This window comes from Schistocerca serialis, chromosome 6 (genome assembly GCF_023864345.2).
Source record: "Schistocerca serialis cubense isolate TAMUIC-IGC-003099 chromosome 6, iqSchSeri2.2, whole genome shotgun sequence".
Lineage (NCBI taxonomy): Eukaryota > Metazoa > Arthropoda > Insecta > Orthoptera > Acrididae > Schistocerca > Schistocerca serialis.
Window position 1 is genome coordinate 689,617,097 of NC_064643.1, and position 144,179 is coordinate 689,761,275.

At 40.6% G+C, this 144,179-nt stretch overlaps 2 protein-coding genes across 2 annotated transcripts; both read left to right on the forward strand.

Annotated features, from left to right (window-relative positions):
• The first annotated feature begins 37,000 nt into the window (after positions 1 to 37,000).
• LOC126483890 (nuclear receptor 2C2-associated protein) lies at positions 37,001 to 106,713 on the forward strand. Its single transcript, XM_050107150.1, has 3 exons — positions 37,001 to 37,145; positions 70,361 to 70,451; positions 105,242 to 106,713. Exons 1-3 carry the CDS (start codon positions 37,108 to 37,110, stop codon positions 105,530 to 105,532), a joined length of 420 nt encoding a protein of 139 aa, XP_049963107.1. The 5' UTR covers positions 37,001 to 37,107; the 3' UTR covers positions 105,533 to 106,713.
• Positions 106,714 to 140,142: 33,429 nt separating this feature from the next.
• LOC126483860 (pre-mRNA-splicing factor 38) lies at positions 140,143 to 141,350 on the forward strand. The gene has a single exon (XM_050107082.1). It carries the CDS (start codon positions 140,168 to 140,170, stop codon positions 141,131 to 141,133), a length of 966 nt encoding a protein of 321 aa, XP_049963039.1. The 5' UTR covers positions 140,143 to 140,167; the 3' UTR covers positions 141,134 to 141,350.
• The last annotated feature ends 2,829 nt before the right edge of the window (positions 141,351 to 144,179 follow it).

Below are 144,179 nucleotides of genomic sequence, written 5' to 3' on the forward strand. Positions count from 1 at the left end.
TCTTGAATCTTCCCATTGAAATTGAAAATGATAATATTAAGGAAGCTCTTTCAAACCACAGGGACTTTAAATTAATTGCAAATGAAGGATGGTAGTCTCATTTGAAACTGCAATGTTTCAATGGGGACCGCTTTGTAGAGACGGACGTTAAGACAAATATTCAGTCTCACATAACTGATTGTGGCTATAAGGCACAAATTGTTTGTACAGGCCAGGAAGCTACATGACATGTGTAACAAAACCGGCCACTTCAGACAGGGATGTCCGCAGCGAACTGTTGTTCTTAGAAGTAATTTGATACAGCATCAAAAACTTACCTGAAATGATCTGTTACCAAAGAATAGCTCAGATCAACTGGTGGAGGATGTTAAAGCGGCGGACCAAGCTGATGTTCACCATCACGATAACAGTCAATTTCCACTGTTAACAACAAAGGGAAACACTGTTACCACTTCTCATGAAACTCAAATGCGACCGAAAAACGACCTCTGGAGACAACTGATAGTTGTTCAGAGGACGATCTGTCTTGTACAACTCCCTCAGTTTGCAAGCTAAAATAGTACAACGAGGAGCAGAGAAACCGGAAGACAGAATGCGAGTGGAAACTGATGAACAGAAAGATAGTAAACATACTGTACCAGAAAATGAAGGTGGTGTAGTCAGCATCAACCTGAAAGAAACAACAGGTGAAGTAACTGATTGCAAAGATCAGCAGATATCTGTTAGTAAAAAAATTCAGGGAGAGGTTGCAAAACTGCAGTCTCTATTTATTTCCCTCAATCAGGAAGTTATTGATGTTAATAAAGAACATGGAAGTGGTGGCAAAAATGAAATCACGCTCGACGCCACAGGGCAGGCACCAGCAACAGAAATTGAAAAAGTGTCTGATGCTGCTCCAGATGAGCCATAAAGTAAAATTTTAAAAAATGTGAATGTAGCTCGTAACCAAGGGACGGGAAAATCCGGAAAGGGTGACCCAAGGCCAAAGAATGTTCGGTATGAAACGTTGCTACACGAATCACTAGAGGAAAAGTCAGAAAGTTTACAAGGAAATCAGTCTGCTAGCAATACAAGAGAAAAACTTCAGAAGTAGAAAAAGCCAGACAGTAACTAATCAACTGATTCAAGTGTTATTCCATGAACAGCCTTCTGAGAAAATTCTTAATAGTTCAACTGAAACCTGAAGCACAGGAAACTAAATTAGTTCATGAAAACAACCGCATAGTGCAATGAAGCACTCTTATTCTGTTACCACAATAAACATAAATAAAATTACGTCCAGTTTGAATTTATCGGCACTTAAGAAATTTTTGTACGAATACATGACTGCTGTTGCAAGAAGTTCTGATGTCGGATTTAGTAATTCCCAGTTACGTCAGTACTTAAATGTGTCAAACGAAACAAGGATTGGAATAGTTGCTTTGGTGAGGGAAGGGATACCAGTAAGTGAGGTGGAACGACTGGAATCCGGAAGAGGAATAGGACTAAATATCTATGATGTGACTATCATCAACTTGTATGCCTCTTCAGGAAGTTATCACCAAGCTGACAGGGCACATTTCTTCAAAGATGAACTGATATACTTGTTAAGGAAATATCCAAGACAGTTATTGCTTGGGGGTGACTTTAATTGTGTTTTAAATCAGAAAGATCAGTTACCTAATTTTAATTTCTCAAGTGAACTAAATCAACTAGTTACTGGTTCAGAATTAAAGGATGTATGGGAAATCAAATACCCCTCCATCGTTGAGTTCACTTATGTAACGGCAACATCTCGTAGCAGGATTGATAGATTATATATTTCTAAAAATCTTGAAACTTCCGTGACATTAGTGGAAACCATTCCTATGTATTTTTCAGACCATTCAAGTGTTTTAACTTGAACAAATCTAACAAGACAGCCAGTTCGCCTATACAAAAAAATAAAAAAAAATGTTATGTGACTAGGGCCTCCCATCGGGTAGACCATTCGCCGGCTGCAAATCTTTCGCTTTGACGCGACTTCGGCGACTTGCGCTTCGATAGGGATGAAATAATGATGATTAGGACAACACAACACCCAGTCCCTGAGCGGAGAAAATCTCCGGCCCACCTGGGAATCGAACCCGGGCCCTTACGATTAACATTCTGTCGCACTGACCATTCAGCTACTGGGGGCGGACAGCCTACACAACAATCAGTGGAATTTGAACATTTCCTTGTTGGTAAATTATGATTTAGAAGACCTGATTAAAGAAGCATGGGCAATATGTCTGTGTGCTTGTAGTATATATGCCACTACCATCGACTGGTGGGTTAAAATGGAGAAGCCAAAGTTGAGGAAGGTTGTTATTCAATACAGTGCCAAGTGCGTAGGAGAAATGAAATGCACTATAGAATATTACTATTCCTTTTTGAGAGTTCAATATGATCAAGTCTCAGCAGGTTCCTCACTTAGGATAGCAGATATCAAAAAAGTCAAAGCCAAGTTACTTAATATCAAGAGAAATCAAATGGAAGGGTTGAAAATAAAATCGAAGGCAAATTCGCTGTCAGAAGAAGTAACTCAAAAAAGGTACGAGTCTCAAAACCCAGCAGGATACCATGAACAAGTTTTATCGCTATTATTGCGAGCTAAATTCTGTAAATCAAAGTAGTGATGCATTCTTGGAAGAATTCCTTAACATCCTAGCTCCACAGCTGACAGAAAATGACAACGAAAATTTTCTAGAGGTAGTGAAGAGGATGTGTATGAGACTCTGTGTGCCTCACCACCAAAAAAATCCCCAGGACCAGATGGTCTGTCAGCAGAGTTTTACATCTGTTACTGGCCAATAGTGGGTGCGAAAATCACGGACATTCTAAATGAGGTTATCCAAGATACATTGTTTCCGGCTGGGTTTAAGGAGAGTAAAATTGTTCTTGTGCCAAAATATATTGGAAACAAATATTTAAATAATTTTGGTCCAATTTCACTGCTGAATTCCGATTCTAAATTAATAGCTAGAATAGTAAACAAGAGAATTTCGTGCCTTACAGATAAAATTATTAGTAAACATCAGAACTGCATGCAAGGCAGAACCATTTTTCGAAATCTAACAGAATTAAGGGGTATCATTGCAATAACTTTTGTAACAAACATAAAGTGTGCTTTATTTTCTTTAGATTTTTATAAAGTCTTCGATGTAGTAAATCACGAACATTTTCTACAGACGTTGAAGAAAATAGGTTTCAATGATAGGGTCATACAGTTGCTAAAGAACATAGCAAATGGAACAAATGCAAAAATAACTGTGAATTGTCAACAATTCAGGCTGATAGAAATAAAACGTGGTGCTCCTCAAGGAAGTCCTCTGTCCATGTCGCCATTTCACTGGAACCTTTCTTCTGACATGTCCATGCTAGATTAAATGGCTTGACATTATCAGGAAATAAAACAGTTGTCAGAGCCTATGCTTACGATATAGGTGTCATTATAAGGAATAATGAAGAGGTAGCCACACTAGCAACAGTGATTGATACATAGTGTAGAGCAGGGCTTAACAACTGGCCGGTTTTGAGCGCGAGTACTCGCGTCTGCTCAGACACGTGCTCGCCAGCAAGTGCAAGGTCGCGGAGTAGGGAGGGAGGGGAGGGAGGGGAAATGCGCGCGCACGTTTGAATAGGGCCGCAGCATGCCTATTGAATTCGCGCCGACTGTGTAACGTTTAAAGTGCAGCTCCGCTGGTTAAGAATCATGTCAAGTCGCCGTTGTTGTAACCCCAACCAAGCTTTCGCAGTTCACCCCCCATTGGGAGGAATTGTATCTGTTTACAGAAAAAGATGGTCTTGCAAAATGTTTAGTATGTCACAAAACGCTGAATTCTTTTAGGAAATTTAATTTGCAGCGACATTATATGTCGTACCACGCGAAAGACTACGGAAGTGGAAAATGTGGACCAGATCGTGCACAGGAAGTTATTAAACTTAAAAGGAAGCTATCCGAAGAAGATCTGGACGACGAAGAAAAATCAACTGAGGCAGCTCTCAGAGTGAGTTACAAAATTGCTTTGCTTTTAGCAAAATCCCTGCGTCCCTTCACTGATGGCGATTTAATAAAAGAATGTTTGGTGGTTGCAGCAGAACATTTATGTCCATCTCAAGTTGAGTAGTTTCGGATTGTGCCATTATCTAACATGACCATTATGCGTCGCATACAGGACATGGCAGACGACATGCAGAGGCAGCTTGCAAATATCTGTAAAGATTTTATGGCGTATTCTCTAGCTCTGGACGAAAATGTTGATATCACTGGAACTGCGCAACTTGCTATATTTATTAGAGGTGTTAAAAGAGATCTTCAGGTGAGGGAGGAGCTCCTCGATGTAGTAGCCATGAAGAACACTACAATCGGAGGTGATATTTTAAGTAGTGTTGAAGAAAGTGTTGAAAATATAGGATTGTCGTGGAATTCTTTAGTTTCAGCGTCTACAGACGGTGCACCAGCGATGACAGTGAAAAAATCAGGTTTCGTTGTGCTGTTGAAGGAGAAAATGCAAAAACTGACCATGCCGAATGAAATAAGGGACGTTCATGGTGTGATCCACCAGGAAAACTTATGTGCAAAGAGTATCACTCTAAAATATGTGATGAGTGTTGTTGTTCGTACAACCAATTATGTAAGGAAGCATGGGCTACAACACAGACAATTTAAAAGCTTTCTTGAGGATGTAGAATGCCAGTATGGTAGCCTGCCTTATTACAGCGAGGTCCGCTGGCTAAGTCGTGGCGAATTATTAAATCGATTTTTTTGCCTATTAGATGAGATAAATATGTTCATGGAAATAAATAACATGTGTGTTCCTGAATTGAAAGAGCATTCATGGAAATGTGATCTCGCGTCCTTAGCAGATTTAACTAGCCATCTGAATGCTTTGAACATTTCACTACAAGGTAAAGATCTGCTAATTACTCATTTCATAGATCAAATATGAGCTTTTAAAACGAAATTGAGTCAGCTGGAAACAGGAAATCTAGCTCATTTTCCTAAATTATCATCCATGCAAGATGTTCACAAAGACTGTGAACGTTATTCACATAATTTAGTTGCCCTTAAGGAAGAATTTGATCAATGCTTTCAAGATCTGACAGCACTAGACAGTGATTTTGATCTGTTCTCCTCTCCATATTCAGCGAATATTGAAGAGATTCGTCCTGAGCTGCAACTAGAAATTATTGACCTGCAGTGTGACAGAGAATACAGAGACAAATTTCAGAACAAGAAATCATTTTGGAATTCTACAGACACTTCCCTCCGGATAGATTTCCTCGTTTACACAAACTGGTGGCTACAATAACATCAATGTTCGGTTCCACGTATGTTTGTGAACAACTGTTCTCTGCAATGAAATGTAATAAGATGCGCCTGAGAAACGCATTGTCTGATCGAAATTTAAACTGCACGCTGGGCCTACAATGCACAAGAACAATTACTCCGAACATAAACGCAATTTTAAAGGGCAAAAAGTACAAGATAACCGAGACTCCCACACTTCAGTGACACCTTTTATTGTGTAACAGTTCACAAATTAATACAAATGTAGAGGCATACACTAAGCTAATAAAATTATGTGGCACGTGTACATTCTCCTTTATTTATTTCATTTGTCACAGTATTCATTCGTGAGTGATATCCCTGCAGGTGGCCGCGGATTTACATTGACTGGCGGCAGCTGTTGTGTGCCCCACATGACTCTCCCCACGCTCCACTCTGGTCCGGTAGTGGGGGTAGCGTGTTCGCACTGCTCCATGCTCACACCTTGCTGCTCACAGCTTGCTCTGCGAGCATGTATGTTGTGAAGCCCTGGTGTAGAGCATCACAGAGTTCAAGGTACACATGCTGTGTGAAAACCACAAAATTAGAAGGTAGGTATTCGAATCAAAAGAAAAAGTTCGGTAATAAGTTAAAAACTACATTTGAAAGAATGGTCATTGGTTAGTATAAAAAAAATAAGACTGTATTGACAGTGATGTACTGTAATTACCTTAAGGATACTAATTAAATTTTTACTGTAAATTTTTGGTGTGTGCTTTCTCTACTTCAGACAGTAGTTTTTGACATTTTATAAGCTAGTGTACAGAACTTATGTGACAGTTGGTTGTGTCTGATAGTGTCAAAACATAAAACATTAAAGCTGCATTATTGGTTTATAGTAAAATATGAAAATTGACAGTTTTTATGGAAATGTCTTTATGGATTTATTAAAACCATAATATTGTATCTGTTATAATGTAATATTCAATGGCTGGCAAATTTCCCTGTTAATTTTTGCACTGTGATGTGTAAGTCAGATTTCCAGTGAAAGATCTATTATATAGGTCTCATCACTTCAGATGATTAACATTCCATTAATGTCCAGACAGTGTAGTTGGAAGGCTAGTCAACTTTATAACATCTCTTTTCCGCCATTCTCAGGTATTTAAGAGATTGTCTACTATGGTTATTAAATTGTTTTTATGTACAATGGGCATAAATCTTCCATATTCTGTATAATTTTTGGTGACTTCCATACAATTGTGTGAAATGCTCATAGCTAGTCTGACTGAGCTGAGAAGGTTAAAGATCGGTTTCTTCCCTTAACCTGTCTCTCATGGAGACGATTTCCTTGTGTACATTAATATATTACAAATTATCTCAAAAATTTGCTGATATCCTTCATAAAGTGCTGTTTATACTTGTGTAAAGATTGGAACATGTGTTAATACAAATTGCAGTTATTTATTTATTCATGTTTGAAGAAGCTTTAATGTCTTTAAGAAACTTTTCTTGATGTTTAAATTAATTCTTTCTGGTAATTTATTCACTAACACAGTTATTCACTAATTGTAATGATCAAACTGTTTTTGTTTAAATCATTTCATGTACAACATGTGTGCATGGTTAATACATGTACTTGGTGTATATTTGGAATATGTAACATTGTTCCTTAAACAAATTTTTTTAATAAAAGATGGTGGTGCACTTGTCTACAAAAGGCTAAGATCCTGAGATCACATCTCGCTCCGGCACACAGTTTAAATCTACCAAGAAGTTTCATATCAGTGCACACTCCACTGCAGAGTGAAAATCTCATTCTTTATTAACATTGTCGGTTATAGATGATCACAGTGAGGGCCATTTGTATGTGAGTTTTTCCCCGATTAAAATATATCGGCATATCTGAATATCTCCCTTGGACTAAAACCTTTTCCACATAATTGTTTTCAGTTGCATGGTATATTTGGTAATTTATGTATGTCATGTGCCCTCTGTAAAAAAATGTACATTTGGGATATAGTGAAAGTCCACATGTTGTTCTGTAATCTTTATTTTTTTGATTTTAAATCTTTTTCTACGTGAAAACCTTCAAGATAACACAGTCACATCAGTTAACAGCACACCATGTGGTGAAACACTCACATTTGTATCTAACACTGTCACGTCTTCCAACAGTAAGAGTTCACTTATACAGGATGATTCTTTCCACTGTGCACAAACTCGAGGGATTTGTCAGTGATACGACATGGAACAAAAAAAGGCCTAATGAACTTATGTCCTAAATGCGTGGTTTCCATCTAATACGTGCAGTTCCACACGGCCACAGTCAGCATGTGTTGAAAATGGTATCCATGTGGCTCAGCACATGCATGTATGCACTGTAGCATGTTCTGTCTCTCATGTTCACAGCAGCCAGGCTGCATGGCAGCATGAATACACTGTTCCATTGTCTTCACATCTGGAACTGGTGCTGCATACATAATACTTTTGAGATGGCCCCATAATCAGAAATTGCATCGACAGACCCAGTGAACGAGCAGGCCATGCAACTGGACCTCCTTGTCTGATCCATCAACCAGGGAAGACTTGATCTAAAAGTGTCCGAACATTAACGACAAAGTGGGCTGGAGCACCATCATGTAGGAGCCACATAACCCTTCGTATCATCAGTGCCACTTCTTCCAGGCACTTCTTCCAGAAGGGGAGGCAAAATCACCTGCAAGAAACGCCGATAGTTTCGGCCTGTTAGGCGACCTGAAAGGAAGACTGGTCCCAAAATACAGTCGCCAATTATCCTGGCCCATACATCCTGACAGCACTGATGCTGATGGTTCACTGTCACCATACCATGGGGGCTATGCATACTATCCCACAGGTGACTGTTATGAAAGTTGAAGATACCACTCCACATAAAGGTAGTGTGGAGACACAAATCCTGGAATCATGGTTTCCTGGTGAAAAAACAAAGGACAAAACTGCTCCCGATGTGGAAACTCTGTCATTAGTAAGCCCTACACACGCTGTAAATGATAAGGGTTGTAACAATTGTCATGGAGAATGCTCCACACAGACGTCTGGCTTACCCTGTACTGATGGGCTAACTGCCTGATACTGACACGATGGTGGCTTTCTACAGTGTTAATCACTTTTTCCTCCAAGCCTGGTGTTTGAACTTTTTGGATACATCTTTTATTATTTCCTGCTTCGTGAAATGACCTTGTCTCAGACAAATGGCGAAACACTGTTGAAAATATTGAATGCTGTGGTTTTTGTCAGTGGGGATATGAATCCTGATACACCCTTGCCTTTCGATAAGTAAACATCACATTGGTAAGCTTTCCGTTCAAATATGGAACCACTGCGCACAATACTGTATCACAACCACTACAAGGTGAGTCAGCAAGAGAAGTAAATCGGACACGTCACAAATTACTATGCCAGGAGAGGACGCTAGGGCACGATGTATGAGGAACAGTACCACCTTCTAGGAGGAAACCACGCATGCTGTAACTGTAGCTGTATGGTATAGCGTGTATTACATCACAGTCTCCATAACATTGTATGATTAGATAAATGGCCTCTCGCATGGAAATCACGCACTTCCAGACGTACTTTCATTAGGCTTTTTATATTCCGTGTAGTCTCATCGATCAATCCCTAGAGTTTGTACATGATGGAAAAAATCACTCTGTATATTCAACTATAGTGGTACCAGCTACGTTTTGGATGATCTTACACAGTTTGTGTACCAGGACAAACTACACTACACAACAGGATGAAATCAACAGTTCTACGAAATGCTAGTTTCCATGGATACTAGAATAAACAACAGGGCTCACAACATGTAAGCGCATTAGCAAGCAGGGCCACTAACGTCACAGTGAATCCAACCAGCGGCCAGAAGACCACATTTGTCATAAAGTATTGTGTTTTAATTGCATTTTCGAGCGAAAACAGGGTGGTTAACGACAGTGTGAATTTTTATCAGTAATTAGCGATTGAGTACAGAGCTACGCCGTAATCATCAATGAATTGAGCGATTTTCAAAGAACGTTTTTAAGTGAAAAATAAGTTTGTTACGCGATCGCCAGTTTTACTGACCACAAAAGACAGGTACCGGTAACTATATTAGGGATTGCCTAAAAACAATTAGACTTAACGAAAATGATTCAATGCTTGTAAACGTGCAGATTCGTTTTCAGTTGAAAATGCTCTGTCTGCTCAATACGTTTTACTGATTCGAATTATGGAAGGGATTTGAAAACTGAACTGTTGATATTCCTTCGAAACACAAGTTGGAGACTAATGAAGAAATTGCTACTATACAAAATGGTAACCACAAAAAGAAACACTGCAGTGAATACAATATGTACTTACACCAACAGTTTAAATTAAACAGAAATAAAAGACATAAGGCAAAAGAATGCAGATTTACAGGATTGCTTCTCTTGATGTAGCGCTGAGCTACTAAAATTAAAATCTGTTCAAAACATGATTCAGGGCTCTTTCTGTAAACAATAAGTGGTTATGAAAGGACTGTGTGCTTAATGTTCCCTATCTCATAAAGCGTTATGTTTTGCTAGGAATTTGCTATAAAATATTTCATGAGGACGCTCACTTTCATCAGAATGAAAGTCAACAACAAGGCAAAAAAATGCAAAGGTAGTTAGCGAACTGAGAGTGACCAAAGACAAAACAGAAAAAAAGTTTGTAGCACAGCTTTCCAGAATACAAAAGGAAAACCAGTTAATACAGTTAAAGAGTTTAAAATAACATTATAAGGGATTTCTCGGTACTACAGGTCTATGTGGTCTAAGCCTGTGTGAGTTGTGAGTGTCTTCTCCTAATAAAAAAAGGCGGTGCCATCTTAGAAAGTGAAAGAGGCTGATGTCATCTGGAGGCTTTGCAGCAGCATTAACCTATTGTAGAAAAAGTAAAGCTTGATAATAATAACTGTATTTGCACTAATACATCGGAATCTCGATTACGTTCATACCCACATAAGAGTTAATTACATGTGCCAATAAGCTCCAATGCATTGCGGCGTGGCGAGAAGGTTCACTGTGACGTCACAGCTCACAGCAACACTGCGTGTGGCCCCTAACGCGTATTCTAGTATCCGTGATGGTTCCTGCAATTTATCAAGTAACGGGGCCGGATCGAGAACATTTTCCTGAACAAGCTACTTCCACATTGAACCCCTCTTCTCTCCCCCCCCCCCTCCCCACTTCCACCTCCCAACGCGTCTGACTCCCCCCTCCTCCCCCTTCTTGACCCTCGTACAGACTTTCCCGCTCCAGTTTTCGTTGCTTACTGAGGGCCGATAAACAAACGAAACGCTCTGGTGCCACGGTTCCCCTCCCAGTTTGGTGGCGCAGGCGGCGGCGCGTGTCGCTTGAGCATTTATTTAACCGGCCCTGCTTTTTAATCTCTGTCAGTACAGGTTTCAGTGCTTTAAAGCGTTAATAACTTGAAAAAAGGGGCACAATGTGGCGACGTACTTAACAAGTGTCACTGTGATACTAATTAACTTTGTGTATGGACAACGAGGCTGAGTGAAATTAAAGTCTACCTTTGTTGAGGACCAGCAAGTTCTGTGGCAATAGCGAGTATCATCTTGCATGTATTCCGAGTGCGGGGCATGCTGCACAGTGCTCACACGCCATTTACTGGTACACCAATTTTATTAGCAGCACGATTACACTGTTTTTACATCTGTACAACATGGAAGTCTGTGCACAATAAAACAAAGACAAAGAGAAAAACACTTCCTCAAAGAAAAAAGATGTTTTGATCTCAAGAAGTTAACAATGATAAAAAGTCAGTAGTCAACTGCACAAGAATAACCTTTAGTTGGTTTATATTAGCGGTTTCGACAGTTTAACCTGTCATCTACAGAACTGAAATAGACTCAAATTGTTGGTAAAGCAACGTCAAGGTTAGAATCGAACGGTAATGTCCTACAAAGGATTGGCAAAAAATACGTATGTAAATCAAGTATGTTAAAACAAACGTGCAAAGATCGAACAACAGAAATAAAATAGGTTTGTTAAAAGAAATGTAAAGTAGTTAAGCTTAAGATCCACAGCATGCCTTTGCTACAGAATCAGTTAAACAGAGTGACATCACTAAAAATACACTCCTGGAAATGGAAAAAAGAACACATTGACACCGGTGTGTCAGACCCACCATACTTGCTCCGGACACTGCGAGAGGGCTGTACAAGCAATGATCACACGCACGGCACAGCGGACACACCAGGAACCGCGGTGTTGGCCGTCGAATGGCGCTAGCTGCGCAGCATTTGTGCACCGCCGCCGTCAGTGTCAGCCAGTTTGCCGTGGCATACGGAGCTCCATCGCAGTCTTTAACACTGGTAGCATGCCGCGACAGCGTGGACGTGAACCGTATGTGCAGTTGACGGACTTTGAGCGAGGGCATATAGTGGGCATGCGGGAGGCCGGGTGGACGTACCGCCGAATTGCTCAACACGTGGGGCGTGAGGTCTCCACAGTACATCGATGTTGTCGCCAGTGGTCGGCGGAAGGTGCACGTGCCCGTCGACCTGGGACCGGACCGCAGCGACGCACGGATGCACACCAAGACCGTAGGATCCTACGCAGTGCCGTAGGGGACCGCACCGCCACTTCCCAGCAAATTAGGGACACTGTTGCTCCTGGGGTATCGGCGAGGACCATTCGCAACCGTCTCCATGAAGCTGGGCTACGGTCCCGCACACCGTTAGGCCGTCTTCCGCTCACGCCCCAACATCGTGCAGCCCACCTCCAGTGGTGTCGCGACAGGCGTGAATGGAGGGACGAATGGAGACGTGTCGTCTTCAGCGATGAGAGTCACTTCTGCCTTGGTGCCAATGATGGTCGTATGCGTGTTTAGCGTCGTGCAGGTGAGCGCCACAATCAGGACTGCATACGACTGAGGCACACAGGGCCAATACCCGGCATCATGGTGTGGGGAGCGATCTCCTACACTGGCCGTACACCACTGGTGATCGTCGAGGGGACACTGAATAGTACACGGTACATCCAAACCGTCATCGAACCCGTCGTTCTACCATTCCTAGACCGGCAAGGGAACTTGCTGTTCCAACAGGACAATGCACGTCCGCATGTATCCCGTGCCACCCAATGTGCTCTAGAAGGTGTAAGTCAACTACCCTGGCCAACAAGATCTCCGGATCTGTCCCCCATTGAGCATGTTTGGGACTGGATGAAGCGTCGTCTCACGCGGTCTGCACGTCCAGCACGAACGCTGGTCCAACTGAGGCGCCAGGTGGAAATGGCATGGCAAGCCGTTCCACAGGACTACATCCAGCATCTCTACGATCGTCTCCATGGGAGAATAGCAGCCTGCATTGCTGCGAAAGGTGGATATACACTGTACTAGTGCCGACATTGTGCATGCTCTGTTGCCTGTGTCTATGTGCCTGTGGTTCTGTCAGTGTGATCATGTGATGTATCTGACCCCAGGAATGTGTCAATAAAGTTTCTCTTTCCTGGGACAATGAATTCACGGTGTTCTTATTTCAATTTCCAGGAGTGTATATACGTGCAACGAGAAGCAAACAATTGAATATCAGATCTTACATCATACATAGTATGCGGGATGAAATTCAACCAACAAACTGATGACATGAGGAGCATTGAACAAGCTCGTATACAAAGTGCTAGTGTACAGATAAACTGTAGTAAATTCTGCAAAAGTTGAAGCACAAATATGTACTAAACCTTATAAAACCATGTGAAATAATTATCAAAAGAAAATGAACCAAGAGCCAAGAAAAAAAATAACATCATTCCTACACAAAGGAAGACAAAAATGTTCAGATTTAATCATCAGTTTATGGAGGCGCTGCGAGCTACTGGAACAGCGGCAATACGTGGACCTGTTCAGTATACTGGAGGTGAGACGGGCGTTAGCAGTAAACATGAGTTCTGTGAAGTGAGTTACAGTCGGACTTCGATAGCAGGCAGCGGGCGCCACCGAGTCGAAGATGCGCGGTGGTCACTAGCAAGTGTCCTGCGGGATGTGTCTTACAAAATGTTACGAAAATGTGACCTCAGTGTGGCGGTTTCCATCAATAATCCCTCACTAAGTTGCTTTTTATGCATAACGAAGGATCTACAACCAACAGATATCTGAGATCAGGAACACATAAAATTCAATCCAATGTGTGCCCGAGCTTTCATATAGGCAAACTGAGACGGCTTTAAGACTTGAACTTTTGCAGAACATCTTAATACTGAAACACACATTTCGCCCTTTGTTCTACTTTCTGACGATATCTTCTTGGTGTAAACACGAACTACTATTTATTTTTAATGTGTAACTGTCACGCGCTAACTTTTTTAAAATGCCTACCAAGGTTTATTAGTTTCCACATGCTAAGTAGCACTTGGCACGTGTCCACCCCCATGTGTCTAAGACCGACTGCGGCTCACTTCACAGAACTCGCGTGTCCTGCTGCTAACACGTGTCCAGCGGTCGGCCTTGTCTCCGGGATACTGAACAGGTCCACGTATCGCCGCTGTTCCAGTGGCCACCATAAACTGATGACAAAATCTTAAGAGTTTACCTTCCTTTTGCTCATCTCCCTTTACATAGCAATGGCGTTATTTTTGTATGTTTGTTTGTGTAACACTTGGTCCATGATTTATTGCCTTTTGCTAATCATTTTATCTGGTTTTATAAGTTTTAATGCATATTTGCCCTTCAACTGCTGCAGAATTTATTACAGTTTATCAGTACACTAGCACTTCCACTTTGTTCATAAGCGTGTTCAATGCACTTCATGTCATCAGTATGTTGGTGACTTCCGTTACACATACTGTGTAGGATGTGAGATTTGATAGTTAATTATTTGCTATATTTTTAGCGATGTACTCTGTTTTACTGATTGTGTAGCAAAGGTATATTGTGGCTCTTGAGCTTAGCTATTTTACATTTCATTTACGAAATCTGTTTTCCTTCTCATGTTCATTCTTTGTTCATTTGTTTTTAACGTAGTTGCTTTATACATGTATGTTTTGCCTATTCTTTGTAGGACACTACGGTACCATTCTTATTTTGACGTTGGCTTACCAACGATTTGAGCCTATTTCACTGCTGTAGATGTCAGGTTAAACTGACAGGACTGGTAAAGTGTACCAAATAAAGGTTCCTCTTGTGCAGTTTACGACTGACTTTTTATATTTAGTGAAACATGCTCCAGCTGCTGAACAACAGCTATGAACAAAATCTTAATCTCAAGAATTGAAGTGTCTGATACATTCTGCGTCTGCGATGGGAGACGTGCACCACACAGCCGCCCCACATAGTGCGGAACAGTGGCAGAGGAGGCGTCGCTGCTCCAACTGTACTCTGATTAAAATCACTTCTGATTGACAGACTGCAGTGGTGGAGGCCTCGTTTGTCAAGACGATGCACCTACCTACAAAACAGGCAACACAGCGAGCTCTTGGTGCTAGAGAAAGAGCTACGATTGTGTGGTGGCTGGTACCAAACGGCGCCCGTACCACAATTTGTAAGGGGGGCCAAATGGGAGTATTAACTATTTTTAATATTTTGGAAGACAAATGGCGACTTGTAAGTATGCATAACAAAGTTACATTTCCAATCTTGTTAAAAACCTGCATAACATCCACTTTTAAATTATTTTCTTGCTGACTACATTATATTTTTTCCTTACCCTGAGAGCTGGGAGAGGGTGTGGGAATGTGCGTCCTTTGTCCCTGGGTACAGGCACCCTTCCTCTAGCCCCTTCCACCCGACTTGCTGAAACGTCAGTCACAAAGCGATATTTTAATTGGAGTGTAGTCGGCAATAGTGGGACAGTGGGAGAGCTAGACAGGCCCAACGAGAGGGGGTAGGAGCAGGAGGGCGGGGGGCAAAATCCCCAGCGCCCAAGCCTCATTGGGGGCTCAAGTCTCTCGTGGGTTCAGATATCCTAGGGTGGTAAGTTAGCAAATATCAAACTGCTATTGTAAAATAAATTCTGCATCATACAAAAAATAAGAGAACAATGTTCCGCACCAGCATAACTATCTAGCTCTTCCTTTACACTTCAGTTCGTTCAGTTTTATGAGCCATACCGGCCACTTGCATTCACTTATACTTCATGTTTAATCCTGAATGCATAACATTTACTTTAGACATAGTGCACAAAAACCATTTCCTGGTGGAGTCAAGAATACGCTTTCTTTCATTGTTGTTGGAAATCCTACCAAAACATTTCTCTTCTAAATGTACGTGGTGATAGCTGTGAAACATCATTATACTTTGGTAGGTTTGCCATCAACAGTCAAAGATAAGGCACTTCTGGTTCCACCATAAGGTGGTTTTACAAGCAGAATGAGTATACAGAAAACATTTTGCATCCAACAGTAAACTCTATATAAAATATTGCCATTTCTATATAGCTGTCCTGGAAGAATGATAAAAGTGAAGAAATGAAATGATGTGAAGGAGGTGCATCAACCATGCTGATGCTCGGAAGTATAAAGAGGAAATATAGAGGTAATGTTCATCTTTTGTTCGGTTGTAGAATAGCCAACTTACATCCATATTGTTACATGCCTTGATGCTGACGTTATTTCTTGGCCAAACAGGCTTTGCCTTTAGGGGTTCAGCTCAGAAAACTGGAGATCTAAATAATCGAAATTTCCTTGGCATATTAGGACTCTTGACTCACTATATCCAGATTTTGCAAAATACATTAGCAAGTTCAGAATCCGACAAGGAGCTGCAATGTGTTTACAAGTGCATTATCGGTCAAGTGACATTCAATATGAATTTATTTCTAGTTGTGTCCATCGTGTCAAGGGTGATGTCTTGGGACTGAGAGAAAATCAGAAGCATTATTCAATTATTGTTGGTGCAACTTCTAATTTAAATCATATCAAACAAACAACATTCATCATCCATTTTATTTACTTCAAGAAGGAAGTTGATAAATATTAAATAAATGGATGTTTTTTGGAATTCGTAGATTTTAGTAAGAAAACAAAGAGTTGCTATCGCAAATTTCATTTGATCAACTCTTGTGAAACACTCCGTAAACGCCGTGAACAGGGTTATGGTAATGGAAGATATATTAGAGGATCTTATAAAGGAGCTCAGACACATTTTCTTCGGTGATGTGCTCTTGAACAATTTGTCTATGTGCTTTTCATAGCTTACTGTGGAGTACATGGAGATGAGATTTGTCATAAGTAGATACTTTTTTCGCAGTGATTCAGCTTCTCTACAACATGTTCAGTAGCAGTCCACAACGACGGGCAAGTCTGAAACATTGTGTTGGAAGTTCTTCATATTCTGTGTCTGACATCCTTTGGTGTGCTCAAGTTGATGCTGAAAAACCAATTGCAAGTCATCTGAATAAGATAACCATTGCTTTTTAAACTCTGTGAGTTAATTTTTTCAGCTGACATACTTTCCGTGGTATGGGGTGTTCTTGATTATCTGAGCTCATTCAAGTGTTCAATTATGGCATCAATTTGGCTAATGTTGTTGGTACTAATTAACAACAGAAATAAATTACTATAATCTCGAAATACTACCATTGATGTTGAGATGAGATACTTTGAGAACTTACTACATGTCTTAAAATATCTTCACGAAAATTGGGCGCCTTTCTCCCTAATCTAAAGTTGTTGCCACTGAAATTAATATTTACTGATTAGCCAAAACATTATAACCACGTGCTTAATAGCTTGTTTGTACGTCTTTGGAACGAAATACGAGGCTAAGTCAATCATTATCCTCAATTTAGTTATTTTTTTGTTTATTTTGGTAGCACTGTCGTTTTACATTGATGACACATGCTTTGTTTAATTGTTGTTATATCTTTGCAATTTTCAAGTTGCTAGGTTGGTAACGAAGGGGACAACTTCTTACAGAGGATCATTACTGGTGACGAAACATGGATCCATCTTTAAGACCCAGAGAGTAAACGGCAGAGTATAGAATGGAAACATCCTAATTCAGTGTGCAAGAAAAAGTTAAAGACCCAACCGTCCGCAGGAAAACAGATGCTTACGGTTTTTTGGGACGCACAAGGTCCAGTACTGGAGCATTATGGGGAAAAGGGCACAACAATAAAGGGTGTACGTTACAGTGAGATGCTTACTGTCAGTCTAAAGCTTGCAATTCGAAGCAAACGCTGAGGATTGCTGTCAAAATGTGTTGTGTTGTTGCACTACAATGCCCGTCCGCATACTGCTGCTCACACTGCTGAAACGCTTCAGAAACTCAAATTTGAAGTACTGGGTCATCCTCCACATAGTCCCGAACTTGCCCCTTCTGACTATCACTTGTTTGGTCCACTCAAACAGGCATTAAGGGGCCGTCGATTTGCCTCGGACGAAGCGGTGAAAGAAGCGGTGCATTCCTGGCTCGCAGCTCAACCGAGAACCTTCTTTTATGAGGGCATCAGGAAGCTTGTACAACGATGGACCAAGCGAGTTGAAATGCAAGGAGACTATGTCGAAAAATTATGTTCTTGTAAGTTTCTTATTTGATCGCAATAAAATTTTATAACTAGTTTGCGGATAATAATTGACTTATCCTCGTTCATCACTGTTTCTGCGTATCAGAGATCCGATAGCTTGTCGGTAGGTTTGTGGAGGTATGTGGCACTAGATGTCTACGTAGACGTCATGTGATTCGCGTAAATAATGTGCTGCTGATTTGCTTACACGATCATGGCGCCCCATAGCAACCCAGATGGGTTCCACAGGATTCACACCAGGCGACGAGACATCAACGTTGAGTTCACTACAACGATCCTCAAAACACTGTAACGCGGTTTTGGATCCAAGACACGGACAATTATATTGCTGAAAGATGACATCGCCGTTGGGGAACGCATCAGGCTTCAAGGGATGCAGCTGGCTCGAAGCCGTCAGCGTGTCTTCGATTACTACCACAGGTATCATGCAAGTGCAGGAAAACGTCTCCCATAGCATAATACTGCTCTCACCAGCGTCCGTGCGTGGCGCGCTGCACGTTTCGAGACGCTGTTCACCTCGATGACATTTGTAGAGAAGACCATCGATTTAGTGTACCAAAAATATGATTCTCCCGAAGAGCCGAAACGTATCCATTGATCGACTGTCAAATCCTGATGGTCCCGTGCACACAGCAATCGTAACTGACGGTGTCATTGGGTCAACATGTGAACACATAAACGTGGTCTGCTGCGGAGCTCTGTGTTCAACAATGTACGATTAACGGTGTATTCTGAAACACTTGTGCCTGCACCAGCACCGTGCACTTTCGACAGAGATGCCATAGGTCACCATCTGTCCTACTGTACAGGGCAGACAAGCCTCCGAAACCCGCGTTCTGTGAAGAGTCGTGTACGTCCAACCGTTTAGCGCCTAGTAGTAGTTTCACTGTCCTATCTCTATCCATAGATGCTCACGATGATAGCACGTGAACATTCGACCAGCTTCGCCGTTTTCGAGGTACTCGTTCACAGGCTCTGCGTAATAATTATCTGTCATTTGTCAGAGTCGTTTATCTCAATGGATTTCCCAATTTGCAGCCCATATCTTCGCTAGGGTGATCAACCGTCGGTGTCTGCTCCACTTACACACTTCTGTTAGCGCGCCACGTGTCCGCAACGCCACCAAGCGGCATGTAACGTCGCGGTGGGCAGTGGTGATAATGTTTTCACTGATCAGTGTAGAGCCTGAATTTCCGGAGGTGCGCACTGAGAAAAGGAAATCATTTCATGATGAAACCAAGAATGAAGTAAATGATTTGAACACAGAAGTTTTTTTGTCATCATTTTCAATTTAGTATCCAAGTGGAAAACCCAAAATGGAACAGTGAAGATTTTAGATGAAACATTTAGGTTTTATAGAAACACTGAAAGATCAGGTCGCTGAGGCGCATGCGCGTTATTTATCAATGAATACCATATGATGGCACAAGAGTTTAGAAGAAGAAATTAAATATTTGAAATCTATTCATACTGAGGCGCATGCGCGTTATTTATCAGTGAATACCATAATGATGGCACAAGAGTTTAGAAGAAGAAATTCAATATTTGAAATCTATTCATACTGAGGCGCATGCGCGTTATTTATCAGTGAATACCATAATGATGGCACAAGAGTTTAGAAGAAGAAATTAAATATTTGAAATCTATTCATACTTCAGAATTCGGATACAGTAATTCGGAACTATTGGACTATTGAATAAGAAACACGAGCTTAAAATTTTGAGTGTGTTTCTGAATGTGCATCTTTTAGACTGTTCCATCGACTGTAGCTGACACAAAAAGATTATTCAGCACTCTGACCCATGTTAAAAATTGTCTTACATTAGCTAAGCACCAACAATGTCTCACTGATTTGGGAACCTAGGCAACTAAATATAGTTTCGCAAGGTAACTAGAATTTGCTGCTGTAATCTAAACATTTCCTGAACAAAAGGCTCGCAAAGCGTCACTGACAGTTTCACATGCATGTAGGTTATAATACACTACCAGCTACATGACTCATGGCAGTTTACGTGCGAGGACGCTGATGTCTGCTCACCAGGGGTAGAGCGGGGCAGAACACTCCATAATGCAGCGTTACAAGCACCATACATTTCGTCAATGTACAAAGCAATAGAACACTTAGCCTTTTGTTTTAAAGTGAAGCAAAAGAAAATTAAACCAATTTAAATAAATAAAATTAAATGGAGCATAAATACATTTTACAGTAATTAATTATCGAGTAGCATCTGAAGCTGAACTTGTAAATTTGTCAGTTGTATCAGTTTTCTCCCTTGCCATGTAGGTCATGGCTGAGCTGTCATCCAGTTCCCTAGCTGTGGTGGCTCGGACTCCTGATCACTGTGTAATATCCACATCCACATTTTATTCAAAATAATATTCATGACAGCATTGTATGTTGAATGTGACTGGACTTTGATCCTATTTTGGTAATACTAATAAAAAGGACTTCATCATTAATAAAATAATAAATAATTATTGCCAATGACATAATTTAATATTTTGTGAAAAATTATATCTCAGACAATACCCATGTAAAAATATAATGAAACTCTCAGTCTTTTGTTATCTATGATTTTGTAGAAAAATGCTTCTTCTTGTTCAAACTGTAGTACTCACAGGATGTGATTGATGTCTCGTCATAACACAGAGGTCTGTAATAAGCTGTATTATGTTCCTAACCAATATTTGAAAACAGTGTTTATGTGTTACTGAGACGAATTCTCTTTGTTTGGAGTTTTATTTCATTATAATTCTCGTCCTGTATAAATGTTAAGTTTTCTGCTCAGCTACCAAAGAGCGGGGCAATTAGTGCTATTGATCTACAGCGCAGTTTATTGGTAAATGGTAAATATTAATGTGCCCTGTAACACTGAGAAATATTTTCAATGTTAATGCATATAGTGAAGGTGATAAAAGATTTAATATATATTATTTATCATAAGTAAAACACAGCCTAAAGAGGAATCGGTAAGTGATTGTCTTAATGTAGCAGCCATCTTAGTGAACTGTTGCAGTGGCACTTTCGAATTGATGTTCTGAACAGAAATAAATGTTGTTGGTTATTGTGTATTGGTGTTCGAGGATCCACTCTGAGGTAATAAATTCCAGTTAGACTGTGAATACACTGAACTTCTATGAATACAAACAGCATGTTATGTATAAATTCTTATCTGATGATGTATGATGCCCGGTAATTTCTTAACAACTTTTATGAAATATATTGAGAGCAAAATACATTAGTGTTGTGTATGTGTGGTATTGTGTGACAGAACTACTCATTTTGATTAAACAAAAGTGTTGCCACCTCGAATAACAGTACTGTTAAATCTGATAAATGATCTGCAACTAGCAAAGAGTCTTTTAAACAACACCATTGAAATTACTAAGAATCATTAATCTTGTTGGGTTCAGGTTACTTATCATACGTTTAACTTGTTTGGTGGTTATAAATGATTACTTTTCTGAATGAACTTAGTGACATTTACACTGCTTGACAGACATCATTGCTACACATTCCCAGGTGGATATTTCTTTTAAAATATTAAGTTCATTAGCTGGGCAAAGCAGTGATTAAATAAAACCTCATGTTACATTGATAATAAGTAACTAATTTTATTGTAATCTTGTTCAACTTGTACGACACAATGTACACACAATTGTACCCCATGTCACAAATGTCTTGATCACTACATTTCAAACCAATTTATTGTCATTCTTTCACTCTGCTACTCCATGAAAACATTATGGCGCTAGCATTCTTTCTCGATATAATGAACCTTTACACACTCCTTCATCTGATTCATGTCTTAGTTTGACAAAGTGGTAAACTAGAAAGAGGGTTTAGGTCTACTTTTGTTTTATTACATTCCAGATTTCATTGTAATACAAGGTGTATCGTAATAGTTTCCTGAAATAACAGAGGGCACGAAATTAAACATTTTTCTTAATAAAACAGTGTCCAGAAATGAGTCGTTTTGAACTTGGACTGTGATGAAGGAAACTATGTATTGTAATAAAAGTGCTGGTAGGTCTTCATTGGAAAACGAGTGTGGAATTTAGAACATGACATTAGCAAGGGCACATCACACAGTTGTGGTACTAATTGTTTTCTTTCTGTAGAGTTATTATAGTTAGATACAATGCAAACTGGAAATATATTTATAAATGTTATCTAAAATTGTAACTGCCGCAATGTACTCTAATCCTAATAGAAAATGTGTATGGAAATCAAAAATATGAAGTAGAAAACGTGATCGAAAAAAAATCACACACTGGCAGCAACAAATTTAACTGTCATTGTCAGTTCTGTAATTAGAAAGCCTGTCTATGTTTACTTCCATAGAAAAACAATATTATGAAAGTGTGTATGGAAATCATAAGTGTGAATGTAGAAAATGTAGTCGAAAAAAATCACATATTTGTGGCAACAAATTCAACTGTCAGTGTCAGTTCTGTAATTAGGAAGCCTGTCTTTGCTCACTTCCATAGAGAACCAATGTTATGTATTTTAATACCTGAAACTAAGTAAACAAATTATGCAGAAGATACCCTGTGACCAATAGTAACAAACTAACTTCAGTAGTTCATCGTTTCTATGGTAAGAATAACAACTGAAGCAAAAGCAAATAACTCTGATTTATGAGCGTTTGCATAGCGTTTGTAAACGCTGTATTATTGATAAGTAATGTTTACATTCTTGTTCTCCACATTATTAGAAAATTAAAAACAGTTAATCTTATGCATCTGTATAGAAACCGTCCTCTCTGCATCAGAACTGTTCATGCAATTTCTTCAGGGTCATCCCACGTTCTAAATACAATGCAATGAAGTGCCACAGTCCATATAATACTATGGAATGTTCACACGTTCTGTAATCAGGATGACCCTGCATCCGAAATGAAACCAAAGTTAGTACTGTTAATAGTGGCTCTATGATACTAGTATATATACTACTGTACACTCTAATTCAGCCTATTGAACCATGAACAACCGTTAAGGGTATCAAATTCTGCTGGCAATACCTTGTGCAATGTATAGTACCAAAGTATAATTTCAGCAGAAATTTGCTCCTGTCAGAGTGCAAAAAGGCGACTGTGTTCTTCAAAAGACTCTGACAGAAAAGTGGGGAACACCACCCCAAGTCTCATTCTGACTTCATCTCCAAAAATTTTGTTATGCAAACACACTTGCGCTCCTTTGACACAGAACGTTTTTAAATCCTCTTACTCAGTCTCCCATTGTAGTGAGGCCTTCAGACAACAGCATCTCCCTCTCACTGCCACTGTCTGAGTCTCTCACTTTCTCTTTTTTCTCCCACAGCTTTACAACATGTTCCAGAGCCACTGTCTCCTCTTCATTGTCTCCTTTTGTCTTTCTTTGACACTACTATTGTCTCCTCCATACTTCAGCATGACAAAATTTCAGAGAGGGGGGAATGGTCCAAACTACACCCTCCCCTATATCTATATGTTAAAGTTCGTCAAACTGGGAGTCTCCAAACCCTTCTCCATCCCAAACCTATATACAGTGTACACTCATCTCTTTTTCATTTCCGCTGTCTCCCCTCTCTTTTCCTCCACTGCTTCTACCTCCATGAACCTCTCTTTCACTTCTAGTGCCATAGTCTCTCAGTGACAATAAATATCTCCTCTGTCGTTGGCTGCCATTTGTATTATCTTCGTCTGTCTCTCATTCTCTTTCTCTGACACTTTCTCTCCCCCACAATCACTGCTTCCTCTCTCTTTCTCTCCCACTGGCTCTGTCTCTTCACTCTTCCGCCGCCGCTGTCCCTCTGCTATTCTCCCTCAGCCCAAAGAAGTGTGGGAATGTTCATATGCCAAAATTTTTGGTGAGGAAGGCGGAATGGTGATTGCGGCAGCTGGGTCCCCACTTTCCTGTCAAGAGTCTTTCCTAGAGCCACATATTCGCCTTTTTGCGCTCCGAGACGAGCTTTTTTCCTTCAGTTCCCTTCTTTTCCCTGCCACTGCAACATCTACAGCTTCTATAAAACAAGTTTTCAAAGTCTATTCATGTACTTCGACACATTTCTATACTTTGATGCGTATATAAAAAAATAAACATTATGATATAAGGTTAAAAAGGAATCGTTTGGTTTACATGTTTTTCTTGATTCATTGCTCATCGATAACTAGTGAGTTAACAGCTATGTATGTAATTTTACCTATAGGTTTCAGCGTGATTCAGTTTGGATTCAATGCATATAGAAAACAATAATTTGGACAATATTGTAAGAAAATGAATGATTATTTGGTGACATATATATATGGTGATATAGGGTATATGCCAAACAATCATTAATCTTCTTATAATATTGTCCAAATTATTGTTTTCTATATATATATATATATATATATATATATATATATATATATGCCACTTGTGAGAGCCTGTGAGGCTGCACAATGCACAAACTTAGTCCACCTTTGGGTGGTACCTGCATCAATAAGGTAAGCATACAGTAAGCATTAATTTTGGATCTGAGCTCCACAAACTCTGCACTCTGTGAACCTTTTGCCTCATATTTCATCAGCCCAATAACCTTCTTGTTCTGAGGTGCTATGCAGTAAGGAATATCAGCTGCATATCCAAACCTATCGAATTCCTTGGGACTGTACCTAATTACTTTATATATATTGCAGCCTTTCACCAAGTAGCTGAAATTGTCTGTATATTTATAAAAAACTTAGGCTTAGTGAAATTTCGCATGTGCAGTCTCAGAGTGTAATCACTGCATGTGCAGTTTGGAGAGATTCAGAACACATACCGATACAGACAAGCTTTGTGAACTCCACTGGAAACTTAGTCATCTCCACAGAGACTAATCTTTTATGGAAAATAGTAGCCCACATAAAATTTGGTTTTGCCAAAAACGGAATTATTTGTTTATTTAAAAATCTTTTTTTTTCAAAATCATACATCACGAGAGCCTTCTGCTAAGTATTAACATAAATGGACTCCTTCAAACAGGGATGCTGCTTGGAGGAGATGCTGCTCCTAATAAGTCTGATCCCCAACCTGAGACATTGCCTGAGGTTTCAATAGTGTGGAATGTATCTCTCCATCTTCCCCAGCATTGACATCAGCTTGGTGACAGAAACATTTGCGACGCTAGGCCCTCCAAATGTAGTGACATGTCACTGTCTACATCATACAAAGAGGCAGGGTACTCAAGGTCTTCCTGCAGTACATATCCCCTAACAGCATCAGCAGCTACATTTCGTATCTCATTCCTCCGTCTAATGAGTTCATCTTTGAGCAACCATCAGATCCCTCCAAATGGCAGAGACTGTTGCATGGCATGGCTGTAGAGACTCCTTACATCCATCTAAAGCTTGGAACCAAATCTCAGATGATCTGCACTCTTCCTCCCTCAAACGCAGGTTATTTCCTTGGCACAACTGTGTACACACTGCCGAAGCCCCCATGAATCCCAAGCTCGAAAAAAAGCAAGATAACAACAACAGTCAACAGTTTGAGGCTTATCTGTGTCTTTTTCAACATTCTGCCTCATGTGAACCCCTGGTTTGGTGTTATAAAATCCAGAGTATACGTGCATCCAGAGTATACTTGCTCAGGTATACACTCTAGAATTTCTGAAAAATGTCTGTGAGCATGTACAATTTAGTATATTCCTCTAAATTAGGGATGTTGAACTCGTCTGAAACATTCACTGCATGCCTCTACTCTTCATCCGTTATGATAGTGAGTGTGAGTTTTCTGATGAATGTAGTTGTAACTGGAAATGTGGTTTCAAGGAGTCACTCCATCAAATCCAGATATTCGCAAGGAAAGACATCTTCTTCTAACAAACAGGAACTTTACATCATCGGGATATGCAATTCTAGTGAGATGCATATCTTCCCAACTTGTTATCTCAGTGAATTCCTGAAGATATGCATGTATAAATCTTCATGAATCCACAAAGTGGAGCGATAACCTGGACGTAATTCATTTGGCGAATGAAATGTTGTTTTCTACATTGTCAGGTATGATTCTGACCTTATCATTCTCCAACCCAAATCATCCAAATGGTCAACAAGAAAGTAAGCGTCATACCTGTTCAAATTATGGAAGAAAACGGGTATATGTTATGGTAGTTTGTATTTCATCTTGCATGCTTTGTGATCTGCACCATGGAATATTCCCATAGGCAACAGTGGCCTCTACATCGAGTTAACATATGACTGTCAAATGGTAGTCCAAAAACATGACAGTCAACTGTGTGCTTGCATAAGGCATCATTCTCCTGTGCTCTGATCACTGGAATCTTGTTGCTAAACAGATCATCAATATCTTATACAAGCTGTTCGACCTCACTCATCTCACCAGATTATCCCCAATGTATTATTCAAATCTGTTGCAACTGGATCATACGAGCAAACACCTTAATAAATCACCATACACAGAAAGAGTTGCTCTGTGAAACTGATGTCTGAGGCTCTGGGATCACCTTCACAGCACGCCACAGGAACTAGTAAGCAGTGAAAGTCAGCGTATACAATGATGGGTCAGTGTTTGTGTTGGTGAACGTTTTAAGAATGTGGGCTTTCAAAGAATAATGAAATGTAAGATGTGGGTGGCCCCCAACTACGTAATCTCCGACTCAGAGTTGCAATACTAAAAGTTTTGGGTGGTTTCGTTGTCTAGGGGCTGGGATATGTAATTGCCGCATTACAGGTCAAATACTGCTGAGTCTACAGTATACAATAAGAATACATACATGAATTGAATGGTTGAAGGTTTCTATAACTCGGCAATTGCGAATTATGAATGTAACATATAAATTTATAAATGAAAGATTATAATTAAATAAAATCTGCAGGTACTATCTTAACGACTTTAAATGATGAGTACAATACTGGAAGTGCTTTTGAGATTCTTGTATATTTCTGCAAAACACTTATTGGTGTCGATGGTCCAGCAATTAAATAAAATATATAAGTTGAATAACAGGGAAACAATAGATCCCTACTTCACTCAATTAGTTATGAACATCAACATAGCTCACGAGATATTCACTTCCAAATGCATACTACGTCTACACTGCAGAAGCCACAGAAATCTCACAAGTACGCAAGTCGGCACTACGAAATGTTTCTATCTCCTGTGACCATGTGCAAACTGCTCCACTCCAAGTCTTTCCCGTGACTGTGCATCTGTCGCACTGTACTGTCCGCGTCCAACACTCACTCTCCGTGTCCTGTGCTGTACAGTCCCGCACTGCCGTACTGCCCCGAACTACCCCCGAGTCCTCTCTCGAAACGATCCTCCTCCCCTACTTTCATATAGTCTCATCATTAACGAGCGCTGTGATTGGCTAGAGCACTCCCGCCATGTCTCCAAGCCAATGTACACTCACAAACATATTTAAGCACATACGAATTACTGGATTTACATTTAAATACTAGAATTAAAAAAATATTCCTATGGCTGGACCATAAACATGCTCTAACACACATTATTAAATACATAAACAAATTAAATAAACATATATCAAAGGGATAGCAACAAAAGGTAGGCCAGTAGACTAATGTCTCTGTGCTTTCTAAAACACAGTAACTATTTAACCAATATCTTCATGAATAGTGTATATCGGATATAAACAAAGATATAGATAAATAAATATATTTATAAGCATGCAGCTACCGTTTTTTTGTGTAACTGTGGAGTACTTATGACCTGACGTGATCGATAGTAATCTGCCACTTTGACCTCCAATAACTCATGTACTATTTACGTTACATGCCTGTAATTCGTACCAATTTAGGTTTACACTAATAACTTTCTAAAGATACATAGATCGATGAAATCAGATGAACCATTCAGATTTTGGAAATTCGTTGCTGGGTGTTACTTGTATTATTTACTGTCAGATACTAAACTTTAAACTAATAAAGATATTGGAAGTCCGATAACACCATCAGAATCATCGTGCAAATAATAGTATTGTACATATTTCTTTTTGAGGTATCGTGATTCATCTGGCTACTATTAATTTCTATACAAACTGTGAAATCTCTGCCATGATGGTTTCACAAAGTCTGCCATCTTTGGCCCTCCTGGCACACAGTGTCACTATGAATTCCCAGCCATATACTCGATGGACCACATGGTCTGGCCGTTGTGCGGCATCACACGCTTGCTAACGAGCCTCACCCTGTCAAGCGGCCCGAGTGGTGCCTGCCAACTTTGAACTTAGGATATTTTCAGGGCGCCGCAACTTGCCCATTACCTCACAAGAACTTTTTGTGCTGGTTGGTATTTTCACATGTACCAGCTCCTGACTCAAGCAGTCAGTCTCTAAATACTCATGCATAGCGGAAGAGTGGGAGCATCTGAGGCAAAAATGCCTTTCCCCATGATTTTTCGACATGTAGATGGAAAGTAGATGGGACATGCATTTGATCCAGATGTAGTGATGCTCATCACCCTCGAAGAATAGCAATAAATCCATATGTTTGGGACACTGACCAGCTACTTTGGAAAGGTAGAGGAGTCAACTACTATGCACTTGGCATCTCCTGGCCTGTTTTTTTTTCTTATCTTCTTTCAAAACATAAATTTGAACTGAATACTTAGGGTTTGCGCCTCAAATTTTGGTAGGACAAGGTATGAGATGCCTTCGATCTTATTGTACCCATAGGTGTTAGCTGTTTTTTATGTATTCATAGCCATTGCATTTTTAGGTAATTTTGATCACAAGCTAAAAATGACATGCAATGCAATATTTATCATCTATTTTGAGAATCTGGACATTAATACACTCTTTTTAGTGGCAATATTTGGCGGAACATGAATGTATCTCGACTCCCTATTCATTGGGTCAACAGAATGGGAATACAAATAAAAGTGGATTACAGGGTTAAGTGCCTTACTAGACCCTCTTTCCAACATAGCAGAATCATTGTTCCACAAAATGCTCTTGGTAAAAGTTCCATATCACTTTGCAGTTGTCATGCCATATCATAATTCCATTCCCCTAATTTTAACAATGTTTCTCTTTTGACACTATCACCTTCTTATGGGGAAGAGAGAAAGGGGGTGTGTGCATGAGCTCACAGTACAGCTAGAAATGACATGCAATGCAATATTTATCATCTATTTTGAGAATCTGGACATAATACATTCTTTTCAGTGGCAATATTTGGCGGAACAGGAATGTATCTTGACTCCCTATTCATTGGATCAACAGAATGGGAATACAAATAAAAGTGGATTACAGGGTTAAGTGCCTTACTAGACCCTCTTTCCAACATAGCAGAATCATTGTTCCACAAAATGCTCTTGGTAAAAGTTCCATATCACTTTGCAGTTGTCATGCCATATCATAATTCCATTCCCCTAATTTTAACAATGTTTCTCTTTTGACACTATCACCTTCTTATGGGGAAGAGAGAAAGGGGGTGTGTGCATGAGCTCACAGTACAGCTAGAAATGACATGCAATGCAATATTTATCATCTATTTTGAGAATCTGGACATAATACATTCTTTTCAGTGGCAATATTTGGCGGAACAGGAATGTATCTTGACTCCCTATTCATTGGATCAACAGAATGGGAATACAAATAAAAGTGGATTACAGGGTTAAGTGCCTTACTAGACCCTCTTTCCAACATAGCAGAATCATTGTTCCACAAAATGCTCTTGGTAAAAGTTCCATATCACTTTGCAGTTGTCATGCCATATCATAATTCCCTTCCCCTAATTTTAACAATGTTTCTCTTTTGACACTATCACCTTCTTATGGGGAAGAGAGAAAGGGGGTGTGTGCATGAGCTCACAGTACAGCTAGAAATGACATGCAATGCAATATTTATCATCTATTTTGAGAATCTGGACATAATACATTCTTTTCAGTGGCAATATTTGGCGGAACAGGAATGTATCTTGACTCCCTATTCATTGGATCAACAGAATGCGTGTTGAGGCTGTCAGCATTCCATATGTCACTGGCAGCTATGAGTGTGGGCTCTGCTGAAGCACTACCCTGACCGATAGCAGAGAAAGCGTGTGCTCATGATCGCTACACTGTGTGTTTCAAGCACTTGAAGGCGAGATACCACTGCATGTTGATGATTTCAGGGAGGTCCCTTTCCAACACTGCTCAACAAGAATGAACGAAAGTAGGTGAAATTTGATGCCCCACATTATCAATGCAGGACAGCAGAACCCTATCCCAAAAACACCAGGACTAAGGTGTAGTTCAGTGCAGCTGTGCGATTTACCTGGTTTTCGCCAACATGGCAGTCTGTTGGACTGCTGCTGCTGAGTCAGGTTACGTTAGGCAAGATTAGGCTAGATTAGGCTGGACTAGGCTAGGCTAAGTTGGGTCATGTAGGGTCAGGTTGGGGTTAGGTTAGGCTAGGTTAGATTAGTGTTAGGTCTAGGTTTAGGTCTGAGTCCAGTTGGGTCAGGTCAGATTGGGTTGGGTCAGATCAGGCCAGTCTGGCCCAGGACAACAGGAGAGCAGTACATTGATGTCAGCACCAGCTCTGTGGTGGCTGGACTCGCTGGGTACTCAGTGAGTGTGTCCTTGAATAGCTGGCTAATGTTAGCTGTAAAAGGCAGTTTTATTCGCTAACTGTCTGTGTGGCATAAGCAAAAAGTCTGTGGGTCCCACGAAAATATGTCGCTTCAAAGAATACTAATAACCTGATAGTTAACACAACATAACAACAAAAAGCATTCACAGATCTCACTGTTCAGAGTTGACTGATGCACTCTCATGGAAGCACAGAATGGCACTTGATCTAGCTGTATTGCTCAATACAGTGAAGGCACAAAGACTGTGCACAAAATGTCTCTACTCTTGTGAATATGATGGCATTGTAACAAATGGATCCTGGATAAGTGATTAACAAATGACACAAAGTGTGATGTAGGGAGTTCGATGGGAAAGTGTGCAAGGAAACTAATGTGAAAGTCAATGTGTCCTCTTTGCCCAACATGGTAAAGGCAAATTTGTGTGGAGTGGGTCGAGGAGCTGCGATGGACACACAGTCAGTGATGTGGGAAGTACTGTCTGGGGCTCGACTGCAGATGATCAACTGATGATGCAGCCAGCAGGAGACGAAGTCTCTACAGCAGGCAGTGTCTGGGGCACCATATTCTAACTTTTTCTGGCAGCTGTAGTGCATGCGGGCTGCTTAGGACTGTGGGATGCGGTTATGACACACTGCATGTGTCTGAAGCAGATCCAGCAGTGGGCATATATGACGTAGTGCTCTGGCTGCTCTGATGGAGGTGATCTGACTGCCTGTGGTGGGCACAACCTGGGCACCTGTGTGATAAAGCTGAAGTGTGTGTAGCAGTGCAATGACAACTGGTAGCAGGCGTGTTGAGGCTGGCAGCATTCCATATGTCACTGGCAGCTATGAGTGTGGGCTCTGCTGAAGCACTACCCTGACCGATAGCGGAGAAAGCTTGTGCTCACGATCGCTACACTGTGTATTTCAAGCGAACTTGATTCCCATCCTCATAGTGGTGCTATTAGTGCCACTCTTATGTGAATGGCGCGAAATATGAATAGAAACCACCTTTCAGATGTAGGAACATGCCTACGAACTTTCGTTTATGTCACAATCTCCTTCTTGTTTGTGCTTTATTTATTTATTGCCGTCAGTGTATGAGGGCAGTATCAGTGGGGTGATGATTATGTCCCATATTTCAGCCATATAGTTTTTGTCTTGTTGACTCGCAACTTGGCCGAACTTGGTGAGCTTGCAGGTGGCACTGCCTCAACTTGCCTGGACCATATCAGTTAGTCCTGAGGAAAATAGAGGGCCAGCCTAACCGACACCTACCCTGTGCTTGTCACCACTCCAGTAACAGTAGATGGTGTCAGAGTGGTGGTGCATTGTCCACTGAAATTTTCTTCAGCAGGCTGCAGGTGGGGAGACTCCATGTGTTTGGGGCTTCTCTGTAGCTCTGTAGCTCACTCTCCAATCTCTGGTTGTGTGGCAGTAAATCATCTGTTGTCTTTTGCACTTCATCCATGGTTGCCATCTTGCTTTAAACTAAGTTCTCGCATCTGGACTGGAAGGTGGGAGAGGAAGCATACATAAAAAGTAACACAGAACACAAAAAAGTCCAAAGTTCCAAATAGTGTCCACATGCAACAATGGTCAACATATAGAATTGTTCGTTCGTAAGACATAGTTTGCCAGATCTGATGTCACTGGCTGTAGGGGACCCAAAAAAAGCAGGAAAGTTTAAAAGCGAATAATACAAGAGGAAAACTGTTCATACAGGAGACTTGATGATTTGTCCACTTATAAGGCATTGTTCATACACAAGGATGTAAGTGCTAGTCGACTCACAATACTGTATCACTTATATTGATGAAAGTTTGTTAAACCACATGTTTGATTAACATCACTTCAGGATTAGCAATGAAGGAGTAATAGAGCTTATATTAGATTAGATTCAGTTCTCGTTCCGTAGACCCAAAAATGAGATGATTCTCATTTGTATGGAAGAAGTAAGAACGTATGGCATAAATACATAAAACAATTTATCATAATACTCACTATCCTGATCATTTGTCAGGAGATTGTCAAACTATGTCAATACATTACAGTAAACTGGAATTGCTAATATTTACAGAATTAATACACTGTCAGAATGAAACATAGTTATGCACTTTTAAGAAATTTGTCACACACAAAATACCTAATCTTGACTATTGGGACCAATTGCTGTCAAAACTGAAATCCAACTGAAATTTTTACATAAGGTGGCCTGACATTCCCTGTTAAGATATTCATCCAGAGAGTAGAAGGAGCTGCCTATCAGAAAGTATTTCACACTATGTTTAAACCATGTTTATCTGAAACCAAGTTTTCAATGGTTGCTGGCAATTTATTGAAAATGTGCATTCTTGAAGAATGGGCCCCTTTTTGGGCCAATGTAGGTGATTTTAGGTCTTTGTGTAGATTGCTCTTATTCCTAGTATTAATAGTATCTATTGAGCTATTAGTTTGAAATACAGACATATTACTTGCAATACATTTCATTAACGAATAAATATACTGAGAATCAGTGGTTAGAATACCAAGTTCCTTGGAGAGGTTTCCATGTGATTTTCTTGAATTTAGACCGCAATTGAGTCTTATTACATGCTTATTCATACTAAAAACTTTTGCTCAGTTTGGTGAGTTACCCCAAAATATGATCCCATATGACATTATAGAATGAAAGTAAGCAAACTATGCAAGTTTTTTTATATCTATATCTCCTACATCACACATGATACTCACTGCACCTACTGACTTGTTTGGGCGCTTCAGCAGTTCTGTGGTATGCCCTTCTGACCAGAATTTACTGTGGAGTTGTAGTCCCAGAAATTTAACACTGTCAGCCTCTTTGATCTGCATAGCTTTGTATGTTATGCCCATGCTCGAAGGAAATCTCTTGCAGGTTCTGAACTATATATGGTGGGTCTTTTCAGAGTTTAATGATAGTGAATTAGCTTTAAATCATTTATTGATTTCAGTGAAAATTTCAGTAACAGCCTTTTCTAAATTAAATCTGTACCAGACTTGCTATTAATAGCAATGTTTGTATCATCTGCAAACAGAACAAATCTAGCATCTGGCAATGTAACAGACGAGAGACCATTAATGTCACAAGAAAAAGCAATGGGCCCAAAATAGAACCTTGAGGAACACCAAATGTGATTAATTCCTAATCAGATGACGACTGATTGCTTGCTCCACAGGTATTTCGCAGTGATATCCCTTGTTTCTGTTAGTTAGGCAAGACTCAAACCGTGACACCATCTAATTCTATTTGCAATATGTGGTGATCTCCACTTACAACTCATTTGTGCGATGAGCTGGATTTATTGGTGCACCCATGCATTATTTTCAGGGAGGAGACTATTGTGGCAGTATGCTGATGAGAACTGAAGAACTGAGAAGGTGCCTGATTACCAAATGTATGCTTATTCATTCAAATTAATACACAGGCAACTGACAACTAAGTATCATTTGTTAACGTCAGTACACTCGCGATTACATGACTGCTGAAAATGTTGTTATCACAAATAGTTCACTCTTGTCGCAGACCACAGGGCTCAAACCCTGATCCCAGAAGGTGCAAACTATCCACATTATGAGCACATTTCCTGATGTAATGACTGCACTAAAACGATAGACTCATGTCCAAAACTAGCGCCAAACCAACTTTCTGTGTGCATTGGTGGGGAGCTCGTCGTATGCTCGATCCACATGGCCTACAGTGGCTGAAACAAATTAAGCCTTTGCTCTTGTTGACCTGCAATGCACCCTGTCCTTTGTGGACACGGATCAAACGACACAAACAGTGTCAAATTAATGTATTGTGCATGTGGGTTGGGAGCTAGCAGTAAGCTCCAATCATGCATTCATGGCTTGATGAATACAAAACCAAGGAATCAACCATCTGCATGGGACAGTGGCTCAGTTCATGCTGCATTGACAATGTCGCACTTGGGCGCACCACACTGTTTCCAAGCCTTCATGTAATGATAAAGCTCATGTTGAGCTGTAAGTGAACTGTAGTCGTGCTGTTCACATATTTCTGCATTATGGTTGCCACAATAATAACAATGACAAAGTTCATTCATGGTGAAACCATAGAACTGATGTTCTTGATCAATTTCTGAGATGTGAAACAACATTTCAAAATATTGACATTCATGTACTAGCGAAGATATATACCTACAAGCATATCAAGCAGTATTTATAAGAGTTTGCATAAACTCTGTTTAACTTATCTATAGTGGTTTTTTTTCTTACATAGCAAATAATCCAGAATGAGATTTTCACTCTGCAGCGGAGTGTGCGCTGATATGAAACTTCCTGGCAGATTAAAACTGTATGCCTGACCGAGACTCGAACTCGGGACCTTTGTCTTTCGCGGGCAAGTGCTCTACCATATGAGCTACCGAAGCACGACTCACGCCCGGTCCCACAGCTTTACTTCTGCCAGTATCTCGTCTCCTACCTTCCAGACTTTACAGAAGCTCTCCTGCGAACCTTGCAGAACTAGCACTCCTGAAAGAAAGGATACTGCAGAGACATGGCTTAGCCACAGCCTGGGGGATGTTTCCAGAATGAGATTTTCACTCTGCAGCGGAGTGTGCGCTGATATGAAACTTCCTGGCAGATTAAAACTGTGTGCCCAACCGAGACTCGAACTCGGGACCTTTGCCTTTCGCCGGCAAGTGCTCTACCATCTGAGCCACCGGAGCACGACTCACGCCCGGTCCCACAGCTTTACTTCTATTGAGTCACTATAAAATGTAAATAATTTTTCGCTTCAGGTATTGAGCCGGTCTTGTGGAAGCAGTTCTTCATAGACAGTATTTCAGGGAAACGTTTAAAGTTAAATCTAAATATATTGTTCCAGAGACCTTTTTAAGTCTCAAACATCTATGATATGGACAGACTGGAGCAATGAATGAAAATTTGTACCATGGCCAGTATTCAAGCCCTGGCCTCCTGTGCACTAGTCAGATGTGCTATCCACTTTGCTGCCCTGGCACAATGGGAACACCAACTGGCTGAGATGTGAATGGGAATTCAGGCCCACAAAGCCATTGTGCCAGGGTGGAGTAGTAGTCAGCACATCTGTATAGTGAGCAGGAGATATAAGTTCGGATCCCGGTCTTGATACAAATTTTCATTCTTTATATCAGTCTGTCTATATATACAACACAGATGTCTGAGACTTGGAAATATCTCTGGAAGCATATAGTTCATTTGATTAAAGCACTTGTGCCTTTATTTCAGTCAGTAATCTCCATTTCGCTCGATGCTGAGATTCTATTCCAATAAACTTGGCGAGCCTCTGCAATACTGTTCGGGTTTGGGGGGAATACCAAGTGAGCTGGAGTGTGAATGATGATTTCGATTGAGAAGAGAGGTCCGCTAGGGTAGTCAGGGCAATTATGCAGAGCCAGTGTGCCACAGCGGTGAAGTGATTGGAACATCTGGCTAGTGAGTTGGACACCTGTGTTCGAATGCTAGCCTTGGTACAAATTTTCATTTATCACTTCAGTCTGCATATATACATCATAAATATTCAAAGAATTTAAAATAATGACGCTTTCTAGTCTATATGTTAATGAATTGTGTGCTTTCTGAAGACCCATCAGGAATTTTCGGCATTGGACAATCACGTTCATAGCTACAAAACAAGAAACAAAGATTTTTACACAGAGATACTCAAAAAACAGCCTTCACCAAAAAAGTGTACATTATCAACCTAAAATATGTTTTAGTGAATCGCCTGCTACAATAAAGAAAACAAAATAATTCCAGAAATTCAAAGTAGAGCTGAAGGAATTTTTAAAACATGTAGCTTTTATTTCGTTGAAAAATGTCAGAATATGAAAAAGTAAAATTATTGACATTTTCCGATGCAAGATGATTGTATTTATATGTAAGATTGTAAACAATCTATATGTAATAAGTCTAATGTATGCCTATGAATTCACTATATCACTAAGTTAAATATTTAACAATGTAAAAAGTTTACAAGATGTCATGGTAAATTTGAAATGAGTTCTGAAAACATAACAAAATAATAAAACAAAGACTAAGGAGATGAAAAAGCACAAAATCCTCTACTATAACTCGCGTGAATGCGACGAAATGAGGTCTTCTGGTGTTAGCAGTCGACTCCTTTCCCCATCAACTCAACGTTAAAACTTTCTTTTCGAAACATATAGCTCAGTCTAGTCATCCTGACGACTCGTTCCATACTGCCAGTTCCACTACGTTGACGACTTGTGTGAATGCCGCCATTTAAAATGCATAATAGACTGTTTTGACGTATCGTCATTCCGTCCCATTCTGTCAAATGTGGATCGACGTTAATACCGATTTTCATAGTACCAATACATTGCAAACTATATTTAATATATAGTACTTTGGACACTTATTAATGTGAAAAGAGTGCTGAATATGTGTTTAGATTTAAACTTAAGGAATAATAGTTGTTAGTTATTCGTATTCGTGTCAGATCCAAGTGCATGTGCCAGCTTTATTATACAAGAACATAAAGGTATAATACTTTTTTTCGTGAGTCTATGGTGTAGGCACAGTTTGTGGTGTAATAGAGTCTTCGTGACTGAAATGCCTTGCCTAGTCAAGGTGTACAATCTTTGATAATACCTAGTAAACACATGTGGTGGATGTAAACAATTGGTTATCACGTGGTTGTAAGGGTTGGCTTCATGATGTCAATTGTTTAAGATTTCGGTGAAACGAATAAAGACTAGACTGACATTAATTATGGCCATTTCACTGAGCCCATCTCAGTTACAGTGCAGGTTGGTTAAAGAAATTAAGTACACATTTGTCTTGTTAATGACGTATACACTCCAATGCAAACGGGTACAGGAAGAGCAATAGTATGCACGTTTTGATGGGGTTTCCAGTCGACTTCAAATGATTTTTTCCCGTGTAATAAGCCAGGTTGCATCCGAAATATGTAATGTTTCACCAATTGAAGAGGTTTTTCCAGAGAGACTGAAGTATGGTGTTGTTAAACCTCTCTTTTTGCATCTTCATCTATATTCTGCAACCACTGCGAAGTGCTTGGCAGAGGATAAGCTCTGTTCTACCAGTTGTTAGGATTTCCTCCCATTCCATTCAAGTATTGAGCGCAAGGAAGACTGAGTGTTTGAATGTCTCTGTGCGTGGGCGCTGATGACCACGCTGTTTAGCGCCCGTAAACCTCAAACACACCACCCTCTCTGTGCGCGTACTGTAATTATTATTATCTTATTCTGACGATCCTACATAAAATTGTTGGTAAGGCGGGTACCAGGTTGAGATTCATTGGGAGAGTCTTTGAAAATGTAGTCCATCAACAAAGGAGGTGGCTTGTAAAACACTCGTTCGACCTATACTTGAGTATTGCTCATCAGTGTGGGATCCGTACCAGGTCGGGTTGACGAAGGAGATGCAGAAGATCCAAAGAAGAGCGGCGCGTTTCGTCACAGTGTTATTTGGTAACCGTGATAGCGTTACGGAGATGTTTAGCAAACTCAAGTGGCAGACTCTGCAATAGAGGCCCACTGCATCGCGGTGTAGCTTGCTCGCCAGGTTTCGAGAGGGTACGTTTCTGGATGAGGTATCGAATATATTGCTTCCCCCTACTTATACCTCCCGAGGAGATCACGAATGTAAAATTAGAGAGATTAGAGCGCGCACGGAGGCTTTCAGACAGTCACTCTTCCCGCGAACCATACGCGACTGGAACAGAAAAGGGAGGTAATGACAGTGGCACGTAAAGTGCCCTCCGCCACACACCGTTGGGTGGCTTGCGGAGTATAAATGTAGTATGTAGAAAGTGATAAGGGAGATGTCAGTAACTACCGGCCTGTTTCGTTGTTAACATCGTTTTCCATAATTTTTTAGAGGGTGATGGATTCTGGACTAGTATTTCACCTTAGCAAAAATAATATCCACAGCAAATCTCCGTTGGGATTTGAGACGTATTGCTCTACTGAGAACACAATTTACATATTCACTAGCCAGGGTTTACAAACATTAAATGATGTAGCGCCTTTTATTATTATATTACGACCTGTCGAAGGCATTTGACCGTGTGAATCGCAGTAGTCTCCAAGATGAACTGAAGTTTTATGCTGTTCAGGGTACAGCCAACCAATGGCTGATGTCAGGTCGAACCAAGAGAGTGCACATAGTTGTACTTATTAATTCAGCCAATAAGGTTCAGAGACGTAATTCTAAATGGGGAGAAATCACATATGGGGTTCTTCAAGACTCAATCTTAGGTCTGTCATTGTACCTCATATATGTATACAATCTTCCATATTATATATAACAAGCAGAATGAGTCCTTTTTATAGATGATGACACTAGTCTTGCAATCAATTCAAGTATATGTACAGAAACAAAAGAAGTGGTAATCAATGTTGTTAAAAATATGATGACTGATTTTTATTGGTCTCGCCCTTAGTTTTAAAAAGGCGCAATGTATTAAGTCCTGCGCACCTAGGCCAATGATACATGTAACACATGGTGAAGAAATAGTAAATAGGGTGGAAATTTCAAAATTCTTAATGATGAGAATTTAAATTGGAGAAAACACTTTCGGCTCATCCCATCTCGTACCAACACAGAAAAAGAGAATTTTCTACTCATTGTCTCAGATTTTCTTGAAATTTGGTATAGGAATACTGTTGGTATAGACTTACAAAAATATGGAATTTTTCTGAGATATGTCACTCATCTCTGTATTACAGAGCTGAAAAGTTATAAAGTTACTATAGAAGCTTTCCAAATTGAGCTACAGACTTGGGATGAATACAGTCCTACAGCATTTTTGACACCCTTTCACATGGTGTGGAATAATATTCAAGTTAATATTAGGAAATTCCTTTCAAAACAAAATTTTAATTTATTTAGTAAGTAGGCCTATATATTTTAAAATTTCCTAATTTATTCCATGAACAGCTAGTATTGTTCTGAATCACAGGTGAAAATATAAATTTGGGATGATAATTTCTTCATTAGTAAAAAGATGAAGACTGAAGCTCTACCTCAAATAATTCGAGTGTGTCCAGGTGTTAATTACTACATCAATATGAATATTGACATTTTCATGAAAATAAACATGAATACTGTTGTTATAAAGATCGAAGTAAATAGACCACAGTAAAACAAACTGTTAAGTAACAGGATCTATTAATCATTTTAAATTTGAAAATGCTAAATTTGTTTGGCACACATCATTTTCAGGTAAAAAGTTCTTCCAGTAGGAGTCACAGGATTTACTTTCACCAGATCATCCATTACTGATACCCACAGAATATCAGCATTTCTTGGGTATGAGAAGAATATAGGTGGCCCAGTTGGATGAAGAAAAGTTTTTTCACATCATCAAGTTGTTCATTTTTCTGTACAACACACCTGTACCACCAGTTTGCTTGGTAGACAACAGTGACATAGCCTGATATGGGAAATATGGAAGCGTCCGATCCCGCCCTTCTGCTTTGACCCATGACATCACAAATATGGCGGAAACAACCATAAACGACAATTCCAATATGGCGCATATAAAGTCGTTACGTACACATTATAAAGACGAAAATACATCGAAAAACAAATACACACGTTCCATAAAAAGCCTAATGACTCTAACAGACAAGCGCAGGAAATTGGGGGTTTTTGGGTGGGAACAAACTAAATATATACAAATTTAGACACCCACCCCCATACAGAACCAAGCAAAACGACAAAAAAAAAAACGACATCACAAAACTCCCCAAATACCACTAAACACAATATCATCTGGAATCGGACACTTCCCTTGACCTACATAGATCTACAGCAGCTCCCGATCCCATAAATTGGGATCGAACGCTTCCCTTGACCTATATAGCTCAACAGCAGCTCCCGATTCCATCTCCCAATACAAATACCAACATACACCGCCAAACATTACGAACGGACACTTCCCTTGACCTACATAGATCTACAGCAGCTCACCCGATCCCATAAATTGGGATCGAACACTTCCCTTGACCTATATAGCTCAACAGCAACTCCCGATCCCATATGCCATTACAAAAACCAACATAGGCCTACTCCGCCTAACATTGGGATCGAACACTTCCCTCCAACTATATAGCTCAACAGCAGCTCCCAATCCCATAAGTTAGGAGTGACCACTTCCCTTTACCTATGTAACTCAAAAACATCTCCCAATACCAATATCAACCTTCACAGCCACAAATTTCAATGAAACACTTCCCTAGACCCCAACGCATACACAGAAAACAAAAAAATACAAACTTACCACAAAAAAGTTCCAACCCACCCACACCTCAACCCCCCCCCCCCCCCCCAACCAACCCAACCTCCCCCCTCACCCCAAAATAAAAGACCCACAAACAAAAACCAAATGCAACATAAAAAAATCTCAATCACACACTACAACTCAACAAAAACTTCAACAAAATAGATCCTCCACAACTAAAACACACCCCCCCCCTCCCCCCACCTTAACAAATACTCTTACACCAAATAAACCACCCACCCCACCCTGAGCCGCAGCCACCCACCCACCTACCCAGACCACCCTAACTAACCACTTTTGGCCTATACATTTTACCCACAGCTCTTAAGAAAACCCGAACAACACAATAGCCCTCTGGGACACTCTTCTGCCAACAATACTCATCTAAATGAGACTGAAGGTTGGAAGAGCACCTCTTTCCCCTCCCAAGAACTGACTTAACCGCCCCCCACATCCCCTCTATTGTATTGGTACAAGCCCCCGTCTCATAATTCTTAAACTCTTAAGCTATGATTCACTACTAAATGATGAAATCCCCCTCTCAACCAACCCCCTATACGAAGAAAAAGCATCAGAAACTATTGTGGACCCCGGTTCTATATATTCCTCAATTAGCCCCACTAATTCGGCCTTGGACCTCCCTTCCACAACCCTAAAAAACACATTCGGAATCCCCACCCCCTGGAACAACAGCCCCCCCCCCCCCCCCAGAGACCAGCCACAGACTTCCCCCTCCCATACTTCCTTTTCCCAAACTGTGACTCGTCCACCTCCACAACAACCCCATCCCCCTCCCCCCCAGCTTACCCCTGTACTTAATAAATTCTGAACACACTTCACAACAAAAAGAATACCAATCAAGCACGTAACAAGTACAATCTCGCGCATGCCCAACCTAGACTTCTCGAACCAGGTACCACGCCGTATGGAACACCATATGCCGTCTTTCCGACAGTGCCACATATAGTGGTTCGAGAGGCCGGGACTTTAGCCAACTTCATTTCTTCACGGCAAACACTGCACTTGACCACCTCGGCAATTAAGCCAAAAAGCTGCAGGAACTTAATCAGCTCTAAATGGGTGTCCCCCATCGTAGTCCTCAAACGGGAACTATTTATCTTATCTGTCATATCCATTCCTGAACAAAAAACAACAACCGATTAAATTTAATAACAATACCACACGACATACAGCGATCATCACTACATTAACCTTCACACAAAACCACAAAAACGTTAACTCACTGAAACGAATTCCACTTCAAAAACGCACAAACAATACTCGTCACTGAGCAACAGCAAACTGAGCCCAATACACCAAACAAACGAAAACCCTGAAGATACCACCAGAGGGCACAACAAACCACAACATGACGACATCTACAAACACGCCACACTCACAAACCAAACTCCGCGCCGTCATGATGCACACACCACAACACCCTTACGTCACGGGTCAAAGCCGACGCGTGAGATCGGATACTTCTGTCGACCCCTGATATGTCTGCTAATTTTAGTTTATCAGGAGATTCTGGTACTTCCTTTTTGCAAAGTTGAGAATCCAAATAGAAGTTTATCACCAATATTTTAATCTAGTTTTTGGAATGAATACTTGGTATTGATTTGTTCCTTTGATAGTCAATGTTGGCTCAAAATGATTTTTCAAGAAACATTCTGACTCAATATACTCTTCTTGAGCTTAATATGCAAAGTCTACATTGATAATGTTTTCTGCTGCCCATTCAAAAAGTTGCAGTGGGCTTTTCATTTGGTTTTCATCGTCTTTGGAAATTGGGTGTGCGAGCTGCCAGTCTCCTCTTTATAGATCCTCTAACACTGTCATAAGCCCCTGTGCCATGTACTGTGGCAAAAAAGTGCCACTCTACTTTCACTTTAAAATCTTTCTCATGGAAACAGAGGTTTAAGAAGTTCTTTTTGTTTCTGTATTGGGCAGCAGACACATCTGAAAAATAGAATAACTCTTTTGGAAGATTTTGAAATTTGGCTGTCAGAAAAGTTACAAGTTTTTTTTTACATATGTACAGCAACTGTGTTGTGCTCTCATGAATCAGAAACAGTTACCTAAGATGTTTAACTTTGTTTTCCTCTTTGAAATGTATAACAAAGGGAGGGATTCTGGCCTGTTGGTTTGTCCAGTGCTAACTCTGAGCTGCTTCTTGTGGATCTATGCTGTAATTTTTAGAAAAATTACACTTGACAATGAATTCTGATGCTTTATGATTTTCTGTTGTGATGTTAAGAAAATATCCCTACTGCTTGACTATGAAGTCGTGCTGAACTAAAACAGACAGCTTGCAGCAGAATATATCAATAAGCTCTTCTGAATCTTTCTCCAAAGCCTCTAGATTACAGTGGTCAACTGAAAACCACTGGTGAAATTGTACTGGCTCTGAGCACTGTGGGACTTAACATCTGAGGTCACCAGTCACCTAGAACTTAGAACTACGTAAACCTAACCAATGTAAGGACATCACACACATCCATGCCCGAGGCAGGATTCAAACCTGTGACCGTAGCGGCCGCGCGGTTCCAGACTGCAGCACCTAGAACCACTCGGCCACAACAGCTGGCTGAAATTGTACTTTTCCAGCTGAATTGTCAGCAAAGGATTCTTCCACAATTTTACGTGTCAGTTCCACATGGACAGCAATCACATTTCCCCATGTTGCAATCGATAGACAGTGGATTACAAAGTAGAGTGAGATTTTCACTCTGCAGCGGAGTGTGCGCTGATATGAAACTTCCTGGCGGATTAAAACTGTGTGCCCGACCGAGACTCGAAATCAGGACCTTTGCCTTTCGCGGGCAAGTGGTAGAGCACTTGCCCGCGAAAGGCAAAGGTCCCGAGTTCGAGTCTCGGTCGGGCACACAGTTTTAATCTGCCAGGAAGAATTACAAAGTACTTTGCAAGGCTTTGTGTGTAATTTTGATTTTTATCTTTTGTAACAGTTTTCAATTTAGTATTTTTTATCTTTGGTTTCACATTTTGGTGATTTGTACACACACAAACAGTGTGTGACCCTTTGACCAGCTAACATACATTGTTTAGGTCACAGTTCAGCAAATTTAGAGAAATCAGCATTAGGGAAGCATCTGATTCCACCCATCTGCTTTGACCCATGACATCATCAATATGGCAGAAATGCCTACTTCTAGCATTAACAAAATGGCGACGATAACATAACTACACCTATATGCCAACAAATGCAAACAAAAATAAAAATGACACAAGAACGTCTCACTCCAACACTAAAATGAAACTAGTAAGGTAACTGCAGGAAATAGGGAGTTTAGGGTGGGGACAAGCTAAACTCAACTTAGAACATAATGCTACAACTTCAAAACCACCCGGAATCGTATATTTCACTTGACCTGTATAGCTCAGACTAAGTATGTGATACAAAAAGACCAACATCAGCGATTCCGAAAAGCGGAATTGGAAATTTCCCTTGACCTATATAGATCAAATGAAGCCTCAGTACCATAAAACCAACATCTGCAACTTCGAAAAATGCAATCGGACATTTCCCTTGACTTGTACTACTCAAATTCACCTCTTTATATAGACCGGCAAACCACAAATATAAAATCCACAACCAAAAACTTCACAGTCCTACATAAGTCACAGAATGCCACTCAAACTGAAACCTCAACGACTTGAAAACCCAAAAAACGCCACATTGTCTAGATCTATTAAAACACGACTGAAATCCTATAAATATAAAACAGACAAAACATTAGAATCACTAAAGGATAAATCTAAAACAAAAATTACTTACCGACAAAAATCACCATGATTGCCCCCTGCCACCCATGCACAAGGGTGGCAGGGGGGTTGAGGGGAGAGAAAAAGAAAAAATGCAACAACAGACACCAAACTAACCACACCTAATGAAAACGCCACACACATAAACAAAGTGGAAAAAAATAATAACAACTGACTGAAAACACAGCAAACACTTCCAAATCCACATTACAGCATTGACTATCGAGACTCAAATAAACCCACATTTACCACAGTGATAACCAAGACTTAAATAAACCCAATACCACACAATGAACTCAACACGTCAACATCCAATACTAGAGGGTGCCATTAAATACAAGAAGACAACATCTACAAACACGAACAAACTCAAAAAAACTGTTTGATAGTGACATCAAACAAAATACCACCGTATGTCACGGGTCAAAGCTGACGGGTGGAATCAGACATTTTCAATGACACAACAAATCTGTTTTAATGATGTAAAACTTGTCTTTAAAATTTTTATATGCTACTTTAATGTTAAACAATATGAGCCTTTTCAAAATCTTTGATTCACTTCTGTCTAATTTAGTACCTGTTGCACAGTCTTTAAGACCTGGCATTTACCTACTAGCCACATCATCTTCATAAAATGACTGTACAATCCCCACTGTCTCTATTGACAAGCTTTTCACTTGTTTTAAATTTGGACCTTCCAAAAAGCCTTTTTCTTTAAGACTTCTGTATTAACTGCTTGGCCATGTAGTTTGATACACTATATTCATGCACTGTCTTTCTAAAGCTCCAGTTATCTGGTAAATGTGTTAGAAGCATTAGCCTTTTCATCCTATTTGTACAACTGGAAATCTTGTCTTTCAGATTTTTTACAACTTCACGTTTCTCATCATTGCTATCTTTTTCTGATGACAAACTGTCAGCAAAGCAGAAAATGTTTACATTTCATAGACAAAATTTTTCTTACTTTCAGTGTACAATACTTCTTGTATTTCATTTTTCTGTTAGCAACAGCTGACTCGACCAAGTGACTGAATAACCTCTGAAGTAGTTATAAATTCTGTATCACTGTGCAATAATGTTTCTGAGTGAGAATGATCAGTCAACATTTTTGTCACTTAAGGACTGTGCATTTTTTAACAAAGTAATTTTCTTCCTACATGTATCTCAGTTTTTTGAACCACTGACTGTTTGTAAATACAATACAGACATCCATGGTGTGACATTTCTGAGCTTTCTGCTTTCTCTAACAAAGTGATTTGTTTTCTGTAATGAATTGCAATACTGTATTCACATTAGATCTGCTTCCATCTTTAGGGACTGTGTGTCAGATTACGACTTGACGCGGGGGGGGGGGGGGGGGGGGGGGGAGGAGGACCGACCACACAAACACACTTGTTAAAGTAGAAAATCAATTGTTAAAAATCAGCCAGTAACTTTTACATTTTAATGATTGACTTTAAGTCACTTTATAGCTTCCAGTAACACCTTGTTTTACTGAAGCACTGTATATTTGACCTAAACAATAATGAAAGTGCTGGCAGGTCGACAGACACACAAACAAACACAAACATACACACAAAATTCAAGCTTTCCCAACAAACTGTTGCCTCATCAGGAAAGAGGGAAGGAGAGGGAAAGACAAAAGGATGTGGGTTTTAAGGTAAGTCTTTCCGCTCCCGGGATTGGAATGACTCCTTACCCTCTCCCTTAAAACCCACATCCTTTCGTCTTTCCCTCTCCTTCGCTCTTTCCTGATGAGGCAACAGTTTGTTGCGAAAGCTTGAATTTTGTGTGTATGTTTGTGTTTGTTTGTGTGTCTGTCGACCTGCCAGCACTTTCATTTGGTAAGTCACATCATCTTTGTTTTTAGATATATATTTCCTACGTGGAATGTTTCCCTCTATTATGACCTAAACAATAAGTAATCTTGATCTTCAATACAAGTTCACAAGCAACTAACTTATTAGACACAGACAACTTAGAATATATCCATTCTGGAAGGGCTGCTCTGACGTGAGAATGAGTATTTCAACATGAGTACACGGTCGAATTATACAAAATAGAGCTTTAGTCTTATTTTTTTTTATACTAATGGAGGAATTATCATCCCTAATTTATATTTTCACCCGTGGTTTACAACAATTTTAGCTCCTCAAGGAATACATTTGCACATTTTAAAATATGTACTTTATGAAAAAGGTTAAATTAAAATTTTGCTTTGGAAAGCATTTTCTTACATTAAATATTATTGTATGGCACACAAAATGGTGTGGAAAATGCTGTGAAATCGTATCTATCCCATGTCCGTAGTTCAATTAGGAAATCTTCTACAGCAATTCTAAAAACTGCCATTCCTTGTATTTGGTCCCATTTATGATAACTTTATAGCTCTAATTCAGGAACGAGTTGACATTTTTAAGAAAAATTTCATATTTTTCTAAGTGTATACCAACGGTACACCTGTGCCAAAGTTCAAGAAAGTCTGAGATAGTGAGGTTAGACCCTGTGTTGATTTGACATGGAAAAAAAAAAACATTATGGAACTTCCAAAACAACTTAGTTCAGCCACATTTGCACTTAGAATCGTTGCAGGACAGACAGTTCAGTAAATTGACATATTTTGCATATTTTCATTCAGTAATGCCGTAAGGAATAATGTTCTGGGGTAACTCACCTTTAAGAAAGAAAGTCTTTGTTGCACAAAAACATACTGTTAGAATAATATGTGGTGCTCACCCACAATTATGTTGTGGACATCTGTTTAAGGAGTTGGGTATTTTGACTGGCGCTTTGCAGTATATTTATTCGCTCATGAAGTTTGTTGTACATTATCCACTGCTGTTCAAAAAGGAACAGTTATATACATAATTATAATACCAGAAGCAAAAATGACGTTCATTACCCCACATTAAGGGTGCACAGTGCTGCAACAAAAATTTTTGATCAGTTACCCAGTGATATAAAATGTCTCGCTGACAGGAAAGTAAAATTTGAAAATAACCTGAGAAAGTTTTTCCTTGACAACTATTCCATAGAAGAATTTCTGTTACGGTTATGTGTAAAAGGTGGCAGGTAGGAATTACTAACTCACATCTGTATATCATTTTTTCTTTTTCTTTTTTTTTTTTTTCTAGTATTAAAAAAAAACTTTGAAATGTTCAAAATGTAACCATATGTACAGATTATTTTGCGATGTGATTGTAGAATGACTTGTTCCACATCATTATGATTGATCGTACAAAATGATCCATGGAACATGTAACCAACTAACTGACTGAATGTAACAATATTATGTAATGGATAGTTGCTGACCTCAGCAGCCAGAGACTGGCATTTGCTTGAGTTTGTGTGTGTATGTTCTATCTTCAACAAAGGCCTTGTTGGTCAAAAGTTACTTTTCTGACAGTCTTTTTGCTGCACCTATCTGCGACTCATCACTGCTGTATGGTGAGTAGCAACTGTCCTTTTCAGAACATTTCCACACTCCATTCTGGATTTTCCATTGTTGAATTTTAAGTAACTAAATGGCCACCAGTCATAACAGAAATGGTACAAGGCTTGGTTATATCTATGGTGACTAATAAAATTAGCAAGCTTATATTTATGCATGAGGTGGAAGGCTCCTGTCCTCACCTGAATATCTTAATGTAGGTTTACTTGGGTTTACTTAAATGACTTGAAGTTTGCATTTGTGTTTTTCCTAATACAGTTTGTTTCCTTCCACAAGTCTGCCCAAAAAAAGATTGTAGTTGTTGGGGGAAGTGGCCATGCACATAAAAAGCAGTATTAGATTTGCATCCATAGATGTGTCAAAGCACTGCACTGAACAGGCATTGGAATGTTGTGCAGGGGCACCTGAAGTTAGTGAAACTAAACTTGCAATTGTTGTTATTTATATGTCTCGTAGCTCGGACTTTCTGCTCAGGGTAGAGAGGGTTCTTGGTTCACTTTATAGAAAGTACCAAAATTTAATTGTATGTTATAACTTCAGTATTAATTTTGTATGTGATAATGCAAGAAAAAGGATGTTGGAAGATCTCGTAAATTCATGTGATCTGATGCAGACAGTATTTTTTTCCATCTGGGGTGCAGGGGGAACATTTGCACAATCATAGACCATATTTTAATTCATTCTTCATTACTAGACAAGCATTCTGTTACTGAAAGCCTGAATGGCATTTCAGACCCTTGTGCACAATTTTTAACATTAAAAGGTTTTTGTACTCAAACAAATGTTATCCATGATTACAAATTATGTAGAAAAGATAATCCAACAGCAGTAGAGTGTTTTTTAAACCCCATTAAGGAGCAAGAGTGGCAGGATATTTATAGTGCTGATTCAATAGATGACAAATGTAATGCTTCAAAACAATGGAAAATCCGTGATGGAATGTAACAATATTATGAGAAGGGAAGTTGCTACTCACCATATAGCAGAGATGCTGAGTCACAGATAGGCACAACAAAAAGACTCTCACAATTATAGCTTTTGGCTGTTAAGGCCTTTGTCAACAACAACACACACACACACACACACACACACACACACACACACACACAAACTCATACATCACACGACTGCAGTCTCAGGCAACTGAAACCAGTGCGAGCAGCAGAACCAGTGCATGACAGGAGTGGTGACTGGGTGGGGGTAAGGAGGAGGCTGGAGTGGGGAGGGGGGGGGGGATAGTGTGGTGGGGATGGCGGACAGTGAAGTGCTGCAGGTTACTCTGAGGGTAGGGGAGGGGGGGGGGGGGGGAGTAGTGGGGCACAGTTAAATGGTGGTGTGCCCCAGGGATCAGTGCTGGGGCACTCCTGTTCCTTACTTATATAAATGGTATGCCTTGTAGAATTACAGGTTTCTGTTTGCGGACAACACTAACTTGGTAGCAAAGGAGGATGTGTGCAACATTGGCACTGTTTCAAATAGTAAAGTTCAAGACATACGTTCATGGCTTGTAGAAGTTTCTAACACACAATTCAACAAAACCTGATGTTTTAATTCTACAGAATTGGCCTGTGGTTAGTGGGCGTTAACAGTTCAAATTTATAGATACTCAGACAGGTAGTAAACAGTCGTGGAAAGCCTACGTTCAGGATCTTGTTGAAAGACTTTATGCTGCCATTTTTACTATTAGAACAATGTCTAAAGTAAGTGAAACATTGTTTACTTATTTTCATTCCCTTATGATGTATGGGATTATATTTTTGGGTAACTCTTCTCACTTTCATAGTGTATTTCTGGCTCAGAAACGGCCAGTTTGGGTAATAAGTGGTGTATGTTTGTGAACCTCTTGTAGACCCCTGTTCATTAGTCCAGGTATTCGGAGATTGGCCTCTCAAAAAATATATATGCGAGGTAAAGTGACTTTATATTTTTATGAAAAAACATTTATTTCTTCATCAATATTCATGTTGTCCCCATCAAAGTAATCCCCCTCAGATACAGTACACTTGCGCCAACACTTCTTCCAATCCTCGAAGCACTTCTCATAAGCACTTTTTGGTACAGCATTGAAGTACTTCCAGCGATGCAGTTTTTATTTCTTCAATCATTGAAAATCTTTGTCCTTTCATACGTCTCATCAGTTTTGGGAGCAGGAAAAAGTCGCAGGGGGCCAAATCCAGTAAATATGGTGACTGAGGCATGATGGTCATGTTGTTTTTTGCCAAAATACCTCTCACAAGCAACGATGAATGAGCAGGTGCATTGTCATGATGCAAAAGTCATGAATTGTTTTTCCACAATTGCAGATGTTTTTTGCGCATTGCTTCTTGCAAACAGTGCATAACATCAACGTAATACTCCTTATTGACCATATGACCTTGAGGCAAAAATTCATAATGCACTATGCCATGGTAATTGAAAGAAACGGTGAGCAAAACTTTGACATTTGATCAGACTTGACGTGCTTTTTTTCGGTTTTGGCTATCTGGGATGCTCCCATTGGGATAATTGAGCTTTGGTTTCAAGATCATAACCCTAAAACGATGTTTCGTCACCAGTTATGACCCTGTTGAGCAAATCGGGATCATCATTGATGTCATTCAAGAGCTCCTGAGCAATGCTCATGGGGCTGTTCTTCTGATCAAAATTGAGAAGTTTTGGAACAAACTTTGCTGACACATGTCTCGTGCCCAGAACATCTGAAAAAAATGCATGACACTGGCATATCGATATGCCAACATCCTCATCAACTTCTCTTATGGTAATTCAACGATTTTCCAAAACAATTTTCTTCACAGTTTCGATGTTATCATCTGTTGTTGATGTGCTGGTGCGTCCAGAGTGAGGTTCATCATTGGCATCTTCTCTGCCATCTTCCAGCTTGTACCACTTGTAAACATTTTTTCTTTTCTCTCTTAGAGTAGACTCACTGTGTGCCACTGTCAACATTTCCGGTGTTCTAGAGCACTTGGTCCCATTTTTCACACAAAATTTGATGCAAATTCTTTGCTCCATTTTTTATAATAATCAAAAATCGCCGAGCACACTAAAACACGTCTAAACCTTTCTGTCTGTTGGGTGGGGGAAAAAATGCCTTTCACCGAATAATGCCTCTGAAATAGACCACAAGATTGGTATTTCTGTCTTTGATTAACTGATGTGGCTAAACTGAACCCACAAACAACATAACATTAATAAATGCAAAAAACCTGATTTCACTGTGAAATTGGGATCTTTTTCTTCATTTAATCTAATACTTAAATTGAACTCTGTGGATCCTACCAACCACAAAACAACAATATTCGCAATAAAACACAATAACAACCTTATTCTGCTCTAAAATTTGTATTACTGCCATCAACTAACATTTAAATTAAACTGAACTCTATGGTAGCCACCTATCATGAAAATGTAAAATTTGTGTTGATATTTTCACTTAATCTGTATGGTTCAACGAAAATCTACACCTACATCTTTATCCATTCTCTGCAAACCACCGTGAAGTGTATGGCAGATGGTATTTCACACTGTACCAGTTGTTAGGGCACCTATGCATTTCATTCATGTATGGAATGTGGGAGGATTGGCTGTTTAAATTACTGTGTGTGCACTATAATTAATCCAATCTTGTCCTCATGATTCTGTACCTTCATATCCCCTCCTCATCCTATCTGGTTGCAGTCCCACACACTCAAGCAATGTTCTAGGATGAGTTGCACAAGAGGTTTGTAATCAATCTCCTCTGTAGAATGATTCCATTTTCCTGGTGTTCTGTCAGTAAGCTGAAGTATGCCACTTGCTTTACCTATGATGGAGCCCATTTAATTATGCCATTTCATGTCTTTACAAATTGTTACAGCCAAGTATTTGTGCAAGTTAACTGATTCCAATTGTGACCCATTGATGCTGCAGCCATAGGATACCATATTTCTCCATTTTGTGAAGTGCACAACTTTATACCTCTGAACATTTAAAGTAAATTGCCAATCTTTACATTACTTAGAAATCTTATGAGGATCTGACTGAATATAAGTGCAGCTTTTCCAGATAACTGCATCATCTGCGAAAATTCTGAGGTTGCTATTAACATAGTCTGAAAGGTTGTTAATACACAATGTGGACAGCAAGCGTCCCAACACACTTCCAGTGCACACCCAAAGGTACTTCTACATGATTCTCCATCCAAGAAAATATTGTTATCAATATAATGGAAGGAAACATTCCACGTGGGAAAAAATAAAAATAAAAACAAAGATGAGGTGACTTACCGAACAAAAGCGCTGGCAGGTCGATAGACACACAAACAAACACAAACATACACACAAAATTCAAGCTTTCGCAACAAACTGTTGCTTCATCAGGAAAGAGGGAAGGAGAGGGGAAGACGAAAGGAAGTGGGTTTTAAGGGAGAGGGTAAGGAGTCATTCCAATCCCGGGAGCGGAAAGACTTACCTTAGGGGAAAAAAGGACAGGTATACACTCGCACACACGCACATATCCATCCACACATACAGACACAAGCAGACATATTTAAAGACAAAGAGTTTGGGCAGAGATGTCAGTCGAGGTAGAAGTGTAGAGGCAAAGAAGTTGTTGAAAGACAGGTGAGGTATGAGTGGCGGCAACTTGAAATTAGCGGAGATTGAGGCCTGGCGGATGACGAGAAGAGAGGATATACTGAAGGGCAAGTTCCCATCTCCGGAGTTCGGATAGGTTGGTGTTGGTGGGAAGTATCCAGATAACCCGGACGGTGTAACACTGTGCCAAGATGTGCTGGCTGTGCACCAAGGCATGTTTAGCCACAGGGTGATCCTCATAACCAACAAACACTGTCTGCCTGTGTCCATTCATGCGAATGGACAGTTTGTTGCTGGTCATTCCCACATAGAATGCATCACAGTGTAGGCAGGTCAGTTGGTAAATCACGTGGGTGCTTTCACACGTGGCTCTGCCTGTAACCCGGAAGGTGTACACGATCAGAGGCAGAGCCACGTGTGAAAGCACCCACGTGATTTACCAACTGACCTGCCTACACTATGATGCATTCTATGTGGGAATGACCAGCAACAAACTGTCCATTCGCATGAATGGACACAGGCAGACAGTGTTTGTTGGTTATGAGGATCACCCTGTGGCTAAACATGCCTTGGTGCACAGCCAGCACATCTTGGCACAGTGTTACACCGTCCGGGTTATCTGGATACTTCCCACAAACACCAACCTATCCGAACTCCGGAGATGGGAACTTGCCCTTCAGTATATCCTCTCTTCTCGTCATCCGCCAGGCCTCAATCTCCGCTAATTTCAAGTTGCCGCCACTCATACCTCACCTGTCTTTCAACAACTTCTTTGCCTCTACACTTCTACCTCGACTGACATCTCTGCCCAAACTCTTTGTCTTTAAATATGTCTGCTTGTGTCTGTATGTGTGGATGGATATGTGCGTGTGTGCGAGTGTATACCTGTCCTTTTTTCCCCCTAAGGTAAGTCTTTCCGCTCCCGGGATTGGAATGACTCCTTACCCTCTCCCTTAAAACCCACTTCCTTTCGTCTTCCCCTCTCCTTCCCTCTTTCCTGATGAAGCAACAGTTTGTTGCGAAAGCTTGAATTTTGTGTGTATGTTTGTGTTTGTTTGTGTGTCTATCACCTGCCAGCGCTTTTGTTCGGTAAGTCACCTCATCTTTGTTTTTATATATAATTTTTCCCAAGAAAATATTGTGTTTTTTCTACAAAAAGTATTCAGACCAATAACAAATTTATCTTGTTACCTCATACAACTATACTGATATCATACAACTATACTGATATCATACAACTATACTGATAAGAAGTGTAGTGTGGTACTGATGCAAGTGCTTTTCAGAAATTGAGAAATACTCCATCTACATGATTGCATTGATCTATAGCTTTCAGGATGTCATTTGAGAAAAGTGAGAGTTGCATTTCACATGGTCAATGTTTTCGGAATCCACAGTGATTGGCAGGGGAAGGTCATTCTGTTTGAGATGCCTCCTTATTTTTGAGTTTGGAATATGTTCTTAGATATAAAACAAATGGATGTCAAGGTTATTGGATGGTTGTTTTGTGGATCCTGTAATGGGTAATGGGTAATGGGGTTCTATTTAATGTTGTTGTGGTGGTGTGTACGTGTTATTGTAAAATGTATGAAAATGTAGCAGCAGGAATAACAGTATTGTTTGAAAGATGTAAATAAACTCTGTTATTTCTTATTTATGTGCTGCTGAGCCTGACTATAACGAGTTTCAGTAATTCTCTACTTGACATTAAAATGTATGCACCAATTAACTAATATATTGCACCACAACCTCTACCCATAACACTGGTGTTGTAAATATATTTATTTAAAGTCACTGATGAATAAGTTTGGAAAAAATTAATCTTACACACCAGTCATAAAATTATTTCATTTACGTAAAGTCTAAGATTGTTCTACTGAATGTTATTTTCACTTTTGCAATAGAAGAATAATAAATTCCTGCGGGTTCTTGTCCTCGGGGATCAAATATTGTAATAATGATCAAAAGAATTAGTGTCTGATTATTTCTGAAGTTTAAAATTGCCACTTCGTACATTCACATAATGGGGCAAACAAAGCATAGTCTGAACTGCTGCGGACACAAAACTTAAAACATTCATAATTGGTTATTTAGTTACAAATAAATGGCCGAACACTAGAATTCCATTCAGTAAATTTTACATTATATTTTCCTTTGTTAACTTATAACTACCTTTTACAATATTTAAAAGAACAGACCTCAGCTTATCTTTGATCTCATCCGCTTCATACATCATAGAGAAGAAGAACAGAAGAAGGAAAAATTCCACAGACAATACAATGCCAGTACACTCTTTTTGGTATTATCTTCTGTAATATGGTTATTCTTCACAGGAAAATGGTTACAAAATAGTAAAACATATTGTTGTTATTTCATAGTATAATAATAAGTATTTTCTCAGTTAAAAGTCATTTCTGGAAAAATATTCATTAATTCATAGTCTCGAGCACTGTCCCATACACTGGCAACACAAAGTATTGGCATCGACATTACAATCCTTGTGGCTACCCTTTTTGTAGACATAGGTGACCTGTGTTTTTTTTCCGATACGTACGGGTCATCGGGGTAGAAAGGCTCGCACACATCATATTAGGTTTAGATGCTTCGTGGTAGACAGAGAAACTGTGACAGTGTAAACAAATTAGTGACACACAAACATACACATAATTGTCCTGCAATATGGAACTTAAGTTGTACAGCACCTCATTGGATGTGGTTGCGGACAGATACAACTAATCAATGGCCTGTCAAGGTGTGCATTACCGAATACAGTGTCAACAACACTGTGTCCTTCCTGGGCACCACATTGTCAATCACTGTAGTCCCTATGTGAAGGCTATAGGTGACTCCAGTTGTAGACAGTCACACAGGCTGATCTCCACTAAGAACTGTAGCTACAGACTACAACCCTGGAACTCTGTACTAGAACTGTCATACACCAATGTTAAAAATGAACTGTCTGTTGCTGCCTATGGCCGCCACTTATCATAACATGGAAGTCCGTTTCATTGATGATGGCATGCAGCCAGATGTGTTCCATTCCATTCAGCATCTCCTTATCTCTAGTGATATTTTTTATTTTACACCTATTATGTAGTAGTCATTTCTCCTTAAGAGTGCTTGTATACCATACACGCTACCTCTCATCATTAACTTTTCTACTAGGTACATGATGCTGAGGGAATTAGATTAGGAAATGAGACACTTAAAGTAGTAAAGGAGTTTTGTTATTTAGGGAGTAAAATAACCGATGATGGTCGAAGCAGAGAGGATATAAAATGTAGACTGGCAATGGCAAGGAAAGCGTTTCTCAAGAAGAGAAACTTGTTAACATCGAGTATGGATTTAAGTGTCAGGAAGTCGTTTCTGAAAGTATTTGTATGGAGTGTAGCCGTGTATGGAAGTGAAACATGGATGATAACTAGTTTGGACAAGAAGAGAATAGAAGCTTTCGAAATGTGGTGCTACAGAAGAATGCTGAAGATAAGATGGGTAGATCACGTAACTAATGAGGAGGTATTGAATAGGATTGGGGAGAAGAGGAGTTTATGGCACAACTTGACTAGAAGAAGGGATCGGTTGGTAGGACATGTTTTGAGGCATCGAGGGATCACAAATTTAGCATTGGAGGGCACCGTGGAGGGTAAAAATTGTAGAGGGAGACCAAGAGATGAATACACTAAGCAGATTCAGAAGGATGTGGGTTGCAGTAGGTACTGGGAGATGAAGAAGCTTGCACAGGATAGAGTAGCATGGAGAGCTGCATCAAACCAGTCTTAGGACTGAAGACCACAACAACAACAACAACAACAACAACAACAACTAGGTACATATTTATCAATTGCATGTCCTACTATTATTCTAAACCTGAGTCATAATTCTTCTACTTTCTTCTCTCCAGAACTGTTTCTAATTCCGTATTGTGATATGACACTACTGCATCCTTATCTAGTTTGATGAAAATATATGTGGAATTTCCGTGAGGAAATACTTCTAGTGCAATGCAGAGAGCAGATTGATGCTGTTATAATACACTTTATTAACCACAGGGAGATTCAACTCAAATCTGTACACACTAGACAGTTGTTCGCAATGAACTAAAAATGTTAAAGATACTTGCGGTGCAGGAACCTTGTGTCCAAAAAGTCTTCTTCACTGGCATTTGCATTATCAATTGTGAGGTCACCATAGAAGCCGCTGCCCCCTCCCCCCCCCCACCCCTTTTCCAGGAGTGTGGGGCACTGTGGGGAGGCATCATCAGAGGGCACAGCTACCAACATTGTTTTTGCAAATGTGCACGTCAGCAACCATACCATGGCTGGCTACTTCGCAGGGCAAGGATGAGCCGTTTCTTGGTCAGAGGTAAGAGAAAGGACATGAAGTTGTGATCCTCGACCTATCTCAGTGCAGGTGATCTTGGCGGAGGTTGGGTGGAGATCAGATGGGGCAGCTATGCCGGGAATGTTGGTCTTCACAGACCTCAACGAGCTGTGGTGGGGTAGTGCTGGTCTGAGGTGTGATCAGGTAGTGGGTACAGTTACATCTGGCTCTGCATGAATTCTTGGAGACTAGTGTTGTTTCTTAGAAGCAGTGATAGTTAAGAGCCCATCCAGCCTATAATCTTGATGTAATCATGGCTGGCTTGACATCAGTGGTAAGTTTGTAGCTGTGATTGAACTGTCGGAAAATAAAACAGTTATCTACTTGGTGTTCCTTGGGTTGTCTGTAGACCACAGTGAAGTCATCCACCAGCTTTACTTTTATGTTGTCTGACTGGAATTGCCCCACATCAAGTGTCACTATGAATTTGTTGTCCATGTTCAAAATGTCTGATGTTTCGTTGTGCTTCAACATGACACAGGTAGTGGTGTCACTCCCCACATCCACTGTGCCAATTGTATCCTGGAAATTCATGCAAGTTTAAATCAGGTACCTGAAACAGTAGTGGACTTGCCATGTAGCAAAATATTGAAGGTATTGGTTCCTCATTTTAGCGTACTATGAGGACCCAGATATGGTGGCAGCAGCATAGGTCTGATAGTATCGTCTTACAACATGAAATATTCATAATCTGCTAAATTTTTGGTGAGTTGTGTGCCTGTGGTGGAGGTATTCTAAGCCGTGCTCTGCGCTGTTTTACACAGTTGACAAGAGCAGTTAGTTCTTTAGTAGCTGGTGCTTGCACTATTGTTGAGTAGTTGCAGATGGTTGTTGTGTGTGGAGCACAAGGAAGGTGCTTGTGGAGTTATGCTCTATGAAGCCAGCTGTGCGTATAAAGGTGAACTACCAGTGACACCTTTTATTGATTCTCTGCTGTTGGTTTGGTGAAGGGTACCTCATGCCAAACCTGAGGAGAGATCAGAGTGATGGAGGAAATCTGTGCCCAAGATTGGTTCGCAAACATCTGCACTCAAGAACTGGCATGAAAATTTTTCATGAGTCCAAGGCCTATGGTGTGTGTTACAGTTCCATAACATTTTATAGGCAAACTGTTTGTGGCTGTAGTTGGGTGGCCAGTGTAGGAATCTCTGTTGCTCGATTCTCCCTTGGAATGCTGCATACTTGCGAGCCGGTGTCGGCCAGAAAGTGTTGATTTGGGAAGCGATGTAGCATGTAGAGTTCACCACTATCACTTAGAACGTATTTAAACTGTAGGTGACAAGCAACTGCGGCAATCCGTTGCGCCTATTGCAGACTGTATTTAGCATTTGGGTGTTTGTGCAGTTGCACACTTTGCCAACACAGCTGAGGTTACGTTGACTCACCTGCCAGTGGAATGCTGTCACCAGCCCAGAGCATGTTTGTTATGGCTGGTCAGAGGTCACCACCCTCATGGTTGGGGCTAGTGATGGCACTCTTGTAAGTGCCTGGAAACATTTGGGTCATGTTTGCTGCCCATGGCTGCAGCCAGTGTTGTACTTTAGAAATGCACTGGTGATGACCATTTTGTCTGATATATTTGGGTGCTGTTTATGTTGACAAATAGCAAATACAAGTCTTTTTTTCCTCAGCCAAAAACAATGCTATGAATGTGAAACATTACGCATTTATTATTTGAAGTCTCCTGAGTGAGCATGCCAAGTTTCCGTCACTTATGTCAGATAGCGAGACAGTGTAGCTGCAGGGCAGTTTCAAAATATGGGACATGTAGGTGATGTATGTTACAAGCAATGTGCCATCATTGAATTTCTCACTGCAGAGAAAGATATTGTGGGCAATTTCTGCAATGTCTATGGAGCATCTGCTATTGACAGAAGTACAGTTAGTCACTGGGTATAGAGGGTGATCAGAAAGTGGTTCGGCGGAGCTCCACAATTTGCAGCAGTCGGGAAGACCATCCACGGCTGTCCCATCTGACAGTCCTGACCTTGCCCCCTCGAACTTCCACTTGTTTGGGCCATTAAATGCTGCCATTCATGGAAGACATTCTGAGGGCAATGAGAAGGTGATTTCACACAGTAAAGTACTGGCTCCACCACCAAGACAAGGACTGATACTGACAGTGCATACACCCCCTTGTTTCACGCTGGAGGATGGCCATGGAATGGGATGGAGATTATGTGGAAAAATAGGGCGTGTAGACAAAACACCATTCTTGTGTGTGTGTAATTCTAATTATGTTCAATAAAGAATTGCTGAAGAAAAAATGCGGTGCATTACTTTCTTGACAACCCTAGTTGTCATCCATAGTGCATTGAGTGGCATGTGATTTGAGTAGATTAATGTACAAAGGCATTGCCAGAGCTGAGATGGTGTCCTGTTGCCTAAACGGCAGCCAAACTTGCAGTTGGAACAGGCCTCAATGACGACATGAGCTGGGAGCAAGTGAAACACACACAAGTAGGTACAATGTGGACAGCCATGTAGCCACTCTGCCAAGCTGCAGCCTTCAATCAAGGTGGCCTTGTTTGTAACCCACGAAGGGCATTGAGGTCAAACAGCATTGAAATGGAAGGATGAATATTAACTTCTCAATTAACCATTTAAAAAGAAAAACAAATCAAGTAATTAAGGAGAATAATTACAATAACAAGATTTATTAGGAATGATTTTTTCCTTTGGCAGAAGTTCAGCTGTTTCCACTCAGAATAGATGTTGGTATGGTACCTCTGTCTACCAATAAATACACATACAAGGATAGGTCACAGGCTACACTGAAACAACTGACTGTTAATACATAACAAGAAACTAGAAATTCTTGGCATGGCCATACAGTATAGCACATTTTGTGTATGGTTAACAAGCAGACAACACATCAACCATGTGCTCTCCTACAAGGCTACAGTTACAAAATAACATCAAAATATGCATTAAATTCACAGATGATAAAGGTACTCATACAACTGCCCATCATGTGTAGTCTATAGCTGTACAAACCAGAGTAGAGAATGTATTGTCAGATCTGATAACACAGTTTAAATCACTATGTTGGCACACAATCTGTTAATATTAACTAGAAAATGGTTTATAACCACACCAGGACAGAGTACCTGTTTCAGTCAGAAGCATACATGCATTTATTTCATACTGCAAACTTGAGTAAACACGCTATAGTCACTGCCACAAGCTCAGGCTGCAGCACCTCCAGACACCACACTACTGCAGGCCCACAATTACTCAATGTGTATGACCAGCCCATAAACCTTGTTGACAGCTTGCAGAACAGCTCTTCCTGATTCAGCAAGTGACTGCCTTTCCTCTCATGGCTCCAACCAGTGAATTCCGCATGCTACCTGCTGCCTTATAAACACTTTCACCACCAGAGGGGAAGAGCACAAACCTGTAGGAAGTAGAGCCAACCTGTGTGTGCTAATACCAAACTGGGCAATAGCGACTCAAATGGCCCATCATTTAGAGTGGTAGAGACCATGTGCCTTGTTGAGGAGTGGGTATGTTCATGACGCTGCATTCAAGGGAATTTGGGCATATGTCTCTGTGAGGTCAGTTGTACTAAATAAATTGGCATGGCTTAGTTTTGCAAATAATTTATTTGAGATTGGCAAGGGGTAAGTTTCCACTTTAGTTTTCCTTAATGTTACTTTAAAATCCCCACAGAGTCTTAACGTGCTGTCGGCTTTGTGTACTGTTACCACTGGAGTGGCCCACTGACTAGGAGGAATTGATATTAACACTTCTTCATTAGTTAGTTGATCCATTTCTCCTTTAAGAGCCAGGGACACCAGATGAGCTCAGAAAAAGTACAGGATAGGTGTCACCTTAAGAGTGACATGAACCTTGAAATCAGCTGCCCTCCCTAATCCAGAAGAAAAAAGTGAATATATCTCTCACAGAAAGTCTTTAGAGCGGCGCAAGGCCATTTGGACTATGTGGCATGTACTGTTTCAAGAATCATGAATTCAAAAGCATGGAAAAGTATATTCCAAAAACATTATCCATTTTGGGATTAGCTACCACAAGAAAATTTACTGGATGGGTGACCAGGTTGTGAGTTAGTAAAACTAAAAACTTTCATAGCAAGGCACATGGTTATCTCCATAGTCCCAAAGAATTGACTTGGCTGTCTGCAGTGAAACAAGCTCAAGTATGCAGATTGGAAGGCAATGACATAGAAGCAAATGGTGTCCAGGAGTAACTTTACTGAGTGTTTGACTATAAATGCATGTAGGTACATTTGCTAGGCTGTGTGCTGAGAAGTCTGCACTTGTGTAATTTTATTACTCTATTGGTTCATGTTCATAGATTGAGGTGTGATTGTATTGTAATTGCTACAACATACCTCTAGCAGGAGCCCGTTTCTGCTGAATGTGTAGCGTATTGTTCGTTGATGGGGGAACATGCTGCATGTGTGATGAAGGACTGAATGTTTAAAGGCAAACAACCGTGCTGCTTGCTGACATTGCCCATCACTGCTGGTGTAGGTCACAGAGCAGGTGAGGACCCCATCAGAACTGGTTTGATGTCCTTACAACCACTCCTGTAGAGCTATCTGCCATGACATCTTTTTCCATCAAAAACTAGCTCTGGGCTGCATGGACAGTTAGTTTCACAAGCTTGAAATACTCACATTACTTCCTTCAGAGACAGATCCAATTTCCTCAGTGCATTGTTTCTCACTTCAGAGTGGAGGATAAGATGCACAATAACGTTCATGATTAAAGTTTCTGCATAGTTCTGCCTTCGCAGAAAATTAAAATTGCAATTTTTACTTAATCCCAGTAGGTCAATGACCTGGTCAGCACAAGATTTATTGGGACCCTTTTTGCACTGTCAGAATTCTAACTGGGCAGCAGTAATGTGTTTCTTCATCAAAAAATGTGCTTCCATAAAGAAAATATTCTAGACAACTCAAGTCCTGCTGGATTCATTAATGGCTCTAGCTTTTGTATTAGGTAAGCTCTAGTTTTTGGTTTAGGTGATACAGTTTGGGGTTTCCTGACAAGAACGTAGCCTTTTGTCTTTCCATGGCAGAAATTTGGCAAGCCATAAAATATAACTGCAGTCATTGGCAGTAAGTCTTGGTCTCTTCATTTTGTTCATTAAATACTGGATAACCATAAACTCACGTGTCACAAAAGATGTACTTGTTACACTCGCTACTGCTTGCACTGCCTTTAATTTTGCTGCTGTTAGTTCATGATAACTCTGTGCAGTTTGTGGTAGTAATTGTAGTTCCTCGACAGTTGAAGAAACAACACTCATGCCTAATTACAAAAGTTCAAAGTCTGACTTTTATGCATCGCAGGTCCCGAGCTGTCACACTTCCAAAGCATTGCAATCTATTTTAAGTAAGCATTTCAATTCAAATCCAGTTCACACAGTAATAATAACCAGAGGGCACAATGTAGACACCATAAACCAAACCAATGTGCCAACCGGCACACACTTTACTAATTGCATTACAGTTGACTCAGACTGGCCCTGGGCTGTCTTATATGCAGAAGTCTGGCGTGGTCTTGCCATATGTGCTCATGATGATAAGCACCATCTGTGTGGTGGTGTCAAAACACTTGGCAGTAATGTTGCACCAGGTAGTCAGTTTGCATGGTGATGTTGGTTAGTGTCACAATAGATTGAAGCAGAGAACTTGAAGCTTGCAATTGACACAAATTGTGAAATGAATCTTTAATGCTGAAACAACATTTTTTGCAGATGGTTCATTGAAAAGAGACAATATGTGAATCCAGACCACAAAATAACTCTCAAGCAGCATGTTAACTGCACACTAAAAGTTAATGAGATCTGTTAATCTCCTAGTTCAAAGTTTATGGTTCCTTTTTCATCACGAAAACACAGTGCTATAGGACACTTGTATAGGAAGAGACTGCCAATGTGGACTTGACCTACAATTAGGATGTACTCTGATCTTATTATATATATTATATATAATGGTAAGGCAGAGGTTTAGGAACCAGGTTTTAAATTGTAAGACATTTCCAGGGGCAGATTTGGACTCTGACCACAATCTATTGGTTATGAACTGTAGATTAAAACTGAAGAAACTGCAAAAAGGTGGGAATTTAAGGAGATGGGACCTGGATAAACTGACTAAACCAGAGGTTGTACAGAGTTTCAGGGAGAGCATAAGGGAACAGTTGTCACGAATGGGGGAAAGAAATACAGTAGAACAACAATGGGTAGCTCTGAGGGATGAAGTAGTGAAGGCAGCAGAGGATCAAGTAGGTAAAAAGACGAGGACTAGTAGAAATCCTTGGTAACAGAAAAAATATTGAATTTAATTGATGAAAGGAGAAAATATAAAAATGCAGTAAATGAAGCAGGCAAAAAGGAATACAAACGTCTCAAAAATGAGATCGATAGGAAGTGCAAACTGGCTAAGCACGGATGACTAGAGGACAAATGTAAGGTTGGAGAGGCTTTTCTCACTAGGGGTAAGATAGATACTGCTTACAGGAAAATTAAAGAGACCTTTGGAGAAAAGAGAACCACTTGTATGAATATCAAGAGCTCAGATGCAAAACCTAGTTCTAAGCAAATAAGGGAAAGCAGAAAGGTGGAAGGAGTATATAGAGGGTCTATACAAGGGCGATGTACTTGAGGACAATATTATGGAAATGGAAGAGGATGTAGATGAAGATGAAATGGGAGATATGATACCGAACTATCAGTTTAATAAGTCACAGCTGCAAAATACTAATGCAAATTCTTTACAGACAAATGGAAAAACTGGTAGAAGCCGACCTCGGGGAAGATCAGTTTGGATTCCATAGAAATATTGGAACACGTGAGGCAATACTGACTCTACGACTTATCTTAGAAGAAAGATTAAGGAAAGGCAAACCTACATTTCTAGCATTTGTGGACTTAGAGAAAGCTTTTGACAATGTTGACTGGAATACTCTCTTTGAAATTCTAAAGGTGGCATGGGTAAAATACAGGGAGCGAAAGGCTATTTACAATTTGTACAGAAACCAGATGGCAGTTATAAGAGTCGAGGGGCATGAAAGGGAAGCAGTGGTTGCGAAGGGAGTGAGACAGGGTTGTAGCCTCTCCCCAATGTTATTCAATCTATATATTGAGCAAACAGTAAAGGAAACAAAAGAAAAATTCGGAGTAGGTATTAAAATCCATGGAGAAGAAATAAAAACATTGAGGTTCGCCGATGACATTGTAATTCTGTCAGCAAAGAACTTGGAAGAGCAGTTGAATGGAATGGACAGTGTCCTGAAAGGAGGATATAAGATGAGCATCAACAAAAGCAAAATGAGGATAATGGAATGTAGTCGAATTAAGTCGGATGATGCTGAGGGAATTAGATTAGGAAATGAGACACTTAAAGTAGTAAAGGTGTTTTGTGTTATAACGTCAAGTTTAACACACATATTTCAGAACGACACAACACATATAAGTCATAGAGTAAGTTGACAAGCAAGATGTGTACACATTAGCATTCGAATGAACACCGAGTCCCAGTCTAGCGGCCGCTGCTCGGCTGACCGCTTAGGTGGCGCAGCTGCTGCATGGCTGGCAGACAGCACCGCACGTAGAGGACGCGCGTAATTGCACAGCGGTGCTTTGAATGATCAGCGAGTCACAACATTTTTCCCCCCTTTGAAATTGTTGCACTGGTCTTGATGGAGGTGTCTTGGAGATGGCTAACGTCCATAGGTGTTGTTTGACTCGCCGTAAAGTCTCGAGGAGGAGGCTTCCCGTACGGACTGAAGTGTCCCCGATGATAACGGGTCGAGATGACAGGAGACGTAGGGGTTGAATCTGCTGGGGCCCCATGCACCAATCTGCCCGTTGCGGCAAGTCCAGTTGATATGACAGGAGACATGGGCGATGTGTTGGCGTCCGTTGGAGGAGGAGGGGAGTAGATTTGCTCTGACAGAGGACGGTCATCCAGTTCCTGCATGGGCACGTCTCCTGGTGGCGTCCGTTCTTGTGCTGGCATCGCGATGACGGTGAGAGGGCTGCGTTGTGAGTATTGAGAGATGCCAAGGTCCCTAGCATCAGGTAGAGCCAAAGGTGGTGTAGCGGCATTCGGAACAGGCGTTGCTGGCACACGAGGCCAAAGCTGGTCTGAATGACACGCTGCAACACCCGTGTCTGTCTGGATTTCATACAGGCGTCTACCACGGTGTCTTAAGATGCGGCCCGGGCTCCATTTTGGCCGCCTGCCATATCCCCGTACCCAGACGAGGTCGGCGGCGGTGAACCGGCCAAGTGAAGGCACTTGTGGCCGTGAGGTGGAAGGCCACAGAAGATGAAGTAGCATGCGGGGCTGTCGGCCAGGTAAGAGCTCAGCCGGGCTGTGGTCGCCCATGGGGGTGAAACGGTAAGATGCCAGAAGCTGGATAAGTGCATCATCAGCAGCAGAAGAAGTGAGAAGTTTCCGCATCCGAGCCTTAAATGTGCGGACCAGTCGTTCAGCCTCACCGTTGGATTGTGGATGGAATGGCGGGGTCGTAACATGCATAACGCTGTGACGAGCACAAAAATCCGCAAATTCGGAAGAGGCAAATTGTGGACCATTATCAGTAACGAGAGTAGAGGGGAGGCCTTCCAAAGAAAATATGCGAGCGAGAGCACTGGTGGTTGCCACGGTGATAGGTGACGTGCAACGGATAATGATAGGAAAGTTAGAGTAGGCGTCAATTACGAGGAGCCAATTAGTACCTAAAAAGGGTCCCGCAAAGTCAGCATGAATGCGCTCCCAGGGCTTCTCAGGCGAAGGCCGCGGTGACAAACATGACTTCGGGGCAGCGGCCTGTGAGGCACAAGAGCCGCAGGCAGCGTCCATGTGTGCTATTTCAGAGTCGATGCCAGGCCAGTACACATGACGGCGCGCCAGAGTTTTTGTGCGAGACACACCCCAGTGCCCTTGGTGAAGGAGGCGCAAGACCGAAGCACGCAAAGACGCAGGTACCACAACAAGTGGCAAAGCATTGTCAGTGGAGAGGAGGATAACACCATCCCTAGCCGTGAGGCGGTAGCGCAAAGCGTAGTAGTTCCGCAACGGATCAGAAGTCTTAGCGGACGGGCGATCTGGCCAACCCTTCTGAATACAGCGTAAAACCCGGGAGAGGGTAGGGTCAGAACCCGTAGCAGCTGCCAGCCTGTCCCCAGTGATGGGGAACCCGTCCACAACCCGCTGCTCGGCAACATCCAGGTAGAAACACAAAAGTTCATCCCTATCGAATGCCTGATCAGGACCCATGGGAAGGCGAGCCAGAGCATCAGCATTTGCATGTTGAGCCGTTGGCCGGAAATGAATCTCATAATTGAAATGAGACAACAACGCTGGAGGCAGTGTGCAGCCTTATCGGGAAGTGACGTTGATGGATGAAACAAGGAAACAAGTGGTTTGTGATCCGTAACATGATGAAATTTTGAGCCATAGAGAAAAACACCAAACTTATGAAGAGCATAAATAATGGCCAAAGCTTCTTTCTCAATTTGAGAATACTTTTGTTGGGCATCCGTGAGCGTTTTGGAGGCATAAGCAATGGGTTGTTCCAAACCGTCAGAAAAACGGTGCGCAAGGACTGCACCGACCCCGTATTGAGAGGCGTCTGTGGCAAGAAAAAGATGTTGGCGAGGTCGATAAGTAGCTAGGCACGGGGCCTGTTTCAGCATAGTCTTCAATTTCTGGAAAGCCGCTTCACATGATGCGGACCAGTGAAAAGGCACGTTTTTATGCAACAGGCGATGCAACGGCTGAGCCACCGAAGCCGCAGACGGTAAAAACTTGTGATAGTATGCTATTTTTCCCAAGAAGGCCCGCAGTTCCTTATCAGATGTAGGGTGAGGAAGGGCATCGATCGCAGCAACAGTTTGCTGAAACGGACGAATACCATCCCGAGAGAGTTGAAACCCCAAGTACGTGATAGATGCCTGAAAAAATTGTGATTTCTGAAGATTACACTTGAGACCGGCAGTCTGTAAGACATGAAAAAGTGTGCAGAGATTTTGAAGATGTTCTTCAGTGGTGGAGCCAGTGACAACAATGTCGTCCATGTAATTGAGACACCCAGGGACAGGGAGAAATAATTGTTCCAAGAATTGCTGAAAGAGAGCAGGGGTGCTAGCAACCCCGAATGGCAAGCGTTGGTATTTATAGAGGCCGAAAGGTATGTTAAGGACCAGAAACTGCCGGGAAGCAGTGTCGAGAGCAAGTTGATGATAAGCTTCTGACAGGTCAATTTTAGAAAAATACTGGCCTCCAGCAAGTTTAGTGAACAGTTCTTCACGACGGGGCATAGGGTAAGTGTCGATGAGGCATTGAGCATTTACAGTGGCTTTGAAATCGCCACAGAGACGAATATCACCATTTGGCTTAGCAACGACAACGACAGGAGAGGACCACTCACTGGAAGTGACAGGAAGCAAGACCCCTGAAGTAGTGAGACGATCCAACTCCCGTTTTACCCGATCACAAAGGGCCACAGGAATGGGCCGAGCCCAAAAAAACTTAGGCTGAGCAGTGGGTTTGAGTGTGATATGAGCTTCAAAGTCGTTTGCAAGGCCTAACCTAGGAGAAAAAAGGGACGAAAATGTCGTTGACAAGGAATCCAGTTGAGCATAAGGAATAGCATCAGAGACAATATTGACAGAGTCATCTATGGAGAACCCAAAAACGCGAAAGGCATCGAAACCAAAAAGATTTTCTGCGTTGCTCTGGTCGACCACAAATATGGGAACAGTGCGAACGACGGATTTGTAGGATACCTCAGCATTAAACTGTCCCAAGAGAGAAATCTTCTGTTTATTGTACGTCCGTAATTGCCGAGTGACAGGTGACAGGAGTGGAGAACCCAACTGAAGATACGTCTGAGTATTAATTATAGTGGCAGCAGAACCGGTATCCACTTGCATCGAACATCTCGACCAAGGATTTGGACAGTGAGGAATAACTTCCCTGAAAGGGAAGAAGTGCAATTGACAGACAACACAGAATCAGAATCAGCGTCATGTTCATGAACATCATGTATGCGGTCGGATTTGCAAACGAAAGACACATGACCTTTCTTTTTGCAATTGTGACACACGGCCCAATGTTGGGGACAATCCTCACATGAATGTTTCATAAAACACCGTGGACATGAAGGACGTTGCCGGGGGTTTTGCTGCAGTTTCTTAGCGGGTTGTTGACGGCTAGGCTGAGGCTGCGCGTGGGAGCGCACTGCGGCCACGTCGGCCGGCGGGGACGCGCCACACGCGTCGTCAGCAGCGCGCAGAGGTTTTATTTCCTTGACATCAGCCCACGCCTCTATTTGCGCCTCAGCGGCACAAGAAATTTCAAAAGACTGCGTGAAGGAGAAAACTTCATCTAGAGTCGGATTCGCCAACCAAAGGGCACGTTGCTGAACTTCTTTGTCGGGCACCGACCGGATAATAGCATCCCGTACCATGGAATCGGCATAGGATTCTTTGTGAACAGCAGTAACAAATTGGCACTTTCGACTGAGGCCGTGAAGTTCAGCAGCCCAAGCGCGATAGGATTGATGTGGCTGTTTGTGACAACGATAAAAGGCAACACGAGAGGCTACCCCATGTGTTTGCTTTTGAAAATAGACAGACAGAAGTGAGCACATTTCAGCAAAGGACAAAGATGCAGGATCCTTCAAAGGAGTGAATTGCAACAACAACCGATACATTTGAGGTGAAATCCAGGAAAGGAACAGAGACTTACATGGTTGTTCGTCCGTGACATGAAATGCCAAGAAGTGCTGTCGAAGACGTTTTCCATAATCAGACCAGTCTTCCGCCGTCTCATCATTAGGAGGAAAAGGAGGTATAGCCAACGACGAGAAACGCCCCGCATTTGACGCTGCAATGAAATCGCGAATCGCCGCTGTTAGAAGCGTTTGCTGTTCAAGGAGATTTTGCAATAGTTGCTCCACAGTAGCCATGGAACCCTGTGGGTCAACGGTGAAAAGGAAAAATCCACTACCTCGTCGCCAATTGTTATAACGTCAAGTTTAACACATATATTTCAGAACGACGCAACACATATAAGTCACAGAGTAAGTTGACAAGCAAGACATGTGTACACATTAGCATTCGAATGAGCACTGAGTCCCAGTCTAGTGGCCGCTGCTCGGCTGGCCGCTTAGGTGGCGCAGCTGCTGCATGTCTGCCAGACAGTGCCGCACGTAGAGGACGCGCGTAATTGCGCGGCAGCGCTTTGAATGATCGGTGAGTCACAGCGTTTTGCTATTTGGGGAGCAAAATGACTGATGATGGTCAAAGTAGAGAGGATATAAAATGTAGACTGGCAATGGCAAGGAAAGTGTTTCTGAAGAAGAGAAATTTGTTAACATCGAGTATAGATTTAAGTGTCAGGAAGTCGTTTCTGGAAGTATTTGTATGGAGTGTAGCCATGTATGGAAGTGAAACAGGGACGATAAATAGTTTGGACAAAAAGAGAATAGAAGCTTTTGAAATGTGGTGCTACAGAAGAATGCTGAAGATTAGATGGGTAGATCACATAACTAATGAGGAGGTATTGAATAGAATTGGGGAGGAGAGGAGTTTGTGGCACAACTTGACAAGAAGAAGGGACCGGTTGGTAGGATTGGTAGGACATGTTCTGAGGCATCAAGGGATCACAAATTTAGCATTGGAGGGCAGTGTGGAGGGTAAAAATTGTAGAGGGAGACCAAGAGATGAACACACTAGGCAGATTCAGAAGGATGTAGGTTGCAGTAAGTACTGGGAGATGAAGAAGCTTGCACAGGATAGAGTAGCGTGGAGAGCTGCATCAAACCAGTCTCAGGACTGAAGACCACAGCAACAACCACTGATCTTAACATTTGTGATTTGTTAGACATGGGGCAGGGATACTGAGATATCAGTCATAGTGTAGTTGATGGTAAGAAATTTGTGGTCTTCACACGAACTAACTTCACCCAAGGGTTTTTTTTAAATAGACCTGTAGACCTACTACAAACAGCACTGACATTCTAATTTACCCTACTTCTAGACTGTTAATGTCAATAGGCATTGTTCCACTTTAATACGTATGTTTGTACGAAATTTCTAAATAATACCCCAAGCTAGTATGAATACACTATGCAGTCTGTTGAAAGAAACTTATTACGGACACTGAATCAGTAAAATTATTAAGAAGGAACACAATCAGCAATTGTAATCAGACATTGTTGTGTTTGTTTGTATGATATTAAAGCTCCACAAATTACATCAATATGCAGAGCTATAGTACATAAATAAAACTAGTTAAGTCATTTGTAACTAACCTGTATACTACCCACTCCTAATAACTTGTTAACACTGTCCAGATTGAGTTAAAAGTCAACTAATCTGTGAGTTTTAATGTTGTCCCCTCCACTGCATAATCATTATTTGCGTGTGTCTTCTGTTTGGAATTCATGATGTTTATCACTATTGTAAAGTTTCCTTGTTCTTTCTGTAGCTATTTATGAAGTACTAGGAATTACAATGCAAATATACTGATTTCAGGGTCAGCTCTGTGCTAAATCGAGATGTTAAACTGTATGGGAAGAAACACATTTTTGATGGTAATGATGAAACATGTTGGAACTCTGACCAGGTAATAAATTTCATTTTAATATTTGGTTAATTGTGACCACAAAGAAGTTCTTTAATACCAAGAGTAGTTTCCTTTAGATTAGCAAATATGACTGATTGATTGATAATACAAACAGATCTTAAGTGATGGAATCACTATTGGGGTTCCAGTATATCTAACCAGACAAAAGGTTAGTTTCCATTGTCTTAATAGGCTGTTGCCTTGACAGCAACTTTGGTATTACCTGTTGAATATTCTGGTTGTACCAGACATCAGTGTCCAAATATTCATTCCATTGCAGTTTGCATAGGTTGACAAGATATATGGGTACCATCTCATATTCTTTGCACTTTTTTGAGGTGATCTCCTAAAAGATTTGCTCTTAGTTTCAAGTCCAGAATCTTCTCCTCTTGGAAGCATATGCATCCCCCCACCCCCCACCCCACTCCCACCTTTCCTGGGAGGTCTGCATGTGGACATACCATGGCACATCATTCATATACATGCAGACACATTGTGTCCCTGAATAGATAATGCATAATAAACTCTTAAGTGGTCACTTTAGTTGGCAGGAGTGTATGTGATTATCTTGCATTCAACTCAGCTCCAAGTGTCGTAGTTTAATGTGTGTATGATAACCAACAGAGGGTTGCTCTTCTGTAGTCATTCTGTTAGGCCTGTCTTATGCAAAACTAATTAACAGCTGTTTAGTTTCTTAAGGGGACATGCTCCTGAAAATGACCAAAAATTTGAAAGAAGTTTTCTTGGTCTATAGAAAAGAGCATTTCATCAATTGCTTCAAAAGTTGCCTGCAGACACTGTGTCTACAGACAGTGCTTCTAGACGTAGACTTTATGGGCATTATCATTTTCTGTTCATTCTAAAATTGAGGTTGAATGTAATGTTGCACAGGAGCCACACCCATCTGTCAGTTTGAAGTGCATCCGAATATGTGATGTATTATTTTGTTCCTTCGTTTTTTTTCCATCGTTAGTTATGGATCATTAACACAGGTGTATTCTAGAAGGCACTGATTCCCAGAATCAAAGTACAGGCATGTCTAGAAGGCTATGGTTTGAATGTAAACAAAAATCTGATAATATGTGATTTCGGAATTTCATACGCGTGTGGTTTTGTTGTTGTTCTGTGTTGTTTTGTTTCTGTGTGTGTGTTTCCTGTGCTACAAATGCCAAGTAAAGAAATTTGTCCCCAAATGAAAGTTTCGTGGCAACCAGTTCCAAACACAACCAAATAATACACATCAATTGCTTCAAAAGTTGCCTGCAGACACTGTGTCTACAGACAGTGCTTCTAGACGTAGACTTTCACTTTCTGAATGTAGTAAGAACAAACCTAGTAGTATTGTGAGCAGCAGTAGTGACAGAAATGTTATTGTGAACCTAAATATGCTGTCAAGACTTTTGAAGAGTGCTGTTAAATGTGAGTACTGCAATTGTGAAGATAGTATTGACATTTCTGAGGACACTTCAGCAAGGAAGGGTCTTTCAAGTCGGTTAGTGATTGCTTGTAACTTGTGTAAGATGCTTAGTGATACTGTGACATCGCCAGTAACTGATAATCAACATTATAGTGTGAATATTCAGCTTACCTATACAGTGCAATGTATTGGAAGATGAAGGAGAGCCCTTTTTGTGCAGCGATGGATTTGCCTCCACCTCCACTGAGGTTTGACAAGTACAATAAATTAATACATAATGCTTTATGTGGTGCAAGTGAACATTCAATTAAAAGAGCAGCAGAAGAAGCAGTGGCCTTGTCTGAGAATAGACATTGTAGCAGCATTTGATTGACCTTGGCAGAAGAGAGGTCATACTTCTCGGAATGGGGTTGTAACTGCCACATTTATTGAAACTGGTAAGATACTAGATTATGAATGTCTAACAAAGAACTGCCAGAGTTGTTCAAGTAAATTTATTGGCATCCATGTTTGTGTAAAGAACTTTGATGGGCCAAGTGGAAACATGGAAACAAAAGGAGTTCTAAACATTTTTAGAAGCTCAGAGATCAGTCGTGGTGTGAGGCATGTAGGCTATGTTGGGGATGGAGACTGTAAAGGACACACTACTGTTGTTAATGACAGACCATATGGGGACAAACTGATAAAAAAGCTTGAATGTGGTGGGCATATACTAAAAAGAATGGGAGCTCAGCTGAGAAAATTATGTAAAGACTTCAGTGGAAAAAAAAACTGTCTGATGGAAAACACATAGGTGTTACAGGTCATCTTACAAAAAGTGAAATTGATTCTTTGATTAAATATTATGGACTAACAATAAGGAGAAATGTAGAAGATTTGGAGAACATGAGACGAGCTGTTTGGGCAACATGGTTCACACGGAGTGTCAACAGATGAACCCTTACAACATGTTTTGTGTCCAAAAGGGGAAGTTTCGTGGTGCAAGTACTGGTTGAGCAATGTTACAGGCATACAATATGCCCACAAACATTCCTTACCACTTGCTGTAATGGATGCAATTAGGCCTGTATATAGGGATCTGGCAAATAAAAATCTACTTAGGGAATGTATGCATGGTCTCTCTCAGAATGCAAATGAAAGCTTCAACAGCTTTATGTGGGAGAGAATACCCAGAACAGTATTTGTTGGGCTGACAGTGCTGAAGATTGTTGTAATGAATGCAGTAATAACATCCAGTGATGGTGCAATTTCAAGAATCAATGTTATGAGGAAATTGAACATCCAGACGGGGAGGAATATAGCTTAGAAAAGAATGAAGAGAAAAAGTATGGAGGATAAGGAAACAGGATGACAACTGAAGTTTGCAGCTGGAATGTTCTAAAGAGCATAGTGGTAAGTTAATAAATCTGTAAATCTCCTTTCACAATTTGCCGAAAACTTGAGTTTCCCTCACTCAGGTACACTTTCTCCTAAATGACTGAAGTTAAACTCACAAAAATTGGTTCAGATATTTAGAATGACCTCCTCTACCTCCCATTTCTACTGTTTCCTGAAAAATTTTTAACGTGATGATGATGTCACTGATACTTGAGCTACATTTTTTTATATATTTTTGTTGTAGTAAAATAAATTACTTGCCTTTTTCACAGATCAGCATCAGGGAAGGAAACTGGAGGCATAAAACACTTATGTGAATGTTGTTTGTACTCTGACTCTTTTTCCATGCTGTGCAGTCAGTGGTTCCAAAGAAAACGATACCACAGTGAAATAGTGTTCCATTTTTTATACTATTATAAATATTGTTGTCAGTGCCAAAATATAATAAATATCTTAATGATTTTTTGGGAAATTCTTTGAGTAATGACCCTGATTGTGTGTAAAAATTTTGAGCTACCATTCATTTATAGATCAGTTGCACTATGAGGGTGAAGATAATGTTAAAAATGCAGGCCATTCAGGGGTGTGTCCTCTTAATTTTTGGATGGTATATGTAGTGACTCAGTTGCTGATGGGTCTGTTTGTAAGAGCTAATAGATGTGTTAACAATTGTTATAAGGATTCTTCCCATTCCTGTTGACTGCAAGAGCAGTTGATCGATAAATACATGTCTTGAGGTCATAACTGTGTGGTGGGGTTTGCACATTAATTTCATCCTGATAAACTCTCAATAAAAATTTATGACATTGTTGGTCTCCTCAAAACTGTTAAGGCCAAAGAAGACTATAATTTTGGAGCAGGATACTTGAAATCAGATAAATATTTATTGCTCGTGCTCTCTTACAATTTTGTTCACACACACACACACACACACACACACACACACACACACACACGAGACTGCAGTCTCAGACAGCTGAAACTGCAGTGCAGAGAGAGAGAGAGAGAGAGAGAGAGAGAGAGAGAGAGAGAGAGTCTTTTCTATTTTTGTCAAATGGGCAAAAGCTTTATTTATTTCTGACAATCTTTTTGTTGTGCCTATCTGCAAGTCAGCATCTCCGCTATATGGTGAGTGGCAACTTTCCTTATCATAATGTTGTTACATTCCATCCTGGATTTTCCACTGTTTGAAATTAGATGAACAGTCACTTCTCATCATCATTCGAAGGAAGGAAGGAAAGGGTCATTAGAGTATAAGTACAAGCCCGTCTTGGATAAGCTGGGGAAGGAAATTGCCCTTATCCTTTTGAAGGGCACTGTCTGGCATTTGCTCTAATCAATTCAGGGAAACTACAAAAACCTAAATTTGATGGTTGTGTGTGGACTTTTTCTTTAAATGTAACAACTGCATTCTCCTTTAATAAAAAGTTTGGATACCCATAACATAAAACAGATACTCAAAAATTCAGCAGCAATGGGGTGTATGAAGAATCATGCCACAGTTGTCCTGAGTACTATGTAGCAAAAACAAGCAGAAATTTCAAAACTCACTTCTGGGAATACACAAGTGCTTTCAGTCTAAGCCACTTGGAAAAATCAACTATTGCTCAGCACATGCTGGAAACCAAACTCATTATTCACGAGATAGAAAGTAATTTAGTAATACTACACAGTGAAGCCAATTGTAAGACCCTAATCTGTTAGAACAACTGGAAATATAGGTCCATAAAATCAAAAAGCTTGAATCTGTGTTGAGTGAACAGACAGATTTTGCTAGCCATAGTTATTTTAGCAGTTGTTAAGTCTTGTTTTAAATTCATTCCACGCAAATGTCAATTTGCTAATACTCAGCTCTCTGACACTGCATGATAAACTTCATAGATTAGATTAGATTAGATTAGATTAATACTAGTTCCATGGATCATGAATACGATATTTCGTAATGATGTGGAACGAGTCAAATTTTCCAATACATGACATAATTAGGTTAATTTAACAACATACTTAAGTTAATATAACAACTTTATTTTTTTGTGTTTTTTTATTTTTATTTTTTTATTTTTTTTAATATTTTTTTTTCTTAATTTATATCTAAAAATTCCTCTATGGAGTAGAAGGAGTTGTCATTCAGAAATTCTTTTAATTTCTTCTTAAATACTTGTTGGTTATCTGTCAGACTTTTAATACTATTTGGTAAGTGACCAAAGACTTTAGTGCCAGTATAATTCACCCCTTTCTGTGCCAAAGTTAGATTTAATCTTGAATAGTGAAGATCGTCCTTTCTCCTAGTATTGTAGTTATGCACACTGCTATTACTTTTGAATTGGGTTTGGTTGTTAATAACAAATTTCATAAGAGAGTATATATACTGAGAAGCTACTGTGAATATCCCTAGATCCTTAAATAAATGTCTGCAGGATGATCTTGGGTGGACTCCAGCTATTATTCTGATTACACGCTTCTGTGCAATAAATACTTTATTCCTCAGTGATGAATTACCCCAAAATATGATGCCATATGAAAGCAATGAGTGAAAATAGGCGTAGTAAGCTAATTTACTAAGATGTTTATCACCAAAATTTGCAATGACCCTTATTGCATAAGTAGCTGAACTCAAACATTTCAGCAGATCATCAATGTGTTTCTTCCAATTTAATCTCTCATCAATGGACATACCTAAAAATTTGGAATATTCTACCTTAGCTATATGCTTCTGATTAAGGTCTATATTTATTAATGGCGTCATACCATTCACTGTACGGAACTGTATGTACTGTGTCTTATCAAAATTCAGTGAGAGTCCGTTTACAAGGAACCACTTAGTAATTTTCTGAAAGACAGTATTGACAATTTCATCAGTTAATTCTTGTTTCTCAGGTGTGATTACTATACTTGTATCATCAGCAAAGAGAACTAACTTTGCCTCTTCATGAATATAGAATGGCAAGTCATTAATATATAATAAGAACAACAAAGGACCCAAGACTGACCCTTGTGGAACCCCATTCTTGATAGTTCCCCAGTTTGAGGAATGTGCTGATCTTTGCATGTTACGAGAACTACTTATTTCAACTTTCTGCACTCTTCCAGTTAGGTATGTATTAAACCATTTGTGCACTGTCCCACTCATGCCACAATACTTGAGCTTGTCTAGCAGAATTTCATGATTTACACAATCAAAAGCCTTTGAGAGATCACAAAAAATCCCAATGGGAGGTGTTCGGTTATTCAGATCATTCAAAATTTGACTGGTGAAAGCATATATGGCATTTTCTGTTGAAAAACCTTTCTGGAAACCAAACTGACATTTTGTTAGTACTTCATTTTTACAGATATGTGAAGCTACTCTTGAATACATTACTTTCTCAAAAATTTTGGATAAAGCTGTTAGAAGGGAGATTGGACGGTAATTGTTGACATCAGATCTATCCCCCTTTTTATGCAAAGGTATAACAATAGCATATTTCAGTCTATCAGGGAAAATGCCCTGTTCCAGAGAGCTATTACACAGGTGGCTGAGAATCTTACTTATCTGTTGAGAACAAGCTTTTAGTATTTTGCTGGAAATGCCATCAATTCCATGTGAGTTTTTGCTTTTAAGCAAGTTTATTATTTTCCTAATTTCAGAGGGAGAAGTGGGTGAGATTTCAATTGTATCAAATTGCATAGGTATGGCCTCTTCCATTAACAGCCTAGCATCTTCTAATGAACACCTGGATCCTACTATATCCACAACATTTAGAAAATGATTATTAAAAATATTTTCAACTTCTGACTTTTTGTTTGTAAAGTTTTCATTCAATTTGATGGTAATACTGTCTTCCTCTGCTCTTGGTTGACCTGTTTCTCTTTTAATAATATTCCAAATTGTTTTAATTTTATTATCAGAGTTGCTGATTTCAGACATGATACACATACTCCTGGATTTTTTTAATAACTTTTCTTAATATAACACAGTAGTTTTTATAATTTTTGATAGTATCTGGGTCACTACTCTTTCTTGCTGTCAGATACATTTCCCTTTTCCGGTTACAAGATATTTTTATACCCTTAGTAAGCCATGGTTTGTTACAAGGTTTCTTACGAGTATATTTAACTATTTTCTTGGGGAAGCAGTTTTCAAATGCATTTACAAAGATGTCATGAAATAAATTATATTTTAAATTGGCATCAGGTTCACGGTACACCTCATCCCAGTCTAACTGCTGTAGGCTTTCCCTGAAATTTGCAATTGTTAAATCGTTGACTGAACGTACTACTTTGGAGGACTGTTTAGTATTGCTGAATGGAGCTATGTCATATATTGTAACTAGCTGTGCACCATGATCAGAAAGACCATTCTCAACAGGCTGAGCATTTATCTGGTTAAACTTATCTTGGTCTATAAAGAAGTTATCTATCAGTGAGCTGCTATCCTTTACCACCCGAGTAGGAAAATCAATAACGGGTGTCAAATTGAAAGAACCGAGTAATACTTCAAGGTCATTTTTCCTATTACCCTCTTTCAGAGAATCTACATTGAAGTCCCCACAAATAATAATTTGCTTCCCCCTGTCTGACAGATAGCACAACAAGGAGTCCAAATTTTTCAGAAATAGATGAAAATTTCCTGATGGGGACCTATATACAGTTACAATTATAAATGTGCCTTTATTTAATTTAAGCTCACAGGCACATGCTTCTATATGTTTCTCTACACAAAACTTTTTTTTTGTTTCTATACTTTTTGCACAATGATAACTTTTGACATATATGGCAACTCCTCCTTTCTCCCCCCCAGGGGATCCACAACTCTTTTGTGGATACGTGCGTAGCGAGCACGGGGCCCCGAGCTAATGTGGCCTTCCTTCCTTTCCGGGCTGCATACCTTCCCTTTCCGCATCCTTCCCCATCCCCTGTCTTCACCCCCCCCCCCTCACCTCTGGCTGATTCCTTCACTTTCTCCCCCTCTGGGAGTATGGTTTGCGCCTACGTCCGGAGACGGACGCTTGTAAATGTACCGCATTCTTCTTCTTCCTTGCTTGTATGTCTTCTTCCTTCCTTTGTCCATCTCCTTTCCTTACCTCTTCTCTTTACCCTTTTCTCCGCTGCGGCGTTTGAGACCCCCTCTTCTTTCCTTTCCCTTTCTCTTTCTTCCTCCCTGTGCGTGTCTGAAGGCCGACCCACGCACTTCCATGCGTAGCCGGTGACGGGGTAACGCGTAATTCCCCGCCCCGGGTAGACAGGTAGGACACGTACGTACCCCCTGGTAAAGGCCAGGCCCAGGGAGGGGTGATTACCCGAGCTGATACCTTCCGAAAGTGCCGATTGGTCCCTCCGTCCGTTTGTCGGGAGGTGTGACCTGAGGTGTGAACAATCACCTAAGGCGGGTGTGCCCTCGGTGAGGGCCCCCACAAGGGAGGAGCGCGCCATCGGAGACGCCGGTAATCATGGGGGATTCTTCCGCAATGGTTTCCTCACCTTCCACTATGTCTGCTCACAAACGTAAGTTCACTGAGTCTCAGCCACAGACGGTTCTTCCATCGTTGCCACAGTTCCTTGTTGTTTCTCGGTCTGACGAAGGTCACGACTTTTCCACGGTCAACCCTTTCATTATTCAGAAAGGTGTCGACGCAATTGCGGGTCCTGTAAAGTCTTGTTCCAGACTACGGAATGGCACCCTGTTGTTGGAAACACACAGTGCCCTCCAGGCTCAAAAATTGCTGCGTACTTCTCTGCTCCACACCTTCCCTGTCCGGGTGGAACCGCACCGTACCTTAAATTCCTCGCGTGGAGTCGTTTATACACGCTCCCTCGATGGATTGTCTGACGAAGAAATTCAGCACTACCTGTCTGACCAGGGCGTCACCGCTGTTCATCGGGTTATGAAAAGGGTTGACTCGAACATCATTCCAACCCGCACTGTCTTCTTGACATTTGACAAAGTTCAACTCCCATCAAAAATCAAAGCAGGCTATGAGATAATTTCCGTTCGCCCTTATGTCCCAAACCCTACGCGTTGCTATCGATGTCAGCGGTTCAATCACACCAGCCAGTCCTGTTCCAATCCGGCCAAATGTGTTACGTGTGGCAGGGATGCCCATGAGGGTGCTTGTCCACCTCCATCCCCTCGCTGCATCAACTGTATGGGTGACCACGCTGCTTCCTCTCGAGATTGCCCTGTTTTTAAGGACGAAAAGCTGATCCAGGAAATAAGAGTGAAGGAAAAGGTGTCGACCTTTGCTGCTCGAAAGTTACTCGCCAGTCGACAGCCCACCGTGCCTCAGAAAGGAAAATACAGCGCTGTCCTTGCTTCTCCTCGGCCAACAAAGGAGGCGGCCACGCAGACTTGCGATCTCACATTTAGTACCACGGTCGTCAGATCGGCCAGCGCAAAGATCGCCCGTTCAACCTCACCTCTTTCGCCTGCCCACTCTATGGCTCACCCTTCGTCGGGTTCTGCTAAATCTCGAGCCCAAAAGTCAGACGCCAAGTCTTCCAAAAAAGAGCATTCTCGTGAAGAGTTTTTACGTACTGCAACTTCACAACCATCGGTTCCTCCTTCATCTAAACATACCTCCAAGAAGGCTACGAAGAAACACAGTTCCTCTCCTTCTCCGCCAAGGTGTGTCCCATCTACAGCACCACCTGGCGGAAATCGCCCTCGGCCATCTTCTGTGTCGCCGAGGCGCACTGTTGGTGGCCGGTCAACTGGCCGATCGTTGGTGGCAGGAGCTGCTCCTGACCAACCTATGGATCAGGATCTTCTGCCTTCGACTGAATGCCATTCCATCCTGTCGGTCGCAAGCTCTGAGCAGTCGTTGAGTTGACAGCACCCTTGGTGACGTTCCTCCATTTCTGTTCACCCTATGTCCATTATCCACTGGAATATCCGCGGCATTCGCGCCAATCGGGAGGAATTGTCGATCCTCTTACGATCCTACTCGCCGGTCATCTTCTGTCTTCAGGAAACAAAGCTGCGTCCCCATGACCGCTTTGTTCTCCCTCATTTTCAGTCCGTCCGATATGACCTCCCCTCTGTTGAAGGCACTCCAGCCCATGGAGGACCCATGATTCTGCTCCATGATACTCTCCATTATCACCCAATCCCCTTAAACACTTCCTTCCAAGCTGTCGCCGTCCGTCTTTCCCTTTCTGGATACATGTTCTCTCTTTGTACGGTATACATTCCATCGTCTACACCAATGGCACGAGCTGATCTCCTTCATCTTCTTGATCAGCTTCCACCCCCCTATTTGCTGGTTGGGGACTTCAATGCCCACCACCCGCTTTGGGGATCTCCACATCCTTGTCCACGTGGCTCACTATTGCTAGACGTCTTCCACCAAGCGGATCTAGTCTGCCTCAACACTGGGGTCCCCACATTTTTGTCTGCCTCCACGGCAAATTTATCCCATTTGGACCTTGTGGTCGGTACTGTTCCGCTAGCTCGGCGCTTCGAATGGTTCGCCCTTGATGATACACACTCGAGTGACCACTTTCCATGTGTTCTTCGACTGCAGCCTCAACTGCCATATATGCGCTCGCGACGCTGGAAGTTTGCCCAAGCCGATTGGACACTTTTTTCGTCTCTAGCGACATTCGATGACCGTCGCTTTCCCAGCGTCGACGATGAGGTCACACATTTTACCGACGTTATTCTCACAGCTGCGGAACGTTCAATACCACGCACCTCCGAATTGCCCCGGCGCCCTCCAGTCCCTTGGTGGAACGAGGCATGCCGTGCCGCAATACGTGAGCGGCGACGTGCTCTTCGCATTTTCCGTCACCATCCAACTTTGTCCAACTGTATCCGATATAAGCAGCTCCGTGCGCGATGCCGTCGCGTCATCCGCGATAGCAAGAAGGCAAGCTGGAAATTCTTTACTAGCTCATTTAACAACTTCACTCCCTCCTCGGAAGTTTGGAGTCGGCTTCGACGGTTCTCAGGCGCGCCTAGTTTCTCCCCGGTCTCTGGGCTCACTGTCGCGCATGATACCTTAGTGGGCCCCGTCGCAATTTCTAACTCATTGGGTCAGCACTTTGCTGAGATTTCGAGCTCTTCAAATTACCCGCCGGCGTTTCTCCCGAAGAAACGTGCAGCGGAAGTGCGACATCTTGCTTTCTCCTCTCAAAATCGCGAAAGCTACAATACTGTTTTCTCCATGCGCGAACTCCAACATGCACTCTCTTCTTCTCGCTCCTCCGCCCCAGGACCGGATGGTATCCATGTCCAAATGTTGCTGCATTTATCAACCCATAGCCTGCGTTACCTCCTTCGCCTTTATAATCGAATTTGGACCGACAGTACCTTTCCCAGGCGATGGCGGGAAGCTATTGTCGTTCCCGTTCCGAAACCTGGAAAGGACAAACATCTCCCCTCTAGCTATCGCCCCATTTCTCTCACGAGTAGTGTCTGTAAGGTTTTGGAGCGTATGGTGAATTACCGTTTAGCTTGGTGGCTGGAGTCCCGCAGTCTTTTAACACCTGCCCAATGCGGATTCCGAAAGCATCGTTCTGCTGTTGACCATCTTGTTGCTCTCTCCACTTATATCATGAACAATTTTCTCCGGAAACGCCAAACGGTAGCAATATTTTTTGATCTGGAGAGAGCGTACGATACCTGTTGGAGGACAGGCATCCTCTGTACACTGTTCTCTTGGGGCTTTAGAGGCTGGCTGCCCCTTTTTCTTCGCGAATTTATGGCAGAGCGCACATTTAGGGTGCGGGTGAACACTACTCTCTCCCGTACTTTCTCCCAAGAAAACGGGGTACCCCAGGGCTCCGTGCTGAGTGTTGTACTGTTTGCCATCGCCATTAATCCAATTATGGATTGTCTCCTTCCTGATGTCTCGGGCTCCCTCTTTGTGGACGATTTTGCGATCTACTACAGCTCTCAACGGACCAGCCTTCTTGAAAGACGTCTTCAAGGATGTCTCGATCGCCTCCACTCGTGGGGCATCGAAACCGGCTTCCGTTTCTCACCCAGTAAGACCGTTTGTGTTAATTTTTGGCGACGTAAGGAGTTTCTTCCGCCCTCCTTACATCTAGGCCCTGTCAACCTTCCGTTTTCCGACGTCGCTAAATTCTTGGGTCTTATGTTTGACAGAAAACTGTGCTGGTCCTCCCACGTTTCCTATCTTTCGGCTCGCTGTCTGCGTTCCCTTAACACCCTCCGTGTCCTGAATGGTACCTCTTGGGGAGCGGACCGAGTGGTCCTTCTCCGCCTCTATCGCGCCTTAGTGCGCTCGAAATTGGATTATGGAAGCATAGTCTACTTCTCTGCTCGGCCGTCTATTCTTCGGCGACTCGACTCTATCCACCACCGTGGATTACGTTTAGTGTCTGGAGCTTTTTACACCAGCCCTGTGGAAAGCCTTTATGCTGAGACTGCTGAACCTCCGCTGTCCAATCGGCGGGCAATCCTTCTGAGTCGTTATGCTAGCCATCTGTCTTCCATGCCTGCTAATCCAGCCCATAACCTTTTTTTCGACGCCTCCTTTGATGTCTGGTATTCAGGCCGCTCCTCCTCCCTACTACCCCCGGGAGTCCGCTTCCGTCAACTGCTCCATTCTCTTTCCTTCCGCTTTCCTAAAACCTTCTTGACAACTTGGGGTACAGCACCGCCTTGGCACCGTCCCCGGATCGACTTGCTCAGAGACCTATGTCAATTTCCCAAGGATGGTACCCCTACACTTGTTTACCGTCGGGCATTTGCTGCTCTATGTGCACAAATGACGGAAGCCACATTTATTTACACCGATGGCTCGAAAACATCGTTAGGTGTAGGGAGTGCCTATATTGTTGGCGACACCCCAAATCACTTTCGGCTTCCCGACCAGTGTTCGGTCTATACTGCGGAGCTTTACGCTGTTCTCCAGGCTGTCCACTACATCCGCCGCCATCAGCGGATACAGTACGTAATCTGCTCCGATTCTCTCAGCTCTCTCCTAAGTCTCCAAGCTCTTTACCCTGTGCACCCTCTGGTCCACCGGATTCAGGACTGTCTGCGCTTGCTCCACCTGGGGGGCGTCTCAGTGGCGTTCCTCTGGCTCCCGGGACACGCTGGTATCTGTGGAAATGAGGCGGCCGATATAGCGGCCAAGGCTGCAGTCTCTCTTCCTCGGCCAGCTCTTCAGTCTCTTCCGTTTACCGATCTACGGAGCGGTTTATGTCGCCAAGTCACTCATTTATGGCATGCGCATTGGTCAACACTTCCCCACAATAAATTGCGGGAAGTGAAAGCCCTTCCTTGCGCTTGGACCTCTTCCTCCCGAACGCGTCGTCGGGAGGAGGTAATTTTAGCTCGACTCCGGATAGGGCACTGTCTTTTTAGTCATCGACATCTTTTAAGCGGTGATCCTCCCCCACTCTGTCCCCACTGCTCTCAGCTGTGGACGGTCAGACACCTTTTAATTGAATGCCCCTATTTTAATCCGTTACGCTCCCGTCTACAGCTATCGCCTGATCTATCGTCGATTTTAGCAGATGACACGCGCTCAGCTGACCGCGTTCTACAGTTTATTAGTGACAGTGAAATGACGTCAGTCATTTGAAGCTTTTTTTTGGGGGACAACCAACCCCTTTCTATAGTGGACTTTTAAGCATTCCTTCTGCCTTTAGTTTCTCAAATTTTCTGACTTTGTTTCCATTGCTGCTGATTTTAAATTTCGTTTTTTTCCTGTTTTCTACGTCACGGGCTGGGCGCTAATGACCATAGAAGTTTTGCGCCCTAAAACCACAAAAAAAAAAAAAAAAAAAAAAAAAAAAAAAAAAAAAAAAAAAAAAAAATCCTCCTTTCTCCATATTTTCTCTCATTACATGTGCAGAGAGCTTATAACCACTTACATTTACCTTATCCATATCAGTAACAATGTGATGCTCAGACAGGCATAGTATATCTATTTCATTCTCAGTTTCTAAATCTTCTAAACAAACCAGAAGCTCATCTACTTTATTCTTTAAACTCCCAATATTTTGATGAAATATACTTACATTATTTTTAATTATACTTTTATGAGAACCTTTCCTTATTCTAACATTTGCAGTACTCTCCTGTCTGAGTTTCTCATTGTGCTTAGGCCTAGTTCCTATACCAGTGGTCACATGGTGTTCAGAGAGGCAGATTATGTCAACTGGGTTGGGTGACTTTAATTCATCAATGGAATTACCTAGGACTGAGATACAACTTGGTGGAGATAAAATTTCTGGTGATTGGTGAAAATTTATAATTGATAGCTGTGATTGGTGATCCAATGTGCTAGAATTGTGCTGTTTAATTTCTTTCCTAACTGAAGATTTGTTTCAATCCTGACCTCTCGTAGAACTTGACATCTTTCTGTCTTACCTATCCTAAAAAAGGTGCTGCTCCAACACCTGTAACCACTGGTATTTTACCATTCATGGCAGTGCCTCCCCCCCTTAAATTTCCTGCTATTACCCCAGCCAGTTTCCCCTTCCCTATCCTGTTGAGATGTAGGCCGTGCCTGGTATAGTCCCACCTACTGAGATAATCAACAGGAACCACACCAATATGAGCCCCCGCACCCGATCCAAGCAGCCGTTCCAACTCCAAATTAACTCTCCCAACAGAAGAGTTCAAATGAGGCCGGTCATGGCGTCTCAGGACAGATACAAATTCAACATTGGTGTGTCTCGATGCTGACGCAATCTTTACCAGGTCACACTCTATACTGTACCCAGGATCTCTGTCGAGGCTGTTCCCTGGCCCTCCCACAATAACCACGGTGTCTTCCCTGGTAAATCCTTTACAGAGTGAACCTAAATCCTCTGTCACTTGATCCAGACTAGCACTTGGTTTGAAAAAATTTGTGACCTGTTATTCTGGTCCTAATTCCTCCTGCAGAAGTTGGCCTACACCTCTGGCATGAGAACTGCCTAACAACAAAACTTTCTTCCTTTTCGATGACTTTCCTACATTCTTTTTCAATTTCCTATTGAAGGTTTGTTGTGTCCTGTCTACACCTACCTCTGCTTGAGGCTCATCAGTTTCTAACTGAAGCAACAGGTCAAACTTATTTTTGACATTCACCACAAAACTGTCAGACTTAGTTCTAGGCCTACCTGTTGCCACTTCCCACCTCTCTTTGCCCTTCTCCCTCCTTAACCTGTCCAGATCTTCCCTAGCCATATTTGATCATATCATGTTAAACTATATCTGAGAAATGTTTCTACAGTGTACAAACAGATGTGCACCTTGAGTGACAAGATTTGTGATGATAGAAAGAATAAACCAGTATCTACTGGCGTTAAAAGGTCAAAAAAGTTTGGCAAGTTTTTCAGTTTTTTTTTTTTTTTTTTTTTTTTTTTTTTCCCTGCTGTTTCTCACCATATTTTCTGCAAGTTGATTCACAAAATACAGAACCAAACATTTAACCTTCTCTTAATAGGAACATACATTTCACATCACTTGAGCCGAATTAAATTATGTATCAAGGTGATTTGCACCTGACGAAGGACCCACAGGGTCGGAAATGCATTGTGTGATTCAATAAAACATGAAAAAATTGTGACTGAAGGCATTTTTATTAATACTTCCTTTATATTGAATACATCATATTCACAACTGGAAAGTACTGATAATATTAAAAACAGTTATTCACTGTGGTCTTCCCGTTGACCATCGCCTGACTGCCCACTGAATGCATAGGTACTTGCTGAAATGTAGCTGACGCTGCATGATAAACTTCATTTTTGATCATATCATGTTAAACTATATCTGAAAAATGTTTTTAAAATGTACAAACAAATGTGCAAGTGACTCTGCAACTGCAGCTGCTGACTTGGATCCGAGCAATCTCATAAGTGCAGGCTGAGTGGTAGGTTACGTCCCACTCTCTTTTTCGGACACGTGATCAGTGTAGGGAACCAGTCTGGGGACTTTGGTTCCACCTGTGGTGACTTTGGCACCACCTGTGGTGACTTTGGTGCCATCAGTCCGAGTGGAGCCTTCCGTAAGCCAGACTATAAATATGTTGTTATTTTGATGTTTTTGTCTACTGGGTAGGCAACGTGTCTGTATTATGGAAGAGCGTACACCTCAAGATACAGCACTTCTGTGCCCCCTCCTCTCCCCCCCCCCCCACCCCCCCCCACCCCCCCCCCACCCATCACCCGCCCACCCACCCTCCATAGACAAGAGGTGGTATAGCCAGCACAAATGTCATGAAGGACTGCAATGATGGGTGTATCAGTGGGGTGAGATGTCTCTCACAGTCAGAAATGTCAATGTCCATTGTAATGGAGGTGAAATGAATAGCCACTTTCTCATCCCTACAGAAGTTGTCATGACGTTGGGAAGAGAGTTCGGCTGTGGTCACTATGGCAGACCCAGATGCAGTGAATCTGAAAAAGAAAAAATTACATCATTTTCATCATACAAGACTGAGGTGCTTCCAGGCATGAATCTGAGTTTCCATGTGAACTTCAGACGTGAAGTGACCCAAGTGCTCGGTAATTTGTGCCTATGCCAATCATCGCATACCCCACTGAAAGATGAAGGCACAACACCTCATCCTTGAGCATAAATTTAAGCAGGCACACAACAGGCAATGGATGCCTATGGTCAACTGGCTTGACAAGCAACACTGGTGTCCTGTAGTGTCACTGTGCAGGCTTTTGTGCAGGACACTGACCATCCTTGTGGCATGTTGATACTTCTGCCTGGAAGCGTGGTAATTCAGACTGATGTCTATCCATCACAACTACTTAAGAAGGCTTCAATGTAATATGCTCTCAAAAGTCCATGATAAAACATATTATGCTACCAAAGATAGGTGCATATTCCCGTAATAGGTTCGTAAGGTGCGTGGGGTGTGGTGACCCCTGCAGCTGAGTGGTTTGGTTGTGCACTTCCAGGTGCAACTTGGAGAATAGGTTGAGACTCAGAATCTTACTAGCATCCTGGAATTTGACGACTAACAACTTTACTGTGACTGTGATATTATTATACCGTACAGTAATACGTAATTGGCTGCAGGCTACTATGCAGTCATTAATGTAGCTAATCAGTTTACTGAGGAACATTTGGAGCTGTGATGAGCCTAACTGTTGGCAAGTTTCCAAATTGAGAATTGTTGACAACAAACCTATCTCAATATGAAAAGTGCCTGGGTTTGCATTGATTGATACTTCTAAAATTAAAAGTTTACACGGATAATTTGCATCAGCCTGTAAGTCACATGAAATGAGCCTGACATTTCTTGTATGCTGCTAGTAAGACATGTAACATTAACTTTCATCTGATGGACAGAATTAGCACTTTGGCCTTGTGGCCTCTCTTGTGACAGGAACTACACTTGGTCTTTGGAAAATAACGATTGTCATGTTGTTGAGTTATAAAACACTTTAAGGATCGAGCGAGATGGCACAGCGGTTAGCATACTGGACTCGCATTCAGGAGGACGATAGTTCAGTCCTGCGTCTGGCCATCCTGGTTTAGATTTTCCGCGATTTCCCTAAATTGCTCCAGGCAAATGCCGGGATGGTTCCTTTGAAAGGGCATGGCCAACTTCCTTCCCTGCCCTTCCCTAATCCGATGAGACCGATGTCCTCGCTGTCTGGTCTCTTCCCCCAAACAACCCAACCCCAAAACACTTAAGGCACGAGTATGATGTATCAGGGAACCTGTTTTCCTGCTATTCTCCACGGGCAGACAGCAATGTTCAGCCTACCATGTGCACCAGGGCAGCGAGATCCCTCCGGGCTTCAGTGTTGTTTACTAGCCTGAAATTTGACGGGGGTAAGAGGTTTCTGTAATATTGCACACTGTGTCATTGTTTGTTCAAAAGCACAGATGAGTGATAAATAAATAGCTAATGAGTTTTTTCAACTTGAATGTGTCATTTTTCATACATTTGTGCAGTGAATGTTCTAAAATCATGTTGTGTACTGATGAATTTCCATATGATTGTTCACACTTTCATTGAAATACAGGAATTCACAGTCCTGTGTTAATCCCTGTAATGGGGCTGGATATACACACATGGTAACTTTGCCCACTTCTCTTACTACAGCCAAAAAAATCTATGTCTATCAGCTGCTACATGTATCTGCAAATCAAAGTAATAATCTTGCTTGTCTTTCAGCTGAATGTATGTTTGGTCACTAGCATCTATCTTTGTGTTAAGTTGTTTAAGAACTCCGCGTAAATCAACAGCAGAGAAAGCAAGTAGAAATGCTTTCTGTTGTGGCAACTAAATGTTGCTCCAACCTAGCAATGTAGCTCAGTCATGGCGCCATCTTCTTATCAGAACTTGGAAACAGCTGAGGTGGCTGTCTCCTGACTTGGGCTGGACTAACATCCAGGTGGGACTATGTTTTCAAAATAATCTCTTGTGTCATTTGCATGTTTTGCAACAAAAGCAGTAACTGTGCTGAGATATCCAGGTCCAGAGTTGCCACATTGAAACATATAAGTGCCCAGTTAGGGCAGAGGCAAAGAAGTGGCAGGAACACCCAAATTAATGGAGAATAGTTACGAAAGGTGCACTACATTAAGTATCCATCATTGGAAACAAAATTATCACACATATTCAGACACCCTTGTTGCCATTTTCTTGCGATGGTATTCATGGTCAAACATACTTGTTGCCATTTTGATGTGACATCAGTCACCATGTAAGTTTCTCAAAAGGTGGCCACATAACTACTGATGATGGTGTGAATAAAATCAGTACATTTATTCAAGTCACAGTGCTTTAACTCGAGTGAAGAGATGTGAATTACATAAGTCCATTAATTATCACATTGGTGCAAGGTACATACCATACATAGAATCAAATGATCATTCTTTACATAATGTAAGACCTATGAGAGTTAAATGATCACCTAATTTCGGTGTCCAAAACAAACACTCACTGATGGTGCGAATTGGATGGTCGGATGAAGGCTTCCTGATGACCACAACTTGGCTCCTCACTGAACTCAGGTGTGTAGTGCAGAGAGCACTCAACAGGGTGAATGTTGGAGTGATGGGCTGGTGGCCCCACTGACACATTGCTGGTCAAGCAAAATGCTTTATTCAATTCTAAATACACATCTTGTCACAAGTAATGTGGAGCAGACACACCTCACTTCAGTGACCCAGGCAGCAGGCTACTTCCACTCTGTCAAGAGATGCACACATAGGTGCCCTGTGATGCTGACGTTAGACTGAGCAATGGCCAGCAGCCTGTACAGCAATTCAGGCCCCACTTGCATCCACCGTGGAGGTGGGTGGAGAGTGCTGTATGCAGGACACGACCCGCTGTTTTGTGTTTTTTCCATTTAATTTTTGGTATCGGAAGGCACAGAAGTTGAACTTGCGTCAGAAGGTATGGACCTAGATACTCACTAGGGGTCTCCGTGCTCCAGCACGTGCCTGCGCCACAAGCCTTACCATGTGAGTGCGCCACTCTCTGTACCACATGAAGTCTGCGGCCAATCGCATTTCCCGCGATCGTGTATTTAAGCAGCCGGGTGGCACTACCCCGACAATCTGATACTCGCCAAAGTTTGCGTGTGCATCTCGGCTGTACTGCATTCCAGTTCTGTATGTTGAGATACATACTATTGTTGTTTGGAGTGCTCCTGCACTGTTGTTGTCTCGCTGTGTTTATCATCTCAGTTCTTGCTTGCTGGCCTCGTGTTGTGTCGTGGTCGGTCGTAGTGTCTACCATCCCCTACTTGTTCATCTGCCCTGTCTGTTTGTTGTTAGTGATATCTTCAGTGGCTTCCCTGCCTGGCGGCTTCACATCTCTATTCTCTACCATGCACCGCTCGCTGGTCGCTTGGGGCTATAACATAATTCTCATGCTTTCTCTTCTTATCCTATGTGAATTGAAACCCTCATCCTCTTTAAAAAAATATGCTGAAATTATAAAAGATAGGTCACACTTTGACAATAATGTGCCCCTTCTCCTTAATAGAGATGCTGTCATCATCTAGGGGTTCTTACCCTGGCTGTCCTTGAATAGTATTTCATGCCAGCAGGAAAATGGTCCTACTGAGCAAAAAAATGGGAATATGTTCCTGTTTATTTAAAAGACTCTGACTGAAAAGTGGATACCAGCTGCCTTATTCTACCCTTCTGTACAAAATATTTCCCAAAATCCATGCCGTGCAGACATATTTGCTTTTTTTTAACACGGAAATGGCTTCAAACTCTGTCAAGTTTCCATAACTGTAACTCACTCACACCCACTAGTCCATCACAGTAAGTCACTCATACCCATACACTCTTAGTTGTCCTATCTCACTCACTCATTCAGCCCAACTCATTGTCAGCATCACTTTGTGTGTATCTGTCATTGTCTCCTATGTAACGGTCACAATCACCTTACTTCTGTTGTACTGTTACTGTCTCCTTTCATTGTCACTCTCTCCCTCTTGCTCTCTCCTATTGCTAATATCTCATTCCTTCCTTCCTATTGCTGCTGTCTCTTCTCACTGTTGCTAACTCTTTCTTCCTCATTCTCATTGTCATACACTCTTTCTCTTGTTGTCACTGGCTCTCATCCACTTCCACTTTCTCTCCCTCCCCCCTCTCCCCAATCACTGTCTCCTTCATTTTTTTCCTAATACTGTTCTGTCACTATCAATTACGTCCCACTACCACTGTGTCCCTCTCTTTTTCTCATACTGTCATTGTCTCTTTCATTTTTTCTATAACAAACCACTGTCTATTATCTTCCGGTATTTATCCGTCTTTTTGCCACTGCCATTGTCTTCTTCTCTCACAGCATAAAAAAGTGCAAATATGTTCACATGCCAAAATTACTAGTAATTTTTTTGAAGGTGCTGAGGAAGGTAGAATGAGGCAGCTAATACCCCACTCTTCAATCAGTCTTTTAAATAAACAAGAACACTTTTTTATGCTCTTGATAGGAGCATTTTTCCACCGGTTCCGTTTTTATCTCCCTTGCATCAGGGCATGTAACTCATTGTTGTTATTGTTGTGGTCTTCAGTCCTGAGACTGGTTTGATGCAGCTCTCCATGCTACTCTATCCTGTGCAAGCTTCTTCATCTCCCAGTACCTACTGCAACCTATTTCCTTTTGTATCTGCTTAGTGTACTCATCTCTTGGTCTCCCTCTACGATTTTTACCCTCCACGCTGCCCTCCAATACTAAATTGGTGATCCCTTGATGCCTCAGAACATGTCCTACCAACCGATCCCTTCTTCTAGGCAAGTTGTGCCACAAACTCCTCTTCTCCCCAATCCTATTCAATACCTCCTCATTAGTTACATGATCTACCCATCTAATCTTCAGCATTCTTCTTTGGCATCACATCTCCAAAGCTTCTATTCTCTTCTTGTCCAAACTATTTATCGTCCATGTTTCACTTCCAGACATGGCCACACTCGATACAAATACTTTCAGAAATGGCTTCCTGACACTTAAATCTATATTCGATGTTAACAAATTTCTCTTCTTCAGAAACGCTTTGCTTGCCATTGCCAATCTACATTTTATATCCTCTCTACATCAACAATCATCAGTTATTTTGCTCCTCAAATAGAAAAACTCCTTTACTACTTTAAGTTCTCATTTCCTAATCTAATTCCCTCAGCATCACCCGACTTAATTTGACTACATTCCATTATCCTCGTTTTTGCTTCTGTTGATGTTCATCTTATATCCTCCTTTCAAGACACTATCCATTCCGTTCAACTGCTCTTCCAAGTCCTTTGCTGTCTCTGACAGAATTACAATGTCATCGGCAAACCTCAAAGTTTTTATTTCTTCTCCATGGATTTTAATACCTACTTCGAATTTTTCTTTTGTTTCCTTAACTGCTTGCTCAATATAAAGATTGAATAACATCGGGGATAGGCTACAACCCTGTCTCACTCCTTTCCCAATCAACGCTTCCCTTTCATGCCCCTCGACTCTTATAACTGCCATCTGGTTTCTGTACGAATTGTAAATAGCCCTTCGCTTGCTGTATTTTATCTCTGCCACCTTCAGAATTTGAAAGAGAGTATTCAAGTCAACATTGTCAAACGCTTTCTCTAAGTCTACAAATGCTAGAAACGTAGGGTCAATATTGCCTCATGTGTTCCAACATTTCTACGGAATCCAAATTGATCTTCCCCGTGGTCGGCTTCTACTTGTTTTTCCATTCGTCTGTAAAGCATTCGCATTAGTATTTTGCAGTTATGCCTTATTAAACTGATTGTTCTGTAATTTTCACATCTGTCAACACCTGCTTTCTTTGGGATTGGAATTATTATATTCTTTTTGAAGTCTGAGGGTATTTCCCCTGTCTCATACATCTTGCTCACCAGATGGTAGAGTTTCGTCAGGACTGGCTCTAGTTCTAATGGAATGTTGTCTACTCCCGTGGCCTTGTTTCGACTCAGATCTTTCATTGCTCTGTCAAACTTTTCACGCAGTATCATATCTCCCATTTCATCTTCCTCTACATCCTCTTCCATTTCCATAATATTGACCTCAAGTACATCGCCCTTGTATAGACCCTCTCTATACTCCTTCCACCTTTCTGCTTTCCCTTCTTTGCTTAGAACTAGGTTTCCATCTGAGCTCTTGATATTCATACAAGTGGTTCTCTTCTCTCCAAAGGTCTCTTTAATTTTCCTGTAGGCAGTATCTATCTTACCCCTCGTGAGATAAGCCTCTACATCCTTACATTTGTCCTCTAGCCATCCCTGCTTAGCCATTTTGCACTTGCTGTCAATCTCATTTTTGAAACATTTGTATTCCTTTTTGCCTGCTTCATTTACTGTATTTTTATATTTTCTCCTTTCATCAATTAAATTCAATATTTCTTCTGTTACCCAAGGAGTTCTACTAGCCCTTGTCTTTTTACGTACTTCATCCTCTGCTGCCTTCACTACTTCATCCCTCAAGGCTACCCATTCTTCTTCTACTGTATTTCTTTCCCCCATTCCTGTCAATTGCTCCCTTATGCTCTGCCTGAAACTCTGTATAACCTCTGGTTTAGTCAGTTTATCCAGGTTCCATCTCCTTAAATTCCCACCTTTTTGCAGTTTCTTCAGTTTTAATCTATAGTTCATAACCAATGGATTGTGGTCAGAGTCCACATCTGCCCCTGGAAATGTCTTACAATTTAAAGCCTGGTTCCTAAATCTCTGTCTTACCATTACATAATCTATCTGAAACCTATCAGTATCTCCAGTCTTATTCCATGTATACAACCTTCTTTTATGATTCTTGAAGCAGGCGTTAGCAATGATTAAGTTGTGCTCTGTGCAAAATTCTACCAGACGGCTTCCTCTTTCATTTCTTACCCCCAATCCATATTCACCTACTACATTTCCTTCTCTCCCTTTTCCTACTACCAAATTCCAGTCACCCATGACTATAAAATTTTCGTCTCCCTTCACTATCTGAATAATTTCTTCTATTTCATCATACATTTCTTCAATTTCTTCGTTGTCTGCAGAGCTAGTTGGCATATAAACTTGTACTACTGTAGTAGGCGTGGGCTTCGTGTCTATCTTGGCCACAATAATGTGTTCACTATGCTGTTTGTAGTAGCTTACCCCCACTCCTAATTTCCTGTTCATTATTGAAGCCACTCCTGCATTACCCCTATTTGATTTTGTATTTATGATCCTGTATTCGTCTGACCAAAAGTCTTTTTCCTCCTGCCACCGAACTTCACTAATTCCCACCATATCTAACTTTAACGCATCCATTTCCCTATTTAAATTTTCTAACCTACCTGACATTCCACGCTCCGATCTGTAGAACACCAGTTTTCTTTCTCCTGATAACGACATCCTCCTAAGTAGTCCCCACCCGGAGATCCGAATGGGGGACTATTTTACCTCCGGAATATTTTACCCAAGAGGATGCCATTATCATTTAACCATACAGTAAAGCTGCATGCCCTCGGGAAAAATTACGGCTATAGTTTCCCCTTGCTTTCAGCCGTTCGCAGTACCAGCACAGCAAGGCTGTTTTGGTTAGTGTTACAAGGCCAGATCAGTCAATCATCCAGACTGTTGCCTCTGCAACTACTGAAAAGGCTGCTGCCCCTCTTCAAGAACCACGCATTTGTCTGGCCTCTCAACAGATACCCCTCCATTGTGGTTGCACCTATGGTACGGCTATCTTTATCGCTGAGGCACGCAAGCCTCCCCACCAATGGCAAGGTCCATGGTTCACGGGGGGGATGTAACTCATATGAAAAGAAATGTGTTGGTCAGTAAAATTTAGGTAGTTGACTTATGTGAAACTGAAATAACACAGAACTAATTTTACACCTCAGACCAGATTTTTAGTGCAAAAAAGAAGGTTGCATGTTTCTTCATTGTGCAACATGGGTTTCCCAGATGATAGTGGAGGTGCTTTACAGAATATTTCTTCATAGTACATCACTTTAGAAACTACAGTTTCACCTCACACTGGATTTTGTGTATGTATTTTACATGTACAAGCAGGGTAACTTTGAACCTCTTTATGCTGGAAATCAATAAAGATATGAAAACATTTTCAAGTTTGAGATAGGGCTTCTAGGAATAAATGATAAAAATTACAGCTATTTGCTGTGCACAGCCATCTTGGAATCTGCAACCGAGTTTTGGCACCCAAAAAACAAGTTTTTGGGCTAATTGTTAATAGCACACAAACATTTTTGAAAATGAGGAGATCACTGTTATGGACAAATGCCTAGAGAGTATACTGTTAAAATTTGAGCAATCTGCTGCAGCTATTATTTAGATTTTGCCTCCTAAGGATTTTACAGGGTGACAACTATTGAACTATGTGAAATAAAATCATCATAACTTCTGAACAGTTTGTGTTAGAATGTTCAAACTGCACAGTCAGCTGCGGAGCATTATGGGAATTAGTATGCGTATGTGCATGGTTTGATTTAGTGACAAAGCCTACTTTCATTTGGATGGGTTCATTGATAAGCAAAATTGGCGCATCTATGGGACTGAGAATCTGCATTTCGCGATCGAGAAGTCTCCTCACTCTCGACGGGTGACTCTGCGGTGTGCAGTGTTCAGTCACGGAATAATCGGTGCGATATTCCTTGATGGCATGGTGACTGTTGAATGGTATGTGAAGATTCGGAAGATGATTTCATTGCCATTATCCAAAGGGACCCTGATTTCGACAAGATGTTGTTCATGCAAGACAGAGCTCAACCCCATCCCAGCAGGAGAGTATGTGATGTCCTGGACGAGCACTTTGGGGACCACTTTCTGGCTCTGGGGTATCCAGAGGCCACTGTCATGGGCCTCGATTGGGCCATCATATTCTCCAGATCCGAACACATGCAACTCCTTTTTGTGGTGCTATATTAAAGACAACGTGCACAGCAATAACTCCAAAACGTTGCTGACCTGAAAACAACCATTCAGGAGGTTATCGACAGCATTGATATTCCAACACTTCAGCGGGTCACGCAGAATTTCGCTATTCATCTTTGCCACATCATCGCCAACGATGCCAAGCATATCGAACATGCCATAATCTCAATCTGATGTTCACATGTTGAATAAAGTGTGTGCACGCCATAGTTTGTAACTAATTTACGTTTTTTTCCATATAGTTGAATATTTGTCACACTTTACATGTAGAAGTAGGGTTACTTTGAACATCTGTATCTTGGAAGTGGATAAAGCTGTCAAGAAGATTTTAGGAAGATATCATAAGAATTGCAACCATTTGCAGTGCATAACCGTCTTGGTGTATATGGCTGGGTTTTGATCTGCTGGTGACAGTGAAAATACAGTAAATAAAACCTTTTTTGGGGGGTTTTCTGAGGAAACACTGATGAACTAATAGGCCCATCAGGCCTGCCATAGACCACATCAAATGCAAGAAGAACTAATTGATTTGTTCCATTTGACGAAGCAGAAGGAAGTGTGTAACATTCGTTCTTTGATCGTTTACTGTAGGATAGTGACACTAAGACAATCCTTCTGTTGGGTATACAAATGGTCCTTCTCATAAGAGCTAGCAAAAACATTTATATCTACCTTTTTATCAACCTGTGATATAAGCACCAGAAAATCCTGTCTCTATGTGCACCATTCTGGAATGTAATAGGTACGTATGCTGTCGCAGGCATACCGACTGATTTTGATTTCAGTTTGCTATCAGAGCGGTCATTGTCAGACGCAGTCCTCTGTGTGTGTGTGTGTGTGTGTGTGTGTGTGTGTAAAAGTACATGAACTAACCTAGCTCCTCAGGAAGGGGAGAGATATATTGGGGAAGGTTGTGGAGGAAGGGCATATGATTCAGACCACAGAATGAAAAGGACCCAACCTTCCCTCATCTTTCCCTTTCTGTTCCCTGTTGTGCTGATCCCCCTCTCCCCCCTCCCATACACCCACAGTGTCGTTTGTTTTGTGAAGAAGGAGATTAAGTGTAGTATATATTCAGAGATGAAAAAATTGGCAAAACACAGAAAAGATGGAAAACAAATAAGACCATTTTAATAACTGAAGACTTCTTGAGGAAAGAATGACATGAATGGGAGAGTTCCTTATTTTGTTGATTTCTGTCATTGATTCTCTTTTCTCCTTTTGCAATGAAATTTGTGCCAATCTTTTTCCATAACTCTAGTCTTTCCTCTTTTTCAGAGTTCAGACTCTGTAATGAAATATGATCATATGTAGTAATTGTAAATATCTCAATAAAAAGATTACAATTCTTAGAGCTCTCCCTTAACAGACAGGTGATTATTGTGAATCATTCTTTCATATTTAAAAAATGAAAACATTTCCTGTTTTGTCACTATAAACTGCTAACCTGTTATGTAATTAAAATTTAATACGAAATGAACATTGTCTCAACGAACTATGAACTACTAAATCTTCCATCATTTTACTAAGCCTTCTGCAAATTGTAATGGTTTTTCTCTACTCTTCCACTAATAGATTTTTATTTGTGGAATAAAAAGTTGATACCTTCGTTGCGTCATTTATTCATTTTTTTATTGTTGTTGTTATCTGATTCATGTAATCACTTTAAAACACAAGTGAATAGTTTAGTATGTCTTCTTTCTTCATAATATTGATTCATTCTCTCACTCTTCCTGATACTCTCGGCTTTTGTGACCTTCATTTTGATCCTGCGATCAGTCCAAATATGATTTTCCCCTGTTTTTTAATTGGAGCTACCCTGCACTGCTGCATATGGATATTTTTCACTTATTCCAATAGTGTTCTAGTACTACCTGATTCTTTCCTTTCAGTGTTTCCTGTCAAGCACATTGCATTCCATATCTTTTTGGTCAACATGTTGTCAGCTATTGTAATGATGTGCTTGGCAAATATCAATTACCTCTTCCATCTCATGCATTAAATTGCTTTTCCACTTTCATACAGCTTCTGTCTTGATCTGGGTATCCAGACTTCACCTTTCCTTCATGTCCTATATGTCTCTCAAAATCTATTGTTCAACTTCCTTCAGTTGTTTCTTTATTTTACAGGTCCATCTTGATCGCATAAATTTTTACATTTCACTATGACCGGTTTCGGCCACTGCCATCTTCAGATCTGTTACAAAAACAAAAAGTGTGTAACCAACTGACCTAGTTTGCTGACACTAAATCTATAAAAGTCCTGGTTCTACATAAGAAAAATAAAATGTTTACATGTATACCAGCTGTAAATACCATAAAATATTCTGATGTAGTATCATCGTCAAACTAAATGTGTAGATATATAGTAAGTGCTGGTGATGATCAGAATGCATCTGGTATTTATGCAATGAAACTGAGCCAGCAGAGGGCACTGTAGCTAGGCTACATGATTAACCAGTATCACAATTGTAATGGTTAAAATGTGGTATGCATAGTCATTAATTAAAAATTGCTTCACATGGCAAAATGAGCATCTGATAATAAACCATGCACTCACATACTCCACGTGGCATTGGATCCATAGTTAAAATCCACATAAAAAGTGTAAATATTAATAATGTGAAGCTTCTAACCTGGCAAGGTAAAACATACAGTTGTATAAAATCCAGTATAAAAAGTATAAGATTAAAAACACCCATAAAATAAAATCTTCCAGCTTGACAGATCAGTTACCATAAACATAATTGTAAGGTAATTACTGAAGCTTCATGGTAAATGATAACAGTCAAACAGTTGCAGGATAAAGATTTATTGAAATCCTTGACCACGGTTTCAGTATATCTAAATATACCTTCATCAGAAGCAAACATACACTAAAATCACATTCTGTAGGATTTCAATAAATCTTTGTCCTGCAACTATTTGGCTGTTATCATTTACTGTGAAGATTTTCAATAGTTACTGCTTCAGCCATGTTTAAAATTTTGAAATTAATGAAACCGTGACTATTAATTAAAAATTAAATAATCGATAGTCGATAATACATCTAGAATGTGGTCTCAATGGTGGCAAGTCGAGGCTTCTCTGTATGATGTTCTTGTTTTCCTGCGGTGGAACTAGCAGAGGGAGGCCCAGTCTACTCGTCACCGGCGGTTGGCACACACGACCACATGCCAATCCACTGGGGCGCTCGATGCTGCTCAAGACGGACCTGTAAAATAAAAGTGCCAAAAAAATGATCATGGACTCATTTTCAGACTTTATGTCTTCAATTAATTTCTTCAGTTGGATACAGACCGTCTTGTCTCAGAGGCTCATTACTGTTGCATACAACTTGGTATCACTGATTGCTGACATACATTGGGGGAGAGGTTAAAGGTAACAATCCACCATACCTGATGTGTTGAGAGCTCTGTTAATAAATAAATAAACCTGGGAATATTTCTAAGGATTTGGTCAATATCTTTCTTGAGAGCTAACTACAGGATACACTATACGAACATAGTACATTTTACCTGCACTGTAGTTCATCTGAGGTGATGGATTATACTACCTATAATGGGTGAGGGGAGAAAGAGTGTGAGGTGGGGGAGGGAGGGTTGGAAGAAAAGGAGACTGACAGCTGGGAGGGAGAGGCAGGAAGTGCAGCACCATGTTCCTGTCTCATGCACTTCCAAAAGAGAGGAAAAGATTGAGATTTCAACCTAATGGAAAGTAGGTAGGGAGCATTAGAAAACATGCTGAAACACCATGAATGCATATTACTGAAGACTGTAACACAGAGAAAAGTCTAGAGGAGGTACTTGATAGAAATAGTTGCTGATGGTAATGATGTAACACAAAATTAACCATTTGACCATCACCTCTCAACAAATGTGCCAGTGTCAGACATGCTGATACCTTCAATTTGAAAAGCTTTCAGTTTATCATAAGCACTCCAGGCCACTTTCTTACATGCTGCAAAGCTTTACACACTTCACTTCATGCTGTTATAGTGGTAATAATCCAGCTTAATAATCCACTGCAGCACTACAGCAATGTTATAGAATAGCAGGACTAACACATGCCTTCTTTATTTTCTCAGCTTAAGAATGTGCAAACTTCCTGTATGGCTGCTGAAAATAATTTTAATTCTATAGCATCACATTTCCTGATGCCCATTCCCTTCCTGAACTATGCACTGCTATGAAAGCAGTAGAACTGGCATTTACATTATTCAGTCCACTGTGATAGAGGCAGTCAGTGCCTTGTATCTGAAGCAACCTTAGAATAAAATTAGTCAAGAAGCTTACACAAAACCTATGTATCTCATGCAAGATAATAATTATAGTGTCATTCATTGGCAAGTTGTTTCTCATGTTGTATCTGCTTCTGAAGTAAGCTTGCTCCATTATTTGAATAAAGTACAAGGTATTAAGTTCCAGCATAATATAGTAGCAAGGACTAGCAACTTGGATTAATAAATTTTATTATTTCTTCAGTTTCTGTCCTTTGTCACAGTTGAATTTTTATTTATTTATTTATTTGCTAGTTTTGGGCTACATTGTCCATTCTCAAACCATAGCCAACATACAACACAAAATTGTTAAGGCTTTTGTGGCCACTTGTTGACAAACTGCCTATTGGCTCCTGTCTCGGGTTCTTCGGCCGACGTTCATCTAATGATTTTACTGACGTTTCGCCAGCACGAGTGGCTGGCATTGTCAAAGCTTCACTCTCCATTGCCAGTGGTGAACTGGAGCCGAGCTCGCGACCGCAGACTATATGTACCTGGCGCGTCAAAGTCCAAGGGCTTCTCCACGGTCATTTCCGGTGCGGTTCTCCTCTTGCTGCGTGTGACGGTCATTCGCTGCAGTACAGGAAGCCAGGATGCATTTACCTTAAGGCTTTCCTCTTTCTTGTTGAAACTGTTCGCTTGTTTTTGTATTTCTACAGCTTCTCTGAACAAGCGTGTGTGATAGTGCTTCTCTGCAGCCAGAACTTTCGTGTCGGCGAATTTTATTTTATCACGTGGTCGGCCTCACTCAGTGCTTGCTCTGCCATGACCGATTTCTCCACCTGCCCCAACCTGCAATGTTGGAATGACTGGACGATCAATTAACACCAGGATCAAAGAGCGTAAGCGACATTGCAGGTTGGAGCAGGTGGAGAAATCGACCGTGGCATGCACTGAGTGAGACCGACCATGTAACAAAATTCGCCGACACGGAAGTTCTGGCTGTAGAGAAGCAATATCACACACAAACAGTTTCAACAAGAAAGAGGAAAGCCTTAAGGTAAACGGATCCTGGCTTCCCATATTGCAGCGAACAACTGTCACAGGTAGCAAGAGGAGAAACGCACCAGAAATGGCCGCGGAGAAGCCCTCAGACGTTGGCGCGCCAGGTACATATAGTCTGCGTCCTGGAGCCTGGCTCCAGTTCACCACTGGAAATGGAGCGTGAAGCTTTGACAATGCCAGCCACTCGTGCTGGTGAAACGTCAGTAAAATCATTAGATGAACGTCGGCCGAATAACCCGAGACAGGAGCCAATAGGCAGTTTGTCAAACAACACAAAATTAGACAACTCCCATTAGTATAATTAACATTACATACCTTCACTTTAAATGCTAACATACTCGTAGAAACGGTGATCAAAAAGTTCCCATTCAAAGGCCTTACGGTCTAGGATTGGTGTGACAGACATGCAAAATCGCCATTAGATTGACGATACCTGTTCAGTAAAATATTACGTCCTGCTGTATGAAGAAGTCTGAACTGCCTACTGCACACCCTCATCTGACAGGATTCGTGGACGTTTCGAGGCCTTTTTAAGGGAGTGAAGGTGTGACAACAGCATGGAGAGAGATCATGACTTTAAATCGAGTGCTCGAGTGTCTCCCGCTTGAGTTGCATAACTTCTGCATTACAACATTTGGGATATGGGAACATGCATTGCCATGAAGCAGCAGCACCCCTTGGCAAATCATTTCACAATAGTGGTTTTCAAAAGACGTGCTGCTCCATACACATTCATCATTCTCCAATGTAAGTCTAATGGTGTTTGTTCTTAAGCAGCCAAGAAAAGAATAACAGCATGTTGGTCATGTTTGGAAACATTTGGTAATAAGTTTTCTATAGTTTACGCTTCTGCATTTACTGCAGGCATATTGGAAAGACAAGAATGCCACACTGATCTGTTCCGTTGTCTGCTTGTTGATGCTTGTATACTCATCTTAGAGTCACACTATGATGCATATACATTGAAGCAGCGCCCTCAAATGGAGACATTTTTATCGCTCCTTATACATTTCTACCAGTGCACACACATGCAGTAACCATAACTGCTATTTTCAAATATATATGCTTATTCAAGGTCTAGTAACTTCAGTAAGACAAGTAGTTGACACTCCCTCCAAAAGTACATGATATACTTAAGGTCCATGTTATGACTCCGTATTGAAGTGAACTCGATAGAGTTCAGTTGTGGTTAGTTGTGATATTGTTATGCACTGTGAAGCCTTACATGCTTCATGCTTCTACAGTGGTAACCATCCACTGTTCATTAAATAGTATTAATCCAGTTGCAGATTCATGACATTCAATACAATCTACTAAACAATTATAATTTAAAATTAAAACTGTCAAAAGTCAGGAAGCATTAAAAATACAATGCCATAATGAGGTGTAATCAAATGTCTGAAGTGGCTGTAAGCTGTTGTCAAAACATAAATTAAAAGTATAAAAGTGGCAAATAGTCAGTAATAAGTAGGCCAATGAAAATCTGCATTTTTATATCATAATTATTTTCATATAACACAGTGGAAAGTCCTTGTTGGAATATCAACAATATTCTGAAAAGGATATATTGCTACTCACTGTAAAGGTGACACTTTGAGTTGCAGATAGGCATAACGAAAAGACTGTTACATTGATCTTTTGGCCAAAGCCTTCCTCAGAAAAGCAAGCACACCTCATGCACACATGACCAGTACCACCAACAGCTCTGACCATAATCTCCCAGCAGTAGCAGGCATGTGTGAATGAGGTGTGTTTGCTTGGGTGAATGTGTGTTTTTCGTTGTGCCTGCCTGCAACTGGACGGTTCATCTTCATGATGAGTGGCAATCTTTCCTTTTCCAAAAACTGTCAGTGAAAGTTGTGAATGGCTTGAAATTTCACCATTTTAGGTTACCATAACAACACAAGGTAGGTGCCCTGAATCTAAGTCTCGACCCTTTGCATTAAAATTCCAGCAAACAGTGTCAGAAATGCTACAGGTTCAAGTGGAAAATGTTTCTGAGGAAATGGCATTGCTAAATGCCCAGACTGTAATAGTTTAACAAAAAAAATGCTGCCTGATTTTGACAGTTTTAATTAGTTCATGAAAATTGTTTAGTAGATTGTATTAGAGGTTATGAAATTTGTACATGGACTAGTACTATTTAATGGGCAGTGGATTATTACCACTATAACAGCATGAAGTGAAGTGTGTAAAGCTTTGCAGCGTGTAAGAATATCACATTTAGCCACTAGTGACCTCTGTCGAACTCACTTTGATACGGTCATAACATGGACCTTCAGTCTACCACATACATTTGGAGGGAGCTTACACTGCTTGTCTTAGTGAAGTTCCTGAATTCTGAATAAGAATTACTGTTCTGTGCATATACCAAAATATTAGTAATGGCTACTGTATATGTATGCAATGTTGGAAATGTAAATTAACATTTACAATAATAGTATGTGATGTTAATTGTGTGAATCCTAATGGGAGTTGTCAAAGTATTCTGGAATGCGAAGAAATTTAAAGATTCCCCTAACAGTTACATACTGTTTGTTGGCTATGGTTTGAGAAGGGACAATGTAGTCAGAAACTAGTAACCACAAACAAAAAATAAAAAAAAGTTGAATGTAACTGTATCAGGAAAAAAGTATAATGTTCTTCTATGCAGCTGAAAGCACTGAACATTATTTGTTGGAGCCTTATATGCCTACAGTTTTTTATGTATTTTTTTTATTTCTTTCACCTGAAGTTGGATCATTCCAACATTTTTCCAGTTTTGATGAATTATCTTCTTTCGTAAACATTCTGTAAACAATTTTGCTTGTATAATTTTCCTTCAGCTTCAATAAGCTCATCTGAAACACTGCTGTCTGCAAGATTTTCCTTTCTTCTTACCTCAAAATGGCTTTATATACCTCATCTTGCATTATTTCTGTGCCATCTTAAGTAATGAAATGTGATGCCTGTAAGTTGTTTTGTTTTCTTAATATTTTTGTTGTTCTCAGTGTTTTCTCTTTGCAGATTTTCAGTGTATTTTCTCAAAGACATCTTCAAGCAGTTTTGGTTAATTTAGCATATTCTTGTTTTTGGTTTGTTGAAATTTTTGTCATTTATTTAATAGCTCCCTCTTTCCATTTGAGATTTTCATTCATTCATTCATTCATTCATTCATTCATTCCTTCTTCCTTTCTTTGTCCCTGCAAAATTTCTTGCTCTTTGCATGAGTTCCTTTTTAAAATAATCTTCCATTTTGTCTGTATCTATATGATATTGTTTTTTGAAGATGCAGAACTTGTTGGTTTATTTAACTTGGTAGTGCTCTCTCCTTAAATAAATTCTCATAATCTCTATATGTTATTTTCTAACACATGAACTCCAGGTCTTATATCACTTACAATTCAAAAGTGGTTTACTACTGATACATCCTGTACAATTTCTTTGTTAGTTGATGCATAATAATCAGTTTCATTGTTAGGGCTGTTTGGTCCTTTTTTTATACTTTTTTATGTCCAGAACAACATATTAAGGCCAAACATGTTGTTCTCAGCAACTTCTGTCACTCATAAAATTGTACCCACAATTTCCAACTAAAGAACTGTTCATTATTTTTGTCCATCTTTGACATTAAAAGCCCCCAGTTTCATCTTGTAGGCGGATTTATCAGTTTCTGTAACTTTTCGCAGGGGTGTGTTAACTCATCGTAATCAGTGCAAATTGGTTCATAGGCTTGAAGGAAGTGTGTGTGACTCCTATTTCTTGTTTTTAATACAAGTCCTGATGCACTGTGAGGTTCCCTAACTATTTATAATATTGTTTTTAATCCTCTGGTTCACAAGATACATTACATCTGAACCTCCTACCTACTTTGTTCCTTGGAGTATAATAAATGTCATGATTTAATTTCTGTTTCATCCTAATTCTGTTACTGCACTTTTGATAATCCTTTTATATCCCATATGAAGTAATTTAGCTCCTTTTCAAACTCCACTTCAGTTCTCTATTCTGCAATTTATTTTCTTTATATCTTAAATAAAATAACTTGTGATGGACAGGCATCAGGGGCAGGCGATGGCCTGGGGTGGGGAGGGGGGGGGGGAGAGGAGGGGAGGGGGAAATGGTATTTACAGCTGCTCCACTCCTCCCCCGTACACTAGGTTACATGATTCATCTGGCAAGGTTCAGAAGGTACCTACAAAACAGGCAACACAATGAGCATGTGGAGTAAGAGAAAGAGTTTGGGTTGACTGGCACATAGTGCCAACTACTCAACTTGCTTAAAGCCAGTCACAAAGTTATTTTAATCAAGATATAAATGAAAAGTAGTAGAAGGAGCTGGAGATTTAAAATTTCTTTAGTGTATCATGTTTAAAGCATCTTACACTGTACCTACAATTTATTGATTTTGTTTACAAACTAACATATTCGAAATGTTTACAGGGATCACCACAATGGATTGAAATTGAGTTTCCAGATGTGAAAAATCTTTCAGCATTTGCAATACAGTTTCAAGGAGGATTTGTTGGAAAAGACTGCCAAATAGAGATAGTGCCTGGGCCTGAAAGTGAGAAGTATGTGGAGCCATTTTATCCAGAGGATATAAATTCTTTACAGAAATTTTCACTAAAACGTGTGACACCTGCAAAAGTTGTCAAATTTGTGTTCAACTCAAGCACAGACTTCTTTGGACGAATTGTAGTGTACAATCTAACACTGTATGGATCCAGCTGATATGAAAGCAACATTTACATTTTTTTATTTTTGTCTTAAACATTTTATGTTCCAAATACATTTTCTGGCAGTATTCAACTGTTAGTTCTTGTTTGCTTATTTACCATACCAGAAATTGATTACCATCCTGATTAATTAAGCAAGCATAACTATTCTTGTATCAGTGAAATGTAAAGCTCATAATTTAAATATCCGTGTGAACAACTGAATGCAAAAATTGTTTGTGTAGGACAAATGATAAATTCCTTTTTCCTTTTATACAGATGAGTGATAGCGCATTATTTTTATGTTCATTCTAGAACTGGGCATTATGTGCAATATTTCCTAATTTTCATTGTCACAAGATGTTTACTGACATATTACTGTGTAATATATGATCACATATCTTATTGTCAAAGTACTGTTACACACCCCTACCATATTCATTTCTTTTATGTTTTCTTAGCTCACACTTGTTGTGGTTTTCTCAAAGAAATTTAAGTGAATGCTTCTGAATGAAGGAAAGAAGAGTGATATTTTTCAGAAAAGACATTTTGAACTGACTGATGTCATTGTGACAGATGACAACAAGACTAATGAAAGAGGTAATAACAGTGTGATATGCACTAATGGCACATCTCTGACTGTATAGACCATGCATCCAGGTTGGACATCCATGCTTTCAAAATTTTACAGTAGTCCAGGCAAGGTCACCCAGTGTAGTAAATGTTTCACACACTGTGCAAACCTGTTTAGAGGGAATGGATGATACACAGATTTTGTGGAATTAAAATTATGTGAAAATCTTAACAGAAAAGAAAGAATATGATACTGTTTTTACTCTTTAGATATCACTCATTCTGCTGGATGTCCTTTTAAATACCAAGACAATGCAATTTACATTGGGACTTGTATTCTCAGTCATAGTCAATAAATCACAGGGACAGAGTACTTAGAATTGTGGAATGGGTGTGAGATTACCATGTTTCACCCACAGACAGCTCTATGCATCTAGCGAGTTGTGTTATATAAGAATTTATTTATTATTGAATCTGGAGGTGAAATTAAAACTATCATGTGTAATCAGGTTTTGTTGTAAATTAATATTATAAAGAATTTATGAAAGATTTTGCTTTATAATTTGTATAATGCATATGTACTTTGAAAAACATGTAAATAAATGAAATTTGTTTTTATGCTAAGATATAGAAAGATTTAATTCCTTTTCTATCCAATATAAGATTCGGTTAAATAATTAATCAGGCAGTTTTGCATAATCACGTATTACATTCTTAGGTCTGCCTACAGTGTACAGCTGTAAACTGGTCATGCCATTCTTAAATCATTCCTGAGTCATAATACCATAAGCTGATATTCAGAGTAATTTTCATTTTTTGCAAAATGCATTAACTACATGAGCTGGAAATGACTCGAGCAGGTGGTGATGGTATCTATAGGTATTACACCTGATTTTATCTATAATTATCATGCCTGGATACTGTACAACTGAGACTCTTACTTCTGTGAATGATTCTCTCCCTAATATCACTGGAGTCTGAGCACATAGCACTATGCTTCCAGGGTCTGTAAATGTAAGAAAAATTACCTTTCCTTGTTGCGTTGTCATCTTTTCCCGCCTTTCAGATTTTTTCTTCCGTCGCTGGCAGTGGGGCTGACAGCTCTTTGGAGGCCAGCATGCTGGCCTGTCTTCACCACTCCAGGCACAGACTGTGTCGGGAGTGTGTTTCTGTGGATGGCTGTGGAAAGTCGGCTCACCTTCTTGTGCTGCCTACATCGTGGCCTCAGAGACCTGGTGCAGGACAGCAAGGTGTGAAAGTTTGTCAAGAGCTGCAGTCTGCCAGGTGACTAATGAAGCCAAGTTGCCACTGGTTGCAAGCAGCTGCTATGTAGCATGGCAGGACACTGCTTCAGCATGGATGGCAGTTATACTGCTTGCCATGATGTTTATGTCTTCTCTATTTGTTGGGTGGCAGGTATTCTCCCTGGAAGGATCATCTCACTACTCCTAATCCCCAGCAATCTTCTTGTCACAAATGTGCCATCTTCTGTTGCCTCCAGGAGTGAAGACAGTTGTAGCCTCTTTGAGTACAGACATCAGTGTGATGCTGGCAGTGTTGGTCAGTCTCCCTGCTGTCAGTGCACCTGAGTGAAGATATAGAACAGAGAGATCGGTTTTCAGCTTATATGGTGTGCCACAGTGGCGTGTTACCACCAGCTTGAACTTCTCACAGCCACAGTAGCTCACAGTGTGCTCACTGCCTCACTTCTTGCAGTTTGGGAAGTGTGTCATCAGATGCGAGGATTGTGCTCCCATGGTAGCCTACACCCCTCACGAATGCCTCAGGTGTGAGCAGTGATGTGCCATGTCTCCCAGCCTGCGGCAGCAGAAACACTTAGATGCCCCCCTACAGTGCCTCAGGAGCTCAAGATGGCTCCCTACCGTGCCTCAGGTGCTCAACAGTGATGACTGTAAGTCACCTGCATCACCTGAAAGAGTTTCCTGTTCCCCAGGTTATCAGTTACAATAACCAGGAGAGACTGGGGACACACTGTATGTTTAGGATGACTTTATGCGCACTACTGAATGCACCTCAAATCCAATGTCCTCAAACCCTTCTTTAAGGTTAGCACAGTGCAAGTAACATTTAAACACTGCTTTGATGAGCTTCTCTGAGGCAGCACTGTGCTTACAGAAAGGCAGTAAGTGTGCTACCTCACTCGTCACATTTTAGTATTCTTCAGTGTTACCAACCACTTCTTAACGCTTCCACACTTCCTCCAATACCTGTCAACAGTGCCGCCCTGCATTCACAAGCCCCTCTTCATCACTTGTGTCCATTCCAAGTCTATATATGTAGTAGGCTATGCTGGAATACATGGGGGGCCTATGAGGCTGCTAATAGATGAAGTTCCACTGGCAGGTAATCTACCACACCCTTTGCTCCACACACTTGTCTCTTTGCTTCTCCATCTCAGCTGGAATACTTGTATACTGTGCAATTTGACCAGTTGACCACATACTGACACACAATGATGCTCCTTTCAGTGCTTGATACACCTATTGGAAGGTACAACGCAGAGGATCTAAATTGTTGATACCACAATAGAGGTACTCTGATGAATGTTCACAGGGCCATTGCTAAGTGTTTTACCACCATAGCTGAGAATTGAAAAATGTGATATTCCTCTGTTTTACTACCATCAGTCTCCGCAATAAACCTACCCCACCACCACCAACATCCAATAGCAGAACAATACAAATCTTGTATTATACTTTTAATCATTAAACTAAGGTGACAGGCTTCCTCATTTTCTGGGGAACTTCTCAGTTTTCGTGTTTTATCCTCAGTTCCTCGAAAACTGTTTGAGGACAACAAATGTCCTCAATTTCTTATCTTTTATCCCCAATTTTCGAAATTTCGCAAAATAATTGGGACCACACATTGTGGAAAATGCCTTGGTATTGCTAAAGTTAATAACTGTTCAGTACATTTTTTAAAACAATTCGGTGTTTTAATTATTTCTCTTTTTCATTTTTTATCCTCATTTGCTCAGTTTTTCACTGTTTGATTTGAAATTAATTTTTTCTCCCCACTGCCACCTCTAAAGTTTTGCCGCCCCTAAATGGCCGTAAGTGTTCAACTAAGCTATTAGGTATGTTGCAACCAGGCAAGTTCTTAAATTTTGATATTGATCTTCCAGATGCTTGCGGAAACATCAAGCCATTTGCCACAGTGGCTTTCCTTTCTTATATGTCCCATTATCTCCAAGGAATGCAAGGTGGCTTTCATCATATACAACTAATAGTAGCAGCTATACATGCAAGTAGGTCTTAATTAAAATATGAAGTGACATCTTGACAATATGGGAGAGCATCACGGAGACGCAACACAGCTGTACTGGCAGATGTGAACTACCCCCATTAAAATCTGCTTATAAGTTTCAAGAAGCAGCTTTAAGTGAGGAATATACTACAATCCTCTACTCACACCGTCTGTCCATAGACTGCATGTGTATGGGCAAGTTGATGTTAGAGAGATTGGTCACTGGTTCCATGTAACCTGATGAGCAGCTTATGACAGACTGTTCACATATCACAGTACAGCTGTGACTCACTTGTCTAGCTATTAAGTATAGCTGTTGAGTTTTATTTGATTTCATTATGCCCATATGGCAGTAAGGGCTCCATTTATTCCGGTGGACAGTGTGTTGTTGTCACACCAATATAAAAAGCTGTAAAGTAATTGCAGCGTAGTTGGTATATGACATGCTTGCACTCACAGATGGTCTAGTCACTAATGGGATAGGATTAGCCTGTGACAGGACTGGAGTAGGAAGTGCTGGGTGGGAGGATTGGGCAGGTTTTGCACCTGGGTGCTCCACAGGGATATGACCCCCTTGGCAAGGGGTTGGGATTGAGAGTAGGGTAGGGATAGGGAGAACCCTGGATGTCATATAGAGTGGGTGGGTGATGAAATACCACTTTAGGAGGAGTGGGAAGGATCTTGGGTAGGATGTCCCTCATAATCAAAGCCCAGGCAAAGAATATGGCTCAATTGTTACAGTCAGGGGTGGTACTGGGTAATGAGGGGATTTCCTCTTCTTCATTGATTCTTGTGGGTGGTGGGAGGATTAGTGGTGAGGGAAGGTATGACACAGAAAACTGTTTGCAGACTAGATTTTGGGGTAGTACCTTCAACATACAGGGTGAGGACATCCTTGTCACTGTACACCATCCATGAACGGCCAGCCTGTACTGAGCAATTTTTTGGTGTTGAAGAGATGACAGCTGCTGAAATGCAGGTACTGTTTGTGATTAGTGGGCTTAATATGGACAGTAGTGTGGATGGAGCTGTCAGAGAGGTGGAGGTCAACTTCCAGGCAAATGGCACGTTGGGTTGAGAAGGAGCACATGAAGCAGATGGGGGAGAAGGTATCGAGGTTGTGGAGGAATGAGGGCTTGGTGCCATGGCCCTGAGTCCAGATCATGAAGATATCATCAATGAACCTGAACCAGACAAAAAAAACTTGATGTAGGAGGGTGCCTTGAAAGAGCCCATGGCTGTGCACAGATTTGTTTATATACTTTCTCCTCTAAGGATAAGTAGTCATGTGTAAGGATCTAGTTGATAAGGCATCTGAGAAATGAGGTAGTGGATTTGAAGTCTGAATGGTGTTGAAAGGGGTAGTCTTCAACAGTGGCAAAACTATGGCATGAGGGTATGTTGTACAGGATAGGTGGTGGCATCAAAAGTGCGGAGTAGGTGCCAAGTTCCTGCCATTCACTTAAAAGGGATCGGCAGCCCCTCAGATACTGGAGCATCGCAGGGTTGCATATGTACAAGTCGCCTCCCCATCATGCATCAACCATAAGAAGACGACAGATGGGAGGACAAGCAGCACCACCAGAGGTCCTCCATGCCAAGGACCTGTTTCCTCATCCATGTCATGTGTACAGAAGTGGAGCAGCACAAATTCCTCTGTGGTCCGGCTGTATAGGGTGACACAAGCTAACATGTCAGCAGTTAGCTCCAAATCATGTGCTGGGTTGTAGCAGCCCATCTGTCAGATCCCGGTCAGAAGCCACCGCATTGGGACCTAGGACTTTCCAGTGATATACCTGTCAACCGATTACACCAAATGCTCAAGCTCTGTACTTAAATGATTATCAGTGGCACAGTCTTCCTGTGTCACTATGTTTATTCACTGTGTGTTCCAGATGTTTGCCTGTTAGTGCCTGAGAAGTTGAATTATTTTTATTGAAGACTTTTCCTTTGTTATTAAATCTCTCCTCTATGGTCGTAATAATCCATCATTTTAGTTTACCTGTACCTTCTTATTTCTTATCAAGCATCTCCCCATGGGAGTCAGTGAAGGAAATAGTATCACTGATGTGAGAGGCTAAGCTTTGGGCAATCGGCTGGAGATTTTGGTCAACAGGAGTGGAAATTTTTTCAGAAGGAACACAATAACTACTGTAGCTACAATTTGGTGTCCAGGATTTTTTGAGAGCGTGTAGAAGAAGGGTTTGTGAGATCAGATGTTGGGGTGATGAGAGATATGGACTAGGGATGTGTTTATGGGATTGGTCTACGGATTTCAGTAAAGATGGGGGTTATGTTGGACTTCTGGGATGGGATCACTATGGCAATATTAATAGTTGGAGGAATCACACAATTGGCAGAAACCTTATGTCAGGTAGTCATAATGTTTTATCACAACAGTGGTGGAGCCTTTGTCTGCAGGGAAGGTAATTAGGTCCGGGTCGGTTTTAAGGTTGTGGATGGCTGTCCTTTCAGTTGGGAGGTTGGTGTTTATAAGAAAGGATCTAGCAAAGGATGGTGAGGTCAAGTTGGAGCTAAGGAATTCCTGGAAGATGACAAGAGGGTGGTTAGGCGGGAGGGGGTGAAGGTCATGGTTGGATGGTGGTATGAACTGGAAGAGGCAAGGTTCTGTGTTGGGCTTATATTGGCTTTGGTTGGAGGCACTTGTGGCAAAGAAGTATTGTGTTTCTGCTGTAGGGATTGGGAGAAGGAGAGCAGGTCTTTGACAAGCCCAACATGGTTACACTTGGGTGTAGGGCTGAAGTTGAGGTGGTTGGATAGGACTGCAAGTCCTGGGGAATTGAGGTTTTTGGCAGAAAGATTAAAAACAGTGAGTCGGGATTGTTTGGGTTCTGGAATTTGGCAAGAGTTTTGGAGGATATGGTAAACTGAAAGTCAACTAGGCAGCTGGTTGTTGTGCTCCTACTGAAAGAATTTCTCAATTTACTCAAGGTTCCCTCCGCCACACACCGTCAGGTGGCTTGTGGAGTATGGATGTAGATGTAGATGTTCTTGACCAATGCTGTCAACCAATTGCCTGAAAAGTAGTCTCTCATGTCAAAGACAAAATCCATTTCCTTCACCGACTCTCCAACGTTCCCATTCCTGTACCACCCGAATCCTTGCTCATCACCATTGATGCCACCTTCTGTACATCAAAATCCCTCATTTCCATGGTGCAGATCTCTCAGTGTACTTCAGACTTCAAATCTACAAGCTCATTCCTCATACAACTTACTAGCTAAATCTTTACAGACAACTACTATTGTTTTAAAGGGACTGTATACAAAAAAACCTTTGGCAAAGCCATGGGCCCCTGCATGAGACCCTCCTATGCCAAGTTTTTTATGAGCCATCTAGAGAAGCCCCACCTATCCCCCTAAAATCCCAAACCTTTTGTCTGGTTCAGGTTCATTGATGATATCTTCATGATCTGGACACAGGGCCAAGATACCCTATCCTCATTCCTCCACAACCTCAACGCCATCTCCCCCATCCGCTGCACCTGGTCCTCCTCAACCCAACATGCCACTTTCATGGACGTTGGCTTCCACCTCTCTGATGGCTCCATCCACACTGCTGTCCATATTAGCCCACCAACCAAAAACAGTATTTGCTTTTCAACAGCTGTCATCCCTTCCACACCAAAAAAATGCTCCAGTATAGCCTGGCCATTCATGGATGGTGTACCTCCAGTGATGAGAATGCCCTTGCCCAGTATACTGAAGGTCTCATAAGACATTTACAGATAGTCACTAACCCCCTCCCCTCTCCCCCAAGTCTAGTACGAAAACAATTTCTTGACCATATCCTCCCACATTGCTAATCCTCCCACCGCTACCAAGAATGAGCTATAAAAAAGCAACCACCTGTCACATGGCTGTTAACAACTGAATCATATTCTTTGCCAAGGCTTAGTTTATCTATCATCCTGCCCAGAAATGAAGGACATCCTACCCAAGATCTCTTCCCACTCATCCTAAAGTTGTATTCCATCATCCACCTAACCTATACAACAACCAGGTCTATCCCTATCCCTCTCCCAACCCCTTGCCAAGAGTGTCGTAACCCTGTGGAAGACCCAGGTGCAAGGCCTGCTCAATACACCCTACCAGAACTTCTCACTCAAGTCCTGTCACAGGCTTATCGAGTCCCATTAGTGGCAAGGCCACCTGTAAGTGCAAGCATGTCATATACCAACTCTGTTGCAATCACTGGACAGCTTTTTATATTGGTGTGACAACGAACCAGCTGTCCCCTATAATGAATGGCCACTGCCAAACAGCGGCCAAGAGCAGAGTTGACCACCCATTGGCACAACATGCAGCTGAACACAGTATGCTTGAACTCACATGCTTCCACAACATGTGCCATATGGATCTTTCCCTCAAGCACAAGCCTCTCTGAATTACGCAGATGGGAGTTACCCTTGCAAAGTATCCTTTGCTCCCACATCCCTGTTGGCATCAATTTCGACTAACCCACTGTCTCCACACCCTCATCTTACAGTTTCCCCTGCCTCTGCCCTGTCAACTCCCAGTCGAAGTCTCACATCGTCATCATTGTGTGCTTCACCTCACTGATGCCATTACGTGTACATCACATGCCAAGCTTGAGCACCTGCCATCACTCCCTCCTGCATTTCTAGTCATTAAACCTGCTGCCTCTCTGTGACTGCTATCTATCAATCCCCAATGCTTTTGCTTCCTGCATCTCTGTCATTGTCCACCCCACCCTAGCCCACCTGCAGAAATGCAGTCCCATCATTTGGCCAGCTGGCACATGAAGGGTCGTGTGTGTGTGTGTGTGTGTGTGTGTGTGTGTGTGTGTGTGTGTGTGTTGGTGTTGGAGGGGTAGGAGTGGCATGCTGTGCTGAGAATAGCATTTCAAAACAAATTCGGTAAATTTTAAATTTTTTTGCATGTACAATATTATTCGAAATGGAAATCAACTACCACTGTTTCTAAACATTGCACTTCATTTTCCATAGCAGAGCTCCATGACACAGTGGCTTTCAAAGTATTGGATGAAATTGCTTGGTAAATCACTCGTGTGGCAAAATTAAAGCAAGCAACCAATTGCAAGGCTATGTACCTGGCAGTACTGCCTGCAACCTTTTGCTCGTGTGTGGGGCTCTTACCTGTTGACACCCCCCCCCCCCCCCCCCCCCCCACAAGTGAGTAATTTGCTCAGAAGTAGCCCTTTTAGTCTACAGTGACTTCATTATGCTAAATTGCTAAATCCAGGATTTTGCTCTTCACTGAGGGCTCAAGGAGTCACTCAACAATGTGATAAACTAATCCTCTACATATATTGGAGACTTCAAGAACATTCCATCTTGCAATTAGGGATGTTTTTTTTCTGTACTTCAACTGACTCCTTTTTATGGTTGCTATTATTTTAGTAGTAGTAGTAGTAGTAGTAGCAGTAGTAGCTTTGTTCATCCGTAGATCTCTTTTTACAAGGATATAGGACATGTCAAAGTATTTACAAATTTAATATAATAGAGGGAAACAATCCACGTGGGAAAAATTTATCAAAATTGGTGTACACGACCAAAGGCAGAGCCATGTGTGAAAGCACCCACGTGATTTACCAACTGACCTGCCTACACTGTGATGCATTCTATGTGGGAATGACCAGCAACAAACTGTCCATTCGCATGAATGGACACAGGCAGACAGTGTTCGTTGGTAATGAGGATCACCCTGTGGCTAAACATGCCTTGGTGCACGGCCAGCACATCTTGGCACAGTGTTGCACCGTCCGGGTTATCTGGATACTTCCCACCAACACCAACCTATCCGAACTCCGGAGATGGGAACTTGCTCTTCAATATATCCTCTCTTCCCGTTACCCACCAGGTCTCAATCTCCACTAATTTCAATTTGCCGCTACTCATACCTCACCTGTCATTCAACAACTTCTTTGCCTCTGCACTTCCACCTCGACTGACATCTCTGCCCAAACTCTTTGTCTTTAAATATGTCTGCTTGTGTCCGTATATGTGTGGATGGATATGTGTGTCTGTGCGAGTGTATACCCGTCCCTTTTTGCCCCTAAGGTAAGTCTTTCCGCTCCCGGGATTGGAATGACTCCTTACCCTCTCCCTTAAAACCTACATCCTTTCGTCTTTCCCTCTCCTTCCCTCTTTTCTGATGGGGCAACAGTTTGTTGCGAAAGCTTGAATTTTGTGTGTATGTTTGTGTTTGTTTGTGTGTATTTCAACCTGCCAGCGCTTTCGTTTGGTAAGTCACATCATATTTACAGACTTCTAGTTAGAGGCAATCATTAGATTTACTCCTGGTATAAAATACTTTTTTTTGTTTACAAATAACTTATTAAATAATGTAATGTCACATTGCTCACTCATATCTCACTATCAGTCACTGCACACACTATACACACATTGTTTCATATCACTTCACTCACTACACACACACACACACACACACACACACACACACACACACACAAGACTGAAATCATAAAGAACTTGATTTTTACAATGGGACAACATCGTAGGATATTCGGGGTTGCAAATCTGATGTAATTAGTCAAATATTAATTAATAAAAGAGAATGTTATAGATTTTATTTCTTTTCATCCTTCTGGACACTGCCAATACTGATATAAGTGTTGCATAAATATATTACAGGGTTATAAACACAAAATCAAATAGGGGTAATGCAGGAGTAGGTTTAATAATGAATAGGAAAATAGGAATGCGGGTAAGCTACTACAAACAGCATAGTGAACACATTATTGTGGCCAAGATAGATACGAAGCCCACACCTACTACAGTAGTACAAGTTTATATGCCAACTAGCTCTGCAGATGACGAAGAAATTGAAGAAATGTATGATGAAATAAAAGAAATTATTCAGATAGTGAAGGGAGACGAAAATTTAATAGTCATGGGTGACTGGAATTCGAGTGTAGGAAAAGGGAGAGAAGGAAACATAGTAGGTGAATATGGATTGGGGGACAGAAATGAAAGAGGAAGCCGCCTGGTAGAATTTTGCACAGAGCACAACATAATCATAGCTAACACTTGGTTTAAGAATCATGAAAGAAGGTTGTATACATGGAAGAACCCTGGAGATACTAAAAGGTATCAGATAGATTATATAATGGTAAGACAGAGATTTAGGAACCAGGTTTTAAATTGTAAGACATTTCCAGGGGCAGATGTGGACTCTGACCACAATCTATTGGTTATGACCTGTAGATTAAAACTGAAGAAACTGCAAAAAGGTGGGAATTTAAGGAGATGGGACCTGGATAAACTAAAAGAACCAGAGGTTGTACAGAGATTCAGGGAGAGCATAAGGGAGCAATTGACAGGAATGGGAAAAATAAATACAGTAGAAGAAGAATGGGTAGCTTTGAGGGATGTAGTAGTGAAGGCAGCAGAGGATCAAGTAGGTAAAAAGACGAGGGCTAGTAGAAATCCTTGGGTAACAGAAGAAATATTGAATTTAATTGATGAAAGGAGAAAATATAAAAATGCAGTAAGTGAAACAGGCAAAAAGGAATACAAACGTCTCAAAAATGAGATTGACAGGAAGTGCAAAATGGCTAAGCAGGGATGGCTAGAGGACAAATGTAAGGATGTAGAGGCCTATCTCACTAGGGGTAAGATAGATACCGCCTACAGGAAAATTAAAGAGACCTTTGGAGATAAGAGAACGACTTGTATGAATATCAAGAGCTCAGATGGAAACCCAGTTCTAAGCAAAGAAGGGAAAGCAGAAAGGTGGAAGGAGTATATAGAGGGTCTATACAAGAGCGATGTACTTGAGGACAATATTATGGAAATGGAAGAGGATGTAGATGAAGATGAAATGGGAGATATGATACTGCGTGAAGAGTTTGACAGAGCACTGAAAGACCTGAGTCGAAACAAAGCCCCCGGAGTAGACAATATTCCATTGGAACTACTGACGGCCGTGGGAGAGCCAGTCCTGACAAAACTCTACCATCTGGTGAGGAAGATGTATGAGACAGGCGAAATACCCTCAGACTTCAAGAAGAATATAATAATTCCAATCCCAAAGAAAGCAGGTGTTGACAGATGTGAAAATTACCGAACTATCAGTTTAATAAGTCACAGCTGCAAAATACTAACACGAATTCTTTACAGACGAATGGAAAAACAAGTAGAAGCCAACCTCAGGGAAGATCAGTTTGGATTCCTTAGAAACACTGGAACACGTGAGGCAATACTGACCTTACGACTTATCTTAGAAGAAAGATTAAGGAAAGGCAAACCTACGTTTCTAGCATTTGTAGACTTAGAGAAAGCTTTTGACAATGTTGACTGGAATACCCTCTTTCAAATTCTAAAGTTGGCAGGGGTAAAATACAGGGAGCGAAAGGCTATTTACAATTTGTACAGAAACCAGATGGCAGTTATAAGAGTCGAGGGACATGAAAGGGAAGCAGTGATTGGGAAGGGAGTAAGACAGGGTTGTAGCCTCTCCCCGATGTTGTTCAATCTGTATATTGAGCAAGCAGTAAAGGAAACAAAAGAAAAATTCGGAGTAGGTATTAAAATTCATGGAGAAGAAATAAAAACTGTGAGGTTCGCCGATGACATTGTAATTCTGTCAGAGACAGCAAAGGACTTGGAAGAGCAGTTGAATGGAATGGACAGTGTCTTGAAAGGAGGATATAAGATGAACATCAACAAAAGCAAAACAAGGATAATGGAATGTAGTCTAATTAAGTCGGGTGATGCTGAGGGAATTAGATTAGGAAATGAGGCACTTAAAGTAGTAAAGGAGTTTTGCTATTTGGGGAGCAAAACAACTGATGATGGTCGAAGTAGAGAGGATATAAAATGTAGGCTGGCAATGGCAAGGAAAGCGTTTCTGAAGAAGAGAAATTTGTTAACATCCAGTATTGATTTAAGTGTCAGGAAGTCATTTCTGAAAGTATTTGTATGGAGTGTAGCCATGTATGGAAGTGAAACATGGACGATAAATAGTTTGGACAAGAAGAGAATAGAAGCTTTCGAAATGTGGTGCTACAGAAGAATGCTGAAGATTAGATGGGTAGATCACATAACTAATGAGGAAGTATTGAATAATATTGGGGAGAAGAGAAGTTTGTGGCGCAACTTGACCAGAAGAAGGGTTCAGTTGGTAGGACATGTTCTGAGGCATCAAGGGATCACCAATTTAGTATTGGAGGGCAGCGTGGAGGGTAAAAATCGTAGAGGGAGACCAAGAGATGAATACACTAAGCAGATTCAGAAGGATGTAGGTTGCAGTAGGTACTGGAAGATGAAAAAGCTTGCACAGCATAGAGTAGCATGGAGAGCTGCATCAAACCAGTCTCAGGACTGAAGACTACAACAACAACAACAAATATATTAAATGGAAGTAGATTATACTTGTTTGTGAAACTACACTTAAAACTGTCGATGAAGACATATGGATGTCATTGCTGTGATGTCACATCATGTCAAAACATTCCAGAATTTATTTTAAGTGGCAGCATTCACACAGGCTGTTACATCAAGCTTTCTTGATAAGAATGGTTTGACAGTGTTGTCATCTAACATCAGAATTCAACCTTTTTTGCCATGCTCACTCTTTATATAGTAGTAGATTTTGTGCTTTAATGTTTTCTTAATCAGTATTTTATAATTGTGCTTTGCTTATGTGGCAAATTGCAAATGTTCAGTGACAACTTGGATATTTTTCCGTAGCGCTCTTCCACAAGCGAGGTAATGTATCTGAAAGTGAAAAATTAAGTAGGTGTTACAATAACAGATCAGAGCTGACATCACTACTGTATGTAAATAAGAGCATAACTTGACGAAGCAATTTTCATCAAATAACGTTTTAAGCGAAAAGGTAAGCTGTGATATATGAGATAAATACAGTTGTTTATGAGGCTATTACTTATGTAAGGAAAAATCTTAATGGATGAGATACGTAGGTTCTATTTATTCCCTTATAAATATTGGACCATGGACCTTGCCATCAGTGGGGAGGCTTCCGTGCCTCAGCGATACTGGTAACCGTACCGTAGGTGCAACCACAACGGAGGGGTATCTGTTAAGAGGTCAGATCAACACGTGATTCCTGAAGAGGGGCAGGAGCCTTCTCAGTAGTTGCTAGAGCAAAATTCTGGAGATAAAATAGTCCCCCAATCGGATCTCCAAGCGGGGGCTACTCGGGAGGACATCATTATCAGGAGAAAGAAAATTGACCTTCTATGGATCGGAGCATAGAATGTCAGATCCCTTAATTTGGCAGGTAGGATAGAAAACTGAAAAGGGGAAATAGATAGGCTAATGTTGGATAAAGTGAGAATTAGTGAAGTTCAGTGCCAGGAGGAAGAGGACTCCTGGTCAGGTGAATACAGGGTTGTAAATACAAAATCAAATAGAGGTAATGCACAAGTAGGTTAAATAATGAATAAACAAAATAGGAATGCAGATAAGTCACTATGAACAGCATAGTGAACGCCTTATTGTAGCCTAGATAGATAGGAAGCCGACACCAACAAAGTAGTACAAGTTTATATGCCAACTACTTCTACAGATGACGAGGAGATTGAGGAAATGTATGATGAGATAAAAGAAATTGTTAGGATAGTTACAGGACATGAAAATTTAATCATAATGGGGCACTGGAATTTCATAGTAGGAAAATGAAGAGAAGAAAAAATAGTAGGTGAATATGAACTGGGGGAAAGGAATGAAAGAGGAAACCTCTGGTAGAATTTTGCACAGAGCACAATTTAATCATAGCTAACACTTGGTTTAAGAATCATGAAAGAAGGTTGTACACATGGAAGAGACCTGGAGACACCAGAAGGTTTCAGATTGATTATGTAATGGTAAGACAGGTATTTTGGAACCAGGTTTTAAATTATAAGACATTTCCAGGGCCAGATGTTGACTCTGACCACAATTTATTGGTTATGAACTGCAGATTAAAACTGAAGAAACCACAAAAAGGCAGGAATTTAAGGAGATGGGACCTGGATAAACAGAAGGAACCTGAGGCTGTAGAGAGCTTCAGAGGGAACATTAGGGAACGATTGACAAGAACAGGGGAAATGAATACTGTAGAAGTAGAATGGATAGCTTTGAGAGATGAAATAGTGAAGGCAGAAGAGGATCAAGTGGGTAAAAGGACGAGGGCTGGTACAAATCCTTGGCTAACATAATTAATCTTCAAACGTGAAGGGACCCAAGTGCTCGGTAATTTGTGCCCTTGGGTATCAGAAGAGATACTGAATTTAATCGATGAAAGGAGAAAATATAAAAATGCAACAAATGAAGCATGCAAAATAGACTACAAATGTCTAAAATATGAGATTGACAGGAAGTGCAAAATGGCTAAACAGGAATGGCTAGAGGACAAATGTAAGGATGTAGAAGCATGTATCACTAGGGGTAAGATAGATGCTGCCTAAAGGGAAGTTAAAAAGACCTTTGGAGAAAACAGAACCACCATATGAATATCGAGAGGTCAGATGGAAAACCAGTCCTAAGCAAAGAAGGAAAAGCAGAAATGTGGAAGGAGTATATAGTGGGACTATACAAGGGAGAAGTACTTGAGGGCAATATTATAGAAGTGGAAGAGGACATAGATGGAGATCAGAAGGGAGATATGATGCTGCATGAAGAATTTAAGAAAGCACTGAAAGAATTGAGTCAAAACAAGGTCCTGGGAGTAGGCAACATTCCGTCAGAGCTACTGATAGCCTTGGGAAAGCCAGCCATGACAAAACTCTTCCACCTGGTGAGAAAGGTGTATGAGACAGGTGAAATACCCTCAGACTTCAAGAAGAATATAATTATTTCAAGCCCAAAAAAAGCAGGTGTTGACAGATGTGAAAATTACCGAACTATCAGTTCTAACATAAATCCTTTCCAGAAGAATGGAAAAACTGGTAGGAGCTGCCCTCAGGGAAGATCAGTTTGAATTTCAAAGAAATGTAGGAACATTTGAGGCAATACTCACCCTACAACTTCTCATAGAAGGTAGACTAAGGAAAGGCAAACCAATGTTTATAGCATTTGTAGACTTAGAGAAACCTTTTGACAATATTGGCTGGAATACTCTCTTTCAGGAGTAAAATATAGGGAATGAAAGGCTATTTACAATTTGTACAGAAACCAGACTGCAGTTGTAAGAGTCAAGGGGCACAAAAGGGAAGCAGTGGTTGAGAATGGAGTGAGACAGGTTTGTAACCTATCACTGATGTTATTCAATCTGTATATTGAGCAAGCAGTAAAGGAAGCAAAAGAAAAATTTGGAGTAGGAATTAAAGTCCAGGGTGAAGAAATAAAAACTCTGAAATTTGCCAGTTATATTGTAATGCTATCAGAGACAGCAAGGGCTTGGAAGAGCAGCTGAACGGTAGGGACAGTGTCTTGAAAGGATGATATAAGATGAACATCAACAAAAGCAAAACAAGGATAATGGAATGTAGTCAAATTAAATCAGATGGTACTGAGGGAATTAGATTAGGATATGAGACACTTTAAGTAGATGAGTTCTGCTATGTGGGGAGCAAAATAACTGATGATTGTCGAAGTACAGAGGATATAAAATGTAGACTAGCAATGGCAAGATAAGCGTTTCTGAAGAAGAGCAATTTGTTAACATCGAGTATAGATTTAAGTGTCAGGAAGTCCGTTCTGAAAGTATTTGTATGGAGTGTAGCCATGTATGAAAGTGGAATGTGAACAATAAACAGTTTAGGCAAAAAAGAATAGAAGGTTTTGAAATGTGATTGTACAGAAAAATGCTGAAGATCAGATGGGTAGATGACGTAACTAATCACGAGGTGCTGAACAGAAATGGGGAGAAGAGGGATTTGTGGCACAACTTGACTAGAAGAAGGGATCGGTTGATAGGATACGTTCTGAGGCATCAAGGGATCACCAGTGTAGTATTGGAGGGAAGAGTGGGGGGTAAAAATCGTAGAGGGAGACCAAAAGATGAATACACTAAGCAGATTCAGAAGGATGTCGGAGATGAAGAGTCTTGTACAGGATTGAGTAACATGGAGAGCTGAATAAAACCAGTCTTTGGACTGAAGACCACAACAGCAACAAATAGGGTTTGATGTATTTGAATGTGTAAATATGGACAAGTGTACATTAGAAAACTTTGACACCGGCTACAGTGACCACCTGTTGCACAGTAACTGTACAAATATATTGTACTGCATTACAGTACCTACACTTTTAATCTAGCCTCCCTAAGGTGGCCAATTTATGATTAACATAGTCAATTAATAGTTCACAATCAAATGCAACCTCACCAAAACCCTCCCATGTTCCACACAAGGTACAGCCTTCAAATGGTACCGTCGTGAGTCTACAAGCATCTTGGAAGCTGAGAGAGATGTGTGACACTCAGTATATATTGTGAGACGGGTTTAACTGTTTTAAAGTCTATGTAGTTCTCATGTCCATCTAACGTTTTGTATCCGAGTTCTAGAGAGCATTAGATTGCTCTGAAGATTGTTGGATCTGAGTAACTTCCACAGCCTGAGCTCTTTTAGAACTATGTGCTAAAGCAAACTTTCATTTGCTGTCGGATTTTATTGTTGTAGCTCCACAAAAACAATAAAATTGGATTTGCAGTGTCACAGAATAATCTATGAATATTAAGAGTCCCCAGCCATCACCCCAGCATTGTCTGAATCCCCCTCACGTAGACCATATTTAGAAATGCTAATAATAATCAAAAAGATACAACATTCTAATGAAGTCAGTGATCCTCCTTGGGGTTCAGCCTGCCTCATACCAAATTTCATCAGAATCGGTTCAGTGTCGGAGTTATAAAAACGTAACATGCAGAGTTACTTTTACATTTAATAATATCGGTATTAGTATGGAAGTATGGATTCAACACTTTGAGAACTGAATAAGCATTGTGTTGATTATGTTGAAACATATTACATAGACATATCAACAAACAAAATCATTTTAACATTTATCAGAAAGTTCAAAATTGTGGCGTCTCTGACCTGAAGTGACACTTCTTTGATTACTTTCTTTGGCTTTGCATTCTGTCTTTGTTCGCTTGCACTATGTTTGACATCCACTTCTTTATTCGCTCTGTTCAGTGCCAAAACAAATGTTAATTCTTGAAAGAAGTACAGCCACAGAACCTCTCGTGATGTAATTATTTATTTATTTACATTTTTTTGTGTGTACACCATCAAGCTTTTGACTTTCGTAAACATCATACATAGGTTCAGTAGATTAATACAGAAACACTTACGTACAGGTGTGGTACATAAATTCATCTTAATATTATGAGTACACGAATGTCACCAAGAAGGAAAGTAACAACTTTGCTAGACCATTAGCAGATGGTTTCAATTTTGAACATGTGAAGAACTTCGAATATTTGAGCTCTAATATTAACAGCACAAATTCCATATCAACTGAAATAAAACTGCGCATCCTAAGTGGTAATAGATGCTTCCACACATTTAAGAAATAGTTGCCCTCTAGGTTATTAAATGGGCAGCTGAAGCTGCAACTATGTAAGGTGACGATTGGGTCAGTTGTAACCTACAGGTGAGAAACATGGATGAAAGTGAGTGTTGGTGAGCAGAAGCTCAGGATATTTGAATGTAGAGTGCTGCATAATATCTATAGGGCAATTCAGGATAATATGGTCTGTAGAGATCTAGGACGAATACTGAGCTGGACCGCCTCATACAAGAAGCTGACATCATGAGCATTATAAGAAGTAGAAGAGTAGCCTGGCTTGGACATGTCCTCAGGATGGATACCAGAAGAACAACTAGAAAGATTTTTGAATGGAGGCCTGCTGGAAGAAGACAGAGAGGAAGGCCACAAAAACGGTGGATAGTTGATGTGGAAGAAGATATAAAATCTCTCATTGTCTGAGAATAGCGGAGAACTGCACTGGAGAGGGCAGAATGGAGGAAACTTTGTTTTTAATATTCAGAAAATATATAATAAGTTTATAGAAATACAAGGCATTTACTGTTAGATATGTATGTTGGACAAAGGTTTCAGGAGATGACTCTCTGGACTTTAGTCTATGCAATAACCTAACGGCTCTTTTCTGTAGTTCTAATATTCTATTCAGGTGCAGGGCTGCTGCACAACCCTAAGGTTCGATATCATAATTAGGAAATGGATGAACTGGTCCATAGTAAACAATTTTTAGTGTTTCACTTGGGATTGTTTTTGCCAGCTGGCTTATCAGATACAAGCTACTGCTGATTTTCTCACGTACAGAAGTAATGTGGTTTACCCGATGGAGATTTTTCTCCAGGTGGACACCAAGAAATTTAATGTTATCTGTTTCCAAGTATGTAATACCACAAATACTGTTTATTTCAGCCCCATAAGAACCAGTTGTGATAAAGCAAGCTGGGATAATTTTTATTTCCCTTCTTGTTTTGCCATCTGCCTCTTTAAATTTCATTTTTGAATTAATTACCTTTAACATACATAAATATAATCCATATTTTCGTAAAAGAGAAAAGTTGACCCTAATTTTTAAAGAATAGAACACAAGATCTAATTTTATGCTTAGTTTTATGTATGTAATTGATTTCCTAATTTATTTTGACTATTCCTGTACCTGTCGGCTACGTTATTTACAGTAGTCAGTGTCCAAATTGCAAGCCTCATTTTTCAGCCAGTGTAGTAACGCAGTATGTCAACACCGAGGACAACCAACTAATAAACAAAGTAGGTGAACTACATGAACTACACAGTTGTTTTAAATGTTAGTAGTTGGAATTTATTGATGTTGCTGTTTAGACCCTGGTGCAGAAAATATGTGGTCTCTTCCTTCACACTCTTATTTGCAGCTGACTATAATGTCTCCAAGTCTTTTTCATAAAATAAGAGGGAGGTGTCATCAGTGTAGTTTACTAAATGTGAGTTGAAGGGTTGTGTCATGTCACTGACATAAACCAAGAAGAGAAAGGTATCAAGGATCTGTCTCTGCAGTACCCCCTGGATTACTGTATCTCTAGAAGACTGGAAATATATTTCCTTGTCATCTATTTTACATGAAAGTTTAGTACACGGTTTGCAGTTTGTCAAGTATGTGGTCAGTAACAGCATAGATGAGTCCTTGATGTTGTAAGCCTTCAATATCTTTATGAGCAACCCGTGGTTGGCTGAGTCAAGGGCTTAGGAAAGATCAAAAGATATGCCTGCTCTCTTCATAACTTGCTCTAGGACAGTGTACGCTTTATGGAGAAATTCAGCAACTGCAGAAGTTGTGCACCGATCTTTCCTAAAGCCATCCTGTTTCTGTTAACAATTTGTTCTTTGTAAAATAAACAGACATATGAGAACGGATAACCATTTCAAAAACCTTACGAAAAGTAGGGATCAATGATATTGGGCAATAGTTTGAAACCTGTTTTGTACTCCCCTTCTTATGCCCTGGTTTAACAATGCCTATTTTTAAACTACTGGAATAAGTGCTTTCACTAATACTACAGTTTATAAGGTATGTTAGTGGTTTAGCTATTTCTTTTATGCATTTTTAACTACTACACTTGATGTACCATCCCATCCAGCTGAGTATTTGTTCTTTAATGTGAGGATTATCTTGCTTATATCATTTTTTTTAACATCATCAAAACCAAAACTCACTGCTCGAAGGTATGATTTGGTATCTCTTCGTACATATCTAAAGTGTAAGACACGTAAACTGGATGTGTTATTTGGCAGATGAGTAGAAAGCTATTGCCACAGTATTCAGTGGCCTGTTTATCAGTATAGTTATTTCATTACATCCAATTGCATCTCTTTCCAAACCATAGGCAATAAGTCTGATTTTTTGGAGACAATTGCAGCAACTGCAAAGACAAATGGAGGAAATAAGACAGTGTGTAATCCACTTATTTGTTTATTTATTTAGCACCTGTATTATCACATTCATGATATTAAACTTATGAAATACAGTGGATAGTGTTTTATTCATCTCGTAACATACAATTTCTATTCATATGATTAGTGTACAGGAGACACGTAAAAAAATGGATAACACAACTCAGGCCTAATTGGTACAAAGAATTTTAACATTACTATAAACTTTTATTTTTCTTTCCTCCCTTTTGTGAAGGACAGCTACATTTACACACAAGACTATATGTAAATTTATCCTGCTCAAATGTTCAGTTCACCCTTCATGAACTCCTCAACAGTGTAGTAGCAGTGTTTGACAAGTATATCATATAGCTTTGTTTTCAGTGTCTCTACGTCCATACTCTGAAGATTATTGGATCTGAGTAACTTTCACAGCCTGAGCTCTCTTAGAACTATGTGCTAAAGCAAACTTTCATTTGCTGTCGGATTTTATTATTGTAGCTCCACAAAAACATTCCAGTTATGCCAAATGATGTAGCAACTCCTTTTAGCTTGTTATGAATTTTCATTGCCATATACTGAGGAGACTGCGCATATAGGTTTAAGTGATGAGTGGGAAGCATAAAATTGCCTTTGTTTCTCGTGTTATACGTCTGATTGAAACAGTTTTTCTCGAAGTACTCTAAATTACACACATGTGGATCAAAGACCACAACAGAAGATGGCAAAGGATGTGTTTATACTTAGTCCACAACTGCAGCTGGCCCAAAAATACAAACTACCAGCAGCTACCTCTACCTATCTGGCCGAAACACTTGCTGTGTTCAAGTGATACAATGGTGTATGAATGAGAATACCAGACTCCACGGGCTTATTGTATAAAGCATTTAACATTAGGTTAAGACGAAATTGACCTCCGATAAAGCTTAACCTGGAAATCTGCACTGTATGAACATTAATCCTAGATCGTATCGCCATGAAGTCGGATCATATTTTGACAGGTGAAAATTCGCGGTCGCGTCATCACTTTAATTGTTGGCAGATACCAATTGAAATAATAAAAAAAAATTTTACTAACACAAAAATGACAAATATGTAGCTACGCCATTCCCATGCAGCTAATGCTCAAAACGCTTTTTTTTCGATCTGGAAGGTTAGGTCAAGAAAATTACCGATTACCGCGACTACTTAATGATCAATCTCATGAACTTTCTTGGGAGACGGCTCGTAATTTATGTGATTAGTTCACAGGCATTTTATAAGAAACTTAGCAGCAGAGTCAGAAAGAAAATTCAAAATATTTGCAATGAACAGGTAAGTATGAGAATTTTGGCAGCAGCCAATAACAATTCAGCATCTACATCTACATGACTACTCTGCAATTCACATTTAAGTGCTTGGCAGACGGTTCATCGAACCACAATCATACTATCTCTCTACCATTCCACTCCCGAACAGCGCGCGGGAAAAACGAACACCTAAACCTTTCTGTTCGAGCTCTGATTTCTCTTATTTTATTTTGATGATCATTCCTACCCATGTAGGTTGGGCTCAAAAAAATATTTTCGCATTCGGGAGAGAAAGTTGGTGACAGCAATTTCGTAAATAGATCTCGCCGCGACGAAAAACGTCTTTGTTTTAATGACTTCCATCCCGACTCGCGTATCATATCTGCCACACTCTCTCCCCTATTACGTGATAATACACAACGAGCTGCCCTTTTTTGCACCCTTTCGATGTGCTCCGTCAATCCCACCTGGTAAGGATCCCACACCGCGCAGCAATATTCTAACAGAGGACGAACGAGTGTAGTGTAAGCTGTCTTTAGTTGACTTGTTGCATCTTCTAAGTGTCCTGCCAATGAAACGCAACCTTTGGCTCGCCTTCCCCAAAATATTATCTATGTGATCTTTCCAATTGAAGTTGTTCGTATTTTTAACACCTAGGTACTTAGTTGAATTGACAACCTTGAGAATTGTACTATTTATCGAGTAATCGAATTCCAACAGATTTATTTTGGAACTCATGTGGATCACCTCACACTTTTCGTTATTTAGCGTCAACTGCCACACCATACAGCAATCTTTTCTAAATCGCTTTGCAACTGATACTGGTTTTCGGATGACCTTACTAGATGGTAAATTACAGCATCATCTGCGAACAACCTCAGAGAACTGCTCAGATTGACACCCAGGTCATTTATATAGTTCAGGAACAGCAGAGGTCCCAGGACGCTTCCCTGGGGAACACCTGATACCACTTCAGTTTTACTCGATGATTTGCCGTCTATTACTACGAACTGCGACCTTCCTGACAGGAAATCACGAATTCAGTCGCACAACTGAGACGATACCCCATAGGCCTGCAGCTTGATTAGAAGTCGCTTGTGAGGAATGGTGTCAAAAGCTTTCCGGAAATCCGGAAATATGCAATCAACCTGAGATCCCCTGTCAATAGCGGCCATTACTTCGTGCGAATAAAGAGCTAACTGCGTTGCACAAGAACGATGTTTTCTGAAACCATGTTGATTACGTATCAATAGATAGTTCCCTTCGAGGTGATTCATAATGTTTGAATACAGTATATGCTCCAAAACCCTACTGCAAACCGACGTCAATGATATAGGTCTGTAGTTCGATAGATTACTCCTACTACCTTCTTAAATACTGGTACGACCTGCGCAATTTTCCAATCTTTAGGTACAGATCTATCGGTGAGCTAGCGGTTGTATATCATTGCTAAGTAGGGAGCTATTGTATCAGCATAATCTGAAAGGAACCTAATCGATGTACAATCTGGACCTGAAGACTTCCTCGTATCAAGCGATTTGAGTTGCTTCGCAACCCCTAAGGTATCTACTTCTAAGAAACTCATGCTAGTAGCTGTTCGTGTTTCAAATTCTGGAACATTCCATTCGTCTTCCATGGTGAAGGAATTTCGGAAAACTGCGTTCAATATCTTCGCCTTATCGGCACAGTCGTTGGTAACAGTACCATCGGCACTGCGCAGCGAAGGTATTGACTGCGCCTTGCCGCTTGTGTACTTTACATACGACCAGAATTTCTCCGGATTTTCTACCAAATTTCGAGACAGTATTTCGTTGTGGAACCTATTAGAGGCATCTAGCATTGAAGTCCGTGCCAAATTTCGCGCGTCTGTAAATTTTACACAATCTTCGGGATTTCGCGTTCTTCTGAACTTCACATGCTTTTTCCGTTGCCTCTGCAACAGCGTTCGGACCTGTTTTGTGTACCATGGGGGATCAGTTTCATCTCTTACCAATTTATGAGGTATGAATCTCTCAATTGCTGTTGCTACTATATCTCTGAATTTGAGCCACATCTCGTCTACATTTGCATAGTCAGTTCAGAAGGAATCGAGATTGTCTCTTAGGAAGGCTTCTAGTGACACTTTATCCGCTTTTTTAAATAAAATTATTTTGCGTTTGTTTCTGGTGGACTTGGAAGAAACAGTATTGAGCCTAGCTACAACGACCTTGTGATTACTAATCCCTGTATCAGTCATGATGCTCTCTATTAGCTCTGGATTGTTTGTGGCTAAGAGGTCAAGTGTGTTTTCGCAACCATTTACAATTCGTGTGGGTTCGTGGACTAACTGCTCGAAATAATTTTCGGAGAAAGCATTTAGGACAATCTCGGAAGATGTTTTCTGCCTACCACCGGTTTTGAACAGGTATTTTTGCCAACATATCGAGGGAAGGTTGAAGTCCCCACCAACTATAACCATGTGAGTGGGATATTTATTTGTTATGAGACTCAAATTTTCTCTGAACTGTTCAGCAACTATATCATCGGAGTCTGGGGGTCGGTAGAAGGAGCCAATTATTAACTTAGTTCGGCTGTTAAGTATAACCTCCACCCATACCAATTCGCATGGAGTATCTACTTCGACTTCACTACAAGATAAACCACTACTGACAGACACAAACACTCCACCACCAATTCTGCCTAATCTATCTTTCCTGAACACCGTGTGAGACTTCGTAAAAATTTCTGCAGAACTTACTTCAGGCTTTAGCCAGCTTTCTGTACCTATAACGATTTCAGCTTCTGTGCTTTCTATTAGCGCTTGTAGCTCAGGGACTTTCCCAGCACAACTACAATTCCGACTGTTCCTTGATCCAAGCATGTCCTGTATTTGCCATGCACCCTTTGAGATTGCAGCCCACCCCGTACTTTCCCGATGCCTTCTAACTTAAAAAAAAACCGCTCAGTCCACGCCACACAGCCTCCGCTACCCGTGTAGCCGCCAGCTGAGTGTAGTGAACTCCTGACCTATTCAGCGGAACCCAAAACCCCACCATCCTATGGCGCAAGTCAAGGAATCTCCAGCCAACACGGTCGCAAAACCGTCTGAGCCTCTGATTCAGACCCTCCACCTGGCTCTGCACCAAAGGTCCGCAGTCAGTTCTGTCAACGATGCTGCAGATGGTGAGCTCTGCGTTCATCTCGTAAGCAAGACCGGCAGCTTTCACCAAATCAGATAGCCGCTATATCCCTAAGGGGCCCCATTATGCGCCTAACATTGGAGCTCCCAACTTATATATATTCACTTATATATATTCTCTCTCAGCTCGAGTAGCAGTAACTATGCAATTTGTATTAAATTTTTAACTAGTACACACGTCCTTAAAGTGTTCTGACAATTTCATGTGTGTAGATAATCAGAACGCAAGGAAGTATAATAATATGTCTTGGCCCGGAGGTTGTGTTGTGGACTGCAGTGCAGAAAATCACATGTATGAACCTACGCCAATTCTTGAATTTTTTTCCCCCATTTGTTACTACTTTCTCTACTATATTCATCACAAAGACAATTATAACATTACCATGCCATTCCATATCATTGATACCATGTGCCATACACTCCGAGTTTTGAGTGTTCTGGACCACCGTTCGGCAAAATTCTGTGTGCAGTAATCATAGGCGATAAGAATTACATTGTTTCCTTCCATTTACTTTACAAATATCTGAGCATTCTGATGTGTCCAATGAGGCCGAGAATGACAAGATCCGAGCTCCTCACTGTTCCGTGAAAGTGTGAACCCACTCTTGGAGTTAACTAACAAGTCATTTAAGCCAAGGTTTCATTTGGAGAAAAGTACTGTGGAGCAGTTGGAACAATGACTGAGAGACTACCTGATGAGACCAACAAAAAGAAACTAACCACTGACTGCAATGCGCATGTTGCCGTTGATTTTATGCCACATTAAGCTTTCAAATAGTGGCTGCTGACATCTTTAAAGCAAACATAGCAATAGCTAGAATTAAAAGCCAACAGCAACTTCTCCCACGCCTTTACGTTCATGGCCACAGTGACTTTATGTTTTATTTATTTATTGCTCTTAATTATATATTTACAATTTCCGGCAGCAAATTTTTCTCATCCAGGGACAGATTTGATGATCGCTCCTCTGTTCAACTGCTCTCTGGTTATAGCACGACACCTTCGATGATAAATACTGTGTATCTACCACAGTCGAACATAACAGTTGCGACACTTCCTGCTGTAAAAGTTGTTACCATTTGACAGAAGGAGCGACACTAGCGCTCCAAGCGGCAAGTTAGGTGAACGTCAGACCCATCGTAAGCATAATGTTTGTTTTGCATCCATTTCCTGCGTAATTTACGAAACATTTGAGTTTTTCCTTGCCTCCAAGCGTTTGTGTAGTATCAGAAGGCATATATGTTTCAAAAAATGATTCTAAAATAAACGCAAGTGCGGGCAAAAACTATGAACCGAATGGCAAGCTACAACACATTCGTGAAGTAACACTTGTGGTGTTGGAGAAATTGCAGCTTACCACGTCATATCAAAAGAATATAAACACACAGATTCACACGTATGAAGCACAGACATGTACCTCTACATACAAAAGCGATCGACAGCTCATTTACGTTTCTGTAGGTCTACGGTGTTTATCATTGTCGCCTGTTGCCGCGACTACAACCTTCATCATTATATTATTCCAAGTTGGACTAGCAACTGCCAAATAGTGGGAGAAATATGTTGAAAACATTATAATGAGCTGATTACATTACATTTCGCGTAAAACCAAATATTTGAATAATTTTCAGTCTGTCAGTGAACAAGGTGTTAACAAAATTATGTCAAAACACGAAGGAGGCAAGCAAAATTAAGTGACTAACAATAGAAGTGAATGAAATAGATACCAAAGAAATCATCAGCCCAAATGAGCCCACTTCTTCACTTTGTTATTTTTCTTTCTTGTTGTTAGAAACTATTTCTTGACTCCAATATTTGAGCCGGTAAATGAGTCTCACTTTAACAAGTATCTTGATCAACGGCAGCTTAGTTTCTTCACAACATCCACAAGGAAGACTTGGGATAGCCATCAACAAGTCCACATATAATGCACCAAAGTTATTGTGAGAATGTTCATCAAAAACTGAAGCCATCTGATCTTCACAATCCCTCAAAAATAAGCTAACATTTTCATTGCAAATAACCAAGCTTCCAGAACTGTCTTCATAACTTTCGAAATGGCAATAAAATTTGTCATTTGCATCTACGTCCTGGCTGTTGTCTACAAGTAGATTCCTGCACTTGACACAATTATGTAAAGAAAAAAGGTTTTTTCAAGGTGTAGCCAAACACATATCTCCTACTGTTTTGTTCTCCAAGGTCTATTGGAACTTCCACATTTGGTAGCTTTGTTGTAAAACTTGTATCATTACTACATAACAATGGTGAGACCTTTAATGTTTGAGCAGATTTCATGTCCAGTATTGCCTGACCCCAGTCAATTCCTTCACAATGGCTGTTTGCTACATTAGAAGAGTTTATTAATGTAATTAGTGTACAGTTGTTAAATGCAGCACAAAACTGCCTTCGAGATGGGTTGCTGCAAAAAACATATCTCTGCCTTATGGTTGAAAAAAACTTTTCTAATGTGTCTTTGTTAATTTTACATGAGAATAAGTATAATTTTGTTCCAGTCACTACCTTAGCAACAAGCATTTCCAAAGCACTTATATCGCTTAGAAGCCCCTTTACACATTTTATCCTCAGGGAGTAATCTTTCCCATCACTGTATATAAATTTCGGGTCTAGTGCAGCAGGGGATACAACCCGTCGGCTTTGAACAATGACGTCACAAGTCGCCAGAGACCGTGTATTACAAAGATGAAAGAGCTGAGGAGAAACAAAGGAATGCGAGAGAGATAAACATTGATCTTGTCAAAAGCCGAGAAGCGATTCTTCTTAGTGTCGTAGCTCCCTTCAGTAGCTAATAAGTGTTTTTTGGCTTTTTAAAAAAAAATCTCACGAGATATAATAAACTGATCCTACTTCATTAAGCAATATCTTGTCAAAAGCCGAGAAGCGATTCTTCTTAGTGTTGTATCTCCCTTCAGTAGCTGATAAGTGTTTTTTGGCTTTTTTAAAAAAAAAGTCTCACGAGATAGAATAAACTGATCCTAATTTATTAAGCAATCAATAAAAAAACTAAACTAAAACATAATAGCAATACGTTTTAGTTTAGTTTTTTTATTGATTGCTTAATAAAGTAGGATCAGTTTATTCTATCTCGTGAGATTTTTTTTTTAAAAAAGCCAAAAAACACTTATCAGCTACTGAAGCATGTGTATATTCTAATGGGTGCGAGAGTTCCGACTCCTGGGGACGTGGGTGGGTGTTATGCATGGCTAATCTATTCTATTTGCAGTTTACCATTTTCGCTTTTGCTGTTATGTTTCAGTTTCGTTTTTTTTTATTGATTGCTTAATAAAGTAGAATCAGTTTATTCTATCTCGTGAGATTTTTTTTAAAAAAGCCAAAAAACACGTATCAGCTACTGTGCCTTGGACGCTAATAGTATCCCATTCGTTACTTGAGCTATATAGCTATACACAACATTTTTATCTTGCTCGCGAATTGACATACATAGTGTCAGTGTAAAGGCGAAGTGAAGTACGGGATACAAATTATAGTTGTGTCGTCAGTGTAAAGGCGAAATGAAGGATGTTGTTGTGATGGGGTTTCGGAAGTACACATTCCAAAATGTCATGCTGATACTAGAGCTGGAAAACGGAAAAAGATCGCCAGCTCCCAAATTTCTGTTACGTACTTCGCAACACGGAAATACACATATTGGAGGAATAAGAAAGTGAAATATGGCAAAAGAGTGAAATATAGATAAATAAGGAAATGGAAAAGAGAACTTACCACACGGAAATATCGACGAATAACGGAAGCTCGCCTAAGGAGACAGTAATGAAAATCACATACCCACACTCACAACAAACACATTATGAAATCTCTCTCTCTCTCTCTCTCTCTCTCTCTCTCTCTCTCTCTCTCCCCATACACACACACACACACACACACACACACACACACACACACACACACACACACACACACACACACACACACACACACACACACATATTCACCAACCCCCCTTCCCTCCCCCCCCCCTCCCTCCTGAAATTAACTGAGATGTTTGCGACGGTACATTTTGCCCACATGTTTAATGAAACATTTAAATGGGCAATATGTCCGCGGAATGCTTTGTCTCCAAGAATACTCATCTAGATGGCTTTGAAGAGTTGAAATTTGCCGTTTCCCTTTCCCTATGAGTGATTTTACCGCTGACCAGTACCCCTCTATGCTGTTAGTACAGGCGCCTGTCGATAGAGATCTAAATTCAATGTTATGGTTTACTACAAGATGTTGGTAACCCCTATCCCCTAAATCCCTATAAGAAGAAAACTCGTCTGAAATAACAATAGATCCCTCTGCCACCTCATCTTCAATTAACCTAACCAAAACTTCCTTACTTCTATTTGGTACTATTCTAAAGACTACATCATTACAATGCTGACCTGAAACTAGTGCCCCCCACACCCATAATCCAACCGGAGGTTCCCCCCTATTGTATTTCCTTTTCCCAAAATGAGACTCATCAATTTCCACCATAACGCCCGGCCCCCCCAACGGCCTCCTATATTTCATATATTCCCCAGAAACCTCCCTACAAAACGAGTACCAGTCTACTACGGTATGTTTACTGACATGACACTCATGCATACACAGCCATACAGGATATCTTAAACACCAACAATATGTTATTTTCATTATGTCTCTGAGGGCGAGCTTAGAGTTCTCGAACCACGTCCCTCGTCTAATGGACCGCCACAACCGATCTTTGCTGCAGCGCCATACGAACAAGTCGTGAGTACGGCGCCTCGATACACTCGTAAGGCGCATATGTTCGCCACACTCACGACATTGAGACCACACATTTGCAGGAAGCAAATTGTGGTCAGCATATCTTGGCCCATAACTTCCCTTAAATCGTCCAGATTCATAGCGGTAGACAAATCCATTCCTATAAACGAAAATAAGACACTACAAATTGTTCTATAATAAAAAATTAATAATCCACATTACCTTAATATCATTACGAAAAATATTAAGTACCAGCCGAATAAAAAACAAACAATTAAGTTAATTAAATCACACGTTTAATGATGTACCGAATATCAAGCGATCGCTTTTAGATTAACATTCAATTATTTTAATGATAGTGCTTATTAGAACACAGAACTCCTTTATTATCTATGCCTCGAAGTGAAGACATTACGATCTATGACTAAGGAATGACGTCATTGTTCAAAGCCGACGGGTTGTATCCCCTGCTGCACTAGACCCTAAATTTCCAAGAGTGAATCCATGGCATCATCACATGTAAAACATCCAGATGCTCTGAATCACTCCTAATACAGTTCCTTAGATGTGCAGGCCCTTTCACATTGTATGTATTAAAGAATTAAAAGTGTCATTAACTTTCTGACAAAAGTCTGAAGTGCCAATTGCAGATAATGGTATACCACCTGCAGTACCAACTTTCATTTTTGAAAAATCTGGCAGTTCGAAAGCGTTTTTAGTCAGTTTTGGAGCTAACTTGTGTTTTCTGTGCAAGTCATTCGTATAAATGCTGAGAAATGTCCTTCCAAGAAGCAGTACCAACTGAACCATCATTTGATGAATGAATTATGTCATACCTAAGCAAGTTGTTTCTGATACTCTTAAACAAATGTGGGGTGTCATAGAAGAGATATATCTTCTGCTCCTCATATACCAAACTTGGATTGTCTTCTGTAATTCCCAGTCTCTTTCTCCAGTCCACAAAATTTGAATCCTGGTCAGTCACACAAGTCTTCACAACCAAGCCAATTTACTTAAGTCTTTTGACTACTTCATAAAATATAGCAGTCAAATGCATAGCTCCCACTGTTACTTTACAAAAAACAGTAGGCCAACAGCAATGGTTGTTTGAAACATGAAAAAATGCCATTAATCATTATCACCAACACACTGTTGGCAATTTTACCTGTGTGTGTGTACCCCAAAACCAATAACACTCTCAGAAGTGCTGTCATATGTTAAATTTGCCACTAGAGACATTTCATCCAATGACATAATTATCCACTACTTTATCATTATCAGAGAAATGCTGCGCCGTTTGCTTTAAAAGATGGAATATATTGTCACTTATACCACATTTTATTTGTATGCCTTCCACATACCTTTGTAATGTATGCACTGATGGAAGCATAAAATATTCTGACAAAAACCTGTTTGCCTTAGTGCTGTAATATAATAAATTTAGAGCAAAGAGCTTATTTTCGTCTTTCCATCTTGCAGCACGTTTCTCTTTCAATGGCATGCTAATCTGGCTTAACAAAAACTCAAACGGCACCTTTTTTTAAAATATCAGGATCCTACAGTCTTCAACATTCGTTTGTCATTGTTCATTTGATCCTTCCGATACAGTTTCTGTCGCTACAGTTTCTGTCGCTGTCTGTAGGCACTTTCCTTGTCCCGTAATAGTTTTGCTCGAAGTCTAGCGATCTGCACATTCAAACACTTTACACTCTTTTGTAAGACACGAATAACTGCACTTAACCTAACCACTTCATCATCAAAGCAGGTCTGTGTTGACGATTCACACGAATCTGGCACTGATACATGGATAGTTGAACTGGCTGCTTCTGCGTCATAGGACTGTCTTACAGTTTTAGATAGAGTGTGGAATCTTTGTGGCAGTTACCTCTTCATCGTCAGTTGAGGTGGCAATTATTTGGGATGGCAAACAGTGTAGGTATTGCATTCCACACTAGCTTATTGTTGTCTGACGTTCATGAGCTGGTTTTGTTCGAAATGTAGCTAACAAAACCTAATATTATTATACAGTTAAACTGGGTCTCTTTCATAAGGTCTTCTCATCTGCTATTAATTAGCCATTTTCTGCTCCTAAAACGAAACATTAATCATTAATACACATGTAGTTTGCAAGTGAATCCTGACGATACAGTTTAGTTACATGGTAGTATATACCTCTCAAGATCCTTAGGAAACCTAAAAAAGACAGCTGTGGTGTCTTCTTCCTGTTGTTGCTGCAATTTATTGCACTAAAAACGCTCCTGCTTGAAAAAAAACATTATAGAAATCAAAATAAACAACCAATATTCGCTTTCACGACCGCTCTGAACTCGCCGGCACGGTAGCTCAGCGTATTCGGTCAGAGGGCTGCATGCTCTCTGTAATAAAAAAAACTGAGTCAAAGATTCAACAATGAACTTGAATGTATGTCTTATGACGTCTGCCCAGACCAAACGCTACGACCAATAAGGAACAAAATGAATAAAAAAAAACCTCATAGTTTAACTTACAGGCCGCTTGGGGCGCTGCTGGCGCGGTAGGCATCAAAATCGAGAAGTAGTGTCGTGACTGTTATGTTAGACTGTGGTATCTGAGATGTACGATAAAAATCTGTGGTCGAAGCGCAATATTATGTCGACAGCCGATTTTAGCCGTGTTACAAGTATGTTACGTGCCATCTGAAATCAAATCTGAATCTCCTTTAGTGGGTCCAAGTTTAGCATTCCACAATAGAGCTGAGTCCTGAACGTGTTTCATTTTCTGATGTAATGTCAAATTTGATATCAAGTCAGCAAAGTTTATACAATCTGCCCTATGAGTGTACTACAAGCAATATCAAATACAAAAGTCTCAAAAACTACCAGTAGGTATTTACTCCAAGTTCGTTATTGGTATTATGATTGACTCTGAAGGCAGAAAAAAATTGCCTGTAAGTGAGTAGAAGCCCATTGTGGAATCCCAGCCAAAGAAAGCAGGCTACGAGTGATGGGACACCACTAGACATAAAGCTTTCCTATACGGAATATGGACAACTTATTTGGAACAGGGCATTCGAATCTTGGCAGGAATAATGGAAGCAAGCCCATGACACAATGGAGGCGATCATGTGTAGGTATGGAGCCAGACCAGCAACATCCACTTTGAGTAGTGTAAAGCTCAATCATGGGACATTATCAAATAATTTATACCGACTGCATACAAACCACACACCAATCTGTGATTGTGTGATACTACTCAGAGAGGCATGAAACTTATAATATTTCAATGCAGTGAGCCGAGGAACAAGTTTTTAGCACTTATTATTAAGCCGGGTTCACAAGAGCAATAAAAGTGTCACCACAGTTAGTGGCATACCGCAGTTGCATGTATGAACGCCCAGTTCTTAGGGGCGCAACTAAAGAGACGCAACTTTAGTCGCGCTACAAAAAGTTGAACTTGGTTGCACTTTGTTGCACCACTTTCCTACCACCACTGCTCCCTGGTGGTATTATTCAGTATTGGGAGACACGAGTATTCTGTCGGAATTATCGTGCAGTAATTGTTTCTGCAGTCCATTCGATTTCAGTGTTTTTTTTATTTTATTTCTGAAAAAGTGAAAACAATGGTCGGCACGTACACTTCCGCAGGTTCTAGAAAACTACAAGAACAGCAACCTATGTTTGATTTTCTGCAGCAATGTGTGTGTGTGTGTGTGTGTGTGTGTGTGTGTGTGTGTGCGCGCTCGCTTTTGCAAACCAATGACATAGCTCACGAAGGAATAAATAAAGAAACTTAATATATGTAACCAAAGAACGAATCGCATAAGCTTCTTAATTCGTGGGACCAAGAATAGTATAAATTGTGGATTACATGCAGGAAATAGCTCCCTAGCATGATGTGGCAGTTGTTAAAGTAAAAATTAGTTATTCAGATTGCTTATATTAACGAATACAATAAGATTCTAAAATCTTGGAACTGTGGCGGATCTACAGATGATATTTACATGCCAGCTGTTAGTTAGTTTGCCATTTTGACAGTATTTTCGTCTCTTAAGTGTTATTTCTTTTATAAATGTGTTTGTTTCATTTGATTTATCCCTGTGCGAAATCTATTTTTGGATCCAGTATGTCGGTTTCTTCTTCCTTGCATTTAACTCATCACAGCTCTATGGCCATAACCTGTAGTATAACATTCATATCCGCCCATATGATTTCAGTTGACACCATACTGAAAGTTGCCCAACTACGTAGAATCTGTGGCATCCTGTGTGAAAGGTAGTTCACGATACCACTACAGCAAGTCAGAAGCTGTGGCGCCACATTAAATGCGTGTGTGAATGCGGCTTTAGGAATAAAATTCCGCACCAGTGTCAGTCAGGTTCTTGCTATATGAAGTGAACATTAAAACCTACAAGAAAAATAATCGAATTTATTTGTAACTGACAGATAAAGATATGAAGCTTAATAGTAAAATTTAAGGGACAGGGAAAGGAAGCTACACTCAAAGAAGCGAATATTGAGTGAATAAAGATATTATTATTAAGCAGCAATGACTGCATGATCCGAAGGAAAAAAATAAAAAAGAAACAACCAACTGGATGCATTAATTTCTGTTAGCTACGTCACTTTTCTTGCTTTGCTGTCGGAACCAGTGTGCTCAATACTAGAATTTCTTGTGTGCGAGGTAGTCTTCTTTGCGCTGTGATATCTTTGGAGTAATATCTTGTGTCTTCATGTTTATATCAAACTTTAGTTTGTAAATATGGCGAACAGGACTGTGAAGGATGCGAAGTCTGTGAGAGGTACAAATCCGCAGTATCTAGTAGAAAAAATAATAAGAGCTAGAATATACGACTGCAAATACTGGAAAGAAGAATGCTTCGCGTTAAGTGCAGAGTTGCTCGTGGACAAAGCAATGGAATTGCGATATATAGGTGGAGTATATGGTGGCAATATCAAGCCAACACCTTTTCTGTGTCTGGTACTGAAGATGTTGCAGATTCAGCCAGAGAAAGACATTGTAGTAGAATTTATAAAGAACGAAGAATTTAAATACGTTCGTGCGCTAGGTGCAATGTACATGAGACTGGTAGGCTCATCTTTGGATTGCTACAAGTATTTGGAACCACTGTTTAATGACAGCAGAAAGTTGCGAAGACAAAATAGACAGGGGCATTTTGAGTTGGTGTATATGGATGAATTTATTGATGAGCTCTTACGTGAGGAAAGAGTTTGTGATGTAATTTTACCAAGAATTCAGAAGAGACATGTTTTGGAAGAAAATAATGAGCTTGACGCCAAAGTTTCAGCATTGGACGACGATATCGATGAAGGAATTGAATCCTCAGGAGATGAAGAGGAGATAGTTAAACCTGTAGAACCACCGCCGCAGGTTGAGAGCCATTATCCGCGCGGGCGAGAAGAGAAAATGAGGAGATCGCCTAACCGCCGGAGAAGCTTGTCTCGCGAGAGGAATCGCGACAGAGAACGGAGGCGAAGCAGAGAACGAGAAAGGAATCGCATGGATAGAAATGATCGTGAAAAGAAAGTACGCCGTAGTAGAAGCAGGGAAAGACGCCACCGTTCGAAATCACCTGTTGGAAGGCAGGGACACAGAGACAGAGGTGAAAGGGAAAGAGAGCATCAGAGGACAAACAGGGGCAACGACATGGATAGAGATATCCGTAGACGCGACAGGGATATGGACAGAAACAGGCAGAGACATTAAGATGTGTTGTGTATTATTCACCGGAGAAATGTTGTGTTTTTTGTCTGACTGAAAGTGACACTGTGTGATTTCTATGTTTCACAGAAAATTCATCTGAAGCTGGTAACTTGTGGTAGTTATCTTGTGTATATGTGGAATGTGACGTGTTTTGTCGAGTGTATAAATTACTGCTGATTTGGATAGAGGCTTTGCAATAAATGTTTTGAAGTCAACAAAATATTGTAGAAGTTTTTTCCATTTCTGTCAAAACATTGGTGGTTATCTATGGAATGAATGTTGTTTCGTTTTCAGATGTGACATGAATAGTACCAAACGATTGCCGGATATTATGTCTAGAGCTTTTAATAAGTTATATTCGCACCTCTTTCCTGTCAATTACATTGTGAAGAATGATAAAACTTCTGTAGTTGAGGTTTGTAATTCATTATGTAATTGATATAACATTTGATCAGTTTGCAGATTGTGTGTAAGTTACTGCAAGATTGTTGCATCTATATTTATTCAAGTTTTGACAGAAAATTTATTGAGTTTTAGTCGTTTGGTTTGTTGCTGAAACTGATAGTCAAAATCACTATATTGTAACAGGCTTCTCAACAGTTCTCAGTTCACTAAGGTTCTACAAATTAAATTAAGATTGGTCTCTTGATGTTTTCTTGTGAGAAAAGAATGTGCAAATGAAAGCTGCTATAGAGGCCACATGTAGCTTCATATTATTGTCACCTCTGCCCCTGTGGACTTGTTCTTATTTCCAGTGGAATTGTAAAATGACCTCAGGTTTGGAAAATCACTGTAGCAACTGCTAAACCAAACACCATACAAATACAGTGTTCCCATAGGTTGTCATATTAACTGCTACAGTACAATAAATATTAGGATATAGTCATGGACAAATTGTCATGATACATAATACTGTGGCCACTAAACTGAAGAACATATGTTAAAAATTTTGCTCCCCTCCTCATTCTACATCATGTTATATAGTGTAGTTTATCCTAGAAACATTTTGGAGAGGGAATCTCTTAGTATCATTTGTGTTACAGGACTCGTGATTAGTAGGAAACTGTTGGTGGCATTAGTATTTAACTCTTTTAGGAGAGTACTAAAGCACAATTTTTATCACCTGTCCTCTGTTCATGTTTTCGAAAAACCTTTTGTGTGCTCACTGTATTTCTTTTTCCTTCATTCTGTTTATTTTTTTCTCTTTGAGCATTTGCTCAAATTTGTGTTTTGTGAGTTTTAATGTATTTTTTCACTGCCTGTGTTTCTTCTTTGGAGCTGTTTAGTTCCTTGAGGTCTTTGCTGATTTCTTTTACTCATTAAATTTTCACTATATTAGTTATAACTGTGTCAAAAAATCATCTTTGTTAGTCTGTCCTGATTCATCCTATGTCTGTTTCTATAGAACTCTGATGGTGTTTGTAATTGTCTCTATCTATATGTTCAGTTCTTTGCTGGTCTCTCTATCGAGATACGTTCTTTCTTAACCGACCTGTAGATATTTCTCAATATTTTACTCTCTTGTTTTTCTTTCTCTTTCATTTCCATTTTTCCTGTTGTTTCCGAAGCACACACGGCTTTTGGTAAGATTACTGTAGTATAGTGTATGTAATTTGGTACTGATACAGATACTTCTTTTGTTGCAGTTATTCTGTGTAATTCAGTATGCCTTTTGTAGTTTTGTGATCCTTTTTTCATTTGAATCTTTCCACATGTGTTGTTTTTTCATACTTGGGTACCAATGTCTTTCTGTCTTTGGATTTGGCAAACATATACTGTTTCTTTTTCTTTTTTCTTTCTTTTTTTTTTAAAAAAGAAAAAGAAAGAAGAAGAAGATTTGCAGTCCTGTTTTTTCTTAGATTTTGTGTCTTGCCTCTAGAGCTTCTTTGAATTTAACTTTGGATTTGTTAATGTTTCCTGAATTACCTTTTTGGTCTTTTCCACCTTCATGCCTTTCAGAGTTGAGGAGAGGTTCTCTGTCTGTGGAGTCATAGGCCATCGTGAAGTCAACAAATATTGTGGTAGTCCTAGAATATCTCATTGTTAATATTGTTCTAAGCCTCAGATATGTCACTGCATGATATTTACTTCCTGAACCCTACCTGGTAGTCTCATATCTGTGGAGATATCACAGGCTGTAACCAATTTAACAAGATTCTGGACAGAATTTTGTATGTGTCAGGTAGTAGTGAAATTCCTCTGAATTTATTATGGTCTCTTTTTGTCTAATTTCGAGTGGAGTGGTTGTATTGGGGCCAACTTCTGTTCTTCCGGTACCTTTCCTGCTTCCCAGATGATGTAGATGCTTTATGTATGTTGGGTGTAATGTTTTTGTGGTCTACTATCCAGATTTACAACATCCATCTTCTGTAGGTGCTCTGTTATTTTTCAATGATTTTATTATGTTCATGCTTTCTTTGTGTGTTAGAAAATTGGAATCCAGATTAGTTTCACGCTTTTTGAAATGTAGTATCCATGTGAGTTTATCTCACCTGAGTAATGTGTCAAACTGTTATGCTAATATTTCAGTTCTTTCTTGGATTTGTCTCCAGTGTTACAATATGACTTTTGAAGTGTGGGGTTGATAACCTGTCATACTTTCTCTGAATGTTTTGTTGTTTTTGTTGAAGTCCTATCTTCTTCAAACCGTTGGTTTTGTAACCTCTTTTTTTCTTTATGGATTATTTTCGAAGAGGTCTGTAGCTTGTTGAATTCTTCTCATATTTCCGATTTTGTGTGCCTGTTAAATTTTCTCCAGGCTTTTATTCTGTCTTCATTGGTTCTGTCACTTGTCATGTTCCACAATATGTGTTTCATTATTCTTAGTGGTTGCCACAGTTTCATCAGTTCTTCAATTTTTTCTAACAATTCTGTCCCGTCGTTGCTCTTGATACCCTTAATTTTTTTCTGTTCCTTCTTTTTTGTTTAGTTGTAGGCATTTGTGATCTGTTCTGAAACTTATATTCGCTCTCTTGATTTGTCTGTTGGGTATAAATTTCGCTTTGATTTGGAGGAGACAATGACTGAATTCAAAAAACCCTTTTTTCTT

Excerpts from the sequence above, each read along its gene's own strand:
- LOC126483890 (XM_050107150.1), top strand. The coding sequence starts at position 37,108 with ATGGCCATTTCACTGAGCCCATCTCAGTTACAGTGCAG. Across the intron at positions 37,146-70,360 it reads CCATCTCAGTTACAGTGCAG|GGTCAGCTCTGTGCTAAATC; the intron begins GTTGGTTAAAGA and ends TACTGATTTCAG. Across the intron at positions 70,452-105,241 it reads CATGTTGGAACTCTGACCAG|GGATCACCACAATGGATTGA; the intron begins GTAATAAATTTC and ends AAATGTTTACAG.
- LOC126483860 (XM_050107082.1), top strand. The coding sequence starts at position 140,168 with ATGGCGAACAGGACTGTGAAGGATGCGAAGTCTGTGAGAGGTACAAAT.